This window comes from Rhipicephalus microplus, chromosome X, assembly GCF_043290135.1.
Source record: "Rhipicephalus microplus isolate Deutch F79 chromosome X, USDA_Rmic, whole genome shotgun sequence".
In the NCBI taxonomy this organism is placed as follows: domain Eukaryota; kingdom Metazoa; phylum Arthropoda; class Arachnida; order Ixodida; family Ixodidae; genus Rhipicephalus; species Rhipicephalus microplus.
The window spans coordinates 304184449-304328627 of NC_134710.1; the positions used below are offsets into that span (position 1 = coordinate 304184449).

At 44.8% G+C, this 144179-nt stretch overlaps 2 protein-coding genes across 4 annotated transcripts; one reads left to right on the plus strand and one right to left on the minus strand.

Moving 5' to 3' along the window:
• Window positions 1–16081: 16081 nt before the first annotated feature.
• kel (kelch protein) lies at window positions 16082–76597 on the minus strand. The gene is made up of 10 exons (XM_037413775.2): window positions 76359–76597; window positions 76080–76208; window positions 64924–65149; window positions 62058–62233; window positions 48932–49028; window positions 45086–45352; window positions 27310–27525; window positions 25008–25209; window positions 18048–18317; window positions 16082–16730 (listed from the first exon to the last, which is right to left on the minus strand). Exons 1-10 carry the CDS (start codon window positions 76409–76411, stop codon window positions 16558–16560), a joined length of 1809 nt encoding a protein of 602 aa, XP_037269672.1. The 5' UTR covers window positions 76412–76597; the 3' UTR covers window positions 16082–16557.
• A 191-nt stretch (window positions 76598–76788) lies between these two features.
• On the plus strand, window positions 76789–109304 carry LOC119161348 (glyoxylate reductase/hydroxypyruvate reductase). Of its 3 annotated transcripts, none has more exons than XM_037413776.2 (10): window positions 76789–76920; window positions 77046–77137; window positions 77205–77335; window positions 77411–77483; window positions 77555–77671; window positions 81875–81969; window positions 90284–90361; window positions 91454–91613; window positions 106905–107035; window positions 109109–109304. In XM_037413776.2, the coding sequence occupies exons 1-10, from the start codon at window positions 76912–76914 to the stop codon at window positions 109225–109227; spliced, it is 1005 nt and encodes a 334-aa protein (XP_037269673.1). In that variant the 5' UTR covers window positions 76789–76911; the 3' UTR covers window positions 109228–109304. The 3 variants fall into 3 exon arrangements, with proteins under 3 accessions (XP_037269673.1, XP_075735570.1, XP_075735571.1); XM_075879455.1 differs by having other exon boundaries at window positions 76840–76875; XM_075879456.1 differs by lacking the exon at window positions 90284–90361 and having other exon boundaries at window positions 76840–76875.
• The last annotated feature ends 34875 nt before the right edge of the window (window positions 109305–144179 follow it).

Here is a 144179-nt window from a genome sequence, read left to right on the forward strand (position 1 = left end):
GTGGTTACTATCATGTTTATTATCCTTTTCTCGCTCGTTCCAAAAGGCGACATCTGCTCAGGCTTTATGACGCATTTAGGCTTATACGATAGATACGCCCACATAATTGATTGAGTATTGTGATGTTTTTCGCGCAACGTAGAGTGCAGTTATGCCATCGCATTGCTGCAGCTCTGTCGTTAGCATACTAACTAACTACATAACTACATAACGGCTTGGTCTAAATGAATGCAGTGCGCCGGAAACATAATGCTATTATATTGGCGAATTGTCAAGTCTGTGTTCTCGCATAAGAGCCAGAGAAGTGCCGGCGAGTGCGACCGGCGGCTGTCGGTGAGGGAAGACACACGTTCTCTGGAAGTGCTGGAATCGCGTCGCATCGATCCATGTTTGTCGCTTCTGGCGCACACACCGTACACAATAAAAATGGTTCATTTAGGGTTGATTGATGCCATGGTTGTGCTGTGTTGTCATTCTCACTCGTCGAAATCGTATATCCTGAAACCTAGAAGGGCGGATAACACAATTGTACGGGCTTGGTTGGTAGGCCTAACCTTTGGTGGAAATCATGGTGGTAGAACACTGTATACATCCCAGCTTGGTACACTATATATTGCCCGCCATTATAAGCCCACACATCATCTTCTTACTGCTTCCCAGCATCATCACAATGGTGGGCAGAGCTTCTCAGCTTGGTACACCATATGGCCCGTCTTAATAAGCACCACCCATTATCTGCTTAGTGGTTCCCAGCGTTATCGCAATGGTGGGCAGAGCCTCTCATGATTGCCCACTATCTAGCTGCTACTTCCCACAATTGTTTCCAATTCACCCATCTTCTGTACACCAAGCCATCCAGTATCAGAGTTATTCAATCGTATGAGTTGCGAAACGCGTTCCGAAACCCGGACACGCCATTGGCTGACCTAGCGGGAGTGAGCCGATCGTCGAGCCATCTGGTAGCGACAATACAAAACACTGCATCGCCACTTGTGCGTGCGCTTTTTTTTAGGCAGCTCAACGCTGCACGCAACACTGGCATTGTCGCCTCAATAAATGGCCTTAGCTTGCACGGCGCCCTCCACCGCTGTCAGCTGTTATCGCTCTGCAAAGGCGTAATCAAAGCTGGGTCAAAGCGTCAAGGCTTATTTCCTCGAAGGTGGTGCTTGCAATTTCTTGCTACCATGGTTTTAACGCTGCACACTGATTATTTCTATTACTCCTCGCTTGCTCGTTTGAAAATGTGCGCTTGAGATCGATTGCTCACGGGAAGTTTGACGAATCCTTTTAATCTGCGGTTCACGATGTGTCTGACTAACACGACGGGATTGATGGCCGCACAACACAGATACGGTAGAGTGCAAAGCAAAGCACAACAGTACCTATCAGTACTTACCGCGAATTGGCCGCTTTGTCTTGCACGCAGCGTTCAAATTCCACTAATCTCGAAATCAATGAGACACCGGATGGGATACGATATAATCATGAAAGCCAGATGACAAGAAAGTGGGAACTTGAACATTGCTATTTACTTGCAACTAGCACTGCAAGCGTTCTTTTCTCTTCAGGTGCTATGTTCTCGGAGTCTTTCCAACGGCACCGGCGTTTGCTGCTCGGGCAACGTTGTCTGCTGCCGTCGACAGACTAACAGGTTGGATCCACTCGGATCAACGCCGCATCCCGCTTAAATTGCATCACGCCTTGCCGCTCACTATTTCGCCGAAATTTAAACATCATGGGCTCGCCACATGAATCTGATAAACTACTGACTTCGCTGCACCGTCCATTACGCTGTGCTAGCTGTGTACCTACCACACGAACAAGCCGCTTATAGCCACGTTACTTCTAGCGCAATGCGGAAAACATGAAAAAAGGACACAACATCAAGAAAACAAGGAGCTCCTTTGTCCTTTATCTCGTCTCCACCACTGCGACAAAGTAACATGTTCAGCACCCTTAGCCACCAACTCACCTAAAAACAAATTCTAGGCGCTGACATGCTGTTCGGCGAAATGCAGCGGCACTCACAATCTTGCTAAACGCAATAACACAAAATATTGCGTTTTCTAGTTAGTTTTATTGTCAAGAGATCGCGCTGCAATCTACTCACTTTCGCCATTTCAGCCAACGTCGTGTTCGGATTTTGATACATGGAGACTATGGGGAGTTTCGCAACTCGTATGATTGAATAACTCTGAACCAGTATGTCCCGGCATATCCACCACAACTTCTACTACGTCCCGGTATATCTACCATAATTTCCACTATACCCACTATTATTTCCACTACGCCACCATGGTTTCCAGTATCCACCATGGTAGTTTTTCCGAGTGAAGTATAGCATAGAAAGAGAAAATAAAAAGAGAAACAGAGAAATGTGTAGACAAAGTAATAGAAAAAGAGAAAGAAAGAAACAAAGGAGTTAGAAGCAAAACATGCTTGTGTTATAAAGAAAGAAATAGACAAGAAACGACGTAAAAATTGAAGAAAAGAAAAGGAAAAAAATTCGGCAGATCCACGTACCTTGGGAATCGATGCCAAGAGAGAGAAATACAGGCTTATTTACAGAAAAGCAGAGAGGCTAGCCTGGTAATGATGCCAACAGCAACGCGTATCAGCAACACCAAAAGCGGTAATAAGCTGAGATGAAGCGCTGGTGCTCACGAGTATGGTAGCCCTGGACACTGCTACATCATCGTCATCACCATCACCCTGACTACGTCCACTGCAGGACAAAGGCTTCTTCCATGTTCCGCCAGTCAACTCGGTCCTGCAGTGCTTGCTGATGCCAATTTATACCCGCAAACTTCTTCATCTCATCTGCCCACCTAACCTTCTGTCTCCCCCTAATCCGCTTGCCTTCTCTGGGAATTCATTTAGTTACCCTTAGTGATCAGCGGTTATCCTGTCTACGTGCTACATGCCCGGACCGTGTCCATTTCCTCTTCTTGATTTCAACTATGATATCCTTAACCCCTGTTTGTGTTCTAATCCACTCTGCTCTCTTCTTGTCTCTTAATGTTACACCTACCATTTTCCTTTCCATTGCTCGCTGCGTCGTCCTCAATTTAAGCTGAACCCTCTTTGTAAGTCTCTAGGTTTCTGCTCCGTAGCTAAGTACCGGCAAGATGCAGCTCTTATATACCTTCCTCGTGAGAGATAGTGGCAATCTACCTGTCATAATTTGAGAGCGCTTGCCAAATGTGCTCTACCTCATTCTTATTCTTCTAGTTACTTCAATCTCGTGGTTCGGCTCCACGGTTATTACCTGTCTTAAGTAGACAAAGTCTTTTACAACTTGAAGTCGACTATTACCTATCTCGAGGCGCTCCTCTCTTCCGAGGTTGTTGTACATTACTTTCGTTTTCTGCAGATTAATTTTAAGACCCACCTTTCTGCTCTCCTTGTCTAATTCCGTAATCATCAGTTGCAATTTGCCCCCTGAGTTACTCAGCAATGCAATGTCATCGGTGAAGCGCAGGTTAATAAGGTACTCTCCATTCACTCTTATCCCTAACTGTTCCCATTCTAGGCCTCTGTAAACCTCCTGTAAGCACGCGGTAAATATATCATTGGCGAGATTGTGTCTCCCTGCCTTACACCATTCATTATTGGAATTCTTTCACAATTATTTCACTTTTTTTTATGAAGAACTATGGTGGCTGTGGATCCTTTGTTGATTTCTTCCAGTATGTTTATGTGGGGTTCTTCGATGGCCTGATTCCGTAGTGTCTGCATTACTCCTGGTGTCTCGACTGAGTCAAACACTTCCTCGTAATCTATGAAAGCTATGTGTAGGGGTTGGTTGTATTCAGCGCATTGTTCTATTACTTGATTGATAGCATGGCTGTGATATATTGTGGAATACACTATACGAAATTTTGCTTGGTCCTTTGGTTGATATATCTCTAATGTCGTCTTAATTTTATTAACTATTATTTTTGTAAATAGTCTGTAGAGAACAGACAGTAAGATGATCGGCCTGTAATTTTTCAAGTTCTTGAAGGACTGCTACATAAATCAAATTAATTAAGCGAATGGCGCCTATTTATACAATTGACGTTAACCTGACGTGATGGTTGTAGGGGCACATATATGTATATTGTTTATGTACTGTCAGCGCTGCAAGCTCGATTGACGTTTTACGAACATTAGGGTATATTTGAAAAGTAGTTTCAAGACCTGGCGTGGCTCTGTGGTAGAACGCTTTTGCCATGCAGAATTCTGGGGTTCGATTCCTGCTGAGACCCTGGAATTTATTCTTTGTATTCGTTGGGTCAACGCTGCCAATATCTGATTTTTCTGATTGTGGTTCAAAGGAAAATATCGTTCATCACATCGGCGGCAACTAGCATGCTTTCGCGCCAGAAACAAGGGATTATAATTTTTACTTGATATTGAGAGTCAATAAAAAGTGACGACTAGCGTCACCTAACAGCGAATGTGCACAATCTTGACAATTTATTGATAGGACAAGAAATCCTTGCAGTTAAACTTATTTTGCTCAAAAACAAACACGTTTAACTTGAAATTGTATTTTATGCAGTTGATGCAGCTTTAGGTTGCGCCATAGACCAATTTTTGTTGTTTTTTTCCTCATGCGTTCAATTAGGCGCTCACTGGCGCTGCCAGCAGTGTGTTCACTTGCCTGCAAACGGCGGAGAAACATGACCACGGCGTCCGCTGCCGCTCATGGGTACAACAAAAAAGTGTGTGTGCCTACAACCACCACTAAGATATTTGTTTTATTAATAGCTAAACTTGATGAAGCCTGCAAAAACCACACGCGGTTTCAGTTTTCGACTTTCACCGGCACGGACCAGTGTTGTGGCCATTCATACCACCGATGGAAGGATACATAACGTGGACTGAAAAACTCTGTTATAACAATTTATACGCACTTTCCAGAAAAACCGCTGCAAGGTTGCACACTTCACATGGTACGCTTTTTATTGCGACACAAAGCAGGACAACAAGGAAGGACGGTACACGCGTTAAAGTTACCGTCGTCTGTTCTCGCCGTTCTTGGGTAGATATAAACTGTCAAGCACCTGTGTCACATATCCCCATACGTAAAGTCATTCACAAGAGTTTGCGGACCACATAAGCGCGTGCCAAACTGCCTGTCCGGATGGATGGATGGATGGATATGGCTGTACCCTTTAGATCGGTCGGTGGCTAGCGCCACCAAGCCGTAATACTTAATGAACCAAAAACTAGATTTATTTTTTTCTTTAAAAAGTGAGTTTTAGGATTCGTACTTTGCAGTGAAGGGTTTAATTTTCACTCGTGCCTTGACTTTAGCCACCAATCAGATAACCTCCTTCTAGTTAAGTCTACCCGCTTAAAGAATATATTTTGCCCTCCCGGTCCCTAAACCCCAGTGCTTTGAAAAACTCTGCGCCATCATCCTGAACTATAGGGTGAAGCCCTTTGCAGAACATTATCAAGTGTTCGGCAGGTTCTTCTTCCTCTCCACACGCACTGCATACCAACGTTACTAGAATAGGTTCTAGTAACGTTGCTGCATACTGTGTCTACCCCTTCGTATTTGACCAGGTATGTCTTGGTTCGCAGTACTCCCGTCCTGGCCTCAAACAGTAGAGAACTACCCCGAGTATTATCATAGATCCTTTCCTTGGCAATTTCCTGCTTAAAAGTTCGATAGATCTCTAGTGCGGACTTCTTAATCATGCCCATTCTCCACATGTCAGTCTCCGTTTCCTTCACTTTCTTCTTAACCGATAGTTCTTTTTGGTTTGGCCACCTGCTGTTTTCTAAGTATTTACCAGTCAATTTTCTGGTTCGCTTCCTCCATTTTGTATCGACATTATTCATGTACAAGTAGCTGAAAACCTTCCTAGCCCAACGCTCCTCCCCCATTTCTCTCATTCGCTTCTCAAATTTTATCTTGCTGCTAGCTTCCCTGCCCTCAAATGATGTCCATCCCATATCACCTTGTACTCCCCGATTGGGTGTATTCCCGTGAGCCCCTAAAGCAAGCCTACCTATTCCACGTTGCTTAATTTCTAATCTTGCTTGAACTTCTGATCTCATGCACAAGACCGCATTGCCGAACGTCAGCACAGACACCATGACCCCTTTCCACATTCCTCTCACAATATCATACCTATTGTAATTCCACAGTGCCCTATTTTTCATCACTGCTACATTCCTGTTACGTTTAGTCGTCACGTATATTTTGTGTTCCCTCAGGTACTCGGTCCCATTGCTTATCCATACGCCCAGATATTTGTATTTATCTGTTATTTCTAGCGTGACCTCCTGTATTCTAAGCTCACTACCTTCGTTGTCATTGAAAATCATGACTGCCGATTTTTTCCTTACTGAATCTAAAATCTAACCTATCTCCCTCATTACCGCAGATGTCCATCAATCTCTGCAAATCTTCCTTGTTGTTGGCCATTAGCACTATATCATCTGCGTACATTAATGCTGGTAGTGCCTGATCAATGAGTTTTCCTTGTTTGACTAAAGAGAGGTTGAAGCCCAGTCCACTTCCCTCCAATTTGGCCTCTAATCCTTGTAGGTACATCATGAATAATAAGGGTGACAGGGGACACCCCTGCCTAAGCCCCCGTTTTACCTCTGCAGGCTTGGATACCTGTTTTTCCCACTTTATAACTACCTTGTTACCTTTATAGATATCCTTTAAAAGATTAGTGACTACATGTTCCACGCTTAGTGTGTCCAGTATTCCCCAAAATTCCTCTTGAACCACGCTATCGTACGCTCCCTTGATATCCAAAAATGCTAGCCATAGGGGCCTGTGTTCTTTTTCTGCTATTTCGATGCACTGCGTCAGTGAGAACAGATTGTCTTCCAATCTCCTGTGTTACCGAAACCCATTCTGCAGTTCCCCAGCACCCCCTCATCCTCTATCCATGCCTGCAGTATTTCCTTTATAATCTGCATCGCCAGCCTGTAGACCACTGATGTCACTGTTATATGACGGTAGTTGTTTATGTCAGCTTTGTCCCCCTTTCCTTTATAGATCATGCTCATCCTGCTAAGTTTCCATCCATCGGGAACTTCACCATCGATTATTATTTTGCTCACTGCCTCTCTCAAAGCCTGCTTAGACTTCGGACCTAATGTCTTTATCAGCATAAATGGAATGCCATGTGGGCCTGTTGATGTACTACTAGGAACCCTTTTCTCAGCCCTTTCCCACTCTCGTTGTGAAAATAAAGCCATTGAACCACTTGATTCGTCCTTGTCTATTGTGGTGCATAAAGTACTTCTTTGTTGAAATTTTTCTGTAACCCTTGTTCTTATATATTCAATAGCTTCGTCTCCTTCTAGCCTAGCACCTTGGGCTGTAGTTATAAAACTCTGCTCTAGGCTCGTCTCATTTCTTAGGGAGTTTAGATGGTTCCAAAATTTCGCAGCTGCCTTTCTATCTTTGTTATGTACTTCTGCCAGCCACTCAGCTCCCTTTCTTCTAATGTTTTCATTGATCAGAAGGGATGCATCCCTTCTACAGCTTAGAAAGGTTTCCCATTTTCTTTCAACATCATCTGTCGGTTCACCCCGCTGTTTAGCATGTCTGTGTTCCCTAGAGGCTCCCTTACGTTTTGCTATAGCTCTCTTAACTTCCTCATCCCACCAACTTTTGGGTTTGTGTCTTCTTTTCCGGGGTGACTTGTCACGCGTCTTAGCAAGCTCTAGCTCAAAGAGTCTAATTAGATTCGTGTGTGTCCACACTGTCTTATTATCCTCCGTGATTACTTTCTCAATTTGTTTAGTGGCTATTTCGATTTGCCTTTCTGGATAAAAATTTTCCTGTAGTTGCTCATCTTGTCTCCTTCCCCTTTCACTGCTCTTCCAAAACTTAGCTTGATACGTTTGTGATCACTACCCAGACTTCTGGAGCCACCTTCATCTATGTGCATTCCCCTGAGCTTATCATACATCCTATGTGACATCAGTGCATAATCTATCGTCGACTGCAGCCTTCCTACCTCCCATGTTATTTGCCCTTCACACTTCTCTGTACTGTTGCAAATGATCAAATCAAGCCTTTCACACATATCCATGATCATTTTGCCTGTTGGGTCGGTATACCCATCTATATCTTCTGTGTGCGCATTCATGTCTCCTGGTATAATTATTTCGCACTCTCTTCCTAACTCCTGAATGTCCTTTGATATACACTCTACCATTGCCTGATTTTCCTCTCTGGCCTTTGCTCCCGTCCACAAGTACACGAAACCAAGGAGTGTCATTTGACCTGCCACTTTCCCTTTTAGCCATAAATGTTCCTTGCACTCCTGCTTGACGCTTTGCCAGTCTGTACTTTTATGAATGAATGCCCCGATACCACCCCCATTTCTGCTGCCTTCTGTTCTATTACAATATTCCAACGCGTAGTCCGGATTGTTCGGAGGTTGTTCCATGTCCCTGAGATGTGTTTCCACAAAACCGTATACCATCGGCCTCTCTTCTCTTAGCTGTTCTTCTATCTCTTCCCACTTCAGCCTGTTCCTACCACCCTGCATGTTAATATACCCTATGTCTGAATTGGCTCAGCGCTCGTGGCTACGTCTATTTATGCCCCGGACTCTACCTATCTTAAATATTGGTGCCACTTTGGAATCATATCTGTCCATACCACCTGTCGAAGAGTCTCCCTGGTTGTTTTCCTCGTCACTAGCTATCCTGCACCTCGAAGGGCTCGCTTGCCCTCCCAAAAAAGCTACTGCGCGTCCTGCAAGTCGCCAACTGACCTCATGACCTAGCCGCCCATCAAGTGAATTCTGTCTCGTTGAAAACCACCCCACCTATGCACCTCTCTGTTTATTTCCACCACCTCAAAGCCTTTCTCTCGAGTCATCCGCCATATCTCTTGGTTTGCGTTGACAACCGCTCTTTGCAGGTTGCTATCACGCACCGGTACCTCCGGTATCGTGCATATCACTACCTGTACCTTAGGAGAAGTGGCGCGCATGTCATCGACGCCTTTCGCCAGTGTGGTTGCTAGTCCTGCTGTATCTTCATTTAAGACATTGTTTAAACCGCCTGAAATTATCACGAGCTTTCGTCTATCAGCTGTAGTTTTGAGTTTTGCGCTCGCTTGCCTCATGACCGCTTCAAGCTTGCGTCCTGGGAACGCCCCTACTGCAACCCTCTTGTCACCTCTTACCCTCTCTTTGATGGCTTCTGTGCATCGATTTAAATTCGAGTCCCCGGCGATTATCACATGTTGTGACTTTTCAGCTGGAGCGTCCTGCACCTGGGGGCTACTTGCACCTGTGACGCCGGCTGCTTTGTCCCCTCCCAGTCCCACCACTACCTCGCTGAAGCTGGGCCTTGCGACAATTGAACCGGCTGAACCTGTTTTTTCCAAACTTGCTTGCTCTTCCTTCTCCACCGCTCTGGTTGCCGGTTCCCTACTGTTCTCTCCGTAGGCCGCTTTGTTCAGCTTCGCTAGTGCTTCCTCGGCGGACTTCAGTCTTTCTCCCATTGCCCTAGTTTTCTCTTGCTCTGTCGCCAACGCAGTCTCGAGCTCGGCGATTCTCATCAGCAGTTCACTCTGGGCAACCATCATTTTCTCAGTTTTTTCCTCGACCTCACATTGCCTACACTTCGCGTCAGCCTCTTCTCCATCCGCTTCTACGCTTGGGTCCACTTTCAAACCCACTCCACATCCTGAACACCTTACAGTCTTTTTAACCATGTCTTTCTGACACCAATTGTCCCGATACTCGACAATTACTAAACTCGAGCCCCGCACTACGAAAAAAAAAAAGAAAGTCTAAGCTCTACTACAAAAAATTGCGTGTTCAATGTACGCGCACCTCCCCCACAGGGTGGCAACAGAAAAAAACAACAAAAAATTCAAACACACACACCCGCACTAACTAATAAATACCTGGTGACTGGCCCCCGAAAAAGCCGTACCATAAAATAAGTGCACCATTTAGTGGTGCGCTATCTATCGTCGGTAGGCAGGAAGCGGGTCTCATTATACACAGGTCTCTCAGTTTTCTACTGCCGCATAGTGGATTGTTAGTTCGCAATTTTCACGCGAAGCGCTTATGTGCACCGTGACTTGTCACTTCAAAAAATTTCCGGTGACTCTACTGTGGGAGTGCCCGGCACAGTACAGACACACTACCGCCACGACACTTTCGTCGAAGCTCCATGAGGCTTTGCGGAGCCCCGCTCTTGACGACCAAACCTGGGCGACCCAGCACGCCCACGAGGCGGCGTCGATGCAAGCCAGTCCCCTCATGGGAGGCCTATAGGCCCGGCCGCCTAAACCTGCTGGTTTCTTATGATAAAGTTTATTCCTCCTCCTCCTCCTACTGTGACTGTCACAGTTCTATAGCAGGATCAGAGCATATGCTGCCTTACCAAAAGGTAGCATATACAGTAACTGAGCTAGATCAAAGCTATAACGGCGTTCCGATTTTGTGATTAAGATTGCGACTGATAACAGTTATGAACGCAGACTGTTCTTGAGGCTAAAGCATGCAGACGCAAATGCCAAAGAGTGCTTCATGTTAGAAAGTGAAAGGTGAGAATCATTTGTTCCCAGTCATAAAACACGTGTCGACAGGCGCCATATATTAACGGAGGGATGCGTTTCGGGCGCTGCAGTGCAGTCGATTGCTGCTGACGTTGCGAAAATTCCGCGAAGAGGCTTTTGGCCACGCGCTCGCGTGGTCCGTAAACTTTTATGGTTCACTGTACGTATGGCATATATATCCGCCCTTTACCTTAAGTTAAGCAAGTGATCACGAGAGCACCCAGACGTGGGCGACTATATAGATAGATAGACGCACGCTCAAAGTGCTTGCAGCACGCAAAAGAATGCTTCACATTAAAAAAAAAAAGCTGCCAAACTTCAAATTTTCTGCAGGCTTGGCACTAGTGCAAAGCTGACTGGTGCAATACATCTAGGCGCCATTATATAACAAGATGGAAATTATTTTTGCTAGCTTTCCGATTTATCCTTTTTAAGTTGCTGTTTGTTTGATATCCCTCCTATCTCCAAATGCTTTGTTACAGTTGGAAACCGGATGGTTGCCCATACATATATACATACTTCGACAGTTTATCTTGCAATCCGTGCACGCCGCCCTATCTAGAATAGCGGATTAGAAAAGTTGCGCGCCATATATGTCATTGCACAGATCCCCATAATACTCCTGGACTGACCTTTTTAAGAACGGCTTCCTGAGCACGGCGATATATAGTTGGCGCAGGTTGGCGCAATTAGCGCAGGTTTCCCACCACTGCCTTGCATGTAGAGCGCAAAATGACCCTTTGCCTGCCCCGCCCCCACTTTAGTTCCAAAAAGTGCCCCCCCGCCCCCGCAAAAAAATAAAATAAAAAATCTGCATACGAAATCTTGGCTTTGGCAACTGTTGATGCAAGAGCTTTCAACCTATTGCCTCCTTACAGACCATACAGCTCAATGTCGCTGAGACATTTAAGAGAAAAGATCAGAAGTGTACCAATCAGTTGAATCCTCTTGCCTTTCAAGTAAATATGATTCGTCTCCGGAGCAGAAAAAAGCATGATTAGTCCGGTTGCCATTAGCTTAGCATAAAAAAATAACATGTTTTGAATGAGTTTTCAGAACACCTCAAAGCAGTGAGTAGTGGTCACCGCCTACATCGTAAAACATTGACACTCTTTTGGGCGTTTTTTTTTTTGTTGCACAACAACTATCATCCAGCTGGGTTGCATTTATATTTTAGAAAAATGCTATGCTCACTACTTTCCTATTAATAATCGTGTTTTTGACCTTATAGCTTAAAGCACAGCGTGCATGTTGTTTAATTAAGCAAAAGAAGACATGCAAAATGATAACTGTTGTGCGACAAAGGTACGTTACAAGAAGTAAACTATTTTTAAAGTGTACCAAATGTTCATCATTCTAAGGATTATAAACTGTTTAAATTGTACCAAAGTTTGCAGCTACAACAACCATAGAGATTAATCATCTTGTGCTCCTCTCGTCAATGCATGTGCATGGTACTTTCAGGTCATCAGCAACATGTGCATTATCAGCACGACATAGAATGCTTGATTGAGAGTAGCCACGAAGCAATGCCTTTTCTAGAAAGATGCCTGCGACCTCGCACGCATTCCCATGGGGACAGCACGTTTCTCGTAGTTCAGTGCTCTCTCCACAAGAAGCGCTGGCAGCCGACACTCACTGAATTTGGATGCCATCGCAGACACACAACCGTGTTGCCTTGGAGACGGCAGTAGACATTGCTTTAATCTCAGAGGCTGCAAGGTTTCAAGTGGCTGCAACAGCAAATGCTCGCAGCCGACACTGTTTGGAGGAAGCGGTGGAGGAGAGAACAAGAGAGGGCCGGGAACCAGTTCTTTGACTCAAGTCGCAGGCATGTTTCTAGAGAAGGCGATGAAAGAAGAGTATGGTATTCAAGGGAATACAAACAAGAATTGACTTTGGGGGCAAAATATGTGTTCAAGGATGTGAAGAATTTAGTATCCAAGTCTACACAGGCCACTAAAATAGGCTGTTACAAATGTAGGGGTGTATGAGACTGTACTGTATGTGCAGGCAGTATTTGGACCGATTTCCAGGTACAAAAAGTGTGTTGGTGAACTGCTGTTCTTGCTCTGAACTTTGCCAGAAGTAGGCGAGAAAAAATCTGCATTTTCAGCAGGAGCTAATGTTTTCTACGAATTGATTGGCTTGTGTGGCCAAGGGATGTTACAGCCATTAGAATTGAAATTATAACAAGAGTTTAAGCCAGAGCTCATCATACTGCTCGTCGAAATTATTCCCGATAGCGATCAGTCACTTCTTTTTTTCTTTGTTCTTCAATTGAAGTTGTTTTAGAACATTTCTGGCCACATAGTACGGAGCCAGCAACTTGAGTCGAAAATGCCAGGCCTGCGTGGAATGCACAGCACAGCTAGTCACAGCAAAAGCCGGAATAGCGGCCTTTCAGAGCCTTTTTTAAACAATATTTGCATAACTACTACAAGCACACTTGCAGGGTACCCACTACACTATAAGTAATCCATTTTTAGTATAACCAGGAAGCATTCACTATGCCATCCTTCAGAGAAGTGTGGTACCCGCTACACACTTGCAAGGAATTTTCGTGAAACTTTTTGATGCTCTGACTGACGACGATGAAATATTATGCCAAGCGCTACAGTAATGGGTTGTATCATTCGACGACCCACTCGTTACGCAATTTGAACTATGCGATTCCTGGGTGTATTACACACATTAATGCGATTTGTTTCCCTACATGAAGCCTGCCTAGGGTCAGTTTGCAACGGAGTTCCAAGAACCGGCGTATTTCGGTGGTAGAATACTGGGTTGGCACACAGAGCACCTGTGTGCCTGTGCGATAGTGGCTGCAGGCAGTGGTGGACAAATACAGCGCACGCGACCCTTGTTGTGATCTCGTAACAGCTTTTGTTGTAAAAACCAGCTGCCCCAAACTTCTGGAGATCCTTGCTAGTTGTTATATCTTTGAACGTTGATATCTTAGAATATCTTGGAGCACTGCAAAAAATTTGTTTTCTAAAAAAACAATTAGTACAACCTTAGCAAAGTGTATAACAGTTTGTTCAATAAAACTGCAAGATAATTGAGTAGATATTAACACAATTACCATATCAATACAATAAAATACTTCAGCCATGCTTGTGTAATAACATTGCAAAGCCTATTTTACATCAACAAAGTAACACTTTTCTTCTAGTACGTGCACATGTACGTACTGAAGCCTTCTGGAGGTAGCCGAGGGTTACGACAGAGGACTGCGCAACCTGCGTACATTATGTGCCAACACTGCACAAATATATAGTTAAAGTATTTGTCAAATCATGTGTTCCTGCACTGTCTTTTGGCAACCCTGCAACTCATGAGCTGTGCTTTGACTATGAGTGTACCCTTGCACCACAACATATGGCCATACTGAGGTGCAAATAGCAGAACTTAACTAAAAGTTCCTCTATGATGAAATGCAATGTTACCAAATTGCATTTTATTCTGAAAATTTTGCTAAACATGTTATAGGAATAAGGAAGAGTTAACATGTGGTTACGTGGAGAGGACACCAAGAAATAAGCAGTATGTACAATATATACTGAATGTTGTCGTTTTTGTGCATCTTCGTTGGAATGAAGCTAATTAACTGAACTTGCAACAAGTCTGGAAGTTTAATAATATCCCCTTCAGCAGTGGTGGCTACGTTTGCATATGCAACTTGTTTTTGCAAGCTGTGTCATCTCGTGGTCAAAAGAGAAAAATACATTGCTCATAGAATAAACTGAACTTTCTCCATAGTCAATATGTCTGGACTTAACTTCAGTGCATTGCCTATGGCTGTAACTGATTACTTTTGAAGGTACTACAATGTTCGACCAGACCTTTAACATGCCACATTCTAGAACCAACGTCGAAAGTGTTATTTTTCTTTTCTCGAAATGAATAGAACCAAAGACAAAGCGCACACACACTTTGGGCTTATATTTTCATACATTTTAAATGTCAAAATCAAACACAACAGACTATAGAATAATTGAATATTCAATTACACACGATTTACAATGAATAAAAACCTCACACCAAAAGTTTTATGCTCAATTTTCTTTATTGGAATGAAATATTGAGTGTCTTGGAATTACGCTATGTGAATTTGACACATTCATATACAGGGCATCACAATTTTTACCCAAAGGGGATATAAAGCAAACAGATGCATTGCAACTGTTGGGGGATTTGCACCTATTATGGCACATGCCCCATCTCTCTTGATAGCTAAAAAACAAACAGTACAGTACACACATTCAACCAGAAACCATCGTTATATCAAGCCATATACTTATTTTTACATATACACACACGATCTTTTTTACACATGAAATCACAGGGTCCACTTTAGAGACTTGCTGAGAGAACATTGCAAGACTGTACTACAATTTGCAAGTAATAGGAGTTGGCATTCAAGCAGTGTCCAACACTGCTAACCAGTCTTTATGAGCATGTTTAAAATGTATTCTTTTTTACTCATACATAACAAAGTTTGAGAGTGCTGATAAAAGGCCGTGCATTGAAGCTCTCTATACAAGTGAAATACTTAAACATTCGCACATGCTGTGTAAAAAAAATTACCGTTTGCACTGTAGCATGTCTAATTTCATGTCTAGGTGCCTATACATATCACCTTCTGAGAGACAATATAATGCACATTGAAGTCCAAGTCTCACTGTTGGTCAAATGACGAAAAGAAACTCTTCAGGTGATTGGACAGTCATATTGTGTATATATGAAAAAGTGTTTACTTGAAGGTAAAATCACAGCAAGGGACCAAGCACACATGCAGTATAAAAGAGGAGGGTGGTTAAACACAAACAGGTATGCATGACATTCTGATTTCCACTTGCCTATAAACGAGCTAATTAGCTCTTGCATTCCAGAATGTCACTCTTTAAAATCTTTCTACAAAGAAAAGGCGGCAACAGAAGATGATGGTGAATAAAACCCAAGAGCTTTTTACCGGCTGGTGCGCCATCCACCCTGTGCATTATTATTCCCGGCAAAGTCGGCACATTCACCCATATTTGCATTACACATCAGTTTAACATAGTCTGGATATATATATGAGATCTAACAGACAGTAATGCCAAGAAATGTACAGGGGAAGTTATTAGAACCAATAGAATGTAAATAAGAAGAAAGAAAAGTGGATGAAAAAATAACCAGCCGTGAGCAGGAATCGAACCTACGACCTTCAAATAACGCGTTCGAAGCATTCGAACGTGTTATCCGAAGGTCGTAGGTTCGATTCCTGCTCACGGCTGGTTAGTTTTTCATCCACTTTTCTTTCTTCTTATTTACATTCCATTGGTTCTAATAACTTCCCCTGTACATTCCTTGGCATTACTGTCTGTTAGATCTCATTAATATTGTGTTAAAACACGGAAAAACGAGCGCTTAGGTATACACTTCTTTCCCTTACACACACACACACACACGTATATATATATATATATATATATATATATATATATATATATATATATATATATATATATATATAACTCGCTGTTATTTTTCATACTGCTAGAGATTGTTTTCACTGCAGAACCGTAGCCTACCAAGAGAGATTTTGTGGACTTGCAGAGCCAGCCTACATGCCTCAAGTTTTGCAAATCGCCCTCATCTGCAATGCATGAAATATCGAACATAGCTTGATAGCGTAATATTTGATTTCAGCTAACTCCGGAGGGCACACATAAAAGTGTTTTGAAAGACTATTGCCACAAGTAAATGACAGTGCCTTCAAATAGATTGCTAATAATGTACATACTGTCTTATGCATTCACATTCTGTGCTTTTGGGATGAAAGTACGTAATAACACTGAACAGCCCTCGCTCAGAAGGCTAGGCCACTTATCACTGGAACCATATGGAAAGAAAGCCCTGTTTAGGGTAGCCTTCTTCAGCACAGTGACTGTTGCTGCACATCAAACTGCACACTTACTCCTGTGGTCTAACCACAACTTCAGGTGACAATCTGGTATTCAAAGGGGCCTGTCGATGATTGTCACTCCAGCATAGCTACGACCGATGGTCATGAATGTGCTCAGGATGTTCCAGGCTTTGGTCTTTGGGTTGTAGACTTCTACAGAAGAAAGGTTGGATGATCCATCATCACCACCCACAACATAGAGCAGACCATCCATTGCCACGACACCTAGCAGAGAAAGTAAAGTTTAGAATCAAAACAAAGCAATGTGCGAAAAACAAATTGTACTTCTTGGAATAGATGCCCAATTATTCGTCTAGGTCAATGTTCAGACAGCCCACACCACAAGTAGCTAGTACTAGTACAAGGGCAAATACTATAGTTCCTTGCAAATAAGCCGCACCGAAAAATGGAAAAATATGAATAAAAAGTGGGAGTGCGGCTCATATGCATTGTTTTTTCTTGTAAAGAAGATAGATGTGCTGATTCACAAAAGAAGGTTATGTGAGACAAAATGCAGGACATAAAATTGGCCTAACATATCGCGAGATAGTTTGGGAATACAGAGAGAGGACCAAGCGTGACGAAGTTCTTGGAATAAGAACTATATAAATAATGATTCCAAGTTGATACAATGTCGCATGCTGTGATGAAAAAGCACCATATGTGCTTTTCAGGAAAGTGCAGGCCTGAAAGCTTTTCTTGCGCCTGGCAAAAAAAGCGCCCTACAACACTTTTTTAGCATGGTCAGAAAACGCTGCCAATCGGTAGCAGAGGCTCCCGGGAACATGCGAGCCAAATATTATAGCGCAGCACGTGGCCTGGGATTCACAATAAATTATCAAAGTCCGCTAAAACTTGCTTTCTATTCTCTCGAGAAATGACAGAACACGCTCGACAATCGCCCGTAGAAGGCAGGCCATCTATCAGCCATACACTGATTTGAACATGGCGCGCTCGGTCGTAACAGCGATCGCCGCGACTTGTTCACTTGTACGCCCGATCACCCGGAAAAAGCAGTGTATTCGAAAAAAAAAAAAAAAGAAAGAAAAAGTGCTCAAGGTTCAAGGTCACGAGGCGCTGGACATATTTTCTTTGCCCCTGCTATTTCTCCCTGCTTAGCCTCCAGCGCATTTGCCGGGATGAGAGAAGAGAGAACGCGATTGCAGCGTGCGACAATTCTTTGTAATTTCACTAATACTGGACAGATTCTTAAAATTTTTGCGGTGTTGAATTCGTGAGGCAATAAGCTTTTTTTAGTGAATCCATTTTATGGTAACTTGAAAAAGTGTTTTGGGGCCCCTTTAATATTATTCAGAGCTCAATGCAACAACACACCAAGTGGTAAACATGGTGCATGTGCATCTCAGTCCAAAGGGCAATTTTTGGAAGAAGCTGTTAATTGAGCAAACAAACTTTACTAGTAAATAAACTTCTTTATAAGCAACTTCATCACAAGTGACTTCACCACAACTGTGCTATCAATATCTCCATATTAGCCAGCAGTAAAAACTACAATTACTATTGTGAAGAGGCTTCACTGACCTGCATTTCGCCTGGCCAGGGCCATGTCTGGCACATGGGACCAGGAATTAGTGTCAGGATGGTAACACTCAACGCTTTTGCGCACCAAGGGTCCATCATGTCCTCCCACAGCATAAAGCACTCCTTCCAGGACTCCAACACCAGCGCCACTGCGCCTTGCAGACATATCAGCTACAAGGGACCACTCCTCTTCTTTTGGGTCATAACGCTCAACTGAACTTAAGCATTGTCGTGATGCACCATCATATCCACCAACAGCATAGAGGAGGCCTATTATCAAACAAAGAAAATAAAAGCAGAAACAGGGCGATTCCACGTGATTGAACAAAGCATGGCTGGTCAACCTCTTAAATTTCTTTCATAATTTTGTATATTGTTGCTTGATGAGTGGAAATTAGAGCTCTGCCATTGGTTTTACTGTAAAAGAAGTTTTAGAAGCATAGCAAATCAATAACACTGAAGATGTGGAGTGCCACGCTTACCTGCTCTGCTGCTTTTTTTTTTTTCGATTTTGGCGATTCTTTACACAAAATATATTAAAGCTACGTACCTCAAACTTCTTGAGCTAAATATAGATGTACTTGCACTTACTTTCAATCATATTTTGAATCTCTGAGTAGTGTAGATGTTTCTACAAAAATTTTCAAATTTGACCTAAAAAATGCTTTTTTTGCATAGTTTGCAGGCCTTCATTTCAAAAAGGGCCCATGACGGAGCGATAAAAATTCTGCATTACTTTTTAAGCATGCTTATTCATGAAACTGCAAAAGCTTATATTATTAACACTTTTCAATCAAAAGATATAATTGCACCAACTTCAAGAAAAGAGCATGCAAGGGAACTTTTGACAACAATTAAATAAAAACAATTTTTGATAATTTTTATACCTCCCTCACTTATTCTCCTGTACATCAGCTTTTACAATCAATAAAAACATGTTGCAATATATGGTTTCACTATCAGTTCAGCCAGTCAAAAAATGCCCTTGCGCAAGGTTAGGCATCGGTAGATCGAACTTCGTGACCGGTATGTATGGAATGCAGGCCTGTACTTCAGTTTCTTAAAAGGCAAGCAGCACTGAAATAGCTATCGACTGCACTCAGGATGCCAATTTTAAAATGACTTGGTCACGGTGTCACAAAACGAGCGCTCAAAAAAGGGCGCGCCGCCAAATTCTCGCGACAAAGCGCCGAGAGGTAAACGATAAAAAAAAAAGAAAACAAGCATCAAGGGACTCCCCGGGCGTGCGTCCCTCTCCCCTCGGAAGCGTAGGTTCGCCAACGAACCTCCTTGCATCGGCGGCCGAGCAAGCCCTAGAGAGTTCTCGATGGAAAGGGGCGTGGTGATGCAGGGTTGCGTCATCCATCGCGGACGGCCTTCGTACCGTCTCGCCCTCTCCCCAGCCTTCGCTGCGTACCGCGCCGACGAAATGATGAGAACTTTCTGGAATCTCGCACGGAAGGTATTTAATCGAGCAGTCGAGATGGGAGAGCAGGAAAAGAAGGAAGTTAGCGCCAGTGTGCGTGGGGTATTCCGCCGCGTCTGTCGGTGAAGGTTTTGCCCTTAGTGACAAAGCAGGAGAAGAAGAAAGTATGCGCCAGTGTGTGTAGGGTGTTCCGCCTTGTGGGCGAAGCCTTTAGTCTTCTGTGACAAAGGAGGAGAAGAAGAGGATTTCCACCTGAGGGCTGAAGACTCGAGCTACAGGCAAGAGTGTGTGTCTACCGCTATTGAGCGAAGACGCGTGGCAACAGCTGCGTGTGAAAAGCCGACGTGTTTCCGGCGAAGAAGTTTGAAGCTTGGAGAGCGGCCAAGTGAAGACACGAAGTTTCCTGGAAGAGAAACTTTGGGGGCAGCGGAACGACAACAACGCTGGACTTTGAGTGAGTGATTCTCGGAAGAGTATCATTCAGAGTTTTGTTCCAAGAACTTTGGACTGAATAAGTTTTCTAACTCTTTAGTCTTTAAGTGTCTCGGTTGTTCGATGCATGCGACTGCATTGTAGTGTGTATTGTTGTCTGTGTCCTTTGTTTCGAGGGTGGCTGATTGTACTGTGTAGTACATTGTTTGATTGGTGACATATTGTATTCAACTATTGTCGAGTGTGCATACTTGTGTATCGTTTTTATCTGCCATAATTGAGAATATAATTTTGTTTGTTTATCAACTCTCGGCTCTGACTTGTTCTTTGGGCCACAGTCGGCGTCCGCTGGCGCGCCAAATAGGACCACTTCTAAATTGTCCACGCTTTCGTGGTGCGGTTCGGGGGGCCGATACTTCGGCCCTTGGAATTAGCCCGGCGATCGCCTCCCAAATTAACGGGACCTGTGACAATTATTCTGGCGTCCGCGACAAGAACCTTTTCGTGCACAGTGTGTCCAAAGTAGTGAGAAAGAGCCTCGAGTTGTTGATAGTGCTATCGGAACGATTTTGTGTGTTGCTCAGAGTCACAAAACGAGCACTCAAGAAAGGGCGCGCCGCCAAATTCTCGCGACGAAGCGCCGAGAAGTCAACGATAAAAAAAAAGAAAACAAGCATGCAAAGACTCGCCGGGCGCGCGTCATTCTCCCCTCGGAAGCGTGGGTTCGCCGACGAACCTCCTCTCATCGGCGCCCGAGCAAGCCCTGGAATGTTCTAGATGGAAAGGGGCGGGGTGATGCAGGGTTGCGTCATCCGCCGCGGACGACCTTCGAATTGTCTCGCCCTCTCCCCAGCCTTCGCTGCGTATCGCGCCGACGAAATGATGAGAACCTTCTGGAATCTCGCGCGGAAGGTATTTAATCGAGCAGCCGAGATGAGAGATCAGCAGAAGAAGGAAGTTAATGCCAGAGTGCGTAAGGTATCCCGCTGCATCTGTCGGTGAAGGTTTTGTCCTTAGTGACAAAGCAGGAGAAGAAGAAAGTATGCACCAGAGTGCGTAGGGTGTTCCGCCTTGTGGGCGAAGCCTTTTGTCTTCCATGACAAAGGAGGAGAAGAAGAGGATTTCCACCTGAGGGGTGAAGAGTCGAGCTACAGGCAAGAGTGTGTGTCCACTGCTATCGAGCGAAGACGCGTGGCAACAGCTGCGTGTGGGAAGCCGACGTGTTTCCGGCGAAGAAGTTTGAAGCTTGGAGAGCCATTTCCGATGGAGGCGGAAATGTTGTAGGCCCGTGTACTCAGATTTGGGTGCACGTTAAAGAACCCCAGGTGGTCAAAATTTCCGGAGCCCTCCACTACGGCGTCTCTCATAATCATATGGTGGTTTTGGGACGTTAAACCCCACAAATCGAAGCTTGGAGAGCGGCCAAGTGAAGACGCGAGGTTTCCTGGAAGAGAAACTTTGGGGGCACGGAACGACAACAACGCTGGACTTTGAGTGAGTGATTCTCGGAAGAGTATCATTCAGACTTTTGTTCTAAGAACTTTGGACTGAATAGGTTTTTTAACTCTTTAAGTGTCTTGGTTGTTAGATGCATGCGACTGCATTGTAGGGCGTATTGTTGTCTATGTCCGTTTTTTCGAGGGTGGCTTGATTGATCGATTTGTGAGGTTTAACGCCCCAAAACCACCATATGATTATGAAAGACGCCGTAGTGGAGGGCTCCGGAAATTTCGACCACCTGGGGTTCTTTAACGTGCACCCAAATCTGAGCACACGGGCCTACAACATTTCCGCCTCCATCGGAAATGCAGCCGCCGCAGCCGGGAATCGAACCCGCGACCTGCGGGTCAGCAGCCGAGTACTTTAGCCACTAGACCACCGCAGCGGGGCTTTCGAGGGTGGCTGATTGTACTGTGTAGTACATTGTTTGATTGGTGACATATTGTATTTAACTACTGTCGAATGTGCATACTTGTGTATCGTTTTGATCTGCCATAATTGAGAATATAATTTTGTTTGTTTAGCAACTCTCAGCTCTGACTTGTTCTTTGGGCCACAGTCGGCGTCCACTGGCGCGCCAAATAGGACCCCTTCTAAATTGTCCACGCTTTCGTGGTGCGTTTCGGGGGGCCGATACTTCGGCTCTTGGAATTAGCCCGGCGATCACCTCCCAAATTAACGGGACCTGTGACCCACGGAAGCAGCCCAAAAGTCCACGTAAGTATTACTAAGTACACCACATCCGTAACAATTCAGGAGTGTCTGAAGTTTCAAAATAAAATTTTGGGGAACGAAAACCAGATCTACTTTATTACTATCAATAAAATCAACATCACTTAATTAGTCGAAAGATTGTAGTACAGTCAAAGCCCTCATGAAAGATGGCCACCAGAGAGCAGTTCTTGTCCCTTATATGCAGGGGTCTCTTATAAGCAGGGTACCATGTTTCGATTTTCCAATAAACTCTTATTTTTACATGAGCCCACTGCAACTAGAATAGGCAGAAAAGAAAAAAAAAACTATAGCCTTTTGCAATATGTCTAATACTCCATACCATTTATTTTATGAGAAGAGTGGCTTGTTGGGCGATTCGGTTCAGCATCATAGTAGAATTTATCACAAAAAACAGGGATCAGGAAACAAAACGCATGTTTTTTCTAGCACTCTACTTGGCTAGTGCCTCGCTTCCTTGGAAGTTCGTACAACGGCTTGCTCACACCATCCAAAGCACAGCTGCTTGCTTTGCTCACATTTGCCAGGTAGATTTGTCTTGATCGAACACAGTGTAAGAGGCAGTGTATCCAGTGCTCTTAAGTCCTAAAGGAATACTGAACAAAATTTTTGCCGCCAAGATTTCCAGCCAATTTGAAAGATTGGGTAACCTTCATTCCAGCCAGAAACTACAAGAAAATAATAAATTGAATGGGTTTTTCATAAACTACTTCGTCTAGCAGCTGCTCAGTGAATTAGAGGAGCCAACGTCACATACATTTAAAATGGGCGAGTCAACAATACTAGCTGTCGCGTGCGTCTTTCGACCCGCGCAGTAACCCCATCAGTTCCGATAGCGAACAATGCTCCCGGTTGGGGTAAACCATCAGCGCTTTTGAAGAAGGAGAAGAGTGTGATGGAAGGAGAAGTAGAGAAAACAAGAGGAGGACAGGAACATGTGCATCATGCATACACCTCGGAACTTGCGACACCACACAGTCCACGCTCGCGTGCAGCCGTCGCGCACTGACAATCTATCAAAAATACAGCCACCAGTTCAAAAATATGGGAAAATAACTCTGCTTATTGGAACAGTCGCATAGAGTTGAATTTTAAAGTTTTGTCAGTTTTTCCAATTTTTGTTCAGTATTCCTTTAAGGACACTATGCATGAAATATTTCACGATTAGGAATAGCACTAACAAAATGAGTACACCTTTCACCTCCCAGTTATTTTTGGCTAGACACATGCCCACATGTGCAGTTGAATTTGCACATTTGAAAAGGTTCAAGTACAACTCCACAATGCATTCCCATTACAGGAACTTCTATTGTTCTTACAGCTGACTGAGCTACTCTGTATTTGTTTAAGTTATAGCAAAGAGTGAGGGCACTTTTCTGTAGCTTCCTTTTGTTTCCACAATGAATGCCACAACAGTTAGCAGCCAACTGTCATGCAATTAAAAGTAAAAAAATGTCCATTATAAGCAATATGGTTAACCACAATGAAAAAATAAGTAGTTTTTTACAATAGGTTGTCTTTTACATTCAGTGTTTGTTATAAAAAGAAATGCAATCAATGAGACAGAGGCAAACCACGCAAATGAGTGGGGTCTGTTATACCTGACAGTGCCTCTTACAAAGGGTTCCAACTGTACTACTCACAGTAACACTTGTAACTTTCATTCTAATCTGGCATAAAAAATAACTAGCCCACTTTGTCAACTAATAAAGAAATCGATCAACTCTGGGTAGAGAAAGAGAGCAGTCTTTGTGAAGGAACTATCTACAAAATCAAACTTCAGCACCCCTATTATTTTTCTGCCTTGTGGGCCTCACACAAGAGTATTAAAAAGGGCACTACAGCTGCACTTCTGGTAGTTCCTAGACTATGTGAATTAATTTACAGTTTGTTCCATAATGGTAGCCAGCAAGCAAGGTTTTGGAACAGATCCAGCCTTTGCCAGACACAAAACAGTTCCACAGGATGTAGCCAAATTTATTAGGTGGCCAATAAAGTCAGCACACTAAGGCACACCTAGAAACTGTATTTCAAGTGAATGCTTTTCTTCGTGAAACAACACGATAACTTTTCTCATGCAAGGCAATGTTGGTTTTACTATAGAGCTACCAGCAGCATATTTGGCATGCGGTTCAGAGAAAATAGATACAAAATCTTTATGTATCATCACACTCTTGGTTTGGTAAAGAGCTATAGGCTGTAGTTTACGGCACGCAGATCCTGGAAGCCTTGACTGTATACAGTACTTCAAACAGTACTTCAAAGCAATGTCTACCATGGAGTTTGTGTTGGTATCACATTCGAGGCTGCGTCCTGCCTTTACTTGTGTATTTTTGTATCTTTACACATATAAGAAGGAAAATCTAGGCTCTTGCCATGCATATGTGACAGTCACTTTGTTACTGTGAGAAATAGAAATAGGTTCCATCAGACTTCCATTCTGTATGGTGTAATTTATCAATAAAAACATAAAAACATTACTGAAAGCTCTTAGCTGGTCCTTCCTGTGATGAACAGGCACTTCATAGCATGTAAAAGCTGAGCTTGCCTTTTGTAAGAAAAATAGAAACTAAGTCGATAAGCACAGCTCAGCCACAGAGCAAAGAGTCATGTTAAACTATAATCTTGTGTATCATATACAAACAGCTGCAGTTCTAAAACAGCATAAAAATAGAATTTCTGTGCAGTCAACATAAATACTATGTCAACTGTACCTCCGGATTCTCCTTAACTTTTTGACTAAAATACACAACACTTATTGACAGCTGACAAGTGCTCTTACAAACCGTATTTAATGTAAAGACTTCAATGAGGAACTAAATGTAGAACTCAAGAATAAACTTGTTCAATAGTAACTAATCAACACTGACCATTCAAAACACCCACTCCCACACTACTTCGACGAGTGCTCATAGCTGCAATTGCTGACCATTCTTCTGTATGCGGGTCATATCGTTCAGCACTGTTCAGTCCCGTGGAACCATCAAAGCCACCAACAGCGTAGATCTGGTTGTTCAGAACTGCCACACCTAATGTACTTCTTCGAGCGTCCATACTAGGTGCCTGGCTCCACTGCAAGTACAAGGTTAATGTAATTAACATAAAATAAAGAAAACAGATACTTCACTAAGCAATGCATGTGACTTGTCCAATCAAGGCATGATGTGCCCTTACAATAAACCCCTTGTGTTATGAGGTTATCCAACACGCTCAAATGGAATAAAATACGGCTTGGCACCACTGCAATTACAGCACCACCTGGGTCACCTGCCTCAATTTCTGGTGCACTGCATTAAAACTTCTCAATTTCAATTCAGTGGACAGTCATTAAATGAAACCTGAAAGAACCTGGAAATTGTGTTCCATTTAACAGGAGCTTCATTAACTGAGAAGAACAGGGGTGCAGAATACAAGAACAAAAAAAAACATATCAGAGGCAGTTGTTCAATTTAAGCAGAAGTTCCGTTTAGCAGATTTCAGTTAACTGAGAATCTACTGTACATATGGGTACCTCTACAATATAGTTCTTCAGTGCACATGTGCACTCTATAATCACATTGAAAAAACCTTTTTTCCAACTTGCAACACATGACAGCAATACACTACCTTTGTAGCACCTAGCAACACTATAAAAAAAAGGACTTCTCATACAACAGGAAGAGCAGAAGCCAGCCACTCACTAACGCTTTCACCTGCATCATGTCATATGCATCATGCCTTTCTGGTGCACCGATAAACGTGTTTGGGCACTGGAGCCATAAGCAGTGCTTACACGAATGTGAAAGAGAAGTTTCGCTTAATTTCTGCTTTTTTCAGGCAGCACCTTGCAGCTTCCTCAGCCAACAGCAGAGGCAGACATGCCTCCAAATCGTATATACCTATGTTCATTGACCCACACCTTACTGACTCATTGGCATCTAGTTGGTGTTAAGTCATCAGTGTTATCACATACTGCACTTAAAGGGTTTATTAAAATAGTGATGCAGTGAATATTCAGGCATTTGGAGCACTCTGCATCAACAAGACATCATGAGTACTGATGCTGTGGTGCCAACAAATAAGTTTAAATCAAACTGCGTTTATGGCCGGATGTTGTCCCTTATGCCAGGCAGCATCAAAGCAAACAGTTGCTCTCAATACTAATGACAAAACATATATAAATATCTTATGCTCAGCATGGGATAGGACTAAGTGATTGCCGATTTCACCATTTACCCATTATTTAGAGTTATTTCTAGGTGTCACAGTCGTGAGCATGTAACAAGCTCGAATTCAACGTGAAGTTGCTGGTCTGGGCTACATAGATGATGATATATACTGATACATGATCACCATTGCTGGCACTGACCACAACAATATTTCATGGAGTACAATATGCGTGTCCAGAGCACTCAACACATCACATAAAATTCAAATGCATCATGTACAAAGTAACAATAAAGATTTCTAATACCATAAATACCCAGACATATTCCGATGTACAAGGATATTGCTTGTGTATACCTTCTACCTTCCCTACTTCTGCAAGCTATGGGTGAGATAAAAGTGTAGTCAGTCTCTGCCTGTGTCTTTGCATTTCAACACTGTTGCTGTACCATTCGTTTTCCCGTAGCCAAATAGTACCTTACTGCTAATTACTTTCTGCTAATTACTTTACTTTTTGCTAATTACTTTACTGCTAATTACTGCTAAATAATTACTTTCTTTCAGCACAGATGGTGAAGGGTGTTTGCAAATGGCGCAGAATGTATTGAAAGGGGCAATTCAAACCAATGATAGCAGGCTATTGATGCCTGATGGGCACGGTAGGGATAAGGTTAAATCTAAGTACATGGGTATATTCAGCATTTCCCACCCACCGAAATGTGCCCACTTTTGCTGGGAATTCAACGTGCATCTTTGTACTAACATTGCAATGCCACAGTTTCTAAGCCACTGTGGTAGCTTTAGTACTAATTAGAAAAGTTTGCAATGAATTTTTAGAACTCCATCTGTATGTGGTATGTGCATGCATGAATGCACATATAGTATTTGTGTTTTCATCAGATATCCTGAGCAGGCAAAATGTCTTTCAAGACAACTGGCAAAAGTGCTACGCTGGCCTGAATGCTCTTCTCGCGGTAACTTTGTTAGCACCTTTTGGTGACATGCTATGGTTGAAGAGGACCCCACCTGATCTCTTGCAGGGTCATAGATCTCGACCGTGCGCACACGTAGTGAGCCATTAAAACCACCAACTGTGAACACACGTCCATCGAGAAGAGCTAGGCCTGCACGGCATCGACGGCTGGGGAGCTCAGCCAGCTGCAGCCAGCGTTCACGTTGCAAGTCTAGGCATTCCACACTGCGAATGGCCTTCGGAGCCTGGCCACCCACCACAAGCAGCATCTGCACACAATACCCAGAAGGGAAAATATTGTGGAGAGCATTTCGTACGAACACACGGAGAATTCACAACAGTGTTTAACATGTATACAAATGGAAAGCTGCTGCAGGTAAAGCACATGAAAATTATACAATGATTCCTTGAGCTTTAATGATGAAGTGACCGTGTTTAACTTTTTTAAGGTAAAGTCATTTAGTGTAGGTCACAATGAAGCCCACCAGCAATGCTAACATGCAGCAATAAGCTTCAAATCTTGCAGTAATCCTAGTACACTCCGAAAAAGTGCATTTAGCAGTGCTTACACGAATGAGTTTCCAATTAATTGATATTAGGACTAAACGCACCAGTCGTGAAGGTTCATACCTAAAAGCACATCTGACGCACTCAGTGACTTGTGCAACCAAAACAACATTTTGTAACAACGAAAATTGATGAGACAATGGAGTGTATCAGACGAATTTTTACGCACCACGCAGCAGCTAAGCAAAGCAGGAATGCATATGCACTCTCCGCTTAGCCGAAGCAGCCTAAGTGAAGTGTCGCTGCCGTTTTCACTAGTGAGGGTGGGGTTGATGCGCGGTTCAGCTCAGTGGGCTAACTTAAAGATGAGTGGGCTACAAAAACACCGAACTAAAATACCCTAATGTATGAAACAGAAGCAAGTTCAACGTTGACACCAGGTAGCAAAAGGTGGGTAAAAGTTGCATACTTAGTATGTGTTATTATTATGGCTAATACTTCTACAACCTGCTTTCTGAACAAAGAACACATCATATCATATGCTCATTATACCAAAACTTATCACATTCTGTGAATATACTTCTGTCAAACAATAATACAAACCAACACTACCTGAAGTACTACACTGAATCCTCATAAAAAAGTTACATCTTACCCAAAAATAAGTTCTTTCTATCTGAAAAACCATTATAAAAGTACATTCTTAACACTATATCTATTGCAAGACTATTTTTCATTTACTCCATTATAACCAACATTTCGTTATATCTGGTTTCTTGATATCAAGGCACTTAACTAAGTGTACAGCAAAACCTTTTTAATTTGAATTTCACACAACTGAAAACACAATGTTGAGTTATCAATGGTATGAAGAAAAGAAACAAATGCCTCCTACATCAACACATTTTTAACATGATAGCGCTAAATAGCTCGTTTCAGTGTCTGTGTCAACATGGGCATCGCTGGTTGTGAGCGAAAAATCATGTCCACGACCGAAAAACTGAGAAAAATGCAAATAGAATAAATAATAAAAATTTACGGGTTCGAGTGGTGCTCGAACGCAGCCCGTTTACGTCGTAGAGTTTCCTAAAATTAACTAGAGGGGACTCTGGCACTGTGATCGTTGAGCGACCATGGAAATTATGGGTAGTACACGGATTTGCCTTCGTACTTGTGGGCTTCTAACACACTTGTGGCTTAGTTTATTGCAGTCTTTTGGTTTTGTTTTGAATGAAAGAATGAATCGTTTTGAGCTTCATAAACCGATTTGAATCGGCGAGCCTAAACCGTTAAGGTGGTGAGGTGCAACTGCAGAACATTTGCTGATATTTGTTTTATGACAAACCAACTACAACCCATGTGAAGCCAAACAAAGCCGAAAGTATAAAAATTAAGCATATCTGCGTACTACCCATCATTCTGATGCTCGCTGAAGCGCTGTGGGTCGCAGCTCCCATAGACACTAGCGCTAAAATTCCCTCTAGTGTATTTATAGAAAACTCTCTGGTTTGTGTGGCAAGCAGGTATTCTACTACACAGCCATGTGTCCACTTGAAAATACATTGAAAATAACCTTCTCTGCTAGGAAATGGAGTGAAAATAATGTTCATGCTTTACAAACACACATCCTGCATACAGGCTTCACAATACAATGCGTAATATCACAGTAACATTGTGTGGTACAAGCGTACATTGTCATCGGGCGTATCAACATGCAATTATCATAACGACTTCTTGGTTTAAAGCTGGCAACACCTTAGAAAAAGCCCACACGTTATTGCACTTATTAGTACCTTAAGACATCGTAGTGAGTGCATAGCAAGGGTGAAAACATTTTACACGCACAACTGTTTGTGGTTCAAAGCATGGTACCTATTACATAGAATGCAGCCATATTCAAAATCTTCACCAACACATGCCACTTTCAATATTATCAATTACATTGTTGCAATTCACAATTTAAACTCGTCAAGTAGCATCATACAACAAAAAGTATGCACTAAGTACGCACTACGCACAGGATATCACGATCGGGTTCAACTTTTAAGGTGAAGCTTAAGAGTCCCCTAATTTTTATTCACAGATGAAATCTGCAAATACTGTTCTTATTTTGCAAAAAAGCAGCATGCAAGATGCACTTTTTGTGATGTTGAGAATTTTTTTTTTTTTGCTATATGGTCGAGGATGTAGATATGTCCAAGAAGTGCTAGCTAAAGGCACCTTAGGCTAAAAACTCCTCCTCATGGCTTTTTCGCCATAAGGAGGTTTATTCATTATTCATTTCACCCCCACCCAGCCCTCTCTGTTTGCTAGTACTACACCTTGCACGTGCACACTATTCTATTATTTTTTTTTTGCCAGAGAGATGGCCTGCAACAGATTGTCCATCTTTGACAACGTAGCCAGTGAGTGACACTAGAATGCAGACTGTGGCTTAAACTGCTTTTCATCAACAGCTTCTGCCATGTTTGTGACGCTGCACCAATTGCGCTAAATAAAAATAAAACTACTCCCCACTGCATCTACTGTGGACAAAGCCTTGGTCACTAGTGTTGTAATCCCAGATAACATCCATGCATTTCTCCCGACATGCCTGTGGCCTACATGTATTAAACCAAGACAAAGCCATTGTTAGTTGCAACAGCTGCAGATGAAACATAGATTGCTAACACGAGTATCATAGAAGACAATTATGCCGCTGTTAATGCCTATGCGTGTGGCCTATGCACGCCAATTGACTGCTGGTTGCCACGACCATGCAGGTGTATCCTAGGTTGCTAATAGTGCAATCACGAATAGCAACCATACAGTTCCGCCAACCAAGGTGCAAACGGAGACAAAGCTTTCTTCCTTCTAAATGGTTTCCCCTGATGTGTACGGCAATTCAGACTGTGCCATTTCAGTAGGTATGCATTTGGGTTAGTTGGTTCATGATTTCCAGTAGAAAACAGTGCTGAAAGATGAGATGAGGGAAGGAAACAAACCATGGCACTGGTTTATGCCATCTCATTTAGGATAGATAAGAGCTGTTTTTGCCCCCTTTTTATTGTTCGCTTACAGCACTTCATAATTGAGGCACACCTGGGATCATATGCATCAACGAGGTTGTGACCAAATATATTCGAATGAATACAGGACTACAGGATCAATTTCTATTGCAGCGAAAGCTGTTATGAGATCATAACAAAGGTAGTTTCTGGTGCCACAGTTGTCCACCACCACCACTTTTGCCAGTGTTTGTAACCACTATTGCTTAAAATAAGCAAAAAAAAAAAACTTAGGTAAATAAGAAGCACCAAGGACACAATGGGATTTCAACTAGAGTCCCTTGCCCACCAGCCGAGCATTCTACCACTGAACTACGCCGGTGTTTGGAATTCCATTGCAAACTCACCCTAGGCAGGCTTCATGTCCAAAAAGGAATTGAATTAATATGAACAACAAAGCATTTTAGAACCGAAAAGGAAGCACCCGGTATTACACAATGCATATTGCGTATTGAGTGAGTATTCGAATGTTCCAACTCCATTACAAAAGATTCAGGTGTAATTATTCATAATCGTCAGCAAAAAAGAAAAAAAAACTTTTTGCCAGTGTGTAGCAGGTATGACACTTCTCCGATGAAGAAGGATGGCTTAGTGTAGATGTGAGCCATTATACGCATAGGCAATCATCATCATAAATGCCTCTCTACAACACAAAAATTATGATTTATGGCATAGTGGATACCCTGCAAGTGTCCTTATAGCAATTGCCAAAGAATGCTCCAGAAAAGCTGCTCTTCCAGCTTTCGCTGTGGCTGTGCTTTCCGTTTCGCGTTGGCCTGAAAGTTCTCTTTTAATTGAATTTTTCAAATTATCAAGGGTCAAATTAACAAGGCTTTACCATAAAATGGGGTAAAGATTCTTCTGGACCATAATAAATGTTACTATCTATCTACTGTAAAAGGTCAATTAAGTTTCCTGTTTCAAAGCACATGTGAATTTCTTACCAAAAACCTAGAAAAACAACACCCTTGGTGAAAGCACATTTGTTTATAAGGCCATACTGAAAGATGGCAGCATAGTGAGGAAAGTCAAGAGCGTTCTAAGGACATCTTTTTTAAAGACTAAAATTGATGCAAGAAAAAAAAAGAACTTTAATACTCCTTGACTCATGATTAGGCATAAACAGGTGAGAATGCACAAAGCTCTTTAGAATACTTAAAATGTACCAGTCATTATAATATTTCATATCTACAATAATAAAACAAGCACTGTCAATACTATCACATTAAAAACAAAGTTAACATAAACAGAGACCACCTCATTTAAGTTTCCCTAGTTTCTTGATTACACCTCATCCATTTGGCTATTCGTTTGCCCTCTATATGAATAACTCTACCGAAAATTTATCAACGATTACATGTGAATGCTAGCCAAATATTTTATTCGATTCCTTTCTTTGAAAATTAGGTCAAAGTGCAAGCGCATTCAACATGCAAATAAACTTAGTAGCAATATTTTTGAAAAAGAAAAAACTCAAAAGTGAAGGGGTAATGACTAAAATAAATTTATGTAACTTGGCTTAAGACACTCAGTAAACGAAACTCTTGTTAACAAAACTGGTACTTACATAGAACAACTGTCTCTAATATGATTGGTACTGTATTCTAATTCTGTAACCCTTTTTTATAGCTTGCAGGATACTTGAGCTTTGCGATCAAAAGTAGATCTCGCGGGCCCCACACACATTGCCTTTTCAATCGCTAGCCTCACTTTGATTCTTGGTGCACGCCTCAACCGTACCGTACGGAAACGAACAACTGTGCATGTAACCTTGGCTGTTTCAAGCTATCTTTGTATGCGTACTGCAAGTGCGGTTATCGAATGCCCACAACACCATAATTATTCTTTTTGTAAATTAGCAAAAGGCCCACTATGCATCCATAAGGCAACACAAGAGCCTACGCAGCTATTCACATTGATGCTGTTGCAGCTAATGATGATGATGATAAAATATGTCTCACAACTTTCTAATGAGTGGGGATTTAAAAGCACCCATCAGTGCAAATTGCATCTTTTGATGCCTGGTGCAATTCCACGCTTCTGCAATGTAATCTTACCATGTGTTAAGGAGACCCCTTCCACTACATGACATTCACACAAGAGTTTATTATTTTTTTTTTTTTTTGAAGCAGTTTCAAGCAATAGGGTGGCTTTGTGGTAGGACACTGGCTTGCTATGCAGATGGCCCCAGTTCGATTCTGATTCCAATGGAAGTTTATTTGTTTTATTTACTTCTACTACATCACATTCATATGGTTTTCCAAAGCAGTGTTAAGGGGAGACGCGAGCTAAAAAACGAAAGTTTTTTCGAAATTACACATTTTTTATTTTTATTTCCTTTCACAAGTTTAGTTTCTTTACTTTCACAACAAAAAAAAACTGAAGATCGTAATTAAACTCTAAGTAGGTTAAAATCGCTTTTAAAGAGCACAAAGTGGCTACTATAAACCAAAAAGAGTTCATTGTCTAGAGTCCCCTGGAAACCTAGAAACTGTCGCCTGGCTGCTTTCCATTGTATTTTGCATGAAGAGTTCAGTAAAGCCACACATTCAAAATGACAATGGTTGCCAAGCACCCATGACGAAAAAAATCATTTTAAAAAAACATAGCTTTGCCGCATAAATGAGCTTTGACTTATACCTTTAAAATGCATTTTTTGAAGACCTATTTTTGGGCCACTCTTTGAGCTTAAACATTATGTTTTTGGTACTTCTGATAGCCACATCAGGATAAAACTTTGCCCACATATTCTTTAACATGTGAAAAGTGCAAGCATCTCATTTAAAACTTAATGTCACTAGTATAATTATTACAAACTTAAAGTAAACAATTAGTATGAGCTGATGATTTTAAGAGTTCTCACATTACAATTTTCCTTGTCAATTAAAATGCTTAATATGTATTTTCTTGATACTTATTTGCATTCTACAGTTAATGCAGAGCAATATGAGCCAATTATGGCTCATGGTCATAAAAGTTTAGTGGCATAAAAAGTTTGTCCAAACCGAACTATACTTTAAACATTACTAAGGCACAAAATGATAACTGTGTAATATACTATAACTATATTTGAAATCAGCATAAAATCCTATATATACAGTAAAAGATTTGATGGCCCTAGGCTACAGTTTAATAAAATCTTTTTTTCGAATCGCATTTCCCCTAACAAAGTAGCACGGCTTTCTGGGAGAACACCTGCTTGCAACACAGACGGCCTGAGTTCGATTCTCACTTGAAACAACCTATTTTATTGTTTATTTGAATTGCATATTACTCAATCTTTCAGTCATGGATAAAATGATTTTTCACCAACAACCAACGACACCAATGCTGATACTGATGCCGACACAGAAATTTCATCAAAATGAGCTCTTTAACACAATAGCGTTCAAGCTTACTTTTCTTAGAGCATATGCGCCCATACAGTAAGCTTTTAAAATGATGAGTTTATGGGAGGGTAATACAGTTGAACCCCTTTATAAGAGACATGCACCAGACAGCAATTGTTTTCTTTTATATGAGATGTCACTTATAAGCAGGGTACCACGTATGTATTTTCCTATGAACCCGTATTTTACTGTAGGCACACCGGTGTCTCTTATACCTATTTGTATCTTACATCAGGGTCTCTCATAAAGGGGTTCGACTGTATGTTCATATATACTTGAAATGGGGCTTTGTGGCAGTGCATATTTCCCCTGGGTAGGTGTATTCAAAAGTTAGCACTCCTCCATTGCAGTAAAACCACCTTTACAGGAGGCTGCATGCAATTCACTTTAGGAAAGATAGAGTAAAGAGGGCGTCTTTTTGTCCAACAACAATAACCGTCATCTATCTTGCATTACTTTCCTTGTATTGTTGTTGTGAGCCCAACACTTTGAGGTCATAAATGACATGTACGTTATCAGCGTGCCATAGTGTTCTTGATAGGAAAGTGGCCAGCACCGGGTTCTCAAGAAAAGAAGTGCAAGCAAGCCAGATGACGATTATTGTTGCGAGAATAAAAGACAGCCTTATTACTGAAGCTTTTTTTGAAGTGTTTGTATGCCTATTCATGTATTTCCAATACAGTTGAACCCCTTTATAAGAGACATGTACCGGAGAACAGTTTTTGTCCCTTATATAAGGTGTCTCATATAAGCAGGGTGCCATTTCTTCATCTTCAATTCAACCCCTACTTCAGGGCAAGCACACTGGTGCCTTATACGCCAAGTGTCTCATATATTAGTGTCTCTAATAAAAGGGTTTCAAACTTAAACTCATTTAAATTTGTGTCAAAGCAAATTCAAAAACTGCAATATTAATTCGAATATTCAAAGTGTTCAAATATTACCAAATAATACATACTGGCTCATTCTGCAGTACTGGACCTGATTGTAACATGTCCACAAGTCAGCACACAATGCACATTGTGCCAATGAATCTAAAGTAGATGAACTTCAAAATGACAGTATTAGTTAAAGGAACCCTACTACACTTTTTCGGCATGTTTAGAAAATGTTTCCACTTAGTAGTCGAGGCTCCAGAAAAAACATGAGCCAAGCATTATAGCACATTACACAGCCTGAAATTTACAATTAATTTATTAAGTCAGCTACAAATCGCTACCTCCTCTTTCTACAAATGATGCTGTACACCTAAATGACCATGCCCTGTACCCAAATTCACTGCCATTGGCAGATTTCAGCATTATGTGCTGCACAGATATTCAGGCCACCACGCATCTAAGTGTGCGTGCGATCACACTGAAAATAGGCCACATGTCCAAAGAAAAAAAAAGTGCTCACGGTAATGATGCATGACTAACATAACTTCTTTTTCTAGTACAATCCCTCCCTGCTTTGCTTCCAGTGCACTCGTCGGGGATAGAGAAAAGAGAAATTAATCTTTGCTCGTACCTTAACAGATTCTAGAAATTTTCCAATGATCGATTCATGAGGCAATAAACCCCTTTCATGAAGCCAGTCGATGGTTATTAGGAAAAGTGCTGCGGAGCCTCTTTAACGAGTCAGTGTATATTATCGTCTTCGTATGTTTCCCAACGGTGATATTTCAGACTGCTTCATACAAGGCAAATCAGCTGTAAATATGGACACGAACGAGAGGGAGTATAACACTCACAGCAGATTCGCCTGTTACATTACGAACACAATGATTTTTCATTTTTGAGCCATCTGTGCAATATTCAAAGCAATGTATACATTTATGCTGAGATATATGGAATTCTTAAATTTTGTGTTCACGTGGAATGTCCTTTTTCTTTAGGTGAGTTAGCGAAAAGTTGCAAAATAGCATCAGGTCACACCATGGCCGCAGCCTTGAAGTGTAGTATATTGAAATACAGTAAATGTGAGCCCCATTTTGTGACATCGTGGTTTATGAGCCAAGGTGATGACTTAATTTTCAAAACATGAGACCAGGTTATTAATACTCTTCGATGGCACAAAGAAGTTTTGTTGCCATCTACATATAAACTCTGCACCAGCCATTTTCTGTAAGCACAACTGGACACACATAGGCAGAGGTTGTGTACAGGGTCAAGACGCTGAATGTGAGACTGCTGTGCCAAGCCGTAGACAACACAACCGTAATATAAAATACTGTGCATTACAGAACACTAGATACCAAGCCGGCACAGTCACTTTGACCACCAGTGCTCATGGAATAACCTTTCAAGAAGGTTGAGTGCTCTATTTGGCTTTATTTTTTGCATATATGTGGCAAAGAATGTTGAGCTTTTGGTTGAATGTAACTCCTAAAAATGTATGCTCTAGTTTTCCTGCTATCACGACATTTGTTTAATTGCAGAACTTGGTCGGGGCATAATCCTCATCTTTGCATAAAGAGAACAGCCGTAGTTTTTTTTAGTGAAAAAATCAAAGCAATTTTTTTACCCTACTGTGTCACTTTATTGATTGTTATTTAAAGTTGCTGCTCAAAGTTCACAGGTTCGAGGGACGACAGGCAGTTTAAAGATCATAAACGTAGACTGAGTGCATGACTGCGAAGGAAATGACTTTGTTAATGGAGTTCATTTTGACTATGAAATGCTGAGAATTGAGCCTCATGATATGCCATTTTCTGGACAAATATTTGAAGAGCACTGTGCTGAGGCATTCTAGAAATGTTCATTTCGATAGGAGATCAAACAAGCAGCTTAGCATTCTTCAATGAAGACTGCCCAAAGTCAGCTAGGTCTCTTAGAATCCCATACTGCCATATAGTGTTATATGGCTTCCCGAAGTCGAAGAACGCCGTGAGACAGCACTGCTTATGCAGAAACGCATCTTGTATTTCGTGCTCTTGAATGACAAGATGGTCAGTGGTTGAGCAGCTTTATTTGTATCTGCAATGGTGCAAGTCTATTAGGTGTTCCGATTCAACAATTAAAGTGAGTCTTATGCTTATGATGCTTTTGTATGTTTCTGCCAGGTATCTTGTTAATGCAATGAGCCTGTAGCTGCTCGAGGCTGTTTGAGGTTTGCCAACTTTTAGAAAAGGTACACCTATAATATTTTTCTCATCTTCAAATACTATGCTTGATTCCCGAATTTCGTTGAAGAATTGGAGAAGTACCACCACCAATGCTTTGTATAGGTGTGGCAGCATTGTATAGTGCACACGGTCAAGCCCTGTTGCTGCTTTTTTTTACCGACAGAAAGTACACTGTTTATTTCTTGTTGTGTAAGAGGATGACTATAAAGTTCATTTGAGGCACTCGTAGTGGGCAATCTCTGCTTTTGCATTAATGTAATTCGCAAAGCATAAGAATTTATAACGAGGTTGCTATAGGTCAGCTACCTTTGTAAGATTCTCCAGGCCTTGTTTTGCTATTTGGCTTCAGTGCTCTTTTTCGTCCACCAGAGATTACATTTTTTCTCCACAATACTGAACGACTGTGGTATCGCTTTTTCTGCAGTTGAAATTATAACAGTGATGAACCTTTTGTTGAGTTGTTGAACAGGAAGTCCTGGTGAAAAAACTTGTTTCAGTTTTCTGTTATCTGTAAAAAGTGGCCAGTCACTGAGCTGCAATTTCCACTGACGTGGCTTGCTAGCTAAAGTTCAGTAGGATAGTATAAGTTTGTTGATTGTGGGTTGGTCGTCACTACCATATGATGTGTCAAGGACTTCCAATTTAAAATTGGTGAAAGCACGTGGTAAGAAGAGAGCCAGATCTAAACAACTAAAAGTGGACAATCTTGCCAAAAATGAAGTGAATGCACCTGTGTTTAAAAGGCAGATACTGTTGGACAATACAAAATCTTCATTGAACTACTCTTTTTAATCAGTTTTGTCGCTACCTCAAACTGAAAAAGTAGAATGAGCATTAAAGTCCCCTACTAAAAAAAAATTGCTTTGGCAACTGTTCTGTTAGGTTTTCAAGGTGTTTAGTAGTAAAATAGCTGTGGGGTGGAATATACAGTGAACAAATGTTAATCATTTTGTAAAATAGAATGGTGACGTCTACTGCCTTGAAAGACTTATTGAGTTGGTCATCTGGGGTAGGAGTGCTACCCTGGACAACAATATCTACCTACTTCCCCTGACAGATAGCTACAGCATTCGGGAGCCCTTTTGAGCACAAGCTGCCCCCATTGTACCACTGCATGTGGTTGCGGTGGGCTCCTGGGGCCTCAGTGCCACTGAACTCGCTTTTGCCACATTGGCATAACTCCAGTGAAAAAGCTACGCTAACCATTTGTGTGCTTCATAAGATTATATTTTTCTTTTAACAGACGGAGCGATCTCTCCTTTTTTCTCAGAATGAGCATGAGAGGTAGTACGCTGGGTGATCCCCCTTACAGTTAACACAATGCAGCAATGAGAATGTGATGTAATACCAAGTTTTGTGTGCCCAGGACTGCTAGCCAAGGAACACAATTGAGCCACGAGTGCAGCACACACACACAAATATATTTACAGTAAAAAGCATAAATGTTAACAAACAGTGACTAAATTAGTTTGTCATGTACAGTCCTGTACTAAATGTGCATATGAATTCGAAGTCTCTCGCCCTGTTTAGTTTTTGCCTTGTTGGATGCCAATCGCTCCGGAGAGTGTGTGCCTCTGGCTCGCTGATGTCAGCGTGAGTCGGGCCACGCCTTGACAATGCTGTCTTCTGCACCCGCAGCAGTAATGAAGCAGTAGCTTGGTAGTTCAGCAGCCACCACGTTCGTCCCGGCAGCACATCAGGGTCATGCCAACCACCTGGAATGGCAGCTGAAGCAGTGTCCCACAGCAAACTGGAACTCGCAGCTGTTCTGGACGGCGACAGGAACTGCGGCACCTTGCCTGAAAGCTGGGCCAGTCGCCCAGCCAGACTGCAGGTCTCGTCTGTCGGTTGCCCAGCTATCAGAGACGACAGCTAGAGCAGCAGCGCACGGCCTGGTCCCTGGGCCAGTCACCCAGCTGAATTCCAGGAACAGAACAGCACCGCAAAGAAGTCCACCAGTTCTCTGGACAAGACGTCCATCCGAGAGGTGCCTCGAATATTGGCATGCGCTTTTTCTATTCTGCGCAATCATCTTTGTCGTCTTCCACGATCTCGCAGTTCCCATTTCGTTCTTCGACCTCATATCACAGAGGTGCAGTTTTCAGATGTGTGGTCGTTTGCGCTCAATTTGTGCATGTGTCTTTGCCTTTGCTTGACTGAAATGTGTGTCCAGACATTTCGAATTTGAAACAGCATCTATGGCTGGTGATGTAGGGTCTAACATTAATTTTAATGTACCCTGCCTCAAAAGAGATGGACATTTCGCTTATTTATGAAAAACCATGAAAGCTTGTGAACCTACAAAAAGATGAATGTGTTAGTAACAGCCGCGACCCCCCACCACCAAGCCCAACAAGTAGACGGGGCTGGACTTGTCAACAAAGCCACATAAAGCCAGCCATACATTGTCACTACAGCCTAATCAAACTACCCGACATTGAATATCTACACAAGGCCAACCCTTGCTGCCAGGAAACAAGAAAGTAAATAGAAGAGAGGATTAAACAATCACAGAACGATAAAGACGTAGATAACGAGAGATAGGAAAAGGCAACTGCTTATCTCTCATGTGGTGAGGTTTAAGTGAAGCTGGGGCCAAAGGGCGAGTGTTGCCTCTGCTGGAGGACCTTAAAGGTCCAAGCACCCTGTGTCAGCTAAACCCCCAGGATACTCTTTCCTCAGGCACATCTAAGCCTCTCACAGCTATGTGTGGAAGAGAGTGGAAAAAGTTAGCACAAGCTCGTGGTGATACCACTTACCAAAGGCCTGCTTACGCAAATACCCCTGTGGGGAAAAGTGACGCTGGAGCACCTATACTATGTAGAAATCAAACACTCACCCGATATTTGAGCAATATATTTTCGACGCTAACAATAAAAAAAAGACAAAGCCAGCCAAATTTATCTATGCAGATTGCAAATTTATTTACTTGATGTCTATGATAATCACTTTTAGGCAGCACTTCGTCACAAAAAAGCAAATATGCCACTCATTTTTATGGTCAATGGTACATCTAGTGCTTCATATTATCAAACTTACTGAGAACACTTCGTACGATTTGTGGCTGCCAAGCTGCATAATGTTGAAGTGCACTCATAATCCAACTGAAAGTTGCATGTCATTACTGCTGCACTGAAAGAACTTGCCATCCATATTGATAGCCATCTTTTAACGACAATGGCAACGACACTGGCCAGGCTGGCTTTGACTAAACTGTTGCAAACTCGGCTTTGGTTTCGAATCATATTGCCATTTTCCAAGAAATTTTTGGGAGAATTTTCTGAAGTACAAAATCATGAGTGGTAATGAGACAAATGCTCCAACAATTCACTTAAAGCTGCTGTTTTTTAGTTAAGATTTTCCTAAGGCAGGTTGCAAATACAATACAGTTAAACCTGGATATGACAAAATTGATAAATTACCGGAAAAATTTTTTATAAAGAGGATTTCGTTATATGCAGGTTGGGTAAGAAAATTTGGAAAATAAACGTGCAAATTAAACAAAAGGGGGACTGAAGGCAGAGATAACCCAAAACACTTATTTTACAGTGAAAAGCTGCGTTATTATTGCGATACCAATTATATAGACACTCTCGGCGGGTTTTTGCCATCGCCGCCATGTTTCGTATTAAGTCAAAATTATTAATACATATGCCCCCGCGCATCGTAACTTTCACGGGCGGATGAGCGTGAGCGCTACTGAAGCAGAGATCAAATGAGTTGGCCCATCCCTATCGCATGAAAAGTGCATAACATCTCCCACATGTTGTTAGAACTGCCGTCGAATTCTCAAACAGAAACTAAACCACCCGTCTTGAACAAGCACGAAACAACGTGGGGAGGGGGGGAATCGCTTGAACAGCAATAATGAACATGGATTTTCAGGGCGGTCGTGATCGCTGGTGCGCTTGATATCTCGTCGAGTATCAGTGCGTTTCAAGGCGAAGGGACTGTGTGAAAAGAGCACTTCTTCCTGGAGCTGCCGTATGCTCACACCGCGTCTTTTTTTTTTTTTGTAGGAATTCCGCGATATCAGATCCAAAAAAGTTGGCTGCCAGCCTTACTTGTTATAACATAACAATTTTTTTTGTTATCGCAATCATTGTATTGCATTGAACGCCCCACCGTGTAGCCAGAACAAATAGCGAAAGCTACCAGCCGGCGAACTCGCGGCGCAGCGCGAAACGGAAGCGCGTGACGAATTGACCTCCGAATATCCGTCGTCACCGTGGTCTTGGAGACTTACCATCAGCTTCTAATCTGACATCCCCTCGATGGTGAGGACACGGTTGTCCGAAATTAAGAAAAGTCACAGAGTCGCCGCAAGGGCGAAGCAATGAATGCGATAACAACTTGAAATGTGACGCTTAGAATGGCAAGCAGATCGAAACGTGCAGTGCGCTGCTCACGCACAAATGACGCACGAAAACAACATACACAGGACGATAGCAAACTAACAACGTTTAACGCTGGACACTTAACGCGCTGTTTAAACAAAAATGAAGCACGAAACGTAATGAGTGCGAACTAACAAGTGCCTATGTTGTTACTTCGCTGTGTTTGAAAAGCGCACTCTTTTCGCAAACGACACCTGTCCAGCGAGCGAAGTGATCTTTGTGTACCCGGCAATTAACGCAATCGTTCCTGTCAAAGTCGAAGGCGTGCGATTCTTCCCACCGAAGGATAAGCGCTCGTGCACACGCATCTAATTCCCCTCTCCCTCCCCATTCGCGGGGCGAAGTGCGCGTGGGAGATAAGCGTGGGTCGGCGCACCGTGACGAGCTGGGCGCGTAACGCGGGTGGCTTTTTTTTAATTGAGTTTTCATATACATAGATACGATGAGTGAATGCGACGGCGGCGGCAAATAACCAGCCGGGACTGTGCATATACATAATTGCTATCCCAATAAAAAAAGAGAAAGCAAAGCTGAACGTCGACGGGGGCCACACCATGCGCGCGCAATGAAACTATGCACACGCGCACGGCGTCGAAAACGAAGAGCGAACGACACGGACATAAACACGGATACCGCGGAAAACTATTCGGTAAAACACCCTCCATATATGGGGGGTGCTTACCGCACGGTAAGCTTACGCAGTGCGGCCCCACATATGTGACGCGCAAAAGTAGTTTTTTTTTTTGAGTAGGAGGTGGGGGGGGAGGGGCACACCCGACAACGAGAACGGCGGCAATGCAAGCACGTGGGTTGCAGGCCCGCCTGCACGCCTCAAGTTGACACGACCCGCGTGCTCACCGCCGCCGCTTCACGCTTGTGGCGGTGGGGCAGCCGTGGAAGATGCATGCTCGTGCCAAAATTACAAAATGCGGAGCGAAATTTCCAGATTTTTCGTGGGGAAAATTCGTTATCAAGGTTGTCTCCCGCTGTTGCTTTGTTACATAGAGGTCGGAAATACATGTGCTTCTATGGAGCGACGGCGGGGAATAGAAAAACTTCGTTATAGAGAGAAATTTGTTATATAAAGGTTCGTTATAAGCAGGTTCGTTATGAGAAGGTTTAACTGCATTTTGAAGGAAACTGATGGGCGTCTTGTGCATTCACTGTTCTCCAAATGTCTCCCAATGTCACGAATATGGATGATGTTGCCATTAGAGCCATTAGTGCATGAACCATAGGGGTTGCGTATGCACGAGAGTATTGGTTAAGTTTGAATTATTCAGCGAGTCAAGGGAAGTTTGTTACCATAAAAGTGTATTAGAACAGACTGGAACCTTCAGATGAGATTAAATTACCTACTTGACAAACCAAAGTAACTGGACCTGAAATAACAGAAGTACTACTCTTTTTGCAAACAATGACAACTTGCCAGCCTTTAGCCCTCGAAAGGTGTCATGCATCCCAGTCTTGTTTCTCCTGTCAGCAGCACCGTTGACTTTGCCAACACCGAAATGCTTTATAATAGCCCAATTTCCACCAACACTATGGCCCTTGACTTAAACCTGGCTGGCATAAGTCACAGAGACATGGAAAGAGAGGCAGAAAGGCAAAAAACAAGCAATGCTATTATGATATGCTTGAACTAGAAAAACATAATCTGGCAGACCCCTGCATTGTGGGAAACAATGCTTTGATAAGTCAACAAAACAAAACCAAGCTATCACACTAAGAAACATGCAGCAAATATGTTAAACACATGTTACTGGTGTACACTGACACTGTGGCATACCGTGAGGAGTCAAGACAAATTTATTTATCAGCGATATTCTATAGCAATCATTTATGGCAATATGTCACCACCATGCAGTTTCATGAGCCTTAATGCCGGACATATCAAAGAAGGTGACTGAAAGAATTTCTGACACCTTGTCAAGAGAGACCTTGACAATGTGCCAAAAATGCTGTCAGCTGTACATGCTTATGTGCTTGGTGCCAACTCATACAGAAACATTTCAAGTGATGGTAGTCACCATAGCAATAGCTTCAATTGAGACATCCTAGAATAATGATGACTGCTAGTATGACCGCCTAACTGAGCAAAAGTCTGCATAGAACGATTTGCTAACATATGCTTGATCAGCTCAGTCACTTTTTGTTACGCAACCATCTAGGTGTTCCTCTTAGTAGCCATCACAATAGCACAGCAGCAGAAAGTATTCATTTTTTTGTGCAGAAGTGCCTCTTGATGCCATGCACTTATGCAATTACCAGCTAGAGCGAATGAATTGAGAAACTACAGTATGGTCATTGGTTCTCTCGAATGCATCGGGACTACCGTAATGCCGATGGTGAAATTATTACAAATGGTATAGTGTAGAACAATATTGACACGTTCTCATGCAGATTAGTTCATTGCGAAAGTGAATATGGCAATACATGAAGGCTTTCCATGTACATTACACTGGTCTTTCAGAAATGTGTCCTAAATTCTTAAAAATCAAAGAAATTTGATATTCATTTTATGCCTTCACAATTACTTGTGCTGTAGCCACAAGGCGTGTTAAGATGTATAAAAACATCATTTGTGTCAGTAATTAGAAAGTTATGATAACGGTTGAGTTAAGCAGGTATATCAAATGGGAAAATTGAATCTTTTTACGCAAACAATTCATTGAAATTTTGAGAATTCGAAAAAGCGGCCTCTAGTAATATGTGAGTTAGGTGGGTATGTCAAACGAGAAAACTGGCCTCTGGTAATATATTTGCAAAGTAATGAAACTCAACCAAATTCAGTGATGAAAACCAAAACGTGAAAAGCACAACTACAATATTCTTCAGAAAAATGCAGAATGAGTGAGCATTGTTATATAAACCATCAACCGATATTATTGTGTGGCTCTGCAGGTGGCAGTTGTAATTATAGCATGCATGACACATATAAATTAATGAACATAGAAAATTTACACCTCTATTTTTTTATTTTCTGTCCCAGATTTTTCTAAACCTCAAAACTGCAAAGACTTTTTTGCATGAAGTTGCGATGCCAAACTCTACTATTTAAAAAGTCAATTAATTTAACTGTCTATATTATATTGTAAAATGATGTCATTAACAAGTTAAGAAGTCTGTGGCTACAGAAAAGGCAATTGTCAAGGCATTGATCGAATCTCACATTTTCAAGATTTTTATAATTCAAAGCATTTTTTAAAACGCCCGGTATTTTGTAAGGAATATTAAGATGCTGCAGGCTTTTTTGATCACCTTCTTCTTTAGTGCACATTTGACACTGACAGATCCACCCAACAGCATTCAAATTGTCCTCAAATAGTTAAGCAGTTCTCACTATATCATTGTATCAAATTCAAGCAAAAAATAGTAGTAACCTTAGGCCGTCCAATGGGCGTTCGGGGCTTGGTACGTGGTGTAGCATAGAGTGCTTTCTGATCAGCCCGCAAAAGATGGTACTTCATGGCCTCAATGAGGAAGTCCTTGCACGGTAAGTTTCCCTTCAGTAAAGGCTCCTCCTCCACACGCTGCACCAGATACTCTTGAGATAGAAGTGGAAGCCGCACATGCTCCATCAGAGTGCCCAGCTGTGACTCCCGGTTAGCCAAGTCCTGGTTCACCCAGTTCATCACAGCCTCGAAGACCTGGAAGCATATATGTATAAGGCAAGCTGCATGCATTGCAGTGAGTATTGTGCTTCCAATAGAAACAACATTACATGCGAAGGGAATTAGGGTTTCGTCTCCTCAGCCTGCTTTAAATGGCCAAATTTATATATTACAAGTGAAATTACAAGTACTCCATAAGTGCCACTTGAAAACCTCCTTTCGCTTTCTATAAAATTTTTGTGGGAAGTACTCCTCTCATTCATCTCAATAACAAAAAAGCCACCTCTGGAATAATACTGATGATTATCGAAACATACAAGCATCCCTGTGATTCATTTCCATCAAAATGTAACTTCCAAGGTCAAGAATCAGGATTGTAACCCTGTGCTTAGAAGAAAGCCATAGCCACTGAGCCAGCACAGCATCTTTTTTACAAGCACATACTAAAGCTATTCGTGTGACAGTGGTTTCTAGTTTCTATAGTCAGATACGCCTTAAGAATTCTGGAGAGGCATTGCCCAGATTACTGAAGCATGCCAGCCGATCGCCTTCGCAACTAAAAAAATAGCCCCGCTCATGCACTCAGCAGTGTTCTGCTAAGGCGTGGCTACCGGCCACCCGGCTCATTTTGTTCATTCATGCCATATAAGCAGCACCACTGCATCTTCACGGCCAAAACATTACAGCATTTGCTTATGGCCACACGGCCGACTGAAATAGAAAATCAGGACCTTTAAATTTATCAACATAATCAGCGAAAGCTCCTTCCACCGAAAATTCCCCGTCAATTTAACACAATGTGGATAACATGTAAACCAAACAAATCGTAGCATGACCTAAAAATAAAAAGCAAAGCTAAACACAGTAATACTTCATTAACTAGAACTTGCATATCTCGAAAAATCGGCTAAGTAGAAATTTTCCGTGCCACCAAATATCTTCCTATATGTCCCATGTACATTTTCCCCTTTATTTTCGAAGGATTTTTGGGTCGGATCATGGATAACTTCGAAATTTTTACTGGAAGTGGAACGAAAATTTCACCGCTGGACCGTTTCACCGAAATTTGCGCAATGCTGCCATGCCTGAAGTTCATTGAATTTTTTTTTCTCATTTAGCTGTACCTGTTTACGTCAATGCTTTCCGGGAACGTGAAGTGCACGTACATAGTTTCAGCCCAGTGACATATCAACTTTGTCAAGCAACCCTGTGGCATGTCATGTGACACATGCGCTGAGCAGAGAGGCCCTCTGCCCACGCTTGGCATAGTTTGTTTCGTTCTATTTGTGCAGTGCACATAATTTTCACTGAGGTGTGATTTCCGTTTATCTGCTCAAACCATGTGATAAAAATTTTTGCTGACTGAGAGAGCAGTGCCCATAATTTTCCCTATGGTGTGATTTTTGTTCATCTCCGTAAACCGAGCAGTACAGGTTTTTCGCTGACTGTGAGTGCGGCAAGCATGGCGTCAAAGCAGTGCAAGTCGCTAAGCTAGAAAAAAAGGTTGCCTTAATTAAGGAAGTTAAGAATGGAGGCTGAACGAAACCTAGCATCGCGCAGGAATTTGGCATCTCTTTGTCTACGCTTTCGACGGTGCTGAAAAACAAGCAGAAGGTGCAGGATAGATTTCAGTAGAGCTTCTCCAGCAAGTAGAAGCGAAGTTCGCAGATGGTTGAAACAGCGTTGATGGTATGGCTGCGAAATCCCAGAGCGGCCACCCTTCCCATCACTGCAGCAATAATAATGGAGAAGGCAGACGCTCTGGCTTTGCAAATGGGGCACATGGGCTTAGTTGCAGCTGCTGCTTGTTTGGCCGCTTCAAAAAAGGAACAGTGTGGTGTCCAAGTCAGTGCACAGCGAGAGCAGCACTGTCGACACAGTTACTGCAAACAATTTGTGCAGCAGATGGCTCGCAGAATTGCGGGAGAGTTACGCCGACATCGACATTTTTCAACCTTGACGAGGCAGCACTTTTTTTATAAAATGTTGCCGAGCTTAAGGGGGGAGTGTGCTCAGGAGTGAAACAACGGAAGGACACCAGGGTCACTGTCCCTTTTGGGCCACATGCCACAAGTGAAAAGAAGCTGCCGTTACTCATAATTGGCAAAGCTCATAAGCCGAGGTGCTTCAGAAATACACCGCTACCAAATGGCATTATCTATCCCGCGAATAGAGCAGCATGAATGACTGGTACTTGTTTCTAAGAGTACATTCAGGCTATAGATAACAAGATGGCCAAGAAAAACAGGAAAGTCCTGTTCATTGTCGAGAATTGTCTAGGCCACAGCAAAATGGAGAATTTGAAGGCAGTAACAGTCGAGTTTTTGCCTGCAATTATGACTGTGCTGCAGCCGATGGACCAAGGTATCATTAAAGTGGCCCAAAAAATCTACCAAAAACCCTTCTCCACAGGATTTTGTTGTCTTATGCAAAGGCTACGAAATTCATCTGCTGGGAGCAGTACACCTTCTCAGCAGTGCTTGGCAGCAAGTTCCCACAGCGGCTATTGGCAACTGCTTTGCGCACGCTGGGTTTTCACGTTCCGCCATTTTGCCAGAAGCAAAGACAGCAGAGACAGATGACTTTATAGACTGTAAAAAACTTTGTCAAGAGGTCATTAAGCTTACAGGTAACAGTGCCATCAAAAATGAAATGACTTTTCTGGAGTATGCGCTGTGTGAGCAGGATGTGGCAGTGACCGGAGAAATGATGAAAGCCGAAATTGTTCAAATGGCCACTAATGCAGCGGACGGCAGAGACGACAGCGACCACCTCAAGAGGTGCTGACATCTTTCGAAGACGAGAAATTTGCAGCGCTTGCTTAGAAATAAGGTCGAGTGCAGCGGCGGGGAAGATAGACTGATGCAATGCGTCAAGCTGCTGGAGGATGCCATCCTAGGCTCAAGTACGACAGCAAAGCAGATGAGAATTAGGCAGTTTTCCTCTGCTAAAGAAAATGGCAGTGTGACTCTTGTATGTTATTCTTTTCTCTTTTAAACCTGCACAAGAAGAAAGATTAGAAACTGCTGCTAAAAAGCCGGTAAATAGTAGTGGATGTTCTGAAAAGTGCTCATTTTTCCTGGCAGCTAGTGCAACTTTGCTTATCTCAAAATTTTCCTTGGTTTTTAAGACTTGTAGTTAACGAGGTATTACTATAAATGGAAAATCATGCCATGACAAAGCGCTGTGAAATGTAGCATTTAAAGGGTAGTTTGTCACGTATTGGTTAGCTGCGAACTTGTAATAGAATCATGCGCAATGTGACGCCACTAGACAAAAAATGAGTCCACACCAGCATGCTGATGTGGACTAAAGGAGACAGGAAGCACTTGTTGCATGCACTTAACAAATTAAAAGGAACTTTTTTGAGCAAGAGGTTCATAGAAAAAGAAAGTAAACTACCAATAGCACTCCGACTTTGGCGAGTTGGTACATACTCGGATAGGCTTCAGCACGATTTAGACGAAGACCAAGGAGACGCACAGCGCTCGTCTGTGTTCTGTGTGTCTCCTTGGTCTTCATCTAATTGACGCTGAAGCCTGTCCAAGTACAATACTAATATCATCTTGCGATCACTAGGATGTTTCAGGGCGCCTTTCACTACTCAAAACCTACCTGCTCCTCAGAAGGAACCGACAGTCTGTCACTAGAAATGAGATGAGCCACTTGATTTGCAGGAAGGGCAAGAAATTCCTCATTCTCAGTCACTTCCCTGCAAAATGAAAAGGCATGCACCTTAATGTAGTTTCCGGCCCTTTATGCACCTTATTATTGAGAAAGTTTATATGGATGACATCTTACATTCATCACATGAAAAGCACGACACATAACTTCGAATAATATGATACACATGCTTTAATTCTTGTGATATGCTGTTCAAGCGAGATCAGCATTTCCTGCTCCCGGGTCTTGACCAAACTTCACACGACCTTCAACAACTTTCTTTACTGCAAATTACTTTACGATCCATCAACGTGCCAATTACAAGATTGGTCAGCTAGAACTTGCAGTCAGCTCTCAAAAAATCATACCTACTTACCTCATCATAGGTTCGCAAGTGTCTCCAACAGCATCTACAATCATAAATTAAATGCACCCAGCTCTGGTGCTAGGCCTGAACACGATACATCATGGCGAATTTTACTTAGCACTTTTACACAGGCCTGTCCTTATGAACGCCACGAAAATTCATATATGCCACGACTCAAATCAAGTTAACAATGAAGCACACATAATCAGAGTGAGAAAAATAGCCCATTGAAGGTTATGATGAATGACTACAAAAGCATGTATACTATATATATATATATATATATATATATATATATATATATATATATATACACACACACCACATTTACTCGCATAATGAATATACTTTTTTTCTCGAAAAATCGAAGCAAAGTTGGGTGGTGCATTTATTACACGGGGTAAAATTTTTAAAACTTTTTCAGGGGGAGCAAAATGCGGCAATGCAAAAAACAAAATTAGGTCGCTTAGCCTTTCGCAATTGATATACGCGTACACTGTTTGGAAACGGCTTCTTTGTTGCACCTTACTCCTCTTCGGTGGTTGATGGTGCTATCTTCTGCAAGTCCTGGGCCGCTCGTGCACACCATAAATGCATTTTGCAACTATTTTTTCTCGTAATTACTTAACTGCAACAGTGGTATCTGCTGTGATCACGAGGGGCACCGAAAAGCGTGCCCTACGACGCACTTTGCCAACTTCGTGGCAACCTCGCACAACAACCATAGCGCCGCCGTTAACACTGTACTAAGTAACCAACATTTCAACAAGATTAACCACAAAATACAGCCCCTGCCTCGCTTCTACATGAGAAGTTCCTGTACGCCTGGATAACAAGCAAAGCGAGAATTGGGGGGTGCTACTATGTAGAGGAAATCATCACGATCTTTTTTGGACGACGAGCAATTTTTTCTGGTTTTCTAGAAACCTGCTATGCGATAGGAACGAATGACCCTTCGCAACAGCAAATCCTATTGTCGTCGATCTATAATCACGTGCACGTGGTTCGGCCTTTCGGTATAAGCAGTAAGCGACCGTCAGTTGGCGCGGGCAGTTTCGTGACCCCTCGTTATATGCTTGCAATGTCTCTACACTCCCACCGTTCGTAAACCCCACTGTAGCACACAGATAAAAAAGACGGGGGGGGGGGGGGGGGGGTGTGCTGAGCACAGATTGAGAGAAAAACAATACGGCAGGCGCCAACGGGCGATGGGGGGCAGGAGCGAGTCGAGGTGGCCTAGGGGGGTCGGCATAATAATAAAAAACAGAAGAGATATAACTAACGGGTAAGGAGGTGCCAGGTGTCAGTTAACGGATTAATGTAGGGGATGCATTTATAATGCAAGTACGTTCATTACATGAGTAAATACATATTATATTATATATATATATATATATGTATATATATGTAATAAAAAGTAAATGTTTTTTTGGAAAGGCGCAGCCATGGATGCCATAGCGAGAAATTGGATGAAGAAATTGAACTTGATGAAGATGGATGAGCAGCTCGATACATCTCCTGCCATGTGGTGGTGTGTGACACAAGGTGTCATAGCATTCATTTTTTTTCTCATTCCACATCACGAGTGGGTACAGAAAAGGGCTTGTTTTTTGTATGTCTCTCAAGAGAACTTTTCAAATTGAAAGATAATGAAAAAGCGTAGCGTGGCAGAAAACACACTCAAGCTCCTGAGAGATCTACATACTGCCAGCTGTAAATGGTGTGAATCAATAGTTTGCCATTATTAAACCAGTGCATACATGGCATGCGACTGAGTGCTCTAACGCAACGTGCCGCAGAGAGAGAGGTGGCTGGTTCGACTCCCTGGTCCAGGTGACTTATAATTTTTTCTTTAGATTATTTTTTGTAATATATATATACATAAATGAAAGAAGTGTATACTTATGCGCTCGATTTTCCGTGTTTGACACAGTAATAATGAGATCTAACAGGCATTGCAATTACTTCAAATAACTTCTTCTATACTTTCCTTGGCATTATTATCTGTTAGATCTCATTAATATTGTTACGTGAAAGCACACGGGAAACTAGGCGTTTGAACATATATTTACACAGCGCCAACGCGCAAGCCAAGACGGAGAACAAGAGCTTGTGACCTAGACCAAAATCCCGTCGTCTTCCTCGGCGCCTATCTAACCACTTTAGTGGGACATTGTCTCATAACACAACCCCAGGGTGCTGAAGCACCGTCTCAGTGCTTTCTATGATGTTGCCGAGTGGTAAAGCTTACGGCAAGATACATGAACAGTGTCTGTAGACAGTGAAGGGGAGGAGGAGGAAGACTGGAGCGGGGCTATCTCGTAGGTCACATCTGTCACCTGGCGCAATAGGCGGTAGGGTCCCGAGTAGCGGGAAAGCGGTTTTTCAGAAAGTCCAACGCGCTTAGTCAGAGTCCACAATAGCACAAGAGAACCCGGAGTAAAGGAAACTTGGCGATAATGGGAGTTGTAACGCTGCCGCTGCTGATTTTGCGATACTAAAAGGCGCTGACGGGCAACTGCTTGTGCGTTGGGAGCTCTGGTGATAGCATTGCGTGCTTAATCGGTCGTCGAGTCGACGGCTGTCGGAACGATGGTGTCAAACATTAAAGTTCCCCCGTGTTTGCAGCAAAATTAAGACCAGGTATTGCTGGAAAACATAACCCTTGGAGCCGCTAGCTAGCCGGCACAGCAAACGACGAGCACTGATTACTTTGAACAGTTCTAAGCTTCTGGCATCCCACTTTTTGAATGTTATGTTAATTTAAAAACCCGTTTATTTCAAAGATTTCTCGTGGCCCCAATGACTTCGAATTAACGAGGTTTTACTGCACATAGAGAGCATATCAGTTAAAGACCGGTTGAATCGTTCAGTCAATTCGTTAGTTTGCGGGTGGTAGACTGTGGCAATTTTATGTTTTGTGTCGCAGGAGCGAAGCAGGTTGTCTATAACTCAGGATAGGAAATAGCGCCCATGATCTGTGAGAATCACAGATAGGAAATAGCGCCCATGATCTGTGTTGGCGTGGGGCGCCATGATGAAGTACGACGTCATGCAGGAGAAAATCGGCAACGGCCGTGGCACAGCTGGTTGGTAGAGCCCGTGCAATGACGTACCGGGTTGTGTGATCCGTCGCGACAGCTATCCACCTTACCAGGAGTGGATGCAGGAAAAGGGCCTAGCAGGTCAAGACCAAGTCGAAAGAAGGGATCAAAGGGAACGTCAAGTGGTTGGAGGAACCCGGCAGGACGCATAGAAGGTTTCTTTTGGCGTTGACACTGGTCGCATGAGGCGATGTAGCTGCAGACTGAGCGATAAAGACTGGGCAAGTAAAATTGATGCTGTACATGGTCATACGTTCAAGACGGTCCGAGGTGACCGGCAGTGGGAGCGTCGTGGAGCTGGCCGATCACGCTCGCTCGTAAGTGGGAAGGTACCACAAGGAGCAGTTCGTGTCCATCAGGGTGGATGTTGTAACGGTACTATGTGCCATCCTTGAGCCCGAAAAATCGAGTAGACTGATCGGGTGCCGCAGAATGAAGCTTCTCGATGATGTTATGTAAGACAGAATCTCAGCACTGTTCCTTACGGATGTTGCTTAACGCGGAAAGACACCACATATGGTGCTTCATCGAACGCCTCAGGTGGATCCACTGAATTCCGAGATAAGCAGTCAGCGTCGTGGTGTAAACGGCCAGATTTGTAGGACACCGAGTAGTTATACTCTTGAAGTCGTAGTGCCCATCGACCAAGGCACCCAGTGGGGTCCTTCAAGGATGTGAGCCAGAGAAGTGCGTGGTGATCGGTTGTGACGGTGAAATGTCAACCATGTAGATAGGGCCGAAATTTCGCTACCGCCCAAACGATAGCAAGGCATTCCCTTTCGGTGATTGAGTAGTTCCTTTCCGTCTGCAAGAGGAGATAATTGGCATAGGCGACAATGCGGGCGCAGCCGCTTTGATTCTGGACCAAAACAGCACCTATTCCGTGGCCACTGGCATCGGTGCGAACTTTTGTAGGGGCGGCAACGTCAAAATGAGCCAGAACAGGTGGTTCTGTTACAAATGTAATAAGTGTAGAGAACGCTGTAGCCTGCGCAACACCCCATGTGAATTAGACATATTTTTTCAGTAAGTCTGTGAGAGGACAGGCTACTTCCGCAAAGTTGTTCACAAAACGTCGAAAGTACGAGCACAGACCGAGAAAGCTGCGGACTTCCTTAGTGCGGGTCGGAACGGGGAAGTTCCGCACAGCTCGCACTTTATCGGGATCAGGGCGTACACCAGAGGAGTCGACAAGGTGGCCCAACATGGTTAGTTGCTGGCGCTCGAAGTGGCACTCTGACGAGTTCAGTTAGAAACTGGCATTGCGAAAAACAGTCAGTATTGAGGATAGGCGGTCGAGGTGGCTCTCAAAGGTCGGAGAAAAAACAACGTTGTCAAGGTAACAGACAAATTGACCATTTCGACCCACGCAAAAGAGAGTCCATCATCCACTCGAAGTTGGCCAGAGCATTGCATAACACGAAGGGCATGACCTTAAACTGGTAAAGACCATCGGACGTGACAAAAGCGGTCTTTTCGTGGTCCATGTCGTCGACAGCAATTCGCCAGTGCCTTGATCTTAGATCAATAGAAGAGAAATACTTAGCGCCGTGAAGACAATTCAAGGCGTCGTCTATGCGCGGTAGCTGGTAGACACCTTTTTTTAGTGATTTTGTTCAGATGTCAATAGTCAACACAGAATCGCCAAGTGTTGTCCTTCTTTTTGACAAGAACTGCAGGCAAAGCCCGTGGACTACATGATGGCTCAATTATGTCTCTGGCGAGCATTTTGTTGACTTCTGCTTGAATTATGTGACGCTCGGTTGAAGATACGCGGTATGGCCGCCGATGAATAGGGGAGGCATGGCCCGTGCCAATGGGGTGCTTTACAGCAGTGGTTTGACCTAGCGGATGATCACAAAAGTAAAATACGTCCCAGAATGACTCAAGGACGTTAAGGAGTGCCTCAGCTTGATGCGGCAAAAGGTCTGACGCGATCATTTTTTAACATCAGCAGACGAGCTTGCTTGCGAAGATCGAGCATGCGTGTAGCTGCAGTGTCCAGCATCGTTCGAAGCCAGAGCTGAGATGACGCATTCTTTAGAGGGAGTCAGCATGGCGAGGGCAATTCCACGCGGGAACACTTGTGAATAAAGAGCAAAGTTGAGCACAGGAATGCAGGTGCGTTTTGCACGTAACTGAATAACAGTGTATGGTAAGATAACACTGAGAGTCAAGAGAATGGATGCGATGCCACGAGCACATAGTCACCATCAGATACAGGTGGTGAGGGCGTTACGGTGATGCAGGTCATAGCTTGGGGTGACAAACGGACATGCTCAGCGGAGAACATACGAGCTTGGGGTGAACTGGGTGGATCAATGGAATACGGTAGGTCAAGTTGCACAGTACTAGCTGAACAGTCGATGAGGGCGGAATGAGTGGACAAAAAGTCAAGAGCGAGGATCATATCATTGGTGCAGTGAGAGAGAACAGTGAAAAGAACTGAAGTTTGACGGCCGGCAATAGTAACGCGTTCAGTACAGACGCCAATAACAGAAGCCGTATCACCATCAGCAACACGAACACTGCGTGAAGGGGCTGAAGTAAGGACTTTCTTTAAGTGGTTATGAATGTGCAGGCTCATCACAGAAATGAGGGCGCCAGTGTCTACCAAGGCTTTAACAGATAAACCGTCCACTTTAACGTCGATCAGGTTCTGATTGGTCGGGAGCGTCAACAGAGGAATTGGAGAGCAAGTCGTATATGCAGCGTCACCTCCAGGAGCTGCAGCCGTTAGTTTTCTGAAGAAAACCGCCGGGCAGAGGATGGGGACGGGGAACGAGGTGGCGGCAGAGACCGGGAAAATCTACGTTGAGGTGAAGGTGAGCGACTGTACTAGGCAGTGGTCGTAGTGGTCGGGTCGTAATTAGCTGAGCCATCACGTTGTGGTGGTTCCTGGCCATAGAGATGGGCTGGTAAGTGGAGGTTGGGGAAGCTTGAGTTTGCCCGATACGGTGAGGCCCACATGCTTCGGCAATGATGGGAAATGTGATTGATTGATATGTGGGGTTTAACGTAATATCACAGTCATGCTATCAATCAAGTAATAGAACAATGCGCTGAATACAACCAGCCCCTACACATAGCTTTCATAAATTACGAGAAAGTGTTTGACTCAGTCGAGACATCAGGAGTAATGCAGGCACCACGGAATCAGGCCATCGAAGAACCCTACATAAACATACTGGAAGAAATCAACAAAGGATCCACAGCCACCATAGTTCTTCATAAAAAAAGTGAAATAATTGTGAAAGAATTTGAATAATGAATGGTGTAAGGCAGGGAGACACAATCTCGCCAATGATATATTTACCGCGTGCTTACAGGAGGTTTACAGAGGCCTAGAATGGGAACAGTTAGGGATAAGAGTTAATGGAGAGTACCTTAGTAACCTGCACTTCACCGATGACACTGCATTGCTGAGTAACTCAGGGGGCAAATCGCAACTCATGATTACAGAATTAGACAAGGAGAGAAGAAAGGTTGGTCTTAAAATTAATCTGCAGAAAGCGAAAGTAATGTGCAACAACCTCGGAAGAGAGCAGCGCCTCAAGATAGGTAATATTCGACTTCAAGTTGTAAAAGATTTCACTGATTTTGTGGGGTTTAACGTCCCAAAACCACTATTTGATTATGAGAGACGCCGTAGTGGAGGGCTCCGGAAATTTCGACCACCTGGGGATCTTTAACGTGCACCCAAATCTGAGCACACGGGCCTACAACATTTCCGCCTCCATCGGAAATGCAGCCGCCGCAGCCGGGATTTGAACCCGTGACCTGCAGGTCAGCAGCCGAGTACCTTAGCCACTAGACCACCATGGCGGGGCCAAAATGTTACATGAAGGAACACGGGAAACTAGGCGTTTGAAGATACATTTACACAGCGCTGACGCGCAAGCCAAAATAGAAAACAAGAGCTGTGCCCTGCACCAAAATCATGTCGTCTTCCTCGGCGCCTATCTAACCACTTTAGTGGGACATTGTCTCATAACAATATTGTGTCAAACACGAAACAACGAGCCCTATACACTTCTTTCCTTAATTCATTAGCGAGGGCCTTGTACTGGCAGATTTGGTGCCTTTAGATTGTATACGAGAGATTATTAGTCAGCTGCCAGCTTGTAGTAAGTTCACGTGCTACGCCAAACAGGCTCGTAAAGAGTGTTCCACCCTTGCCGCCATGGCTACTGGTGGTGCTGACTGACACTCCCACGTTTAATTCACATTTATAGCCAATAAAGTTTCTGGGGGAATAGCTGCCGCGGTAGCTCAGTTCGTAGAGCATCAAACCCATTATTCTAAGGTTTCAGATCCGGTTTTCGCCTACTGGCAAGTTACCTTTTTATTTACATTTCTTTTTTCACATTCACATTACAATTAGTTCAAGTAACTTCCAATATATATATATATATATATATATATATATATATATATCCGGGCCGTGATGGTAGCGGCAATATCAATGGCAAAAATCATCCGAGAGTGTCCATATAATTGCTATCACAATAAAAAGATTCATCAGTGAAACGCTGGTGGCTAGCTGCTCAACAAACTCAACATACCTGCACGGCTACAGATGCATGCACATATATGTCGCAAACATTTTCACAAGCATGGTTCCATCTTCTCCAACGTTACGTCACCAGAAAAGTACAACAGTATATGTGCTGTAGTACTCACGAAATTTCCTTGAACAATGCCATTACCAAAAAAGGTGACCAAGACTTAAAGGGGCCCTGAAACACTTTTTCAAGTATCCATGGAATGAATTCACTGGAAGAGCTTATTGCCTCACGAATTCAACGCCGCAAACATTTTAAGAATCCGTCCAGTGCAAGTGGAGTTACAAAGATTTGTCGCATGCTGCAATTGCATTCTTTCTCTCATCCCAATGAAAGCCTTAGAAGCTAAGCAGGGAGGGATGGCAGGGGCGAAGAATAACGTCATGCTCGCTTCGTGACCTTGCGCACTTCTTCTTTTTTCTTTGAATGCGCACCTTTTTCAGTGTGATCCTGCACGCACGTGTGAATAAGTCACGGCCTCTCGCGGTGATATCTGTAACGACGGAACGTGCCTTGTTCAAATCAGCGAATGGCTCATAGATGGGTTTTTTACGAGTGATTTTTAAGAGCCTTCCGTGATTTGTCAAGAGAAGAGAAAGCAATTTTTAGCTGACTTTGATAATTTATGGTGAATTCCAGGCCGGGTGCTGTGCATTAATATTTGACTCGTGTGTTGTCGGGAGCCTCTACCACCGATCGGCAGTGTTTTCTGACCACACTCAAGAAGTGTTGCAGGGCCCTTTCAAGCTCTGTGAAAAAAACTGAATTCTACTTTAGCCTGAGATCACAGCCATTAATTAAATGCCTAAGCTTGCAGCAGCTTTTGTGCAGCCTTTTTCTGCAATGTGACCAAGTAAGGTCCGAAGTACTGAGACAAAAATTTCGCATACTAGTTTTTTTGTTGCGATAAGTTGCTCATGACCAACTTATCATGGTAGGAACCCTCATTTACTCAAGTGTGTGATGGAGAAGTGTTTGGAGGAATTTTTATAGTGACCAGTAGAAGTATTGCTTTTAGGGAGTGCCAAAAAATTGAGAACAGATTGTTATACGTAAACATAGCTGGCCATCTGACCCCAGAAAGCAATGATACGCTCTCCCAGACTTGTGATGCAGGTGGTTTTAGGTTGCTTACATTGTAACCAAGTTCATATTACAAGGTACTCCATTCTATAGTCGGTGGCGCCGCATAACTTTAAACTTGATTTTAAAATCGCTCTAGGCTACATTTGCTATTGGTACTTTGCAGATGATCCATCCAAATCTATCTCACAAGTTATCTTGCCTCCAAAATTTTTTGACAGCCCCTCCTTAAGCTGCAAGGTCACAATATCAAATGATGATGCAATATAACATGGACATTATGCTATAGTCGGATACAACTTTCGAAGCCTGTGCCACTTTCTCCTCAATTGCAGATGCACACAAGCTCACCAATATGTGCACATTCCAGTAGGGTTCATGCTTGTTGATACGACAAAAATTCAAGAACTTTCAAGGCTGTGTGGGAATTTTCAAGGACCACATTGTCTGTTGGAAACCCAATGGACACATTTTCAGGAGAGGATGGAGGTGTGAAATAACTAGAATTCATTAAAAAAAGATAACATCGCTAGAGCAAACATCAAAAACATGGCTCCCATAAAATGTTCTATCTACACAACTTTCAATCATGGTTTCTCAAAGTTGCATAAATACTCGCTTTCAGTATGACACAAGATGCAGACTTTTATTTAGATAGGAACAGTTATTATGCCACTCCTTGATGCTTTTCCTGAATTTTCATATCAATGTCCACTATCTCGTGCTGAATGGAGTTGGCAGTCTTCCTAAGGATGTTTGACTATATGATGCCTGTCAGGTCCCAAGTTGCCTCTGCCTCTCCTGCATACAAGTCTGACATAGCTGTTGAATCCTTCGCAGTGACTTCTAGATTAATTTTCATTTTTGTAATGAAACATTTTTTTTTCTTTTCATTCTGCTGCCTTCTGCGAGTTTCCAAAGATGCACAGTGTTGTCTGCCACGATGATGGGGTAGTTGTTACGGTGCTCAGCTCAACCCAATGGTCGTGGGTTTAATGCTTGCCATGGTGGTCGTATTTTAATAGAGGTGAAATGGTAAAGGCTCGTGTACGAGGTTTGTTAGAAAAGTATCCGACCTTATTAGTATTTTTTTTTTGTGGGCGCCCGATGGATTTAAAACAAGTGTGCTTGCATCAACTAACCTTGAACCTTGGTGCGCATGTGTGAATTTTTTCTCTCCTTCCAACAGTGTCAGTTGTTGGGACGCAGCATTTGAGTGAGGTAGTGTGCAGTGCTTTTGTTGGTTTTTAATAGCAAGAAAAATGATGGAGCCACTGGAGCAGCACTACTGCATCAAATTTTGCCAGAAACTGGGTGACAGCCAAGTGGAAACCATTCGGAAGATCAAGACGGCTTTCGGTAATGACGCTATGAGCCGCACACAGATAAGGAGTGGTACAGCCAGCAGACGGCCACACATTGATGGTGAGTGAGCCACGCCTCGGCTGGCCATTAACATGCTGAAATGACCAGGTCATTGCCGAAGTGAACGCTGCGGTGATGTGGGACTGTCGTGCAACTACCCGGGAAGTTGCGAAAGATTTAGCCATGAAGAGAGTTGCGGCGGAATTCGTGCCGAAGCAGAAACAATTTCGCGTTGAAGTCTCACAGGACATGCTGGATTTCACAAGCAGTGACCCTAACTTCATGAACACCATTATCACTAGTGATGAGTTTTGGGCGTACGGATACGACCCGGAAACCAAATCCCAGTCATCACAGTGAAAGCATTCCATGTCACCAAGACCAAAAAAGGCCGGCCAAGTGTGCAGCAATGTCAAAGTGATGCTGAGTGCTTTCTCTGACTCCCGCGGTGTGGTACCCAACGAGTACACACCACATGGTCAAACAATCATGAAAGAATACTGCAGGGATGTCCTGCGTCACCTACGCGATGCTGTAGAGACCAGAGTTGTCCGGTGTCCCTCATAACAATCTTTTGGTTTTGGGACATAAAACCCCGAATATTAGTATTATTAAAAGAATACAGTGTTGGTTCCTTGCAGAGGCTATTGATGTTCTATATTCTATTACGATGGGCACATTGAATATGCCGCCTGCTATATTTATGGCATCACAAGTAATTGGCTGTGAAATGTGCGACAATAAAAATGAAAAAAAAAAAGGAAATATCAGCAGTTTCAAGGACTTGTGAAAATTCCAGCACTTGCAAGGCCTTGAAGACAAACTTTTTAAATTCAAATGTTTTCAAGGGTTTCAAGGACCTGCATGACCCTGTTCTACACTGCCATCACGAGCTAGACGGCCAGTCACCTTACTTGCGGATAACGTCACTGACTGCATGAGCAGGACAATTTCTTTTGTTGTGTAGGCAATCGGCTGTTGCGCCAAGGTCATATGGGCGGGCCCTCTCCGGATTTCTTAAGTTGTAGCAGACTATAGTTGACGGATCCAGACACACCACAGCCTCACTGACACAGTAACCTACGCAGTGTATAAGATCTGCGCTGCTTCTTTCAACACAAACAAAAAGACTAGAGTGCCTCTGACTTTTAGCCCTCAGAAGTACTGTCTCAATGAAAAAAGATTAGCACAAGTGAACAATGGCTGGAACTGCAAAATGGTGACACACGGCGCAGTTGTTCACGAGCACCCCGATAGTGGGAATGCCAAGCACGTTCCAAAATAAGTAGGGGTGGCTGGCAGACTGGTAAGAAGCAGTCCATCTTGCTCTTCGCCCGTTCGAAAGACCACATCTTAAAGAAACGCTTGTTCATTACTTCTCTGCAAATGCGGCTATGTACATGACATCTTTTTTTTTAAATGTGAAGCATTTCTTAGCGAACTTTGGCGACTTTGAGCGTATCTATCTATCCATCTATCCGCCTATGACTTCTAGCTCTCCTGGCCGTTTCAATAATAATAATATCGATAACAAAATTGGTATGGAATAACATGATGGTATGATGAGCATAAATGACTAGTCATAACATGAAAATCAGGATATCTATGTTACGAATGTCATGATTTACATTTCATGGTCTTGTTGCTCTTGGTATGATACGACTGCATGGCGAACACAAGTGACAGACGCTAACATGGATATCATAGCATGCATGTCACGCAAGTCATGAGCAAGGACTACACGCCACGCTCATGGTGCGCTCGAGGTCGTTTCCCTACCTTCACATATACAAAATTTGGTATTACGTGACGTGAATGATTAAGGTCCAAACATGATAATCATGACATGCGTGCCATGTAAAACATGACCACATGCTACACTCATAGCGCACTCGCGGCCGTTTCGCTAGCTCCACATATACCAAATTTGGTATCACGTGACATGAATAGACGACGAAGGTAAATGACACGTCCAAACATGATAGTCGTAATAATACTGATTAGATTGAGTGTTCCTTTTCTTGTGTGTGTCTCTTTTGCGGTCAAATCATGCCATTAAATGATAGTCGTAACATGGAAGTCATGTACGGCAGAATTTATGTCTGCTGATTTTAAAGTGATATATCAACCTTCCTCATTCATGCTTCGCATATCATAAATTTCCACTGTACGTGGAATATGCCAATTTTCTGTTTTTTTTTTTTTTCGCTGAAGTTGCAGAAAACCTTATTTTTATCACAATTGCCCACAAAAAGTTGCTTGTTGGAATGCTTTCCGCTGGCTACCCCTTCTTTGAAATATGAAATGTACTTGGCACTCTTGATATTGGTGCACTCGAGAAAAACACAGCGCCACATGTTGCAATCTTGCTGCTCCACCAACAGGTCCCTTGTATTAATATTTTTCTATTGAGACTGTACATATCAAACTCCAGCAAAGCACACGTGAGTGAATTCATCTAAGCATGGTCAAGAAACAGCATGCTCGTGCACTGTTTTTTCCAACCTATGGTCTCCAAGCTATACAAACATAGTTCATCAAATATTACTGCCTCCATAAGTTCAAGAGAACACAAACAGAAACCTAGAACTTACACAAAGTGCTGCTCAATATAGGTATCACAGTGTGACAAAAGGTCAAGACAACCATGGAGATCTGCAAATGCCCGAATGCCGAGGCAGTTCGATGGGTGTAGCTGTGCCTGCAGAAACTCGCAGCAAGCTTCTTGGACATCGCTCAACTGTAACAAGTTAGCAGCAGGTAACAGGCTCTGCCAAGAAAAATGAAAACACAAGTCAATATTTTAATTAACTCTACAAAGCTTGTCAGGCCATGGCTTAATCAATTTATGCAATTTACATAATTCCTCTTTTAATATTTGGATGTGAACATCTATATTTTAAAGTGTAAAACTTCAACAAAGTGAAATCTGAAAATTCACACACAAAATAGGTAACACAAATTTAAGAAATCTGGTGATGCTTCCTAAAGCCACTATTAACACAAGTCTTAAAGGAGTGGGGACATCAGCTTGCTAGTCACGTTTTTTTTTTTTGTGTCAACATATAGTTGTCAATGCCCTAGTAATTATTTGGACCTAACAAAGCAACAGAGGGATGAATTATTATGTATATGTAATACTGATTAGTAGGACCAGTATAAAACCCAATGAAAACAGGTGATAAGAGCGCGAATTTTCAGTGCTGCCTCAGCGCTGACAAATCGTCACCTCTTGCAGTCCTGCCCATCTGATTACGTGGCCACACAAAACAGGGACGCGAGTTTCAGTTGACACTTCATCTGCTTGGTGCGCACATGTAAAGGCATGTCTTCACCACCACCATCTTTATAATCACCACCATCAGCGTTTACAAGCAAATGACGAAAACAATAAGGAATATGGAATCGTGGAAATCTGCAGCGTGGCGAATCATTTTCGGTTCGATTCTATTCTGAGCAGTGATTTTGATATTGACGCTTAACTGAGCAGCAATGAGGCAACTCGACACACACGCTTGGGCCACGCTGGGTGGTAAGACATATAAAGGCTGTGTGTGTGTTACTTTTTTGTGATGACCATAATTTCAAATAATCACATTCGCACTCATGACTCCACGACGAATTGCCTAAAGTGGCACAATAAAAACGCAAGATTAACACGCAAGATTAACACGAATGCACTGCATGTTCGTAAAACAAAGCAAGTCAGGCCGTTGCCAAGCATCGCTGCCAAACATGTAAATGCCATGATGACAATATCGAAATCGTCGACGTCACCGCTACTCGCTCATCGTTACTCAGCTCCTGAGGCACGGCCGAGAAGCTCGCTGAACACGTCAAAATACTGTCAATGTCTTATGGCTGGGAATGCGTCGTTGAGCTTTTGGAAGCTCTTTGCGCTCAAAATAGAATAATTGCTTCGTAATGGAAGCCCTCATCTCTTCATACTTCACTAAAAAAACTCTTGCATACCAAGTGATACAATGAACGCCACATCTCGGGTTTAAAACTTATTGTGACTGCTCCTTTAACATGTAACGGTATATGAGAGAATTGAATGCTCATGAGCCACTTTTGCAGAAAAAATTGAACAATTGTAAATGAAACAAGAGTGGCAGTTCCATCACTACATCCTATCAATTAAAGGGCTGTGAAAATGCTAGGCATTGTAGTTTGTGCACTATTATGAGAACAAATGCCACACAGACAGAAAAAATCAAAGAACATTAAGGTATACCATGCAAACACTTCCATTACCTCACTGGCATGGAAATTATCACTGCAGCAAGAATCGGGCGTTGCTTCGTCACCCTCATATTTTTCATGGGGAAAATGATGTTCTTTTGATTATGATGTTCTTTTGATTGACTGATTATTGTATATCATTGGTGATGACTTGATGTGAATATACCATCACCTAGTTGGAATGTTTTTCTTTACTAAAAGAAGTGAAAAACTATGCTACCATCAGTGGTCATCAGCAATGGTGCATAACCCAGTTCAGAGACAGTGCAGCTTCTTGGCATGACCTTTGAAATAGGCGACACCCATTGTATGCTTATAAGCTTTGAGGCAACATGATGGGATTCGCATCATTTCTGTTCACATCATGCCTGTAGCTATACAAAAGATTGCTTCAGTGACAAAAGCCTCCAGAGGTGTAAACTGAGCGAGGGGAAGAGGCCTCCTGCTTCTTTTTCAGCGTAAGTGCAAAACATTAGGTAAGTAACCACATATGCCAATCAAGTTAAAGAAAGGGCAACAAGCTACGCACCACACAGTGTGGCCTGTTCTTAGATTCAGCAATACTCCACATATTAAAGCCAATGCAGAGTCAAGAGAGAAATAGACTTTATATTGGAGCAAGACAAAATGCAGGAAATCTGCACCTTAGAACTGAAGGGCATGATGTTTTTCATGTAATGATAGCAGTGAGAGAGAAATTAAACTTTACTTTTGTCTTTGCTGGGGTCACAGGAAGGTGCAGGCGCACCTCCCCCTTCCTCATCAATACTGTGGTATACAGTATGATAACAATGAGCAAATGATGTCTTTCATGTAATGGTAGCAGTGAGAGAGAAATTAAACTTTACTTTTGTCTTTGCTGGGGTCACAGGAAGGTGCAGGCGCACCTCCCCCTTCCTCATCCTACATCAGTAAATAATACTGTGGTATACAGTATGATAACAATGAGCAAGCATAAGACAAGAACAGAGTGAAAAAGGGTATTTTATAAATTTATGAAATATATAGTGAAACTGAAATCTTGCTGCCATCTTTCAACATTTTATAGCTACACAGAGGCTACCAAATATGCACAAAAACCTTATTTTGAACTTAAAATTTATTGGAATTGGCTGTAACAGCGCAGAAATGGCCCAAAGCTTTATTGACAGCTGCCATCCGATTTTTACACAGCCACAGCAGAATGCACCTTGGTTCGTGACAGGAAAGACTCACCTGCACATTATCCTCAGTAACCTGTATCTCAGCTGAGTAGACATATTCAATGAGCAAAGCCAGTGCTGTCCCGTCCAGACCCTGAAGCGTGATCTTGTTAGCTCTACTCTCCGTGAACCCCGTAAACATGGCATAGAAATAGGGGCTGCAGGATGCCAACACTGTTTTATGGGCGGACACCTCTGTGGCTCCAGCCACAAGAGTTACGTCGCACAGGAGGTTCTGCCTGCAAAGTCCAGCAGCGCACGCATAGTGAGGGCATGGACCAATGAAAGAAGTGATAGAAAGCCCCCCCGCGGTGGTCTAGTGGCTAAGGCACTCGGCTGCTGACCCGTAGGTCGTGGGATCAAATCCCGGCTTTGGTGGCTAGATTTTTTATGGAGGCGAAAATGCTGTAGGCTCATGTGCTCATATTTAGGTGCACATTAAAGAACCCCAGGTGGTCGAAATTTTCAGAGTCCTCCACTATGGCATCTCTCATAATCATGTGGTGGTTTTGGAACCTTGAAGGGGCCCTGCAACACTTTATGAGCATGGTCAGATAATGCTGCCGATCCGTAGTAGAGGCTCCCAAGAACACACGAGCCAAATGTTATAGGCAGCACACGGCCTGGAATTCACAATAAATTATCAGTCAGCTAAAAATTGCTTTCTTTTCGCTCGACAAATGACGGAAGATGCTCAAAAATCCCACGTAGATTCTCCATCCATCCGCGATTGGCTGATTTGAACATGGCACGCTCGATTGTTACAGAGATCACCGCGAGAAGCCATCACTTGTCCACGCGTGCGTGCGTGATCACACTAAAAAAGCCTCGTATTCAAAGAAAAAAAAAAAAGTGCTCAAAGTCATGAGGCGCGCATGACGTTTTCTTTTTTTGCCCCTCCCATCCCTCCGTGCTTACCTTGTAGCGCTTTCGTCAAACGAGAGAAGAGAGAATGCAATTGCAGCATGTGACAAATCTCTGCAATTCCGCTCGTACTGGACGGATTCTTAAAATTTTTGCGGGGTTAAATTTCTTAGTCAATACGGTTTTCTAGTGAATTATTTCCATGGTTATATAAAAAAAGTGATTCAGTGCCCTTTTAAACCCCACATATCAATTAATCAAGAAGTGATAGACAGTTTTCCCAACAGTCCAAATGAAATAATCAGTTAAAGAATGCCGACTAAAAGTGGCACCATGGAAACATTTTCTCTCGTTGGCAATGTGATCCTTGAATACTTTATCGATTCATCATCAACCTAACTATGCCCCCTGCAGGGCTAACTCTTCTCCCATGTTCCACCAATCAACTCGGTCCTGTACTTTCTACTGCCACACTATACCTGCAAACTTTTTAAAGGGCCACAGGGTCACTAAAGGCAAATAACAATTTATGTAAGAGTGAACGCTCAATGTATTATCAACAGCAGTACCCTACTTTCCAAGAAATTAAGCTAAATGTACTATGTGACGGGCCCCATGAGTGGGATATTTTGGAAATGATTTTGATGGCGTGAGAGCATCCGACTACAATTAATGACTAGTAATCAAACTAGCTGCAATAAAAAAAGAACTTTCTATGCATTAAGAGATGTAATAAAATGCTGCTGGTCCATTTCTGTCCGATTTATAGAAAAAACAATCCCCAGACATTACTATGGGGGAATGGAGGCGAGTGATTAAAAAGTTCCATTTTCGCCTGATTAAACTGAACAGGTCATGCCATCTCGCAGGACCCAGTTGAACCAAGCATGCCTGCCATCTTGGACGCCATGGCGAAAAATTGTTCAATGGCCATCGTTGCTGCTGTGGCTCCCGTTACTTTCACTCTGCTGCTACTAGTGTTGGCAACCCTAGAGTAAAGCCGGGCAACGGTGTGCATGGCAGCAGTGACGGGAAAGTGTCCACTTTGAGACGGGTAATCTGAAGTGTACTAACACGATGCGGACAACCACAACGTGATTTTATTTCAAAATAACCACTTCCTTGGCACAAAAGTAGCACTACAAGGTTTCTGAACTGCTATTTCAGCAATCAACATCGACTTAATGTGTCCCTTTAATTTCATCTGCTCACGTAATTTTTTGTCTTCTTCTTGCGCATTTGGCTTTTCTTGAATCCAGTCAGTTACCCTTAAGTTAATGACCAGTGCTTATCCTTTCTATGCGTTACATGCATGGCTTATGTCCATTTCTTCTTGATTTGAACTATGACATCCTTAACTCCCACTTGTTCCCTGACCCACTCTGCTATCTTCCCGTTTCTTAATGTTACACCTATATTTTTCCTTTCTATCGCTCGCTGCGTCATCCTCATTTTAAGTTGCACCCATTTTGTAAGCATCTAAGGTTTCTGCTCCTTAGATATGTAGTGGTAAGATGCAGCTGTTACATGTGCTCCTCTTGAGGAATAGTGATAGACTACAATTCATGATTTGAGAATGCCTGCCGAATGTGTTTTATCTCATCTTTATTCTTATTATTTTACTCTCATGGTTAGGCTCCGCAGTTACTACCTGTCCTAAGTAAGCATATTGCTTTACAACTTCATATTGCTTTACAACTTCTAGTTTCTCGCCACCTATCACAAAGTGCTGCTCTATCCTGAGACTATTGCACATTACTTTAGTTTTATGCATATTAATTTCCTGTACTTTCAGTGTACAGTTCAATAGTCGGGAGCTGTCATTCATCCCTTTAGTTACTCATCAATGCAATGTCATCAGCGTATCCCATATTAATAGTACTCTCCATTAACTCTTATCTCTAATTCTTCCGAATCAAGGGCCCTGATAATCTCTTGTAAGCACGCGATGAATACCACTAAAGAGATCATGTTTCTCTGCCTTACACCGTTCTTAATTGGGATTCTATCGCTTTCTTTATTAAGAACTGTGGTGGCTGTGGATCTGCTGTTGATTTCATCCAGGCTTCATCGATGCCCTGATTCCACAGTGTATGCATGAATGCTAATATCTAAACTGAATCAAATGCCTTCTCATAATGTATGAATGCTGTGCATAGAGGCTGGTTGTATTCCGTGCATTTCTCTAGCACCAGACTATAAATATGGTCTAAATATGGTATAAATATGATCTATTGTTGAGTAGCCTGTATTAAGTCCTGCTCGGTCCTTTGGTTGATCTGTCTCCCCAAATCTATTAGCTATTATTTTTGTCAATAGTTTCTAGAGAACAAATAGTAAGCAGATTGGCCTATAATTTTTTAAGTCCTTGATGTCGCCTTTCTTATGGATTAAGATGATGTGGACATTTTTCCAAAATTATGGACCCCCCCCCCCCCCCCCCCCCACCTTGTCAAGAGACACTTCGTATACAGGGTGGCCAGTTTTTTCTTTCAGCAGGTCTGATGTTCCCTTATTCTCACCAGCGGCTTTGCCTTTTTGTTGATTGCCTAAAGTCAAAAAGATTGTAAGTGGTTTTAAGAGTGAAACTGCTTAAGCCGGGTGTAAGGTCTGACATACAGACTGAAAAGGCCTCGCCGAGCAATGATGTCACAACCAGGAAGCATGTGCATGGCCGCAGCACGTATGACATCAAGTGCCGCAGCCAAACATAAAACTACCATCATTATGAACTGGCGCACACTCTCTTTCTTTTTCTCTTCATCTTTTGCTTAACTCCCAGACCATGTGCACCAATTTCCCAAGCGTAGGATGTGATAACTCTGGTCGACGATGCGACAAGAGAGACAGGAAAAAAGAAAGAAATAAAGACAGAGTTTTAGGGGCAATAAGTTCTTCACAATGCCAAGATTCGAACCAGCGATCTGAAGGCAAGTGTCTTAACCACTCGGCTATCCAGGCATGCTAGCAGCGCATAGCATAGACTTGATATGTGGGGTTTAACGTCCCAAAACCACCATATGATTGAGAGACGCGGTAGTGGAAGGCTCCGAAAATTTTGACCACTTGGGGTTCTTTAACGTGCACCCAAATCTGAACACATGGGCCTACAGCATAGCATAGACTTGCATATTATAGTGAGCCGGTGGGAAAAGAAAGATGTGAGGATGGAAATGAGTAAAATAAAGCACATGAGAGAGAGAGAAATAGAACAAAAGGCAGAAATAGAAAGATTGGAGAGCGAGAGAAAGAGAGAGAAAAAAAATGAGCAAAAGTTAGCAAAACAGCAATAGCCAGGACAACTTACTTGCCCATCAGCTTCACTGTCTCTTATAAACATTGCACCTGAACCTCTTCAAGCTACACTGATAGTTTTTGTATTTTTGAGCAGGTAAATATTTATCATTCATTGAGGTATTTAAAATTGCACAGTACATTCTTTTTTGTATATGTACCATTTTACCTTAAATATAAGCCCTTTTTCTTTCTTTCATTACATTCGTGACAACAAAAGTGAGATGGTATTTAAAATCAAAGAAAATGAAACAACTACATTAATGATGAAACAATAAATATTTTTTTCATCAAAATTTAGAACAGACAATCTTAGTCCAACTTCAAATAAACAAATGGCTGCCAGCTTTTTTAGAGACACTCGCACATGATGTCACCTGATATGGAGCGATTTATGCGGCTGTCTAAGTTACTGTTCCTTCTGTCTCACAACTTGTTTCCAGATATATTAGGCTTATTTGTTAATGTGCCACTATTCGTATACCTTCATACACCATCAGAAGAAACATCAACCCTACAGAGCAAAAACAGAGAGTGTTTAAACTTGCATACAAGCTTTGTTTCAACCTCTGCTAAGTAAACTGGGGAAGGGGACGGTACAAAGATCTGAGGAAATACAAGATTACTACGAAAAGGCCAGACAACTATTCCAAATTGCAGTTCCAATGTAAGCACATGTTCAGTGAAGCCCACCTATTCTATATTGTAGCGATGCTGAGGCAGACAGGTTAAGAAAAACAAGCGTCTTTATTAGGGCGAACTTGTGCCCACGATACTAAAGACTATCGTCGTCAAGTCCGAGTAGCCGAGTGGCACAGATCCAACTATCTTCCTCTTCCTCATTGCCGGAGCGCAGGAACGCGTGGCGCATGCCAGCCGGGTCTTGCTGGTGCTGGTGCCACGATGATTGTGGCGAGCTACTTGAACGTGGCGAACCTGTCGCAGCATTACCCCCCTCCTCAGACGCATCGTCCCGATGCTTAAGACACTGAAAAGATACATGTGCACTCTCACTCGTTTTTCGACGATCTGTCATGATAGGGCTTCATGCGGACTACAGTACCACTTCCGTGGGATTGCAGCGTCTTGAACTCATGTGTCCAGCGGATCTGACTTCATAAGTGACATTGCTGATACGGTTGAGTACTTCATAAGGGCCGAAGTATCGGCAAAGAAGCTTTTCAGAGAGTCCGCGGCGGCGCACTGGTATCCATATCCACACTTTGTCACCGGGATGATAAAGTGCGTTACTGCGTCGTTTGTTGTACCGACTAGAATCGACGTGCTGTTGGTGGCATATTCGGTATCTTGCCATTTGCCGTGCTTCTTCAGCTCTTTGCAAGAAGTCATCTAAGTCAGGTGGATAGCTGCTTTCGTCCTGTAGTGGTAACATGGCATCCAGCAGGGTAGTCACTCTTCGGCCGAATACTAGTTCGAAAGGGGCAACGTGGATTGTTTCTTGAACGGCTGTATTATATGCGAATGTTACGTAGGGTAATATTTCATCCCACTGTTTATATTCAACATCGACATACATTGATAGCATGTCAGTCAGAGTTCTGTTGAGGTGTTCGGTTAAGCCATTTGACTGAGGGTGATATGCCGTTGTTCTTCTGTGATCGGTATTTGTCATGCGCATCAGGCATTGCATTAGGTCTGCAGTAAATGCGGTGCCCCGATCCATAATAACGACGATGGGCGCACCATGTCTGAGCACTATGCTGTTCACAAAGAACTTGGCGACTTAGGCAGCTGTCGCACTGTATAGAGAGTCAGTCGCAGCATAATGGGTGAGATAGTCTGTGGCTACGACTATCCATTTCTTGCTTGCACACGATGTCGGGAAAGGTCCTAGGAAGTCCATGCCGACTTGTTGGAATGGGGCATCTGGAGGGTCTATTGGCTGGAGAAGGCCAGCTGGTTTTACGAGTGGAGTTTTCCGCCGTTGACATTGACGACAAGTTTTCACGTAGTGCTGCACCGATGCGAGCAACTTAGGCCAATAGTATTTCAGGCGAATCCTGGCGAATGTTCGGCTCACACCCATGTGTCCAGATGTTGGCTCGTCGTGGCATGCTAGCAGAATTTCCTCTCGCATGGCTGTGGGCACGACTAGTAAAAACGTTTCACCATTAGGTTTGAAGTTCCTCCTGTAAAAGGACACTTCCTCAAGGCAGAACGCGGAGAGCCCTCTGGAGAATGTGCGAGGGACTTGAACGTCGAGACCCTGCAGGTGTTGTATAAGCGCCAGCAAATCCGGGTCATCTCGTTGTAGTTGAGCGATTTCGGATGCGCCGGCAATGCCTAGAAACGGGAAGTCTTCCTCTTCAGGTACACTTGGATCGACGGGAGAGCGTGACAGGCAGTCGACATCGCTGTGTTTCCTTCCAGATTTGTACACGACCGTAATGTCATACTCCTGCAGCCTAAGGCTCCATCTTGCTAGTCGACCTGATGGGTCCTTGAGATTTTCCAGCCAGCATACAGCATGGTGGTCACTGACAGCTCTGAATGGTCTACCCTAAAGGTAGGGTCGAAACTTGTTTATGGCCCAGATAACTGCGATGACTTTTTCAGTTGCAGAGTAGTTTGCCTCAGCTTTTAATAGTTTGCGGCTGGCATAGGCTAACACTTTCTCTTGACCATTTTGCCACTGGACAAGGATGGTGCCGAGGCCGACATTGCTGGCATCGGTATGGACTTCAGTGTCGGCTGTCTCATAAAAATGGGCAAATATTGGTGAACCCTGTAGTCGTTTTTTTAATTCGTGAAAAGCTTTCTGTTCGATTTCCCATGTGAAGGGCACGTCGTCTTTTGTCAGTTTTGTAAGAGGTTCCACAATCTTAGAGAAGTTTTCCACAAATCGCCTATAGTAGGCACAGAAACCCAAAAATCGACGCACTGACTTTTTGTCTCTGGGTGTAGGGAACCTCTGAACAGCGGCTGTCTTTTCGGGATCAGGACGAACACCATCGGAACTAATGACATGTCCAAGGAATCGCAGCTCTTCGAAGCCGAAGTGGCATTTTTCGGGTTTGATTGTCAATTTTGCTGACCGGATGGCTTCCAATACTGTGCGTAGTCGCTCTAGATGTTTGTCAAACGTTGCAGAGAATACCACCACGTCATCCAAATATACTAGGCATGACTGCCATTTCAATCCGGCGAGGACAGTGTCCATCATTCGCTGGAAGGTCGCTGGTGCAGAACAGAGGCCGAATGGAAGCGCTTTGAATTCGTAGAGGCCATCTGGTGTTACGAATGCCTTTTTTCACGGTCTCGCTCGTCGACCTCTATTTGCCAATATCCGCTTTTCAGATCTAAGGAGGAGAAAAACTTTGCGGATCGCAACCGATCTAGTGTATCATCGATACATGGCAAGGGGTAGACATCTCGTTTAGTTACACTGTTCAGTTTTCTGTAGTCGACACAGAATCTAAGTGTGTTGTCTTTCTTCTTAACGAGCACTACGGGGGACGCCCATGGACTATTCGAAGGCTGGATGACATCATCCGAAAGCATCTCCTCCACTTGCTTCTTGATAATTTCCCGTTCTTTCTGTGACACCGGATATAGATGCTGGCATATAGGACTCGTGTCGTCTTGCGTTATAATTCTGTGTTTCGTGATTGACGTGCGCTGGACCTTCGAGGCACTTGAAAAGCAATCGGAGAATTCTTTTACCAAGGCGTAAATCTGTTTCTTTTGACTGTCCGGAAGGCTCTGATTGACGGTCACGAATGTGTCGATGTTGCAGGCCACTAGTCGAGTGGTTGATGTCGTTAAGCTGCATAGTTCAGTCGCCATACAGAAGTCGTGTAAATAGGCAATAGCCGTGCCTTGAGCGATGTATTGAAGCTCATTGGAGAAATTTGCGAGTAGCACATCTGCACGGCCATTCGTCAAGTGAAGAAGACCCCTAGCTACGCAAACACCTTTGTTGAAAAACAGCCTTACATTTGTATCCGCTATGCCTTGGCGGTTGTACAATGCGTCATTTTCTACGAGCATCATTATACTGCAGCGTGGCGGCACAGGTACGTCATTATGAACAAGGCGTAGAGCAGTTGGACGTCGTTCCTCAGATTCCTCCACAGGTATAGCTCGTTCAGTCGAAAACGACACGCTGGACCTACACAGGTTAATTACCGCACCATTAGCTCGCAAGAAATCCATTCCTATAATGAGTTCCCTAGAACATTCTGGCAGCACAATGAAATCAGCCCCGTAAATAAAGCCCCGTATTTCAAGTCTTGCAGTGCATCTGCCAAGGGGCGTAATAATGTGACCGCCTGCCGTGCGTATCTGCGATCCACTCCACTGTGTCACAACTTTGTTTAGCTTTTTCACCATCTTGTGAATTATCACTGAATAATCAGCACCGGTGTCGACTAAGGCATTCAGCTCCCATCCTTCCATTCTCAACCGCAAATCTAAAGTAACGTTTTCGTTGCTGCACCCATCTACCAGAAATACACCGTCATCACCCTCAAACCATATAGGAGGATCTTCGTAACTGACGTTATCAGCGGCCTCACCTCCACAGGTCGCTTGCTTCAGTTTTCCGGGTGTGGACTTGGAGAGCGATGACCAGGCTGCCTTGAAGGTGCACGTGGGCTGGATGACCGGTAGCGCATAGGCGATGGTGACCGTGACCGGTGTTGGCGTAGAGGTGGCGAGTTCTGGCGCGTGCACTAGTACTTCTCAATCTCCGCTGGTCGTTCGCCGTTTCGGGGGCACGGTGCATACGATGGGAAGCCTCGTAATCTAGCCTGTCGGTAAGGACAAAATCTGTACAGATGACCCGCTTCCCCACAATGAAAACACAGAGGCCTGCGCTCGTGATCACGCCAGATTTCACTTTTCCTGGGCCTACGCTTCACATAGTGATGTGTGCTACGTGCTCCTGGGGGCAGATAGGTAGCTGTTGGTTCCCGTGGACGAGGCACGCTGCGTGCCGCAGGTGGGAGAGGAGTCGTCGCCATCACAACTGCTGCATTGCTGCGTACCGTGGGTTGTCTGACAACCTCAGAGTATGTTCGGATAGGTCGAACCGGCTGCAGCTCACGCTCTGGCTCTCGTATCACCTGCCTCAGTTCGTCACGAACAACGTCCGTAATAGATAGTGCAGTTGGAGTCTGGGGAATTTGCAGCCTGCTCAGTTCTTCTCTAATAACTGATCTAATGAGCTCTCGCAGGGCTTCAACGTCATTTCGCACGCCTCCGGAGAATACCTGTGCAGATGCGCAGTTAAGATTCCGGTTGTACTGCCAAGCCCGCTGTTCCAGTGTTTTTTCGATGGCCGTCGCTTCCGAGTGAAACTCAGCAACTGTGCTTGGAGGGTTGCGGACGAGAACGGCGAACAGCTCTTGCTTCACTCCGCGCATTAGATGGCGCACCTTCTTATCCTCAGCCATGTTGTAATCCGCACGCTTGAACAGCCGGACCATGTCCTCAATGTACATAGCAGCACTCTCGTTCGTGAGCTGGTTCCTCGATTGAAGAGCAGCCTCCGCCTTTTCTTTCCGGTCTATGCTCGCGAACGTAGCCACCGCTTGTCGTCGAAATACCTCCCAGGTAGACAACGAGGTTTCATGATTCTCAAACCATGTCTTTGCAAAGTCTTCCAGGGCGAAGTATACGCGACGGAGCTTCTCTCTTTCGTCCCATTCATTCAAGCTCACCACTTTCTTGAACAGGTCCAGCCAATCTTCAACATCCTCATACGAGTCGCTGTGGAATACTGGCGGCTGGTGCGGTTGGCTAATGAACACTTGTGCCGGTGTTACCTGGCTAGTCATAGTGGTGGCATCCATCGTTTGAATTCCTCTTGGTGTGAAGTGAAGAGGACTGAACTTAGGTGAGTCACCTCGAAGACGGCAACTTGCCCTCTGATGTACAGGAGTCACTTCCACGGGGTTGATACGCTGGTCGTCGGGGCTACGCTGTCTTGAGCTCGCGGGGCTTCGATTTATGCCCAGCTCCTCCACCAGAAATGTAGCGATGTTGAGGCAGACAGGTTAAAAAAAAAACAAGCGTCTTTATTAGGGCGAACTTGTGCCCACGATTCTAAAGACTAACGTCGTCAAGTCCGAGTAGCCGAGTGGCACAGATCCAACTATCTTCCTCTTCCTCGTTGCCGGAGAGCACGAACGCGTGACGCATGCCAGCCGGGTCTTGCTGGTGCCAGGATGATTGTGGCGGGCTACTTGAACGTGGCGAACCTGTCGCAGCAATATGTACCAATTATAACTAACTTGTTTTCGTGAAAACTTTGTCCTTTCCAGGTTTTGAACATTTCTATTTTTTATTCATATTGCATCTTTATAAAGCAGCAGGATAGAAATAATGCTAGCAAAGTTCCTCTTTTACGTAGCAATGCCTATTAGTGAAACATATGATTGACGTAATTACAAAGTCGGAACATATATGAAATGGTTACGTGACCCCATATTGCCAAGAAGAATGCTAGCAATCAGCAAGGCTGACTATGGTATATAGAGGAAACAACACACATTCAGCACATTAACTTTGTGTATTTCAGAAGTTTTTAAGTGATCATCTGTGAAAAAAGAAATACAGAATGCTCCTGTCTTTACAGGAGCACTGTCTTCGCTTTTGTTTGCTCTCGGGTCCAAACCGCAAAAGAATAATAAAAAAACAAGGCACGAAAATTTTCTATTATTGTTGTTTTCCATATATTAGTGTGAAACTATGTCCTAATCAATTCGGTACCTACGCAATATGCGACAGCAAAAGACTGGTGCGTCAAAACAGTATTTACGCAGGAACAACCGCTGTAACAAAGCACTATAAAGATTCGTTAAACTGAAACCGACGGCTCTCATGCACACCACTAAAGAGTTACCTAATTTATACCGAGCACGCAGTACTGCCACATAATTTTGCATATGCATAAGCAATAAACCTTTCAAGCCACTATCGAGAATTATGCCTGTTTGTGCGCCACAGTTATAAGCGAACGAGAACAAGATGCGTAGGATGACTTACTTTCTCAATATATTCAAGGTATCAAATGCTTTCTGAGTGTGCTGCTGGTTTCTGTAGGGAGGTCGCTCCGTCAAACTATGCTGAGATCTGCCCAAGTCAATCTTCTGTAGCTTGAACTCCAGCATAGTGCTGTGAAGCAAAAACACACAAAATTGGGTAGCTTAGCAAAAAAAAAAAAGCGAATGTATATATTTTAATACTGGCGAAAAGAAAATTAACAGAACACGAAGCTGCGCTTGACAAGTAGTAGAAGACGACGACGAGAGACTCAGCGTTTACCTTTCGGAAGCCAGTTCAGACGACAGTGCTTGATAGAAAGGTGAGTTGTTCATGATGAGAAAACTCAATGTGCCAGCGACACAGATTCCAAGTTCATGTTCAATCCACAAATTGTTTTCAACGACGGCTGTCAAGTAAAACCGACTCCAGCTGAGTACACAGTTTGTTTTGGTCAGTGGTCTAGCGTCAGGTTCCGCAACTTTCAACGTAAGCGGCGTAAAGATTGCCGCAGTCCGTAAAATTGTATATATGCGCGTTTGTATATAATTAAAAAAGAATTTGTTCATCATGAAACAATGAAAACGTTAGCATTAGCATAATTTTAAGCCTGTAATTATGTCATATATGTATTAATATTGTTCGTTTAATTTTTTATACACTGCATTTAAAATCATAGATGCGTTACTATTTCTTGTTGCGGAATTAAAAGCACGCACGGCTTGCGGCATGCTTGTGGTAGAGTCCATGGTAGAGTTGAAACCAGAGAAGAGGGGCTATGCCAGGGGACATCATATCAGTGAGCGCGTGCAGCGTGTGACTCTTGCTGTTCTCGATGATAAGGGCAGTTATCACAATTCCTTGAGACATTTTTGACGTCGAATTTGGCACCGTTGCCCGCCCTTGCTTAATGCGCGACGTGTCTTTTTGACCGTAAACCCTCCAAGTTTCACCAACGCGTTCTTACAGGTGCTATCAAGCATGGACCCTGGGCAAAAGCCGGCTGTGCTGGTTACTCGGCAAGACGTAGCCCAGGAAGCGCTCGAGCTTCTCTGCGATAGGTGACGCCGCAGATTTTCTCTGAATTACTAACTGCGTGTGTGACGCTGTACGTGAATCCCCCTTCAGGTGCGATGTCGAGGTGTGGAATGAAGACCAGCCGATTCCTAGGCCAGTTCTTCTGCGAAAGATTGCTGGCAAAGACGCTCTGTTTTGCCTGGTTACAGAGAAGGTAGACTCTGAATTGTTGGATGCTGCTGGTAAAATGCACAGCTTGCTAAAATTTACTGCTTGCCTGGTTCTTTTCCGGCGCTAAGCTACCACATTCCTTGCAGGCCCCAACTTGAAGGTAGTCGGTACAATGTCAGTTGGTTATGACCACATTAACGTTGCTGAGTGCACAAAAAGGTAAGTTGAAAGTATTCCCGCACACTTTGCACGTTGTATGCAGTTTCTCACACAAGGGTATTTCCTTTCAGGCGAATCGCACTTGGTAACACACCTCATGTGTTAACTGACGCAACAGCGGAGCTAGGAATTGGTCTTTTGCTTGCAACAGCCCGGCGAATGTTCGAAGCACATCAGGCAATAAGCAGGTACAAAATGTTCTTTTGTGTTTAAATTTTGTAAAGTAGTGCCAGCAATGTCGAATGCATTATATATTGGAAATATTCAGCGTATTACTACTACTGCTAGCTCGCTCGAGTAGTGATACTAAATGGAAGGATAGCTGGTAAAATGTGGCCAAAAAATGCGGGGTGCAAAATAATTCCTTGAGGCATGATCAAACTAATGTGAACTGTTGATGAATGCATCAGATTTCCAATTCATTCTGAGGTGTTGAGAATTTAGTTACCTGAAATGTGGTAAGATAGCCATCGGGCTAGTTGAAATGTACTCGGGAAGCCAGCGCAAACAAGACAGGACATGAATGAAATTACATGACACAACGGCTGTGTTGTGGCTCTTTCGTCGTCTTGCTTTGTTCGCGCTAGCTGTCATTATTGTTCCCTGAAAGGTGGATGTTGCTTTGTACTATTCGGATAAAAAGAAATTCAAACAGTGCTGCACCTCCACACCTCGTTGCTCAAATTTCTTTTCAAGTGCTCATAACCTAGCTGGTGATAAAAATATGCTAATGTCGACATGATACAGTCACAGATGTATTTTTATTCCCAGCCAGGTTACTGGTGCATGAAAATAAATAGATGTATTTTTATTCCCAGCCAGGTTACTGGTGCATGAAAATAAATTTGAACATGCGAGCGTGTAGGTGCCACACTGCTTACGTTTCTTTTTATTGCTGTAGTACTTCTTCTAGTTGGCCATGATAATTATGGAGTACTTAACCATTTCAACCAACCACAGTGTTTATAGAAAAAAAGTACCAGATTTCGTTTTTATCTGTTGTCTTTGTGTTTCTCTTATTTGGATTTCAGAAATGTATGATCTCATGGTCACTGGTTAGAAATGGCTAAAACAAAACTCCTTCTAAGGGGAACGTTTTCTCAATGCATGGCATTCTATGGTACGCAATGTATGGAAATATGCTGTATTAGTACAGGTGGATTGTGGCCTGATATTAAGTACATAGATATGACCCTGTGCATTGTCATCATCTGAAGTCATCTTGCATTCACAAAGTTGAGCTCTCGCTCTGAGACAAATTTAATATATTCAGCAGTGTGTCTGTCGAACTACTTGAATCAGCAGCTATATACACTCAAACCTCATTATAACAAGGTTGCATCTTACACAAAAACAAGTGTGTTATATCCAAAAATTTGTTATAAAGGTGTGATCATAAAAATCAAATCTGTTTCAAGGCTATTTTTATTTAATTCATTATAACCAATATTTCGTTCTGTCTGGGTTCGTTATATCATGGTTTGAGATATATCCACAGCAATCATCCGTCATGCTTGCCGGCTAAAGAATACTGCTGCAAGGCTAAAGATGTGGCAAAGGGGCTAAAGTAAGTCTTTATCAGACTTGCACTCCTTTCTAAAGCCCCGCTGCGGTGGTCTAGTGGCTAAGGTACTCGGCTGCTGACCTGCAGGTCGCGGGATCGAATCCCAGCTGCGGCGGCTGCATTTCCGATGGAGACAAAAATGTTGTAGGCCTGTGTGCTCAGATTTGGGTGCACGTTAAAGAACCCCAGGTGGTCGAAATTTTCGGAGCCCTCTACTACGGCGTCTCTCATAATCATAAGGGTGGTTTTGGGACGTTAAACCCCACATATGAAATTAAGTCAAAATCACTGCTTTCTAGAGTTGGAAATTGAAGCCATAGCCAATTGCAGGCTATAGACGAATTCCACCGAACGTACGTCACGAAAATGCGGTGGCACTGTCGGCGGTTGTTTGGTTTCGCATTGTAGGCAAAAGCCGCTGTGCCTACCACAGTTGCTGCTGTATTTTCGTTGGTGCATGCGCTGTTTGTTGCCATGGAAAAAAAAAGGAAAGGTGTATCGACGAGCTTTGATGATGATTTGCACAAAAAGTCCCAAGAAAAATGGGTCAGGTCTTTTTTCTTTTTCAGTTTTCTGTTCACAAAAATCGTCGCTAGATGATTAGCCGCATGAGAACTTGCCTTCGATGCCAGTTCATCGGTAATGTTTTGGAGCGGCTTACATAGCAAAAACAATAAGCTCTCTCAAGCGTTTGTTATAGTGTGTGCACTGCATTTTTTGCAATAAGCCTTGTGTGGAGGCATAGCGAGTATACTTATCTCAAATCAGCGCATGAATGTCGTGGATAGCATTGTCATATACAAAGAAATCTAAAAAATTTTTCGCAGGTTGCTTTTGGTGATACAAGTGCAGAAGTCTTAGATGCATCAAAGTGATTCCGTTATACTCGCGTGAACTAAAGGTGTCACTCGGTCATGAAGCATGCATTTTTTTTTACGTGGACATGGTTAAAGCAGCAGTGAATGAAAGGATGACTTAGACTATGCTTATCCTGTTTATATGTGGTCGCAATGGCACACTGTGTATCGGGCAGGGCTGTTCTGGCTGCGATCTGCTTCATGAGATTTTCACGTCTGTGAGAAAAACATCAATGAGGAAACTTGCCCAGTCTGTTTACGGTCTTGTACGCATTTCGGGGCCTTGAATTGAGTTGCGAATCCTACAAATTCGGAACGGCATTTCCCTAGCATGTTGTTGAAGCTATTGCAAACGTATTGAGAATGAGTATCGTCGAGATCACCCCTGGTCGTTAGCACAAATAAATTCATTGGCACATTTCTTATATGAGAGGATATACGAAAACAATTCGTGGCTATGTATTTTTATACGGTGAATTTGCATATCGTATCCTAGCACGCCTTGCTGAATTGGGTCTGTCGTTCTTGCATTAGTTAACAAATTAAAATGTACACGTGTGACTTAGACTACCGCAACGGCGATAACATTTCGCAAGTGAGCGATATTCCCACCCTGATACCGTATGTTTTTATGAGGTTCTCAAAGCTAAAGCTACTCATCAACAAGGCCCATGTGTTCATTTCAGAGCCAGCCCCTCTGACAGCCACTGCAACTACCTCTCTTGTGGCCGCTGCTTGTAAGCATGCCGGAGGTGTCCCAATGCGCCGTGCTCGGAGGCAGCTTTTGCCTCTGCTGCGTCAGTTGTCACGTGATCATTGAAGGTGGTAGTGCGTTTTTGGCCGAGACAGCTGGGCGGAGCCCACGCGTGCGATGTCGCTAAAACAAACCTACATATATCGGGGGTGCCTACCTCTATTTACAAACATGGAATAGGCCTATAGCTTGTTCTTGGCACTAACAGGAGCTCACACTGTGCTGAGGGGGTGTGTCTACTTGTTGACAACTTAGGTACCACATCCACTAACAAGTACAACTCAGTCCTGGCATTTAAAAAGTTGAAACACTTATTTTAAAGTTTGTCGTATTGCGTTTTTGCATAAAGGTAATTGTCATTGACTACAAATTGAAAGATATCTATATTTGTTATATTAGTGGCATGTTGAATATTCTACTGAGCTTGCTTCTAAGAGTGGCACTGGTAGAAGAAAAATTTTATAATTTTACATAATGCTTACAGCAGATAAGCAAACCTTGCATGCACTTTAAGTTAATGCAGTGATTTTTTTAAGCAAAATGCAATATGACCGATTTCACTATGGGCATGTAATTGCTGTATAACTATAGTAGCTCACTCTAATTTGTGCAAAGCTAGGGCATGCTACTTTAACTTTTTTGTACAGGAATATGTATACTGTCTATAAATCATAGGAAACTTGATGCGTTCATCATTATAAATCACACTTTAAATGGATAATGATGTAGACATTATGGTTTTACAGGGGAAAGGGGCAGACTGTTCCAAGAAGTGTGACAATATGTCGTATTAAACAATATTAAAAGCAGTGATTTAGATGACATCTTGGTTTCTGAAAACACATGATATGAAGTGTTTACCGCCTGCTATCGGTAAAGCTATGCTTAGGCACCTGTATTATAAGCCATAAAAATTTTTTTCAGTTGATTGCTGCATACTTAGCTCTGGTCTGCATACAGGAACAGCATATGCAAAAACATTTAAGTTGTGCACAGTAGTTTACTGATTATCCATCGCACTTTGTTAAACCATTTTCAAAGGATGTTATTGTTCGCATTGTACAGCTGGGCGGAGCCTATGCGCTGAATGAAAAAAAAAAAAAGTGACATGTATCTGCAGAATGTTTTGTGTACTCATTCATATTGGCCCTGAAAGCATGCAACAACTCTCACTTTTGACTGGCATAGTTAAAAAATTTTTTTTTTATCCTTGTAGTGGAGAGTGGGCGAGGGCTGCTTGGAGTCCAACATGGATGTGTGGCTCAGAGATCGGAAGGTCGACTGTTGGCATAGTTGGCATGGGCAACATAGGCAAGTTTTGTGTAATGTTTACTACCATTTGTTGATGTTCTAGTGCACATTTTCAATAAAGCATAAGGGTCAGCAATTATGAGAAACTAATGAAACAACTCACTCACATTGAAAAGTCATTCAGTTATCATCTATTTTATGTTCGCTGCAGGGTAAAGGCCTCTCCCAATAATCTTAGACTTGCCCTGTCCTGCGTGAAAAAATCCAGTTTTACATCTACAAAGCTATTTCATCGTCCTCCCTTAACTCTTTGGTGTCATTGGCTTCATTTCCGATCTCTTGGTATAAATTCTGTCACTTTTGCGTATCGTTGGTTATCAATCTGTCGTATACTGCTGTTTTTGAATTTCACCCCCATTTAAATGCACTTGGAGTGGCCTGAAATCAAATCTATTTTCATATGCACAGCAGCACCATTCCATAAACATCTTGAGTAAAAGGTGAGCCACAGTGCACTTGACAAAGGACAAACAGTGAAACAGCATACTCATGCGACTGCTTATTTGTTCTCACTAGTTCCATCGTTCATCCATTGTCATAGTTGCACTGTAGTTCACTTGTGAGGCAAGACCGAATTTCCACCTCCGTGAACGAAGAGCTCAATTTTATTCACACTCTGAAGAATAGCGCAAACCCAGAATACCAATGGCACAATGATGACGATGATATAAGCACCTTCTTTGAATTGGGTTGTGGTTAGTCACCACGTTCTGGCGTGTCGTAATATTTCAGCACCTGTGCATCGTTAGCTATTTTTTGTACCATGTCGAAGGGGGCTGTATTGAGCTGAACATAATGAAGTGGAACAAATAGTGCAATAGGATGCAAGAGAACTTAAAGAAGAGTGCAGCTGTTTACTGATGCTTAGAAGCAGAAACTAAATAACATGATGTAATAATTGTTTATGAAAGGTCTTATTCTATAGTATATACTAACCCATTCACTAATCAATATACAAATATCAAACTACGATTGTATGGATAGCAGAACTCAACAGGGACCCAATTAATGGAAGCCATAGGAGGGGCAGGATGAAATAAGTGTGGCACGAGAAAATTCATTGTGTGGCATAGTTACCTTGCTCTGATGCGAGTACTGCTGGTCATACGCACTGTCGTGTGATAATAAGGTAACTCAGAAGAGTGGAAGCTTGGGCTAGTTGGTTCGTAGTCATATTTGCAAGTTTTTTCAGCGTGTGAACGTAGGAAAAAGGGACAGGATGGACAGAAAGAGCGCTGACTTCCAACTAACTTTATTTCACAGAGTGGCAAGCCTGCATATATATATATATGCTTTCGGACAAAGTTGTCCATACAGAAAGCACTGCCGCGTACCTAAAGGCACATTCCTTGTCACTTCTGCCGGCTGATAAAGAAGGTGGATTTGCGGTTCTTCTTTGTTCAGTGTTTAAGGTGAAGGCTGTACAGGCAATGGAGTCTGTTTTCAACGAGAAAGATGAGATTTGTCTGGTTAAACTTAAGAAGCGTGCGAAAACTCATACCGGGGCCCTGGGATTTCAAAAGCTTTCAAAGGCGATAGATAGTTGCGAAAAGCTTAGCCTCGATTTGTTATTTTCTGCGAAAACCCACAAAATCGACTGCCCATTATCAGTCACTGTAACAGAAAGGAGGACCTGGCAAAAGTCGGTAGCACTTTTCTTGCAGGAAAAGCTCATAAATATAGCAATAGACGACCCTTTTTCGGTCAAAAACTCTTACGCTGTCATTGACATTCTTGAGCGAACTAACACAGGACTCCAGGCAATGTCTGTGGATATGAAGGACTTATTTTACTCTTTGCCGCATGACCAACTACTTAAATGTGTAGACGAATTCATAGACAGTTTCGGATCATCAGCGTTCCAAACGCGTATTAGAATTCATAACAGCAGCCTGTTAGAATTACTCAGTTTTTATTTGAAGGCCATCTTTGTATCATGGGATGACAAAAACTACCTACAAAAAAGTGGAGTATGTATTGGTTCATGTTTGGAACCCATTCTCAGTGACACATTTCTAGCACATCATGATCGTGTGCTGTCAAACAAGCTTGACGACTTTGTACTTTTTAAATTTTGTTGTTTTGTTGATGTTTACTTAGTGTTGCTGAAAAGTCAAAATTTTCATGCCATTTTCTCCGACGTTTTGACTGTTGTTGTTGTTGTTGTTCTCCTATTGTTAGTGGCGCATACCCACTGTGGGGGATCGGAAAAGAATCGAGTGGTTTTAAAATTTACTGTTCAGATTTGGAATGATGGAGGTATAACAGAAAGATTACCGATTAGCTAGGCAAGTGTGGTGCTTAATGTAATGCATACAAATATTTACATAAACGAATTTATTTTTAGAATAGAGTAATAATCGATTTTATACGTATATAAATATGTGGACATGTTAGGATAATGAAACTGGCTAATTAGTCAACCTATTAGTTTCATCAATATAGTCCCGGATGGCCGCGCATACTGTCCCATTAGAGAAACCAGAAATGCAAGCTCCAAAAGACAAAATGACAGGCAGAGATAAGCCCATACCAATACCACGCAAAGGTATTTCTAATAGGGTTTTTCGTAATGTGTTAAACCGCCTGCAGGTCAAAAAGAAATGGTCTATTGTTTCTAGTTCATCACAGAATGCGCACAATGGCGAAGGTGCCTGAGCAGACCTGTGTTTATAGAAATTTAGATTTGGTACCCGGCAACGCAGCCTTGTGATAGCTACTTCTTGTTTTCGAGTGCGGCAAAAGTCTCTTCGCCAGGGATATAATAAATAACGATATTCTGTAGAGTTTGTTAGTGCTGAACCTTTAAAGACTTGCATAAGCTTACGTCTGCGGAATCGAGCAGCAGTCACATAAGCGGATGATGGACAGAGCGGTAGAATTGGTTCGCTGATTGATGACTTAGCTAAGCAATCGGCTATTTCATTCAGAAACAAACCTTTATGTCCAGGCACCCAAACTAATCATACTTTTCTCAAATGCACAGGTACTAGTGCACGGAACGCCCTTGTTACGTGATTATCAGCACCAACAGAAAGTGCTGCACAGAGAGATAGGGAATCTGTTCTTATGACAGCTGATGTAATTGCTGTATCTAACTTGCGTAAGCCGAGCACTACTGCCAGAAACTCGGCCACAAAAACGGGTATGAAATCGGGTAGTCGAAGGGAATAAATCCAATTTAAAATCGGGCTGAAAATACCAACCCCTGACTTTTCGTCGTATTGGGATGCGTCTGTAGCAATAATAACATTCGTTGTAATACGGCGCAGGTGATCTTGTAGTAAACCATCCAAAATATTGCTTTCGTGTCTCTCGTATCTGCCGACCACCGAAGCACCAACGAACCGCCTAACGCCGACAATCAGACAAGCTATTCAGGAGCAGGTCTCTGAGGCGTCGCCATTACCTACGCCTGCCTCTCCATCAACACCTGTTGCCGCGCCACTGACTTATGCGGCCGTCGCGGCAATGCCTCCGCCTCGTCTGCCATTGTATACGCCACAACCTGTGCGACCTTCCACCGCGCCGTTTCCAGCTACACAGCAGCACGCTGGAAATCTTCGGCGCACTGCTGACTACCGGCCAATATGTCACTTTTGCGGGATTCCAGGTCACGTTGCACGACTATGTCGTCGGCGCTTCGCAGCTAATGCACCAAGATACCCTGACTACTCGTTTCGGCCTCCATACCACGCGTCTCACGTGCCACCTGAAGTTTACGAACGCGATGCGCAAGCTGCTTCCGGCACCCGAACCTCCGCTTCTCGACGTTCTACTTCCCGCTCGCCTTCCTCTTCAAGTCGTCGTTCTGTGTCGCCTATGCGTCGACGACTCACCTCCATTGAGACGGAAAACTAACTGCCGCAGCTCCGGAGGCACGAGCTGCATCATCGTCTGATCGATTAAGTCCTCGCCTGTCTCCCGCCAATCTTATCGATGTAATCGTCGAAGGTGTACGAACACTTGCACTCATCGATACCGGTGCCGCGATATCTGTGATAAGTCAAAGACTCTGCCGCTCTCTTTATAAAGCGACGATGCTTTCTCCTGTAGTTTCTCTTAGCACTGCGAGCGCCCAACAAATTGAGCCGTCGTGGCATGTACGGCAAAAGTGGTTATTCGAGACGTGTTGTACATCATTGAATTTCACGTGTTGGCTTCATGTTCCCACGATGTCATCCTAGGATGAGATTTCTTATCACGCCGTCGTGGACTGCGCTCGGGTTGAAGTGGGGCTATTACCGTTTCGTGATGCGCCTTCTGTTGATGTGGCCGTATCTAGTGTGGCTAACCTTGTCGTCGCGACGGGCATAGACCTTCCTGCTTTCAGCGGTCAGTTCGTCCCTCCCTTCTGCACCTCACTTTCTCACGCTGTCGTCCTATTCACGCCATCTGACATCTTCGGTAGCCGCCATCACACATCGCTGCCATTCGTCGTTCTTGCGCTTTGTCAAGACACTACCGAAATATTTATTTCCAATCCGAATTCGTGCCCCCTCAGTTTGCGCCGCAATGAGACGCTCGGCCACATTCAGCTTATCGATGAAGGTACTATCGTGCCTGCCGATTTCTTCGACACCAAGCCGTATATGGAGCTGAACGCGTTGGTTCCTCACTTTACCTCGAACAGTGTGTCGTCCGATGCATTTCATCATTCTATTGACTGCCATCTAGCCCCTGCTCAACGAGAGCAGCTTGTTACCCTGTTGCACGAATTCAGGCGTTCGTTTGACTGTCCCCAAGCGGTGCTAGGAAGAACGAACACCGTTGTGCACACAATTGACACAGGGAAGAGTACTCCTTTGCGCCAGCACCCCTATCGTGTGTGCCCGGCGAAGCGTCGCGTAATCGCAGAACAAGTAGACGACATGCTACAGCGTGGAGTCATCAAGCCTTCTTGTAGTCCTTGGTCTTCACCAGTTGTACTCGTCAAAAAAAAAAAAAGGATGGTTCGATCTGGTTCTGCGTAGACTACAGGCGCCTAAACAACATTACGAGGAAAGATGTTTATCCTCTTTCCCGCATGGACGACGCTCTCGACTGTCTCCAAGGTGCAAAATTCGTTTCCTCGCTTGACCTTCGCTCAGGTTATTGGCAGGTCCCAATGGCTGAGTCTGATCGTCCAAAAACGGCGTTCGTCACACCGAATGGTCTCTATGAATTTACCGTAATGCCATTCGGACTCTGCAATGTACCCGCCACATTCGAGCGAATGATGGACAGGATTTTACGCGGTCTCAAATGGAACATATGCTTGTGCTATTTTGATGACGTTGTGGTCTTTTCACCCGATTTCACTTCGCCTCTCACTGGTCTGCGTAAAATTCTACAGTGCCTTACAAACGCCAGGCTTCAGCTTAACCTGAAGAAATGTCACTTCGGGGCTAAACAACTCACCATACTTGGTTATGTCGTCTCTAAAGCCGGCATCCTTCCCGACCCTGACAAGCTTCGTGCTGTTGCCGAATTTCCTAAGCAGACTACAATTAAAGAACTGCGGAGCTTTGTGGGCCTTGTGCTCCTATTTTCGTCGGTTTGTCCGGAACTTTGCTTCCATCATCGGTCTGCTCACCAAACTTCTTGCTGGCCCTGCAGATCTTTCGAATTGGACAGCAGCGTGTGGTGAATCCTTCGCAACACTGCGCCAACTTCTTACCTCACCGCCCGTACTGCGTCATTACGATCCTACTGCGCCGACTGAAGTACACACGGATGCAAGTGGCGTCTGCCTTGGTGCAGTACTCGCGCAACGCAAACCAGGTTTTACGGAGTATGTGGTCGCCCATGCCAGCCGCGCCCTCACTAAGGCAGAAGCCAACTATTCTGTTACGAAAAAAGAGTGCCTGGCGATTGTGTGGGCGTTAAACAAGTTTCGCGCCTATTTGTACGGCCAAACTTTTGATGTGGTAACTGGCCATCACACACTGTTGGTTGGCTTCACTGAAAGATCCTTCTGGTCGCCTCTGACGTTGGGCACTACGCCTCCAGGAATTCGACATACGCGTCGTCTACCGATCGGGGTGAAAGCACTCTGACGCAGATGTGCTTTCAAGATCACCCGTGAAATCTGATGATACGGAAATATGAGCCCTTGACCTTCCCCTCTCGGCCGTCAGCGTCACAGACATGTCATTCTAACAGCGGAAAGACCCTTGGATTGTCTGGCTCTTGAATATGCTTTCTGACGCATCAACTTCCGATTACCCGCGTGCTCTTCGCCGCCAAGCAACGCATTTCGCCATACGGGACGGCCTGTTATACCGTCGCAACTATCAAGTGGTGGGTCGTAAATGGCTGCTAGTCATACCCAGCCATATGCGGTCTGATATCTGCGAATATTTTCATGCTGAGCCGCAACACGCACATGCTGGTGCACTAAAGACGTACAGACGGATCCGCCAACATTACTACTGGCGGGGTATGTACACGGTTGTACGCAAACACAATCGCTCATGTACCCTGTGTCAGCTGCGCAAGACATTTACTCATTCATCCGGTCAACTGCAACCTTTACCATGTCCCGCACGCCCATTTGACCGTGTTGGGATTGACCTATACGGCCCGCTACCGCGCTCTGTTGGTGGTAATCGATGGGTGATTGTGGCTGCCAACCATCTGACAAGGTATGCCGAAACGGCAGCGCTACCTTCGGCTGGTGCTCGTGACGTTGCAACCTTCATCTTGCATCGGTTTGTTCTTCGTCATGATGCACCACGGGAGCTCCTGAGTGACAGGGGCCGCGTATTTTTGTCGGAAGTTCTGCAGCAGCTCTTACATTCATGCCGTACGGTACACCGCACATCAACAGCCTACCACCCTCAAACGAACGGCCTAACGGAACGTTTCAATAGAACCCTCGGAGACATGCTCGTTATGGATATTGATTCCGACCACTCCAATTGGGGCGTTGTCCTTCCTTCCGTGACGTATGCCTACAATACGGCGATTCAATCAACAACGGGCTTTTCTCCATTTTTTTTTCTTTTATAAGGTCGTGTCCCATGCAGCACACTCGACACAATTGTGCCATGCAATCCTGATGCCTCAGAGTTCAGCCCAGTTTATGAAATGGCCGAACATGCTGAAGAGTGTCGTCAGCTTGCACGGTCCTTCACAGCCGATAATCAAGCCCTCCAAAAAGATCGCCACGATTGTGATCTTGTTCAGGACACTTTCCTCGTCTGTTCTCTCGTGTGGCTTCGACTGCCTTTCCACTCTCTTGGACTGACTCCCAAGTTTGCACCGAAGTATACAGGCCCTTACCGCGTCATACAGCACCCTTCTTCTGTCACCTATGTGATTGAACCGCTCAAGCCGTCCACGGACAAGCGCCGCCTTGGTCGTGAGACGGTCCACGTCAGTCACCTCAAGCCCTGCTACGACCCTCCTGTTCTCTCGTCACCTTGAGTCGCCAGGATGGCTGTCTTTGTTGCCTGGGTATTGTAGTGGGTAATTCGCAAGGCACTGACTAGTGGGACCATCTCTCTCTAAGTGCGAAGTGCGAGTGTGTGCACGAGCTGTAGACGCTGGGCTGCTTGAGCATTTCTGTCCGTACGGGCTGCCTGCCTACTACCTGGCGTTGCTATTAAACTCCCTTGCACTCTCTTCATTGAGTTTGTGCAAGATATGATTTTGAAGATATGATTTTGCTAAACTTATACAAACTGCAGCGGCAAGCAGCTGTGCTGTTTCTGCCAGGGGACTCAAGACTTAGCCCCCTTTCCAATTTCTAACAGGCACCCTGTGCTCTATAAGTACCATTTTAAACTTTTGGTAGTGTAAGTTTCAATGCTTATTTTCATATTGTAAATGTTGAGAAACTTGTCTGAGGCGGCTATTTGGGCAAATCAGTAAATATTCATCTTACAAAGTGCACGCTAACGAAACAACAGAATAAAAAAGAAATCTATAACACGAGCTCAGTGCTTATATCATCAACTAGTGTCGTCGGTATCTTCATTACCCTTTGGTGTTCATTTGTGTGTGCTGTGTTAAGATGTAGAGAAGCTTTACTTGACAAAACAAATAAAAACAAAAGAGTTTCTTTTTGAAAGAGTTGTAGTTTTTTGAGTAGCACCTTCCCTGAACAATGACTTGTTTGGTGCGGCACTACCTTTGCCAAACAGCATAAAATATTTTTCTATCTTTCATGGCATGCACAAGGCAGTCTTGAGGTAGAACCTAAAGCAATATAGCAGCATATTTCACTTGGTCACTAGTGCTCATGCCACCATGTCGTAATACATCTCTAAAACAGCTCTTTCATTTGTGGTCTGAAAATTTTCTATAAGTGTTGTAATTTCGGTTTCAGGGTTTGGAATTCTTGAGAGGCTTAAGGCATTTAGGGTGTCACGGTTTTTGTACTATTCGAGGTCCCGCAAACCAGCAGGTAAGTGTAAAAAAAGTTTAGTGAGGTTAATGAGGACTTCAAGTTATGATTTTATGGCTCCTCATGCTTCTGAATTGAAGGTGTACGACATATTTTAAGTTTCTTGAGCTGTACTTATGGCGTTGCCTGTAGGAGCTGTCATTCCTACATGATGTGTGGAAATTTACTACGTAAAATATGTGCTTAGTATTACTATTTTTCAGCTCTCACCAACTAAGAAAAAAAATGAGTGCGGATATTTTTCTTTGACGTTTGCGTGAAACTGTGGGTGTGGTTTAACTGAGATGTTCAGTATAGAAGTAATTAGGCTTACTAAATTGGGCAAATCCATGTATACATGCCTTTATGCGATTGTAAAATTTGTCAAGTAATGCATGCAACCTTCATGAAAAACAACCTGAAGTCAAGTAGTATTCCAGTTGCACAGGCACTTTGAAATACGTATGAGTTTAAGAGCTGTTAACAGTACTGCTGTAGCTTACCTAAACAGTTGTTTGCTGGGAGTAATGCGCACCTGCTGTGCAAAGTTCAGCTGCCATGTTCTTATAATTTGGTGGGTACCAACTGTGTTTACCAACCTCACCTGGAGGGAACTTTCGCTGGGACGTTGGTGGTTGGTGCAGGTTCTATGTAACACTCTGCTATTATGGGACAATATTGGATATAATACTTCACCGCTAAGTATTCCTGTGGTAGTGTTTTACATCTAGCAACAATGAGATTTCATGAAATACTGTAATGAAAATAAGACAATCAAGCCGAAAAAAGCACAGGGGAATGATGGTATCAATGGGAAGATAGTAAAGGGGACGAAATTAGATGCTTCTGGGAAGCTGTCTTTTCATTCACTTTACTTTTTTTAAATTTGTACCATAGTTACTACAAATAAGCTGCCCTATACTTTTCTTGGCTTGATTGTCTGCTACTTATTATTAATGTTATGTCTAACAAAGGAAAACGAGCACGTGAGTTGTCCTTCTTTAATTCATGAAATACTACTTGTTACATTTCAGTGCAGCCTGGTTTAATATTTTTTGTTTCCTTTTTGTTTTTTTCGTTTCTTTGTTTTTTTCCTCACTTTTTTTGGAGCAGCCGAGACAATAGGTGCTCAGTTTACAAGATTCGAAGAATTGTTGAAACAATCAGACTATGTGGTAGTCTGCTGTGCCCTCACACCTGAAACAACGAAAATGTTTGACAAAAAGGCTTTCAGCTTGATGAAGAGCACAGCCTCACTTATAAACATTAGCAGGTATGTCTTGTTTTATATTTAAAGGCTCCATTTTCAAGTTCATTGAAGTACGTAGCAGCCTATCACAGTGTTTGCTATGTGCACAACAAGGTTGGAATGCATGATGAGGGTGTCTGCCAGCCTGGAAAACCTGAAAAAGTAAGAGACTTTGGACCCATCTTGAAAAGTCATGGAAAAGTCGGGGAATTTTTTAAAAACCTGGCCAGGTCATGGAAACTGATAGCAGTTCTGTGCGGCCGTCACAAAAATAAGCATTACTATTGACCAAAGCTTAAAAAGTCACTCTTCAACTGAAACTACAGTGAGCTTCTAAAGAGGTGTGAAAAAGAAAACAGTGCATAACTGTTGCTTCTTAGTGTAAACACAAAAGGATACACCGACGCGTGGAACACAAAGTTTACCGATGTTTCAGAACCTGATATGGGAGAGAGCTCTGTTCAGAATAAAAGCCATAAGAAAGGCACAGCGTACTTAAGTACGACTAAATACTCGAAGTGAGCAGCGAGAGTACATTGTCACAAGCCTCCCGTAACTCCTGTTTACCGTATGTACAGGCGTCTGTGGATTTCAGGTGCTGGCATGATGCAAGCTTTTAGATGCGGTGCATTTTATAGTCATACCTGCTCGCAAATCCATCGTTGGCGGTGGTGTCTGTACCCCCTACTGTGCATGCTTGCGTGTCGGATCTCGTGCCCCATGCTTGTGCCTCGTGCCAACTGTCACTTCCCACTCACCCCCCTCTCGCCTCGCAAGGCTGGTGCAGGCAGCGTCTGCTAATAAAAACTGGCTGCTTGCGCTGCACAATTGTTCACTGGCCACCCCGTATATGTCGGCACGGGATCGGGCGCTTGTAATACAGTCAAGGGCATCTTGACTTGTTTGTGTCTCTTCTCTTTGTTTCGTGAGTTTGTGCACTGTTTCTGCCCATAAAGGGCATCTTTATTTGGCTTTCGCTTGACTTGATGCTTTTCTTAACTCGAATAGATGCGATGGAAGCAACAGTACCTCCAACCAGTATTGGGTCACAACCCAACATCAGTGTCCCACCACTCGTTGAAGGCAACGTTTTTCCTTCATTCAATAAATATGAATAATAAAGATGAAATAACAATTAAACAGTCCCAAACCATACCCAATTACGCAACATTCACGTGATACCCCCACCACTTGGGGACGCATCTACTCGAGTCCCCCCCCCCCCCCCCCCTCCTCCGTGCGAAGATGCGGGTTTTTTGTTTGTCCAGAACACATGCGCTTGACCAGCCTATTTGGTGGTCTGTAGATTCCGCGTGTTTAATGAGGGCAGTCGAGGCCATACGCTGTTTTGTGGCGCCATATTTGTGTTCTAACTCTTTTCTTGAATTTACCAGTTTTATTGAAGTACTGGTTGTCACAAATGTGGCATCCTATGGCATAAGCACGGCCAAGGAAATCTCCGCTTGGCAATTTGTCCTTCACATTGGCTAAAGCATTCCTTAGCTTCCACGTTGGAATATGCAATAATTTGATGTGTGTTGCTTCTACATGTCACACGGCACATCTGACTTCCAAATGAAAACACTACTACGTCTGTAAATTTATGCATGTTTGTCTAGGCAAGGATTTCGGCTCAGCTTGAAGGCCATCTGGTTTGTCTAGGCTAGAACTACCATCCGCGGAAGCTTGCCGGGCTGCTCATGCCTTTAATAATAATAATAATAATAATAATAATAATAATAATAATAATAATAATAATAATAATAATAATAATAATAAGAATAATAAATATTATTATTGTTATTGTTATTGTTATTATTACTGATAGTGCAATAGCAAATGTCCTCAGGTACACACTTATAGCTGGTACCTCGTGTTTCAAGGGTAGCACTTGTATCTAAATTTCTCATTTCAGCTTCGTGAGATTGTGTAAATAAATCTTCAATAATGTTTTAGTTTGATGTCCACAGAAGAGAATCAAGGTAACGTGCTAACATCCTTGATTCATCTGTGGAATGAAGGTAGCTGTTGCAAGTTGACAGACTCCTTTTTGCCACCACATATTCAAATGTCGGTGCTTTAAACACTGTCCACAGCTTTCATTGCAGCCACCCGAGGACTTCCGTTGCACTTTAAGCATCAGAGCCCAGAGACACAAAATACAAACATGTATGTGCTCATCGGAAAAAGAAAGAAAATTTTGAAGTACGGCTTTGTTCTTACGATGTTGCTGTTACTCGTTGTCAAGGTGTCACGAGGCTAGCCAACCCACAAGCTCTCGTGTAGGTTCTTGTGCATACAAACCGATGAGAAAACCCACATCGGTAAAGAGAACACGAGACCGTTTATGCACACAAGAAAAACAACTAAATATATTTTCAATAAACTAGATAAAGAGAAAGGAATAAGAGGAAAAACAAACAAAGCACACAAATTCGAGGAGAAATTAACCTAATGACCACGAAATGCTAAGGATGCGTAAGTTCCGCAATAGCAAAAGCGACTGTCACCGTTCGGTCGCGGCACTCTTGTAGACGGCGAGGGTTGATGCGATGGGGTGCAGACAAGGTAGATCAGAGGTCCAAGCGTTGCTCGTGGTTGAAGGTAGCTCCGGGCGCACCAAGGTCAGTGACCTCTCAGCGTTCGTCCTCCGACGCTGGGACGTAGCCCTGGAAACGGGACGAGCCTGGCCAAAGCCAGATGGTGAGAAGCCTGGCCAACGCCAAACGACGAGCAGCCTGGCCAATGCCAGACGACGAGCGGCCTGGCCAACGCCAGACGACGAGCGGCCTGGCCAACGCCAGACGATAGATGATGCTCGGGTGCCCGACCAGGTGGGAGCCCGCAGCAGCCTTGCCTCAGGAACTCTGCCGCCACCCCCGCGCCCTGGTAGCCTGCTTGCCTCCGTCGCGTCCCGGCCACGTCTGCCCCGTTCTTCCTTCGGGCTTCTTCCAAACCAGCGTGGGGGCCTCTCATTGGTCCGAACTTCACGCGGCTCGTCTGCCCATCGTCTTCCTCACCGAATACATCGCGAAAGCGCGCGTCCACACCATCGGTCGTCGTCGTCTTCTTTCCTATGCCGGTGCACTCGCGCACATTTTAAACCGAACACTGGTTGCACTCGCGCACTTCACGAAACGCGCACTTCACTTATCGCAACATGCCTCTTTTTCGAAAAGTTTTTTCCCAACGGAAAAAACTGCCGGATGCGTGTTTCACCACACAGGATACGTTCTTGGAGTTCGCATGAACACATGCACACTGGTATCACTGTAACAAGTCTTAAGGAGCACACTTACAGGAAAAAAAAATCCACATATGGTAAACAATATTCCGATGGTTGGTTGAAATGCTTTGCCTCCCATCTTTAGCAACACCTGAATTCGTATCTATGGCCGTAACCTGCTCATGAAGTCGGCACCCAACAGATTTGTCTTTCCCGGTATCTCACAGAGTACATCTTGGTAGGTGGTTAGAATCTTCCGAAGTTCTGTACGTTTGTCTTCTTCTAAGCTACTGCCGATCGGAATCGCTTCTACACCCACAGTCGGCTTAACTGTGCAAGCTGGTAGAGGGGTATCTGTCTCCTCCTCTTTCATAACCACAAAAGATGCTGTTTGTGGAATTTTGTCTGGTTGCCGGTCTTCATATCGTTTTAACATATTAATATGGAAAAGTTTGGCGTCATGCCGCAAGTCCAGCCAATAGTCGTAGTCGCCCTTTTTCCCAATGACCGGAAACGGCCCTTTCCATTCCATCAACAACTTATTCGCTGTTGTAGGAAGCAAAATAAGAGCTTGGTCTCCAACTTTCAGCTGACGGCTCTTGCTCTTCCGATCATAGTGATATTTTTGAGTCGTTTTCGCTCGTATCAGGTTCTCATGGGTTAATTTTCGCGTTCTTTCCAGACGATCCCGGAGATCGAGGACATATTCATAGGTCGTTTTCACCTCCTCTTCGATCTTTTCTCCAGTCCACAGCTCCTTTAACAAGTTGAGTGGTCCTCGGACGTATCTCCCGTAAATGAGTTCGAAAGGAGAGAACCCCATGCTGGCCTGAGGAACTTCTCGATATGCAAATAGAAGAGGTGCAAGCAATCGATCCCATGATTTTGGATCCTCTTGGCATAGCTTGCGCAGCATTTGTTTCAAAGTCCCATTAAATCGCTCTACCAAACCATTGCACAAGGGATGATAGGGCGTCGAACTCAGATGTTTGATTGCCAACAGATCGTTTACTTCTCATCAGGTCCGACGTGAAGCACGAGGCCTGATCGCACAAGATTTGGCGGGGCAATCCAACACGGGAAAACATTTCGACCAACCCGTCTGTCACAGTCGCGGAGTCAATCGCCGGCAAAGCAATGGCGTCAGGATAGCGCGTAGCGAAATCGACCATGGTCAGTATGTATCTGTTGCCCCTATTTGAGACCGGCTTTAAGGGTCCAATAATGTCCACGGCCACGCGCTCAAAAGGAGTGTCAATCAGGGGCATTTTCCCAAGAGGAGCCTTTCCTACTTTGTGCTTTGGATACATTCTTTGGCACGTGTCACAGGACCGCACGTATCTTTTAATCTCTTCCTGGACCCCTGGCCAATAGAATGAACCTAACACCCGATCAATCGTTCTTGTTACTCCTTGATGCCCGGACATCAAACTCTCATGGGCCATCTTCAACACTTGACTTCGCAGCTTGAGAGGAACTACGACCTGCTGTATCAATTTGCCAGAGGATAGTCGGTAATTTCGATACAACAATGACTTCTCCATGACAAAGGAATACTGGGTCGATCCTCTGCCATAAAAAACCTGCCCTACTTTGTCCCTGCAAGCTTCCAGGGTCTTGTCTTCTGCTTGGGCCCTCTCGAGCTCCCTCCTGTTCATCTTCAAACTTCTGACGCTAACTGCAGCTGAATCCGGCCGGACGCTCGTGCTCTCCATACTACCAAGTGATGCCTTTAAACGATGGTCTTCTTTCTTCTTATACAAGGTCTCGGTTACGCCGTTCGGAGTGAAGTTCCCTTCAGCCAGTTTTTCTTTCCATCTCTTGTCAGGGTCATCAGCAGCACGAGATCCTGGCACATTGCCAACGATGATGTCATATAGCGGGGAGGACATGCATTTCACGATACACGTGCCTGAAAAATATGGCGAAAAAATCTCCACCTTCGCCTCTGGTACCGTGATCCGGCTCCCGTCTGCTAAGAACAAAGGCGTCGTGGTTCCTGTCAGTGCTTCATCTGGCACCAAAGAACGCCGAACCACCATTGTATTGCTTCCTGTATCCCGTAGGACGGAAGCAGCTTGGCCGAATATAATGCCCTGCAGCACTGGCATCGGATGTTTTTCTGACTTTGGCTGCGTATTTACCGCACTGGTCATATTCTCCTCCTGCTTGTCCGCAGGTATATCATTCACTACCTCTGCCTTTTCCTCTGGCGACAAGATACAAGAAGTCCTCTTCGTGACGTTCTGCTTTCTGGTACATACATTAATATCGTGCCCCGTTTTGCGACAGTAGTCACAGTATGGTCTTGTCCGAGCACGACATTCTGCTGCCCTGTGACCTGTTTTATCACAGACAAAACATCGAGTGGGAGACTTCCCCGCTGTACTTCCGCATTTTCCTGCGGCGCCGTTCTCCGTTTTGTCGCGAAAAACCAACAAATTTGACTGTCGTTGGGCCTCTAAAAAATTGTCCGCAGCCTCGGCCATTTCATCTAGCTTACGACATTTTTTCTCACGTAGGAAAAGCGCCACGCGGTTATGGCATTGATTGACAAACTGTTCAGCTACTATGAGATCTCGAACAGACGAATATTCTTTTGCTGTCTTGGACATCTCCACCCATCTGTCGAAAAAACTTGCCAACCTGGTTGCATACTGCTTGCCTGTTTCTCCATCTTGAGGTCTGCTATGCCGGAACTTCTCCCGGTAGCCCTCCGCCGTGAAACGAAAACGCTGCAGTAATGCTAACTTGGCTTTCTCGTAGTCAAGTGCCTCTTCTGGAGACAAGCGACCAAATACTTTGAGAGCTTCTCCGCTCAGACACAGACTCAGTGCCGTGGCCCACTTATCCTTAGGCCATTCCTGACCGGTGGCCACATTCTCAAATCTCTTGAGATAAGCATCAAGGTCATCCCGGTTTTCATTAAATCCGGGTATGAAATTGTGCGGGTTAACGTTACACGGTTCTCGCACCTGTCGACCATGGTCCGACGCCGCGTATCCCCTGGCCCCTTCCACCTGAGCAAGTTGAAGACGCAGTTGAATCGTCTTCTGGCATTCGGCCTCAAGTTTTCGTTCCAACTCCGCCTGTTCCATCCTCTCCTTTCTTGCCTCTCGCTCAGCTGCCCTTTCTTCGCGAGCTCGTGCCTCACGCTCATCAAGCCATGCCCTCAACTCATCGCGCTCTAGCCCCATGCGTATCGCTAACGCCGTTAAATCAGACGTAGTCATTTTCTCTCCTTCTGTAAAAACCTTAATTGCATAAACAATCTTGTCCTGTCGTAGCGGACGCCAATTGTCACGAGGCTAGTCAACCCACAAGCTCTCGTGTAGGTTCTTGTGCATACAAACCGATGAGAAAACCCACATCGGTAAAGAGAACACGAGACCGTTTATGCACACAAGAAAAACAACTAAATATATTTTCAATAAACTAGATAAAGAGAAAGGAATAAGAGGAAAAACAAACAAAGCACACAAATTCGAGGAGAAATTAACCTAATGACCGCGAAATGCTAAGGATGCGTAAGTTTCGCAATAGCAAAAGCGACTGTCACCGTTCGGTCGCGGCACTCTTGTAGACGGCGAGGGTTGATGCGATGGGGTGCAGACAAGGTAGATCAGAGGTCCAAGCGTTGCTCGTGGTTGAAGGTAGCTCCGGGCGCACCAAGGTCAGTGACCTCTCAGCGTTCGTCCTCCGACGCTGGGACGTAGCCCTGGAAACGGGACGAGCCTGGCCAAAGCCAGATGGTGAGAAGCCTGGCCAACGCCAAACGACGAGCAGCCTGGCCAATGCCAGACGACGAGCGGCCTGGCCAACGCCAGACGACGAGCGGCCTGGCCAACGCCAGACGACGAGCGGCCTGGCCAACGCCAGACGATAGATGATGCTCGGGTGCCCGACCAGGTGGGAGCCCGCAGCAGCCCTTGCCTCAGGAACTCGGCCGCCACCCCCGCGCCCTGGTAGCCTGCTTGCCTCCGTCGCGTCCCGGCCACGTCTGCCCCGTTCTTTCTTCGGGCTTCTTCCAAACCAGCGTGGGGGCCTCTCATTGGTCCGAACTTCACGCGGCTCGTCTGCCCATCGTCTTCCTCACCGAATACATCGCGAAAGCGCGCGTCCACACCATCGGTCGTCGTCGTCTTCTTTCCTATGCCGGTGCACTCACGCACATTTTAAACCGAACACTGGTTGCACTCGCGCACTTCACGAAACGCGCACTTCACTTATCACACAAGGCAAGGTACACAGAATACGCAAGTAGTAGTTCTTAATTTTTTTGCTGAAAAGTATATTTTAGTGGTGCGAAAATTAGGTGGGGACGCAAATCAATAGTAAATGCAGCAATCCAGGTCGAATCAGATATAATTAAATCCGCATCCTAAATAGTGGAGTCAGTGAATACAGCAGTTCAGGTCGATCTGGCGTGGGCTATAGGCATTATAGAAAACTAGATAATACTCCCAGCCAAGCTACCGTGTCCTTATTTTGCACGGATGCCGCGAGATGGCACCACTTCTACATTTTCTTGCAGCTTTGACTGCGATGTAGGACTATCGCAGGCTCCTTCAAACTTTCATATGCAGTTACTTTTAACTGGTGTGTTTGCTTCGTGGTTTTTTTGAACATCAAACAGCTGACTTGCTCACTGCCTGGCTCAGGGGTTTTATTTCGGCCAGACATACATATCTTTTCACATTTACTGCATGCACCCAGAACCTTCTGAATGCATCTGGTAAATATGTTTAAGTATTTTGTATGGAGCGCCTGATTTTTTTAAAAAGCGAATGCATTTCTTAGTCAAGCTATGTCAGGCGTTCGTCGGGATCCGTCCACCGCCCTCTCTCATAGCAACAGCTGCGGGCGTGCGCCTCCCTAGCAACCGGAGCCCCCACCATGTCACACTTCCGTAGCGGCAGCTGTCAGCAACAGCTGCGGGTGCATGCGCTTATCTTCGCCCCTAGCAACCGGAGCCTCACCTCTTTGACTTGAATGTGACTCGCAGCCGCCTCAATGCAGTGCGTTTGAAACGTGTTTGTAGCGTTTTGGCGTTTTGGTTGCCAGTGTTTGTGTAGCATTTGTGTTGATAAGACACTGACATTGTGGCTGTCAGGTACACTGACAGGTGCAGTGCTTCGCCACTCCTTCTCTCGCCGTTCGCTCTCTTTTGTGCGTCGCACTTTCTCGTTCGCTGGCGCCTCACTCTCGACTGTTCGCGGGCTGGGCGCCTCTCAAGCACATCCGGGAATGTGTGCTCGAGACACCACTGTGAAATTCCAGTGCTGAGCTGAGAACGCTGTTTGTTTTGTTCACTTTATAGTATTTTTTAACTGTGCACACTAGCTACTAGAGCTGGAAAGGCATACCGGGTTTGTTGCTACAGAAAAACGCTATGTGCGGCGAATGTTGCTATTGGCTACATGGTGTAAAAAAAATTACTCTTCTAATGCTGGGTTCTCACGTGCCAAACGCTGTTATGGATGCAATGCATTCGCATTTCCTCACAATTCCCTTCGGGGAGGTGGGGCATTTTTTTTTAAGACTCAAGGGTTTGTTTCCAGTGCACAGTTTTCCAAGCAGATATAGGGGTTATAGAATTCGCTTTTAATCATTATGGAAAACCTGGAAAAGTCGGGGAATTTAGAAATATCTAATTGGGAGACACCCTGGTGATAACTCATGCACTTCTCAGTCTGGCTTAGTTGTGCAAGTAACCTGCCGTTGCAGCTTAGCATGTAAGTTGTCCTGCTGTGAAGCTCAATGGCAGTAGGTTTTAACTCCTGGTCATGATGGCCGCGTTTCAAGGGGGGCAAATTGCAAAAATACTCGTGTATTTGGATTGAAAAGTACCAAAAACTGGTCAAAACATGTGATTAAATCTGGGTACAAATAAATGAAGACAATGAAGCATAGTGACAGATTCTAACAATTTTTTCGTGTTATGTGTAGGATTAATTTTTTAAGTCGTCTTTAATGGTAACAAAAAAATTGGTATGTTGCATCACCTAGCAAAAGAGCCTTGAATCTGTAAATATGGAATCAATCACTTTGGTGTTCGTAGTCACGTAGTCTGACACTGTTGTGCATGCCATAATTAGTCCTGCAAGCTATAATATGTATATTGCTATCTATCCTTGCTCCAGTTTGGGCGGCTTACAAGGTAAAAGAAGTTGCACGGTGAGAGGTGGTGCTGCCTTCGTAGTAGCCAGTGGAACATGCCAAGCTGGGGCACATGCACGCGGAGTGTCTGTATATGCAACAAACCACCGTGCTCAAACACGAACCGCTCTCGTTGACCGTTCGCTGCATGGGCTGTCACTTGTGCCTAAGCCTTCATAATCTCTGCTGATAGAAAAAGTTCTGATTACAAATATATTGTCCACATTAACATTCTGCAAAACACTTTATTCGGTAAGCTTTCTGTTGTGCTTTTGAAATAAAATGGGAACCATAAAAATTTGAAATAAAATGGGAACCATAAAAATTGGTTGTTAATCTTATTAAGAGGTTGTTTAACCCTTTAATGCCTGAATTATGAAACTGCCAAATAAAATAAAAATTGCTTTAATTTCCTGGCTTTAAATAGCAACCTTTAAATTATTCCATAGATGAATTATCTAAAATCCACCTTTAGTACATACTTTTATGTATGTCACGAATTTTCCACATGCTATAGAAGCGAGGGCATTCCAACGAAAAACATATTTCAAAACTACGCAACATGTTGTGTGCCACGTCTTGAGTGCGTACACACCAAATAAACAAAATCATTCAAGATTGAACTTGTGTCAGCCAGGCAAGAAAGAACAAAAAAGGGATCTCCTTTACACACTCTTTATGCTATCAGCTACAAACACAATTACTTTTGGAATAAAATACATTGCATGAGATGGTGCTAGATTTTTCATGCTGAAAGCTACGTTACTTGCCAGTTCTTCATTATGTAACGAATTCGAGACACTAGGGAGTGAAGTGTTAAGAACCTTAGGTGGTGTTGATTAATCTGGAGTCCCTTATCTACAGCATGCCTCATCACAATTGTGGTTCTGATGTGTAAAAACTTGGCAGTCATTACTAGTTAGATAGGTACATAATGAAAAGTTAATGAACACGGTGTGTCGCTGGAACCAATATTTCGATAAGCAAGCTTGTCTTTTTCAAAGCTGAAAGTCATGTCAAGAAGGCAAGTCTGCTTATTGAAACAGTTGTTCTTTTGATGCCTCGTGTTCACAAATTTCTTTATCTTTTCAAGCTGCCTTCTTCCCCTGGACTTCTGCCTTCACATGTACATAATATGGTGCAGACCAGCTTTGCTTTCCACCCGTGTAACTGATGGATAGAGGCCACATTGTGACTGCATTTTCTAGGGCTAGTACGGTGTACAGTGGGGCCCAATACGAGTTGCAACATGGTGGCCATGGTTGAAGGGGTTCCAAGCCTGTACTAACACTGGCAAAGGTGAAATTGGTTTTGAAGTCACTGTTGTCAAAACAGTACTTATGTCATAGAATGTTTTTCCTCTTAGTGCTTTGTTTTATTGCACCATTGATAGTGCTTTGACCGCATGCAGCAACTTCTGTTGGGCGTTACTGTACATACACAGTCATGCAAAATATAGTCATCATGAACACGTTATTGCACACAGTAGTAATTGATGAAGATATAAGTAAAGGATGCTTTAGGAATCCACATTGTAGCATTACTTTGCCAATAAGCATTCAGTACACTTGAACAGCATAGTAATTCAAATGAGTTGGTAGAGCATCATAAAACAGGGTGCCCACTTAAATAGAAGGAATGGATGACATGAGCAGTGCATTTGCATTATGTGGGGGATTTGTAAAATATCCTGGACCGTTCATGAGATGATTTTTATGAATTTTTGTCGGAGAGCTGGCATGGCTAATTATACTCAGTATGGTATCTTCACTAAGGTACCTACTATTACATCAATGGTGCGATTTCTTAGTCTGATGGTGATACTGTGAAAACAAGATGACAGCTCTGCAAGACAATCATCAGTGGTCTTGCACAGGTCTTCCTCAGACTTTTACTTAACAAGGTCACGTGTATTTTGATGTTGATGCAAACCTGATGAATTATTTCTAAATAGGCCTTTTTCCTGCTACTGAAAGTAAAAAAAAGTTAGCAGAATCTGTTGTTAACAAATTTTTAAAATTTTTAATATGGTTTTAAAAAATATGTAGAATATTTATAAAGGTATCGGATAGGAAACATTGCTGCAGTGTGTATGCCCTCAGTTGGCAGTGATGCTGGTAAATGATTTGAATGTAGAGCATTTATCTCGTGTTATGCATGAGGTAGTACAACTGCCATGACTTGATTTTCTCTTGCTCAGGCAGTTGCACACAAAGAATGTGAACAGCAGAAGTTGGCTTACTGTCTTTACTCCGAGCTATTCTTTTCGCTGTATGCAAAACGTGGTTCACTAATGAGCTGTCTATATAAGGTCAACAGTAAATACTTTGTGTGGTATCTGTATTATTGTATTGTTAAGAAATAAATACCTTTCAAGACTTTAATGTATGTGTGTGCAAGGAGGCAAGAGGTTGATTACATGTCGAAACCAGCTTCTGGTTAAGGCCGGCAACAGTGGTGAGGTCTGCACCAGACTTGATCATTTGAGTTAGGATATCCAAGTCTAACTACCGTACTTCAGTGTCAATGCCAGGAACATTGATTGTGGTCACAGCGACCTTTTGTTCAGCAAAGTGGTGTCATAGCTACTGAGCTACCATGGAGGGATGTTTGCCCCTCCCGTTACTTACCATATGCACTCATGTAATGGCTGTACCCACGTAATAGCCAAAACTGGTAGTTCATTTAAGAATCCTCCTTAAATATACTCAAGAGTAATTTGCTGGCTGTGGTGGCTGCATTTCCGATGGAGGCGGAAATGTTGTAGGCCCGTGTGCTCAGATTTGGGTGCATGTTAAATAACTCCAGGTGTTCGAAATTCCCGGAGCCCTCCACTACGGCGCCTCTCATAATCATATGATGGTTTTGGGACGTTAAACCCCACATATCTATCAAGAGTCATTTGTGCATTAGCTGCACCCTGAATTTTTTAGGAGGTTGTCAGTGTTGTCAGTAGTGTGGTGCGAGCAATCTGAAACATTATTATTATAATTATTAATATTTTTTTCTTGGTGTGCAAGACAAAAGTGCTGTACCGAATTTTTGGGGTTCCTAGGTAGAAAAAGTAGCAGAGCCTTCAAGATGCAGTGGCCGCCTCCGTGGCACTGCTGTCTACCAAACAATATCAACTGTAAGGCTGAGGAGAGCATCTCTTGCGGATGTGGGCTTTTAGATTTTCGTAGTTAGTCTGGGGGTGGGGGGGAGGTCTTTCAATACATTAGACAAAAGCTTCAAGGTCATGGGAATCTCGAGCATATTTGATGGCACAGAGGACAACCTTATCTGGACATGATGTAAAGAGTAAAGATGTTTAGGGCGAGGAATAACATTTTTGTGACTGCGTGAAAGTGAGTTACTTTATATCTTCTTCCAGTACAAGTGAATGTTGTAGTTTAACAAAGGTAAGTAGTGCTGGAAACATGTACGAAACAAGAAAGTTGTCTCTTTTTTCTGTCTAGTGGCTGCATCCCTGATTTTGTCCCAAATTTCGGGAAAAAAAAAATCTGTGGCCATTACACAAGTGCTGGGCTCTTTGTCGTTCACTTTCTTGACAGAGAATGTACTTCAAAAAAGTTGACTGTTGGGCAAGTTGGTGCTTTGACACAGAAACTATAGTGAGAGCACAGCGAAACACGACACACAGGAAAATACAGACGAGGAGTGGCGCCATCCTCGTCTGTCTCTTCCTGTGTGTCTTGTTTAGTTATGCTCTCATGATGCTTTCTATGTAAGAGGATGTAGAATTTATTTAGTCCACCTGCGATCTTTTGCAAGTTCCTCTGAGCAGTCACTACCTGTCAACAGTGTCTGCACCACTGGTGTCAGCATTTGTCCGCAAGGAGAACCTCTGTGGGACTTTAACGACTAGTAAAAAACTGAAGGACTACACTAACTTGAGGCATCGAATTTCTCGAAATTTTTTTATGTCCCTTGATGTTCACTTGAAGTCTACAATTGTGAACCCTATGATGGCTTAACACAGGGGCTTTATGTCTTGCACATGACAGGTTTTTCAGACCAACTGTGTTAACTTTTGATACATTCAGACAGATAAGTTACTTTTTCAAAACTATGGGATCATTAAATTTGCCGTCATAGGTTATTAGAAGAGGAAATGAACATCGAAGGTAAATTTTTGAATTTCGCTTAAACTTGTTAACGTCGGTCGAATGTCATGAATCTCGGAAGTTCTTTTGCGCAAGTTGGCCTCATTGGTTTAATGAAATTTTTCTTTAATTTGCTTTGTTAAGTCATTGGGCCTCTCGAAATACTAAGGAAAAAATTTTTCACTGATAAATTACTTCATTGGCTTGTGCGAATAGTGAATTTTAGGTTTAAAGCGAATTCGAAGCGAATAGCGATTTGTATCAAATAATTTCAAATAGAACTCGAATGGTATGTATGACATATAATAAAAAAAAGTATTTATCATGACCTAACCTGCACAATATTTCTTTTGAATTGAAATAGGGGCTCTATTCAAATTCCGTTTTTTTTTTTTTCGTTCAAGGCAAGTCGAAACAACCTTGAGTAGTAGTTTTGGTAGGATGCGAGTGATAACCTGTAAGATACTTGATGTTTCAAAATTTATTATACTTGGAGCATATAAGTTGTCATAACAAGCTTTATAAAATGAATTGATTTGAGGGTAACAAATTTCTTTAAAGGGGCCCTGCAACACTTTTTCAAGTAGCCATGGAGGCAGTAAACATGGTTATTGCCGCACATGTTTACCGCCGCAAAGTTTCTAGAATTGGTCCAGTACGAGCGGAGTTCCAATAATTTGTCACACGCTGCAATTGCATTCTCTCTTCTCATCCCGACAAAATAGCTGGAAGTTAAGCAGAGAGGAATGTCACGGCAAAAGAAAATACGTCACACGCACCTCCTGACTTTGAGCACCCCCTTTTTTTCTTCGAATACATGGCTTTTCAGTGTGATCGCACACGTACTAGTGGACAAGTGGCGGCCCCGGTAACGACGAGCGTGTCATGCTCAAATCAGCCAATGGCTGTGACGTGATTCTTGAGCTTGTAGTGTCATTTGCCGAGGGAAGAAAGCAATTTTTAGCTTTGAAAATTTATTGTGAGTTACAGGTCGTGTGCTGCACTATAATATTTGCCTCGCGTATTCTCGGTAGCCTCGACTACCAATCGGCAGCGTTTTCTGACCATGTTTAATAAGTGTTTCAGAGCCCCTTTAAATTTAAAAAGTGGCTTCGTGGCAAAGCGAATTTCTCTTGAGTAGGTGCTATCACAGCTTAGCATTTATACATTGCATTGACCACCCTTACAGGCGGTAACATGTGGACTAATATACACCTAATCGTTCATTGTGAATAATTTGAATTGAAGTGAATTTGAATACACAACTATTCCTTCGAATATTTGAAGCATGCGAATATTCGCACAAGCCTAGCCCCAGCAGATACTGTCGAAATCTACGACATTGCGGCGAGTTGGTGCGGCAACATCAAGGTAGTGTTGCCATGTACATTTCCTTTCTGCTAGTTATCTCACTTACTTTCTTGTGGTTTTTCAGACCAACTGAAAAACCACAAGGGTGGGGCTTTCAGTATTCGGAAGTTGTTATTTATTAATACAAGGAAAGTCACTTTATCTTTAGTGTTTCAGTAAGCTGATGCAAATTTATTCATTTCTTTATTTATTAAAGATGCTTACAAGGCCTGAAGGCATGAGCGTCAGCAGGGGGGTGGAAAAGGGGCACTTCCCCTCACCCAAGCTACACCAGTGCTCTCCCCTCCCCCAGTCACAATGCAGCACTGGTTTGCACCCCTTCAAGACAAAACCCTTCCGACGACCATGCTTGAAGGCAAAACAGAAAGGTGTGGAGATAACAATTAATACAAGTGCACTTATTATTGGTTATGCTCACTTGTGTTGACAACGTGTTCTTTTCCATATTTTAAGGGGCCCAGTTGTAGATCAGGAGGCACTTTGTGAAGCCCTGTCTTCTGGAAAAATCCGGTCTGCTGGCTTGGATGTCATGACACCAGAGCCACTCCCACCAGACCATCCACTGTTAAAGTTACCAAATTGTGGTGAGTATATTCTTAGATATTTAAAATAATGGTGTGTGCCTATATGAAAGTGCCTGTTGCTTTAAAATGTGCACGATATTTGTTAAACCGATAAAAGGCGTAAAAAGACTTCGTTGCCCTGCCTTACAGATAAATTTCCCTAGGACCTCTGATTTTCTATATTTACTATGGTTGTGTGAATACTTCAAAATTCAAATTAGGAATGGAACAGGCTTCTATTCAATTCAGTTCTCGAATTGAATAGCACATATTATAACTGTCAAATATTTTTCAAATACTTTATGAATAATCAGCAGTGATGGGAAAACCCTGAAGGCACAACACGGTGGAATAGAAAAGCATCATTTTTTTTGTTTGAATGAGTGAATTACCAATATGCATGCAGTTCAAGATTTTATGAAATTATCAAAGCTTTACTCAACACCAGATGAGACTTTTTGTTTTGCACTCCTGTGTTGCCGAAGCGAATGTGTCTCAATGCATTACCACTATAATGAGATTCGTAATGGCAATTCTTGAAAAATATTTAACCTTCGGGTCTTAGTGTTAAAATTCTGGTGACAAAGTACCACCTTGAATACCGAAGCGCTGCATTGATCCTACAATATTATAATACCTCCAAGGCTCTAGTTGCTACTGTATGCAAGCTTATATCAGATTACATAATTGTGGTATGTTTGTTTGCTAAATGCAATGTTAGTATTACTTGCTAAATGCAATGTTAGTATGTTTGCTAAATGCAATGTTAGCGAAAACAGACCTGCAGCACATGATTTTGGCACACCTGAAACTTGTGATTGTGACTGGCAAAAATTAAAGGTGCCTATTTTGGCCATTAAAACAAGTCACTGGTCCTTTTAAAAAGAAGGCAATCACCGGGTTAATTCTGAGCGCTGATGTATTGGCCTCCCGATATCCACCATGAAAGCACCGACAACTTAATGTTGGTCATTTTGTTGTGCCAGCAAATGCCGGCTGCAGTCCAAAGAATGAGGCAGAGCCAAAAATAATATAAACGAAAAAGATATTATCAGATAAGGCAGAACAACACAGAAACATGCACACTCTACAGTGATCAAATACAATACGACACCGCTCACAAGATACTCCAATACATTCAAAACAACGGGCAAAAACAACACATGCTTCAATGCAATCTCGTGCATTAACTATCTAAAAACACTTAGAGACTAGAATGTTCGTTGAACATATTCAGTCCAAAGTTCTTAGAAGTAAGCTTGAATGCTTCTCTACCAGGAAACCCTCACTCAAAGTCTAGCGCTGTTTGTAGTGCCGCTGCATCTGAGGTTTCAGTGCCAGGAAACTCTAGTGTCATCAACTGATCGCACTTCAATAACAAAAATTATACGTCGGCAACACACCGGCCACTCACGCACTGTCGTAGCACAGGCCTTCACATACTGGTGGAAATATACACAGACTTCTCCATCTATGTAGCCTTCCTGTGTTGGCTGCTTCTATACGCTCGCTCTGGGTTCTCGAAGCTTCTATGGTTTTCATTGGCACGCCGCACAGCCAAGGCTAGGGAAAGGGGGACATCTTCCTTGTATTTTCTGGGCCCCGTGCTGCAACCTGGCAGCGTGTAACCCTTTCCTTTCAGAGCGTTGTATAATTCGCTCGACATTGATCCGTGACGTGGTCAGCGCTGCGGCAGCTTTTTTGAGGGGGAGAGGAGGCACGTGTGCAGCGTCTTTTGATGAACGTGCCTGGAGTCGAGGCATTCTAAGAAGCCATTTAAAAGCAACTGCAATCGGATTATTGGATTCACAAAGCAAAAGGGATTTTCTATGCAAAGGCAAACTGTCATGTGCCAAAAGTTCCTGGCTGAAGACTCGAGTATGTTTTACCCGAGTCTTCTGGCATGTGCCAGAAGGCTTAGGTAAATGTGGTACTTTGTTAGTACCAAATCACTTACAAGTTGTAGAGCTGTTGTACACGTATTACAAACCTTTATCTACCTGGTATTTATGTTGGCATTCATTGTGCATGTGTAGTATGCTACATGCATTGCTTCTGTAATAAACCTTAGTATCGCTTCTTTTCTGTTTTCAGTGATCCTTCCCCACATTGGTAGTGCAGCAACTCGCACCCGAACTGCAATGGCCATTCTAACAGCACAGAACATATTAGCTGCCCTTGATGGCCTACCGATGCCTGCTGCGGTCAACTAGACTGTCAAGAACTTGTCTCCGTGGAAGTGTATTTCTGGACCATCTGAGGAAAAAAGTACAACTTTTAGCCAATGGCACTTCAATTGTTACAGCATTTATGGATAGTTTTGTAACTTGTCGAAAGGAGCGCAGAACGAAAACGCAGAAATGCGGTGTTTTAGTGCCTGCTACTTTGTGTGCTTACCACTGAGGACAATAGAAGGATAGTTTCTGTAGAGCAGTGGGGAATGTGCAAGATACAGAAATTAGGGTACTCGATAAAATGGGCATTTGTAGGTTCAATGAATTAATATGCTTAGTAATTCCTGCTGTTCTCTGACAAATCTTCCTTGCCTGTTGTCGAACGAGTAGGATAAATTTTGTGAATTCTTTATTGCTTAGGCCTGTGTGAGGCATTTCTGATCATAAAAATTTTCAGCATCTCTACGAAGTGGATGATGGTGAGATGGGCGAAGCTCTGGGGTTTTTTTGGTTATACCGTGAATCCTCCAAGAACCTCGCTGCTTCCCGGTCTTGCATTCCGGAGTCCGCTTCTTGTTGAGCTCGTTTCACAGCAGCGTCCTTGGTGTGCACTGTATCGGCATCCGCTTCTCATTGTGCACGTTTTGCAGCGGCGTCTCTGGCGCGCACCGTCTCAGGATTCGCCCGGCGCCGTGGTCGCGACCTAACACGAACCGCAACGATCCAGGGGAATGAGAGATGACAGGTGCACTGGCGGAATCCCATGTGGCCTGCGCAGCAGCCAATCATAGAGATGATGATGATGATCTGGCAACCAACCCTTTGCAACGGGTGGACGTGGAATCCACGCCCTGGCCAAACATGCTGCTCTGCTTGCTGCCAGTTTTTCAATAAAGTGGTAGGAAAAAACGGAAAGAGGAGGAGAAGAAGAAAGAAAGAACAAGACCCGCTCACACTTGGAAGCAATCAAAAGTGCCTCACCGCTGCAACAGCTGCTCGCCAGCATTCGAGGCGGCCCTTTGTCGGTGCTATCGCACCTCTGTCCACACTACACCAACCGTCATGTTCGCCGGCCTGCTCGAAGCACAGAACAGTTTCTAGCGAGGCATCGTTCGTCATCGTTGTGCCAATGCCCTCACACTGCAGTACCACATGGTCGATTGTTTCGTCTTGTCCTCCACACACACGACACCACACATCACTCACATCCTAGTTAGTTGCCCTAAGGCACACAAGTGTGCGGAGTGCATGAGCTCTTGCCTGAAATAGTAGCTTGCTACCAATGGAGCTGTCGTACTGGTTCGTACAGTTGTCGTACATGCCAATACGGTTCTTGTGACACAAGAAGAGTCAACTTCGACATGTTGTGAAGCCAACATGCCTCCTCTTCTTCCTGCACTCATTCTCGCGCCTGTTTTGCCCACTCATCGGATCGGTTAGCGTTGGGAGGGGCGCGAAAGAGGCCAAACTTGGTCTCGATGCGGTAGAGGCACCTCACTCACTGAGTGCGCATGCATGTTGCAGACAGGTAATCAAAAACGCAATGTGCCCATCTCTCTCTGGGCATGCAGAGCAAGCAGCCACGGTAGGCAATTTTGTTGACTGCCTCCTGAGCTTCAAAGCTCGACCAGCCGAGATCACCCTGAATAGCTTCGTTGGCCACAGCACCATGGCAGTCGAGAATATACGGCCAACGTCTCGCTGTCATCGCTCAAGCCAGTCCCACGTGACTGTTGAAAGGCATAGCACAGTATGTGTGAATTTAACGCCGGCACATGCACTATCTTCCAAAGGTCCCGAACCATCACCAGTCAATTGCACTCCTAGAGACATTGTCCACAGAGGATGGACTGGGTCCGAAGTGCCTTCTGCTCGAGGATCTCCTCTCGTGTGCCAAATATCTCTGGTCTGCTGGAAAGCTGCACTCCCAGGCTATGTGTACTGCACACACCATTATAACATCATCTCCGAGCCTGAGTTACCTCATCCGTACATGTGCCAGCAAGGGAGACTACTGCAGATGTTCTACAGTTGAAGTGAAGCCCAAGGCACGTTATTTCCACCTGAGAGATGTGAATGAGGTCCTGAAGGTCTTGAGCAGACTTTATCAACACAACGTCATCAGCAAAGGTGAGCCCCGGTAGTCTGTGCATCTCGTCTACTTTCATGGTACTGTATTTCAGTTAGAAACCAAGACCACTACTGAGGAGCTTTCGCTCCATGTTGGCCACATACAGAATGTATAGCAGTGGGGATAGCGAACAACCCTGACGTAGACCTCTTGTAACCTTGACAGGCAAGGATTGCGCACTTCCAAAGTGAGCAATGGTAGTGTTGTCTTCATATAGGTGCTGCACCATTGTCAGCAGAGGAGCTGTAAAATTCATTGTAGTCAGGTTCACAAAGAGTAAAACGTGTGGAACATTGTCGTACGCCTTCACGTCCAGAAAACGGCACAGGAGGGGCCGCTGCTGCGCCTTGGCAATCGACTCACACACTCGGTGAGAGCGAACAAATTGTCCTCCAGTGTTCAGCCTGGATGGAAGCCAATCTGCATCTCTGTAAGCGAATTTTTGGCCTCTGCCCAACCACTTATTCACTGTTTCAAAATGCCTGCAAAGGGTCTATACAGGACACCTGTAACCGTTAGTGGGCGGTAGTCTTTGATGACATCAAACTAGCCTTTTTTCTTTGATATAAATACCACGCAGCTAAGGCACCACTCCCTTAGAATTAGTGCCCCTTCAATGACACTGGAGAAAAAACCAGCAAGCTGTTCTTTGGTCACCTTGCCAAATACCTCGAGTATTCTAGCTGGCAAGCCGTCCTGACCAGGAGCTGTGCGGGCACTGGTTCGCTTCAATGCACGGTCAATTCCACCCTTGCTGACCCACCACTGTACAGCCGACCCTTCAATTGGCAGCTTCTCTGAAGGAGCCTGGGCACATGCGCGCGTGTTTCTTCTACTTGAGCCTCATCCTCGCTTCTCTCTGTTAGACCATAGAAACATAGCAGGTGAGCAGTGAGATGCTCCTTCAGCTCCATGACTGGTTCCCCTGTGGCAGCATTTCGTAGCTTAACAGAGCACTTATCCTCCCAATCTAATGACTGCACATATAGCCAGAACATCTGCGATGCCGCTTTGCCTTCTTCCCTTAGAGAGGCCGTAAGACAGAGATTATGTTTGGCAATCTTTTCTTGAACCAGTGTTTGAAACTTGTGTTTCAAGTCAAAGTGCTCACTCCAAGCTTTCAAACATGCTTCTCCGTCTTCCCTTTTGACTAGGACACGGTGTCAGTGGTTCGCCTCACGGCGGCCTTGCCGTGCAGTTTTCACTTCCGCATTCTACCAAGGCTTGCGTGCCACACGTGTGCGATGCCTCTCTCGGACAGTATGTTTTTGCATGACTGAAGACAAGGCCACCAAAAAGTCATCATAGGTCCCAGCTTGGTCTCTTAACAAACTCTTCTTGAAGTTTTTTGTGACACCCAAAACGGCTTGGTTGGGCAAGTATTTGCTCTGTTTCTTCCGAAAGTGGCTTTGGGATGCTGAGCTACCTGTGCAGTTGAACTCAAGTAGCAGGCAGTTGTGGTCGCTGGCCAAGCTGTGTGTACCTTTCTCATCAATGTCTATTTGCCTGAACAAGCTATGAAGGCTAGCAGTGGCACCTGCAACGCCATATAGTGCCCATTTACCCAACCGACATATTGCACACATCTCTATGGGACAGCACTATCTAGGAAACTAGACGAGAAATGGCGATTATGACACAGAATGCGTATAGCGTCATCTAGTATTTCACCCAACTGCAGTTTGCATGCATCTTTATAGAACAGCATCCTCTATTGTATGATAATCCAGAGGCTAGTGGGTACACTGGAGGGAGTGATTGCTCTAGACCAAAATGAGCTTCTCCCTTAAAAACCGAGTGCTATATACAGGCAGTGACTGATCATGTTAGGCTATAGGTGCATTAAACAATGTTATCATGACCATGTATTGTGTTATCGATAAAATCATATATACTACATTGAAACTAAACCTTGATGCTGAAGCCAAATATCATCAGTGTCAGTTTCCCGCATAGGCTAACACTGCAGGAAATGCGAGCAGTATATCCTGGGTTAAGTGGACTTATCTTGTCTGGACAGCAACCACTCAGTTCGTTGCCCGGACAAAAGCAAGTCCACTTGCTGAAACGTCGGTACAAGTTGAATTCCCTGTTCAACAGTTTTTTTAAGTCTGCATGTTAAAGTTTGCAGATACAGTTGACCAGCCACTGTGCCACTTTCAATGCTTGCCTATCGAACAGGAAAATTATGGCATGGTGTCAACTTCACGGTTGTTAGATACAGACTATCACACGCATTAATTCACTTCTTGCTAAGCAGGTGAAAATGCTCCTCTAGTCTACTACTTAATGCATTATATATAAATGCATGGGAGTTCTATATCTGTGCTATCAACGTGCTGCTTGTTTGCAGCTATGGCACACTAATGTGAAATATGAGGAGACCCTCTTGTTTTCTTCTATTAAATTGTGTTACAAAATGGAGAATATTGGTAAAATATTGACTGTGGCACACAATAGGAAATGCGCTAGGTGCCGCAGCCAAGCATACCTAAGCAGTGTGTGGGCACCATCCTCACCCAAAAAGGTGTTTTGGTACAGTATTGCACAAGAGAAGGACCCAATACACTGGTACCCTCCCTAGGAACTAAAAATGCCTGGTATAATAAAAGCAGCATACTGAATGGAATAGGTGTAAAAAGTAAAAGCTACTGAGACATCTTACAGGCGATAAATCACACAGACACACAAGACACTGACACAACTAGCGCGATCCCAGCGTACTTGGGAATGTCAACGTTTGTCGCGTGGCATTGTTGCATCGTAGCTCCTCAGAACACGTGAGCCAAACATTATAGCGCAGCACGCCGCCTGGAGTTGTTATCGGTGAGCTAGAAATGGCTCTTTTTCTCTCAACCAATAATGCCACGTATGCCCAAAATCTGCAGCCGTTGGTTGATTTCAGCTTTAAGAGATGCATAGTTTGCCCCGCCGTGGTGGTCACGTGGCTGTTGAATTTCAGTGACAGATCCAGATCAAGTTTTTTTTTTGCTCTAGCAATCACAATCCAGTGGCGGATTGGGAGCGTGATTGAATTGTGTGTTCCAATGGCAGACTGAGAGCAACCGCAGATCACGGAGCGCTCCGTGGAGCTTGAATTCTTTCTTGCTTCGCCCGTAATCTGCGGATTTGACCGGAAGTTCGAGTGACATATTCTGTGCGCCTGCCTTTCATGCAGTCACCGATGGATGTCCGGAAAACGCTTTGCATCTCCTCGTGCTCCCTCGCTAGGTATCCGCTCACCAAGAGCTCCCGTCGAGACGCGCGCTTTCCAATCGCAGATTTGGCGATAGCTATCCCGCTCGGATCTGCGCGTTCTATTCGCAATCCGGCCCAGCGCTCGCGATCTGCTATTGGAATTCAACATAAGGTTCTCGGCTGCTAACCCGCAGGCCCGCAGGTCGCGGGATCAAATCCCGGCTGCGGCGGCTGCATTTCCGATGGAGGCGGAAATGTTGTAGGCCCGTGTACTCAGATTTGGGTGCACGTTAAAGAACCCCAGGTGGTCGAAATTTCCGGAGCCCTCCACTACGGCGTCTCTCATAATCATGAAGTGGTTTTGGGACGTTAAACCCCACATATCAATCAATGAATGAATCAATCAATGCATAGGTTTCGTGAACACATGCCCGCTCGCGATTGCACTGAATGTAAGCCGTGTGCTCGAAGAAGAAAAAAAGCAAAAAAAGTGCTTAAGGTCAGGACACTGACGAAGGCACGCACCTACCTTGTCCCCTTGTCATCCCCCACTACGTAGCTTTCAACACGCTCGCTGGCACAAAAAGTGAGAGCTTTCGTAGCGTGCGGAAAATGCCAGTAACTTTGCTCGCGCTTGGTGGATTCTAGAAACTGTTGTGGCAGTCGGTTCGTGAGGCAGTAAGCTCTCCGAAAGAAGCCATGAAAACTTTTTTTCAACACATATTTGAGTTGTGCAAAAAAAAAAAAAAAACACGGATGAAGGAGAGTACACAGAACGGGCACCCGTCCTGTGTGCTCTCCTTCATCCATGTTTTTTTGTTTTTTTCGCGCAACCCAAATATGTGTTCAAGAATGCATCAACTAGCCCAAAAGAAAGCTTTGCTGCAAGCCATAATATGATTACTTAATGAAGTGTTGCATGGTCTCTTAAAAAATCCCTGCCATGCTTTTCCAAGTGATCATTAAATAGCTTGATTGAAGGAGTTAATTGCCTCACCAATCGATTGCCGAAAAATATTTGAGAATCCGTCAAGTAACAGCGGCGTTACAGGGATTTGTTGCACGCTGCGAACGCCTTCTGTCTTAAATGCTGTTCGGCCTTGCTGGTGTGACATGATACCAATATATAGCCTTCGAAAGACGGGATCACTCGTGTTGTGTTCTTATACTGTGTCCCTGTCCTTCAAACGCTTAATCGGCACTTTCTCTCTCCTTTCCTACTAGCGAGCGTGCAGAAAGGTGCGAAGGGGGAGGGGGTTGAGAAGGGGACTGACATGCGTTCGTTCCTCAGCGCACGTCATGACCTAAGACACTTTCTTGTTTATTCTTTCGAATGCGCGGCTTTCAGCGTGATTCCGAGGATGCGCCGGACACGTGGTGACATTCCATGGTGGTCGCTGTAACTATGCAGCTCACGATACTCTAATCAGCCAATGGGCTGGGAGTTTATGCCGTGATCATTTCGTTTTAGGGGACCATTCGTCTGGAGAGGGGAGGACGATTTCTAGCTGACTGATAATTAATTGTAAGTTCCTGGCCACGTAGTGCGCTATAATGTTTGGTTCATATGTTATCAAGAGCCTCGACTACCGATTGGCAGCGCTTTCTTACCACGCTGAAAGGTGTTCGAGGGCACCTCAAAGAAGTTGGGTATATAATTTCGACTGTTTTATCGCTTTGTATTCTGAAGTCATTTGACTGTGGTTACAGAGTCAAATGGCTGTTCATGCCCGGAAGTTGGGGGCCACCTCATACCAAGTAGCCCTGGACATTGGCCGATTTGGCCTAGCCCTGTTCGCCAGCTGTAGCTATAGTCTTGACTCCTTTAGTGGCACGCCCACATATGTGGTTGATGTGTCATCACCCCGTCGTTTTCGCCTCATGGCGTCCGCACATCTCGCAGATTAACCACGGTTAGGTTTAACAGCCGCCGAGCGAGAGGTGGTGCTAGAGGGGTGCTGTGCTGGCTCGGGTTAAGGTTAGCACGGTGGCACTGACAGCGCAGCTTGACAGAACATGCTAGGCCGGCGCACAGAAAACAGTGGTGAGTCTCTGTGGTTTGGCAGCGTGCACCGACAGACGTCTCCTGCTGTGGGTTCGTGGGGGACGACAACGAGGGTCGTTTCCCGTTAATCCCTCGTGCACGGTGAGTCGAACATCGGCGATGCCGCATTCGTGGTACCTTGTCCTTGTTATCTTGTTTGTGTGTTATAGTCGCATACTGTATATAAGTTCGTTTAGCTAGTGCGCCAGCCACCACAAAGATTTAATCATGATTATTGACGTTAGCCGTCGAGTTATAGAAGCACAAATGGTGTCTACGTACGTGCATCCACATCGAATGATTCTATATCCGCCAAACACCAATATACATTTTGCAAGCTCTTACTTATTCATCTATAAAGAACATCGAAATACTAATGCGAAGCTTTGTTTCACTTTCGTGTTGTACCGATATGATCGATAAATCAGCCATGTTTCTCTTTCCTGGGTAATGTTACGTAAAACACTCTATATATACATACCCGCATGTGGTCAAAACTTTTGGTGCCCTCCGCGGCGGCATTCATTATAATCGCATCATGGTATTGGGATGCGCAGCCCTTACATTATATTATTATTATTATTATTATTATTATTATTATCACTCTGCGTATAGTATATAATCCTTTATTATGTCCCGATCTTGATACCCGGTATATTGCGAAATGTTTTTGCAGGCTTGATAGTTATAGATCACCCCCTTTCCCCCCGTATCCAAAGTATCACTTTGATACGTGGCTGTGAACTACACTATACTGAGCTTAAAAGCTAGCAGAAAAACCTTTGGGTTTCTCAATTCGCAGGCGTGGTTGCTATAAAGTGGGCGCGTAACCAGGCATGCGTCAGTATGGCTAAAAGCACCGCAGCCAGTTGCTATTTTCTTCTGAGAGATAAAAATGTGTGTCCATGGTGCTTGAGAAATTGTGCTTCTCATGAACCCTGGGGCATGCACCTTACGTGTTACGCAACGTACTTGTTTCGCGCGGCAGTGTACGTCTCGCCCTTGTGTTAGTCTTCGGCGCTATTGGAAAACACATTTCTTGAATGTTGGCTGTTCAATCTGACGTGGACACTGACGGCACGTCATGTTGAGCACTCGTGGAAAATGTTAGCCACCTTGTTAAATCTGAACAATAGTTGCCTTTTTACTGATTGTAGCCACGCTGCGGTGGACTTGTGGTTATGGCGCTCGACTGCCAATCCGAAGGTCGCGGGATCGAATCCCAGCCGCGGTGGTCGCATTTCGGTGGAGGCGAAATATGTTTGAGGCCCGTGTGCCGCGCGATGTCAGTGCACGGTAAAGAACACCAGATGGTCAAATTTTTTGGAACCCTCCACTATGACGTCTCTCATAATAATATCGTTGTTTTGGGACGTTAAATCCCGGATATTATTATTATTATTATTACTGACAGCAGCTCCGGCACGCTGGGAAGTATTTTTCATCACCATTTTGTGCAACGACTGCACCGCTAGGTATTCGGGTTTTCACCTTTGAATGCACGCGTCACTTATCACACGTACTGGACGTCACCAGTAGTCAAGGAAATGCTGAAAGTGGGCTTCTCCACACATGACCTGTTCATGTGGGGAAACCAGCTTTGACAAGGTCTTTTAAATGCGAAGCGTTTAAAAGACCCTCTCAGCGTATCTATCTATCTATCTATCTATCTATCTATCTATCTATCTATCTATCTATCTATCTATCTATCTATCTATCTATCTATCTATCTATACGACTTTTAGTTCTCCTGGCCGTTTCAATAATGGAATCCATATCGAAATTGGTAAAGCATAACATGACTGTATGACGAGCATAAGTGACTAGTCATAACATGAAAATCTTGACATGTCTTGAATGTCATTATTTACAATGCATGGTCTTGCTGCTCTTGCGGTGGTTTTGTTCACATGACATACTGCAAAACTGGTATAGTATGACATCACTACATGGCGACCATAAGTGACAGACCCTAACGTGGAAATCATATAAGTCATGACTACACACCATGCTCATGGTGTGTTCGCGGTCGTTTTGCTAGTTCCACATATACCAAATTTGGTATCACGTGACGTGAATAGACAACGAAAGTAAATAACACGTCCAAACATGATAATCATGGTATGCGTGTCATGTAAAACATGATACATGCCACGCTCATGATGCACTCGTTAACGTTTCTCTAGCTTCACATATACCAGATTTGGTATTACGGAATCGGAATGGATGACGAAGGTATATGATTGGTGCAAACTTGATAATCATGATATGCGTGTCATATAAAACATGACTACGTGCCACGCTCTTAGCGTGCTCGAGACCGTTTCGCTACACATATACAAAATTTGGTATCACGTGACGGGAATAGACAACGAAGGTAAATGACACGTCAAAACATGATAATCTTGATATGCGTGTCACGTAAAACATCACTACACGCTAGCTTATAGCGTGCTCGCGATCGTTTCGCTAGCTCCACATTCACCAATGTGGTATCGCGTGACGTGAATAGACACCGAAAGTAAAAGACACGTCCGAAGGTGAGATTGGCCGCTAGGGGTCTTGGAGTGCAGCAGCACTTCGCTTCGGCTCCGTACCGCGACAGCGAAAATTGCCAATCGCTGGTATCTCGAGTGCTCTCAACAACACGAACGCCTTCATACAGGTGAGCGCTCTCCACTAACCCCTCTTGAGGTTTCGGCGAGCCCCAGGAGGGCCACCAGGCCCAAAAACCAGGCCCCGTCGCGCCACCGCCGTGCTAGGCCTTGCGACGCGTCGCGCCGCAGCCTCCTCACCTTAGGCCAGCATGGAGGTTCGAGTACAAGGCACGGACATGGACCCAAGCCAGTATGACCCTCGGGACTGGACCCAAGTCCTCAGAGCCCAGGCAAACCTCCGGGAAACACGAAACGCGACCCATGGTACGAACGCCGATCCTTCTGTGCGAGAGACGCCGAGCCAGTCGCGCGAGACTCTGCAGACCGCCACAACTCCCGGGCTACAGAGCTCTTCGACGCAGCTGCGCGTTCTCCATACAACCGCCCAAAAGATCAAGCAACTACCGCCCCTTCCACTCGACGGATTTAAAGTGGTGTTCCGCTCCCAGGGAGGCCTTGACCTTACGACGCTCCAGCCACGCTACCTCCTCACCGCTCTCATGCAGGCCGCTGCGCTGACCGACACATCTACGCTGACCCTCCGGATTCACCCTGTCAATAACACTTGCACAGTGTGTGCGGTGAATGAAAAGGACGCGCTCAAGCTTGTGCAGCTACAGCACATCACCTACGACAAGCATGAGTATGCCATGACGGCATACATCGCACCCCCCGATGGCTCAGTCAGGGGTGTTATTACAAACGCCTACTGGAAGGAATCACCACAAGAACTACTCGCGGACTTGATCTCCCGCAACCCACACGAAACTATACTAGACGCTCAACGAATGTGACTCACGCGATCGATTCTCATTACCTTTGGACAAGCCACCGTCCCACGAAAGATTGTTTATGGTGGAGGACTGCATCTGGGCACGCCCTATACACCAAGGGTCGAGACGTGCAGTAACTGCCGGACCATAGGCCACCGCACGGATGTATGCATACAACCTAGGACGCACAGGTGCCCCAGATGTGGCCAATTACACCCGAAGGAGGCAAATCCAACGTGTACTCCAGTCTGCATCATCTGCAAAGGCCCACATCTGTCGGGGACCCGGGAGTGTAAGCACAGCACCTACCTAAAGTAATCAGGCCCAAGTCACCACGTGAACCACGATCACAGGAAGGAGTAGACCACTCACTACGCGGTGCAAGCACCAAACGCTCTGAGCCACATGCCGGCCAACGAAAAGGGCAGTCGAAGAGTTCCGACCAACCTACATGGGCGGACAAGCTGAAGACGCCCAATGGGACCAGACCACCGGCAACCAACACTCCGCCTGCCCCGGACCCCCGTGACCAGGAGCTCCGGGGCCTGCGTGTGGAGGTAAGCCGTCTCACGACCCTTCTAACACAAAGCCCTACTCCCCCCTCACCTCCTTCGCAACAGCCGTCCCCAGAACAAGTCACCCCACCCACTGCGCAGTCACCCAACAGCCCCGCCACACACTCCTCACCCCCCCCTTAAAAAGAAACGCAGTTCAGACTCAGTCGACGATTATCAGGCTGACCTAAGAAACTTGGAAGATAAATTTGACGCCAAATTGGTAGCGTTGGAGGCGCGCATCGAAGCTAAATTTTCAACGATAGTCGAGCAGCTGTCTACTCGTTTTGAGCAACAGATGGATGCACTATTCACACGCCTAACCCAAACTCTAGAAACTAGGTTTACGCAATTTGAGACCCGCCTTCAGAGGCTCGAAACTACCAGCTCATCACATGAGGGGTCTTCTACCTACATCTCACACACACCTGCTCCTTCTATTTCACTTCCACTACAGCAACAACAACCAATCCTAGCTCCGCCCACGCTCCAATATGGCGGGTCGTGATACTTCTACCCACCTATCACTAATCCAATGGAACTGCCGCGGCTTTCGGGGCAAGCGCGCACCGCTGCAGCTCTTAATATCTGCCCTCCCTGCCATACCCAAACTTCTTTTGTTACAGGACACGCAACACCAAGCCAAACTTCCAAGTTACCATGCAGTACACTCAGACCCCACTGACACTCCCCGAGTGTCCACACTTATTCATCGCACCCTTACCTACCAAGAACACACAATCACCTCCTCCACTCCGTGCGTCCTCATAGAACTCATCCCCACGAAACTTAACACACCTCCGACTTTTATAGCCAATATCTACCACACCCCACGCCAGGCCATGGCCACTCTCGATGCGCTATTACAGAGAATTCACCGCATCGCGGGCCGAAACCCCCTACTCATAGGCGGCGATTTTAACTCTCAGCATACAGACTGGGGTTATCGGTACACCACAGCACGGGGTCGCAGGCTTTGGACTACCATTCAAGACTTGCGCCTCACTACACATAACAACTTTCTCACACCAACCCGAATCGGCAATAGCGTAACAATGGACACTAGTCCAGACCTCACACTCAGCCGTTCTCTCAAAGATATCTCATGGTCTCGTACACAACACACATTTGGAAGCGACCATTATATTATCGCCATACAAATACCTCACACACCACACAGACCTCGACTCCTCACCCACAATCTGATTCACTGGGACGCTATCCGATCCGCTCGTCGGGAACTCCCCAATACCCCGATACAAGACATTGATCATTGGGTCTCATCTCTCCTAGATGATATAACCGCACGCACACAAAAGATTACCACACCACCCAACACCCCTACATTGGACACTCGCTTAGCCCACCTCTGGGAGGCGCACCACAGCATACTGGAGAGATGGAAACGACAGAAACATAACAGAACGTTAAAACGCCGACTGGCTACGCTACAGACACAAATAACTGCGCACGCCGAGGAGTTGTGTCGTTCCAACTGGGGTCAGGTGTGCAACAGCATAGCTGGCAACCTCTCTACCAAGTACGCATGGCACCTCCTACGGCACCTTATCGACCCTACACACTCGCGCACAACGTCACAACATCACATTACACGCCTACTTCACAACTCCACGCTTTCCCCTGACACCCTTCTGGACCAACTACGCACAACACACACGGCACCCGGCACCTCCTCCCCTCTCCCGCCCTACACGGGAGCCCCGAATGAAGCCCTGGACAACGACATGTCAGAGCAAGAGGTCCGTATGGCCCTCCAGAACATCCGAACAAGCTCTGCACCGGGGAAAGACGGGATAACTAACTCCATGCTCCGTAATCTGGATGATCAATCGATTGCACAGATTACAGATTACTTTAATAAATGCTGGAAGGAAGGCACCTTGCCGCAATCCTGGCGCCATGCCAAGATTGTATTCATCCCTAAACCTAACAAACCCCTTACCATATCAAACCTCCGCCCCATTTCACTCATATCGTGTCTCGGGAAGCTTCTCGAGCACGTTGCTTTAAACAGACTGACTCAACACATGCACGACCACAACCTATACCCACACAGCATGGTGGGCTTCCGCCCGTGTCTCTCCGCCCAAGATGCCATGCTTCAACTGACGCACGGCATTCTTGATCCTCTCATCCCCGCTCATACTAAAGCCGTCTTGGCCCTGGACTTAACCAAGGCCTTTGATCGAGTAGAATACCGAGCGATCATGGCGGCTCTCTCCCCCCTCAATGTGGGCGTTCGTATGTACGCCTACATACAAGCCTTCCTATCAGGACGCACGGCCGAGGTTCATATGGGCCCCCATGCGTCCCCTCCATATACCCTCAGTGGTGTAGGCACTCCGCAAGGTTCGGTCCTTTCCCCTTTTCTCTTCAATGCCACACTCATTCCCTTAGCTTGCGCTCTTCACAATATCCCTCACCTTCACCACACCCTCTATGCAGACGACATCACATTGTGGACCACCCACGGTAGTGATGGCGACATAGAGGAAACCTTACAAACCGCCGCAAACATTACACAACAACACGCACAAAGCATTGGTCTCTCCTGTTCCCCGGAAAAATCTGAGCTGCTTCTCATACGCCCTTCACCACGTACTCTTCCCACTGCCCCCATCACCGTTACTCTGGACGGGCGCCCTATCCCAGAGGTCGACACAATCCGAATCTTGGGCCTTCACATCCAAAATAACGGCCGTAACACTTTCACTATCCGGAAACTCAAGCGGGTGACGGATGCGCTCTCGCACCTCGTCCGCAGAGTTTCTGGAAAACACTATGGCATGAAGGAACACGATTTGTGTCGTCTCATTCATGCCTTCATACTGAGCCGCTTCCTTTATACAATCCCGTATCTCCGACTTCGACAAGAAGAAATAGCCACCCTGGATGCTATGCCTCGTAAAGCCTACAAGGTGGCCTTACACCTCCCCCCTAACACACAGACCACTAAACTTCTTCAGCTTGGGCTCCATAACACCACACACGAACTCACTGAGGCCCACAGACGAGCGCAATACACTCGTTTAGCTCAGACTTCCACCGGACGCTACATACTTAACACCCTCAATATTCACATACCAGCAGCCGACCGCACACTTCTACCAATCCCCCGACCCATACACACACAGATAATAGTTAAATCTCTCCCAAGAAACACCCACGTTACCTACCATTCGGCCCGCCGCAAGGCCCGTGCAAAAGCTCTCCACAAATACTAAGGTTCTGAAGAGGACGCCGTATGGGTGGATGCAGCTTGCACGGGCGACGACGCGGCAGTTGCAGTCTTTGATCGCACACTCCAACCAATTGCAACTCTCCACCTTCCTCCTGCATCCACCCCGGAATCCTCGGAAGAAGCGGCGATCGCGCTTGCCCTCGCACACACTGATGCCCGGTACGTCCTTTCCGACTCGAAAACCGCGATCCTAAATTTCGCGCGAGGACGAGTCCACGAGAGCGCTTTCAGAATTCTCAGCTCGCCCACCAAAAACCCGGCCCGCCATGTGGAGCGGATCTGGGTGCCTGCGCACTCTGGAAATCCCGGCAACGAAGCCGCCAATGACCACGCCCGAGGTGTCATCAACCGGGCGGCGGCGGAATCGGAGTCGGACTCTTCCAGGGAGCGCATGCATTCGTTCAACGAGATGACCCAGTCATATCGCGCCGAACGCCAGCTATACCCACCACCCCACCGATCCCTCAAAAATTTTCACCAAATAATATGGCGTCGCCTTCAGACCCGCACTCTTCCCTCCCCCTATTTTCTTTCCCGCATTTACCCGGGAGCGTACGCCCCGTCCTGTGCTCAATGCACTCACCCCCACGCTACCCTTACCCACATTATCATGGAATGCCCGGCGGACCCTCCCCCGCGGGGCCCGGAGCCACTGACCACATGGGAGGAATGGAAGACCTTGCTGCGCTCGACGGACCCGGCCAAGCAGAAAATCGCCACTGAGCGGGCCGCCCACGTCATGGAACTGCATGAACTCATGAACGCATAGCGCAGTGGGGTCGTGCGGGGACCCTAGGACGTAAGTGCCCAAATCCCTTGGTCTAATAAAGTTTCACCTCCTCCTCCTCCTCCGAAGGTGATAATCATTACATGCGTGCCAGGTAAAACATGACTACATGTTACGCTCATAGCGTGCTCCCGGCCATTTCGCTAGCTGCACATATATCAAATTTGATATCACGTGACGCGAATAGACGTCGAAGGTAAAAGACACGTCCAAAGATGATGATAATAACATGCGTGCCATGTAAAACGTGAATACATGTTACGCTCATAGCGGGCTCGCGGCCATTTCGCTAGCTCCACATATATCAAATTTGATATCACGTGACGTGAATAGACGTCGAAGGTAAAAGACACGTCCAAAGATGATGATCATGACATGCGTGCCATGTAAAACATGACTACATGTTACGCTCTTAGCGTGCTCGCGGCCGTTTCGCTAGCTCCACATATATCAAATTTGATATCACGTGACGTGAATAAATGTCGAAGGTAAAAGACACGTCCAAAGATGATAATCATGACATGCGTGTCATGTAAAACGTGAATACATGTTACGCTCATAGCGGGCTCGCGGCCATTTCGCTAGCTCCACATATATCAAATTTGATATCACGTGACGTGAATAGACGTCGAAGGTAAAAGACACGTCCAAAGATGATGATCATGACATGCGTGCCATGTAAAACATGACTACATGTTACGCTCATAGCGTGCTCGCGGCCGTTTCGCTAGCTCCACATATATCAAAATTTGGTATCACGTGACGTGAATAGACGACGGAGGTAAAGAACACATCCAGACATGATAATCATGATATGGAAGTCGTGTGTGGAATAATTTGCGCCCGCCTCGTAATTTCGGACCGATTTTAAAGTAACACATCAGCCTTTCTCACTCATGCTTCGCATATCATCGGTTCGTTCTCTATACGTGGGACCTGCCAATTTTTTTTTCGTGCATTGGATTTTATAGAAGGTAAAGCTGACACGCTTGCAACGAGACTACGTTCATTTTCACATGATCGGGCTGCTGCGTGGAAATATTATAGCAAATAGAACGTAGATCGGGCTAGAAAAGTGCAAGGCGCACAAAATGTCCGAAAACGTTGAATTCTCGGCCGCTTAGTCTGGAACAGGGTGCAAGAATACTTTCGGTGAGCGAACGCCAAGTCCGCTGCCCGATAATATTCTGCTTCGCAAGAAGCCCAAGAGATGGCGCTACAAACTTGGCCCCGTCTCCGTCCCCCTTCCCATCTCTCTCGGTGTAAGAAAGCCCCGTACGCGTATTTGGAATTGCTGGCCCCGCATCGCAACAAAGAGGGAAAAGAAAGAGTGCGAGGAGGACGGCAGTGCCGGCCTCAGGATGGCTCGCGCGCTATTGGTTCGCCTCTGGAGGTGACGTGCTGGTGACCGCGCGCTTAGAGTGCCTAGAATATTTCTCCTAGTGTCGGGAACGGGCCGGCCGAGGGGAAATGGTATGCGATACAGCCGCCAGGTGGCAGTACCGCTCTCTGGCGCGCTGCTTTTTCGGCAAGCTGGGGAGGCAGCAAGCCGGAGCAGACGCTTTGCGTTGAAATTGCAGTGGTGGTTTCATGGCTTAGCACGCGATTGCCTTGTTATCCTGCGTTTTCCATGCAGACTGTAAATAAAGCGTGTGAATTTGAACGAAATGTATGCGAGCTCTCTGCCTTGTTGAGATTCTGTTCCAGGTTGCACCATCGCTTGTCCAATAACAAATAGTCCAGCGTTTTCCGCGAGGATTGTGGCTTCCAGAAGAATTTTAGACAGGACCGAGGCTTTTACATTTCCTTTTGAGGCAAAGACGCCAAGGATCTGAGTCCATTTTCCTGCAAAGATATCGAATCCCACAATGCATGAGTAGCCCCCCAGATGAAATCAGGTCAAAGAGGCAATCGAGTAATAGTACCAAACGCTGCTGATAAATTTAAGTACTTGTAAACATTCATCCACAATACGGCTGTGTTTCAAATGCACATACCTTGGAATGGCTGAAACATAACCACGAACCCGTGGTCACTGGCCTCTGTCTTATTTCTGTCATCCGTAAATGGTCCTAAGTCCACAAATCCTGTCAGCTCCCCAAATGCCTTGACGTTAATGTTCTCTGAAAGTTTGAGTTCGTCAAATACAAGTCCACCATGACGGCTAAACTCGTCCATTTCCTTGGTCTTCTCCTGTAGTGCTGAAAGGACTTTGGAGTTAAATCCAAATGCGCTCTTAAAGCCTTTCATATGCTTGTCTAAGCAAGACTTGCTTGGCAGAGCCATTATTTCGTGCCTGCGGACATGCTCGTAAAGCTGCGGACTTTTCATTCGCATAAGAATGCATTCCAATATCCACAGTTTGTCATACGACATGCCTCTGGTCGACTTCCGAGTGGCTGCCTGAAAGCAGGTTTTGACAGCAATACGCTGCTTCACTGGCAGACCACTCAACTTTTTTCCTAAAGCAGCCCTGGCAATTCCATTGTTGACTGCCCGTAGCTCTTCAATGCTCCTTTGCGCCTTAGCCAGCTTCTTCTTGGCCCGGAACAACTGCACAGACTTCCTAGAAATGCGCTGCTTGAATGTGCCTCTGCGTTTCTTCTCCAGTCTGTTCCGCTGATTTTGAACCAGTCTCCTCAGGTACTTGCACCTCAAGCAAGCTTTCCCATCCTGCGTAGTAACCAAGCACTTGGGCGAGAAACATCTGCTTCCGAAACGGACGCACTTAGTGCCAGCGGCAGGCTCAATTTCGCAGCCGCAACAAAGAAGCAGATCGTCGGCCCTTTTCAGCGAAGCGAGTGCGTCAGTTTCGGTGCTGACATAGTGCTCTTCCACATTTATGCCGCGGCAGTAAGTACTGCAAAGGTACCCATCTGCAGCACCTACTTCCTTGCTTGACGAAAACACTACGTGTTTCAACACGCACACGTCACCCGGCACTGTATTGTAGTGCCATGCGAAGCACAATGCTTCTGGGTTACTGGGCAAGCAAATTTTGCTGCAAAATGCCGACGGCGGCGTTATGCTGTGAAACGGGTGCGGCGCCTGTGCTGTTTCCTCGCCAGCGGCAGCATCGTCACAGGCCTGGGAAGTCGTGGGTTCATTCGGCGCTTTACGCTTAGCAGGCGGAGCTGTGCAGTCAGCAATATTCCTCTCTTTTCTTTTTCGAGGCACTGGTTTAGTCAGGTAAGCGGGGCCATCCGGGAAAATGGTAGGAACGACGTCCGGCGTTAGCGATGGTCGTTCACGGTCGAATTCGACGTCCTCGCCGTTGATGACATGCTTGAAAGTTCTTTGGATGTAGCGATCATCAAAATGACGAGAACACACTACACAAGTTTCGTCTAGAACTTTGTCACCTCTTTTGATGTTCCGCGTCCATTCTTGAAGACGAACAGGGTCTGCCGGAGCCCTGAACAGAGACACCTTCTCCTTGAAAGACTTGTACCCGTCTTTGCACAAAGGCACAAAGCACGTTCTTTCTTTTTTTTCAGGCATAGTCACACACAATCGCTGCACGAGAATTCACGGCACATATTCGAAACGTAGCGAGAACACGCTTCACCACACAGACAAGTCGCCACCCGACACAACGTTGAAAGGCCCGGCCGGCACGCAAACCGCGCCAGTTGCAAGTAGCGCCCCCTAACGCTGAATTCAAATCAATTTCCCAGTCGCCGATGGGGAAGGCGCCTGTTCATGACACTAGGAGAATATTCTAGGCACTCTAGCGCGCTGGTGACGCAGCGACAGCGGCTAAACTTGCACATCTGCACCTCATTTTCAGCCATGCTCCCCGCTCTGCCATAGACCCTCCCTGGCTAAGCGGCGCAGCCCCCGCCCTAACCTGTGGTAACGAGGGACGGGGTCTGGGTTACACAATGTCATTCAGAGCTGCGTCATTGACCTAAAAACGCTTCACGTTTGATGTGTTGGCGTCTAATTCAGACGCGCACGTCTGGGCGTCTGCCATGACAGTCGGAATCGCGTATCTGCAAGGGCAGTTGGAACTAGTATGGTGTGTGACGGAAGTGCGATGCATGTGATTTAACGTTAGATGGTAATTTCGAACTTTAATTCGCACATGAGCGTCGACCATGCCAGCAGTGGCGCGTATGATGTAGTGGTTGATTGAATTAAACAAAAAAAAGTCACTCTTCTACAACTCTTGCGGGTAGCATGGTTCGGCTCAGCTCTTACAGGGAGAGGGAAAGAGGGATGCAGAAAGGCAGAAGGGAAGACGATAGTTATAGTGCGAGAACAAAACGACGACACAGAGACAAGAAGGAGACGTCTTCTTCTTGTCTCTATGTGATCGTTTTGTTCTCGTGCTATAACTATCGTCATGCCACACCATCTAGCCCAAGCTGCCGCAGAAGGGAAAGGTAGAGAAAGAGTGCGGCGGCAGGTTGTGGGTGCTTCCCTACGATGGAACAGCCGGAAAAACTACACACATTCCATCGCGGGCGCGCGCGTGCGTCACCAGCACGTCATCTATAGGCGTGCACGTCCCCTACAGAGAAGAACCAATAGTACGCGAGCAGTCCTGATGCTCACGCTGGCGTCCTCCTCACACTCTTTCTTTTCCCTCTTTCGTGCGATGCGGGGCCAGCAATTCCAAATACGCGCCCCGTACGTAAGGAATTAGCGGCGCTCATTTATCGTCGCCACAACACCCTCGCTGCACTGTCTCCCTTATCACCCCCATTTTCACCGCGTCACTTATGCGTGTCACGTGGTTGTATTCGCACGATAAACCGGTTTTCTCACATTTGGAAACCGTTGCCCACGCGCCGGATGTTCTTAGCGGAATCGGGTGGCAGCCCGCCATGGTCCTCAGTCCAGCGAGCCATATATCGGCATGCCGCAAACGAAAACATAATCGGTCCTTCCCCGTCAAGCACTCGTTTCGCGGCGTTCGCTCACCTAAAGTAGTCTTGCACCGTGGTCTGGAACATGGTGCGAGACTGGAAGCATTGCTTTTATTGAAAAGTTTCAGCCTGTTTTATGTTCTTTGACTTGCACATATATCAGTTAGTATCCCTAGGGACCTTCGTCTCCTGGGAGAACACCCGGCTGCGAAAGTAAATGGCACGTGGTTTACGCGTCAACCGTTAACTCCTTTGTTCACGCTGGATCCATTTAATTTAATGAATAAATGTGGAGGTTTCAAAAACTACCGCAGGTTGAGACTTTTAAATTAGAGGCCGTGTTCCCAGGCTACGCGTGAGTTCATCCCCACCCAATTCCCCAGCAGATTACGCGTTCCAGCCATTTTTGTGCCGTGTAGCGCATTTAGTGAGATGGTTGACGAGGCAAGTTGGTGATCCGTTTTCGTTAGTGCATAACGCGGGGATGCATATGATAACGACGCGTGGTTGTTTTAATTTTGCCACGCATTTCTCAGTCAGAAGGTGTTACATATCCTCCGAAGCACGGCCTGGTGTCGCACAGCTTTCGGTGCGAATCTATGTACGTTACCGCACACACTTACGAGGAAAGTTGGCACCTCATTTATGTCCTCGCAGCGAACGCTTCAGGGCCGTGGAGGTAACTAACCTTTAAACTCTGAACGTTCGCTGGAAACGGAGCCTATATAGGGAGAGATTCGTGAAATAAGAGTAAAGTAAAAAAAAAAAGCTGACTATAGCTTGGCTCGACTATCTGCCTTACACTATATAGGGTGCGAATTACGTCACTGAAACGATTGGAAAAAGGTAAGATATAATCTACGGCCTTGAGAGCATGCTCGACATGTCATCACGCAGCAGACACAGGTGCGTTTCAAGAAACCTGGCGACCCACTTGTAGCTCTTCACTGGGTATTTTTTTTTATTAGAATAGGCAAAATCTGTAAAGACAGGTAGGTTTTTCTTAGGTCGATTTCTGCTCTGGGGCTATAATAAGTGCTATGGTTGGTGCCAGGTTAACTTTTTTAAAGGGACCCTGCAACACTTTTTGAGCATGGTCAGAAAACTCTACCGATCGGTAGTAGAGGCTCCCGAGATCACGCGAGCCAAATAATATAGTGCAGGACGCGGCCTGCAATTAACAATAAATGATCAAAATCAGCTGAACATGGATCTTCTCTCGACAAATGACAAAGGAAGCTGAAAGATCACTCGTAGAAGGCCTTCTATCAGCCATTGGCTGATTTGAACTTGGTGCTCTTGGTCGTTACAGAAATCGCCGCGGCAGGCCGTGACTAGTCCACGTGTGCACGTGCGATCACACCGGAAAAGCTGCGTATACGAAGAAAAAAAGTGCTCAAGGTCACGAGGCGCGCGTGACGTATTTTCTTTGCCTATGCTACCCCCCCCCCCCTACTTAGCTTCCAGCACTTTTGTCGGGACGATAGAAGAGAGAATGCAACTGCAGTGTGGAACAAATATTTGCAACTGCGCTCCTACTTTACGGATTCTTAAAAAATTTGCCGCGTTGAATTCGTGAGGCAGTAAGCTCTTTTAGTGAATCCATTCCATGATGACTTGAAAAAATGCAAGTGCCCCTTAAAAGGAATCGACAACTGATTTTTTTTCGACCCAATTTTTTCCGGTGCAACTGAAAGCTTACCCTTCGCAGTGTTCGCACCTGCGGTGGTTACTCCCAAAAGCACGTAGTTATTTTATAAACAGTATTTCTAGATTTGGAAGTGTCTTATGTGCCTTTTTGTCAAGCACCACTGAGAATAGATGGTGATGCCGGTAGCCATGCTAGTGACTTGTGCATGCTGTCATTGTTCTGATTTTGCAGGAATTCCTGTAACTATACTTAACCACATTTATTCTGAGCTTTACAACGATTTTTTTAAATAACAAGCTGTTACAATGAGACGATGTGGCCTTATACAACTTACCTGTATTTGTGCCACGTTGCGTGCGCTTGCGCCCAAGGTTGATGCTTGTCCCATAGAGTTAACATACAGATAACATATTAAAGAAGAATGGCGATTTGGGCTAGTTGGTTCGAATTCATGATAATAAGGGTTGCAGCGCGAGCACAAATGTGCTAGAAGAAACAGACGAAAGTCGAGGTACGGAAGGCAAAGAGGACAACACGAGCGCTGTTTTTTTTTTTGTGTGGCAGGAGGCATAGTTTAACAAGGGTTTAACACTTCGCGGTTGGTATTCCCAGCATACGTGATTTGAAAACACTGTAATATTAATATCTAAGTACCTCAGTGATCCCTGTTGGGGAACTTCGCAAGTGAAGTCTAGCCCACCTCCATGTGTTTTAAAAGCACTCAATACAATTTCAGCCGTTTTTTTTCTGTTAGTTACGGAAGGCAGCAGACAAATTAAATAGTCGTCCACATATCTGAAAGCGGTTTGCACCAAATCCACAAGTTGATCACTGAGGATGGTGACAATCTTGGCAAGAAAAATGTCACTCAGAACCGGGGCGACCCTTGACCCAATGCAGACTTCCTTACGTTGTCTATAAAGAGACCCTCCCCACGTCACAAAAGTAGAGTTCAAGTAGAAAAGAAAAAGTTCCATGAAAGAATTAACAGCGCTCGTCTTGTCCTCTTTGCCTTCCGTACCTCGACTTTCGTCTGTTTCTTCTAGCACATTCGTGCTCGCGCTGCAACCCTTATTATCATGATAACATATTAACTCTATGGCTTGTCACGTCGTCGTTACTCTCCCGACACACGAGCTAAGTCAAGTCAGCAAAATCTTAGCGACCTGGAAACTTCGTGCATGATTTCATGAGCACGTAGAAAAGTTACTCAAGACGTGCTGACACGCTCGGGATCATTGCGTCATGCGAAGGTTACCGCATTTCATGTTCTGGCCGTTGTCAGTCCCTTTAATTGGATCATTAACTATTTAAATATGTCACTTAACTTTTTCTTAGATTTATTTTTGGGGTATGTAGTATTAGCAGAATTGGACATCATCAAAACATATTTCCAAATATAAAAATTAGAAAAGTTAACGTATTTGGGTAAATAGCAAAATAATTAAAGCAGGTGACCTATATCCTGGCGCCCGCTATAGTCACCATTATAGCCCCAGGGCTAAGATAAACCTAAAGACTTTCTAAGGAGAAAATAGCTGGGGGAGGAGGAGGAAGAAGAGGAAAGAAAGGCAGGAAGGTCAAACCAGACGCGTGTCTGGTTTGCTACCCTACGTTGTGGAAAGGAGAATAATGAATGAAAGGATAGGGAGATAGAAAGAAGGAAGCATAGAAACAAGATACACGTGAGCTTAAACTGCATTGCGTTCGAGAGTAGTGGACGCAGTACTCCAGGCGTATCACGTTCCATAGCAGATCGTCGTGTCATAGTGCCTATACGGAAGGCTCGCAAGCACTGGAAATAGAATGTCCAGTACATGTAATACGGACTCGGCATGTAGCGATTTCAGTCTGCCGACGAACACGGGCAGTGTCTTCGTCGGCAGAGTGAAGCACTATGAGAGTTGATTGAAGTGATTGAAGCGCTGTGATAGTTGATTTGTCTTCTTCTGGCAACTTGTCAGTCGGAGATGCAGGCTCCCCTCTTGCCGATGTGAACTGTGAATCTACATGTCGCTGCGGAGGCCAAGCTGCGTCAGTTGTGTCCATGCATTACGTGATGTTTTGGTCTGTACCGGGCGTCGCCGATTCGTGTGGCTGTGGCTTCGGCAGCCAAGTGGAGTCCACAGCAACCATGCTTTAATTGCGTTCTGTTTCATACCAGCCGTGTAGAGAGGGAAAAGAGGTGGTAAAGCAAGGCGTCCAATGGGCTCTGCCGATGCAAAGGCACTGGTTTTCTCTGACGAACTTCGGCGTCGACAGCGCCGCTTTCTAACGGTTGCGGTGGTCTCGCGATGCGATGTAAGGTCTCTCGTCATTTCTCTTAATACAGTCATCTCTCTTCTTTTTTGGGGGGGGAAGTATTTCGAATAAGCTTGTGGGTTCCATTACAATTTGAAAACTTGAGAACATTGACTTTACAACTGCCCGCAAGCATGGTGTCAACGTGGCAAGAACACACTCACTTATCTTCACATACGGTTCTCACGTGACCGAGTTTCCTACAGTTGTGACGTTGCAGTGGCTTTGGCACGAAAGGTCTTACAGGTTGTTGGAAAAGGGGCCCATCTTTACGTACGAAGGTAAAGAGTTGCCCTTAAGATGTATTTCCAAGCAGCGTGGGGTACCCAAACGAGCAACCCTGGCGATGACGCTAGCTTCATAGCTGGACCAGCTCCATGCAAGTTGGAGCTGGGAATGTCAGCGTCGTAAATGTACGGGCGTAGGCAGAACTTTTTTCGGGGGGAGAAGGCGCCACTCGGGAGGAAGAAGAAGAAGCCGAAGTGTGCGAACGCTTCCACTACGGCTCCTGCTTTTTTCAACGTTTTTGCGACGCCACTTTGTGATTTCAACGTCATATTAGTGCAACGACTTCCAGAAGACACAGGGACTCTGCCGACACAATTTGGGCGCAGTGAGTGCTTGCTTCTTGCATTTTATTTCGCCTCCACCATCGACGCTCGCTCACCGACAGCTAGCCCTGACGAGTATCTTCTTTGCTCTAACGTGGCGCGTGCTTGCTCGCGCGCCCCGTAGCCGCACTGTCTTGCTGAGCGATGGAGTACCAAGTGACAGGGGAAGACATTGACCCTGAAGTAATCACGCCAGACCAAGGCTGGCAGACCGCCTCGTGTCGCCGAGCAAAAAATGAAGGCTCCAAACGTGTGCCGTCATATAGCGCTTTGAAACGCAACGAGCACAAGCCCCGCAACAGAGAAAATGTGAAGAACAAGATTATTCGAGAAAGCCGAATGCCTCACCTACCAAAGAATGACATCCGCATTATCATTAGGCCCAGAGGGGGTCTTAACATCGCTAGGGTTGGCCCAACGACAATCGCTGAAGCCATTTCGACTTCGGCAGGTATCAGCCCATCGGAACAGCAAGCAGACACGCTCTGCCCCAATATTAAACAGAATATCTTAGTAGCAAGCACGCCGAAGAGAGAAAATGCTAATCGCTACGTGCGCGTTAAAGAAATCCGCATCGCTGACAAGACCTATGAAGTTAGTGCCTACGAAGCGGCACCACATTCTACATGCAAAGGTGTCATTCGAGGGATTCCCGTGCAAGACGGTTCAGCGGACATTGATGCGAAGATTGTCAACGACCGCAATCCACTAGCTTTGGCTGCCAAGCGCATCGGAAGTACCACTGCAGTGATCGTGGCCTTCGATGGACATCGTGTGCCCAATTTTGTGCGATACGGATCGGTGCTACTTCAATGTACACTATACCGTAGACAGATAGATATTTGCTACACCTGTGGTCGGCTCGGCCATCGAGCGGACGTGTGCCCGAACCCTGGAGACGTTATCTGCAGAGGCTGCAGCGTGCCGAACCCCGAAAAGGAACACCGCTGCACACCAACATGCAAGCTTTGCGGAGGAACCCACCTCACTGCCGACAAGGAATGTAAAGAACGCTACCACATTCCATACGTGGTGCGCCGACGACGATGGGAGCGAGTACACTCGACGCGACACAACAGTTACGATGCAATGAACGAGTTCAACCCAACCACTGACGACGACCAGGCCTCGAAGCTTTTTACAGATGGTCGATCCGATGGCAGCCGATCCCGGTCCCGATCCCGGAGTCGTCCCAAGAACCGCACAATGCGTGTATCGAGGTCCCGGAGCCGCCCTCGGACCCACTCCCGCAGCGCGCGAAGTGGGACCCCAACCAGATCTATATCGCGAGGCTACTCCAGGTCTCGTTCTGGTTCACGTCATGGTTCCCGTTCAGGTTCCCGGCACGGGTCACGCTCCAGCTACCACTCAGGTTCCGGGCCTCATGCCGGTTCCAGGCCTCACCCCAGTCTCACCGGGGTCTCGCGTCAACGATCGCCTAGCCCATCGGCACCACCATCGCCAGGCAACGCAAGCAAGAATAAGCGGGGACCTCTCACTTGGGCGGACGCCGTCCGGAGAAAAGGAAACACTACATCACAGGTAGGGTCGGGTTCACTCCCGGAGCATGATACACACAACACCTCTGAGATAGCGATCTTAAAGCACGAAAATGCGATGATGAAAGAAACAATACGCAAACTCACAGTCGCAATTGCCGAACTAAAGACTGACAGAAACGCACGCGCTGCTATGCCCCCAACCGACAACGACGACAATGCAGTCACTCCGTTGCAGCCGCAACCCGTAGGCGTTGGTAACGACGACGGCGAGAGCGCACCCAAGAAACGCGCGGTCGCCCACGACCAGCCAGCTTTAAAGGAAGAGTTAGACGACATTAAGAGCACGCTATCGGCGATTAAGGAAAGCCTTCGCTTTCTTGGCGAAAGCATGGCTCTCGTGCAGTCTACTCTCGCGGTACACGGTAATCGTTTGGGCCAAGTGGAGCAATATCTTGATCACGTCGTCGCCCCTGCCGTTGCCGCGGATAAGCCGTTGTCGCAACGTACAGCCGTGCCCAGTCCACCGCATCACGCGGCCCTTATGCACCCGCCGGGTGCTCAGGCCAACTCCTAAATGCTTCAAGATGGCCAGGCCAATTGACGAGTTGCGAATCTGGCAATGGAACTGCAGGAGCTTCACCCACAAGAAAGCTTTCCTGCAGCAATACCTCCGTAGCCACGAAGCCAAACCTCACATCATGCTATTACAAGAGACTGTAGTACCAACCGCCACGTTTTCCGGATACCAGTGGTTGCCCGGCCCCTCGGGAGGACGCGGTATCGCCACCTTGGTCGCTAACAAGATTACCTGCACAGCGCACAGTCTCAATGTGCCCGAAATTGAGCACGTTATGGTCGAAATTCTCCCTGGCAACATATCACAACAAAGCGTATACATGCTCAATGTATACAGTAGTCCCAGCCGCCATAGACAAAGATTCACACGCTTGTTCCAGAAAGCTGTCCGCCTCGCGGGGCCTAACCCGCTAGTGATTGCAGGCGATTTTAACGCTGCGCATAGCGCCTGGGGCTACACGTACGACACACCCAAAGGTAACGAGCTTTGGAAAAGTGCGAATGACATGGGCCTTATTCTCATTACGGACAAGGCCTTCCCCACTCGCACTGGTACGTCCACGCAAAGAGATACTACGCCGGATCTATGCTTCGTCAAGAATATCTCCGACGCCCACTGGTCCAACCTCGCGGTAGATCTCGGTAGTGACCACTTCATATTGGCTGTACACCTCCCCACAGTAAGCAGGAAGACCAAGTCGTACACGTGGGTTGACTGGGACCTCCTTCGTAAGACCCGCGCAGAACGACCTCCTCCCGATACCCCACCGAGCCTCGAGACGTGGACGGCCCAGCTCAAAGCTGATGTAAACAAGGCAACGAAAACTATCAGCACAGACCTTCCAACCGAAAGGATGGACAGTCGTCTCGCCCACCTACTAGAGGCCAAACAGTCTCTATTGGCCCGGTGGAAGGGCCAGCGTCTTAATCGGAGGTTACGCAAACGCATATCTCAGCTGAACAAGACCATGATGGATCACTGCCGCATCCTTTCAAAACAGCAGTGGGACGAAATTTGTAATTCGATTGATGGTCAGGTTCGAAATGGCAAAACGTGGAACTTACTCAAACACCTCCTCAATGAAACCAACACCCGCACAAATCAGCGTCATTCGATCGTGAAGATACTTCATCAGGCTAAACGAACAGTGTCACCGGAAGATGTTGTCAAGAACCTCGTGGAAAAATATCTCCCGCTCCCCACGGGCCCTGTGACCCCTCACCCTGATTACTCTGGCAGCGACAACACTAACTTAGACGCCGAGTTCTCTATTGAAGATGTGCGCCGAGCTCTCCATGAGCTCAATGGCCGCTCAGCCCCTGGCCCCGATGGCATCACCAACAAGCTCCTACGCAACCTGGACGATTCTTCCGTCACTTACCTCACTGACACTATCAACGAGATATGAAAAAAGGGTGAGATACCCGATGCTTGGAAACTAGCTCACACGGTTCTCATACCCAAACCGGGAAAGGCGCCGAGCCTAGATAACCTACGCCCCATATCTCTCACGTCGTGCGTGGGCAAAGTGGCTGAGCACGTCGTCCTCAACAGGGTTGGTCGATACCTCGAAGATAACGACTACATCCCGCACCACATGATTGGCTTCCGACCAGGGTTATCCACTCAAGACGCCATGTTACTCCTAAAGCATCAAATTCTAGATGGCGGAAACACTCGGGACACTCGTGCAATACTCGGTCTCGACTTAGAAAAGGCCTTCGATACCATAACGCACTCGTCAATCTTGAAAGCGATCGCAGCCCTCGGCCTAGGTCGTCGATTTTACTACTTTATCCGCTCTTTTCTCACTCGGCGCAGAGCCGTCCTCCGCGTAGGAGACCTAGTGTCGGAAGAAGTGGAGCTCGGACAGCGGGGCACTCCTCAGGGATCCGTCCTCTCACCCACGCTCTTCAACCTCGTGATGATCGGGCTTTCCGAACGACTTTCAAAAATAGACGGGCTAAACCACACTATCTATGCGGATGATGTAACCATATGGTGCTCCACAGGGTCGGATGGCTTCATTGAGTCCGCCCTGCAAGAGGTTATCGACACCACCGAGTCTTACCTCGACCACACCGGTCTCAGGTGCTCACCTGCGAAGTCGGAGCTGTTGATATATTTGCCCAAACGCCGGGGTGCCAAGCCCAAAGGGTGGAAACCTCCGGCGGAACGCAATATCACCCTCCACACCAGAGATGGTCGTACTATACCCAGGGTAGACACCATCAAGGTCCTCGGCATGATCGTCGAGTCCCGCGGAACCAACACCCAAACAATACACAAGCTCAGGACTAAGACTGAGAATGCCATACGACTCGTACGTAGAGTAGCCAACAGGCACCATGGCCTCAAAGAAGACAACCTGCTGCGTCTCGTACACGCGTTTGTTTTGTGCCATTTTACGTACGTTGCCGCTATACACAAGTGGCTACGTGCTGAGCGCGATCAACTCAATGCGCTTATTCGCAAGGTGGTCAAACGAGCCCTTGGCCTCCCTATCACCACTCCAACGTACAAACTCCTCGAGCTTGGCGTACATAACACGCTAGAAGAGATCGCCGAAGCTCAGGAACGTGTGCAATTGACCCGACTCACTACAACCAAGGGGGGCCGCCATATTATGCGCGAGCTCGGCTTCTTCTCCTCGAGGGCCAGGGACCCCCCAGAGTTGACTCTAATTCCCCGTGAAATCCGCGACCTTATTACGATCGCTCCCATACCACGAAATGTACACCCCGAATACAACAGAGGCAGGCGCCTTGCGCGGGCGACCACCATTCTCAAGCGCATAGACATGGAAGCGGACAACGTCTCGTTCGTGGACGCCGCTGCCTATCGCAACAACCAAGCCTTCGCCGCGGTCGTGGTATCATCCGCGCAGCAGACTCTTAACTCAGCCACAATCCTCACCCGAAACCCCGAAGTAGCGGAGCAAGTAGCTATAGCTATAGCTATGCTCGACAGCAAACGGGAATTCATCTACAGCGACTCCAGGCCGGCCATCAAAGCCTTCGAACGCGGAGTCATCTCCGACCAGGCGTTACGTATCCTGCGCAATGCGGACCCGAGTGCCCTGAAGCACCACACTGTCATCTGGTTCCCCGCCCATCTCGGCCAGGTGCCGGGTGCCCTATCCAACCTCAACGAGATCGCCCATGATGCAGCGCGCGCACTTACCGACCGCACTGCCACAGGGCAACCTCATCTTGCTGGGTTGAATACCAATCGGGATGCACCAATTACGTACAATGAAATTACAAAGCACTTTTACTTGGAACGCCGCATTTTCCCACCCCCACATCCGAAACTTAACCGACCGCAGGCATTAACCCTACGCCTATTACAGACACACACGTACCCAAACCTTGCCACGCTTCACGTTTATTATCCCGATGCATACCCCAGCGACACATGCCCATCATGTGGACACACAGCGACACTCGAACACATGCTCTGGGAGTGTAGAACAACTCCTCCCGACTCTACCTCAAGCAAGTGGTAGAGGTCCCTCAGGAGCTCACTTCTCGCCGACCAGCGATGGGCCGTCCAGCAGGCCCACGAAGCGGCCGCCAGGTACTCCCTGTCGGTCCCTACGTGGGAGACGCCCGCTACGCGCTAAGCGCGTCCTGCAGGACCGAAATAAAGTTTTTTCATTCCAAGGCGCCACTCTGGTCTTAAAGGGGTCGTGCCACGATTTTTATGGCTTGCGCGTTCTTTGCTTAAAGCGTTCCTCATAGCTCCAGGAATCTTGATAGACACAGGTACCAATTTTCATGTGTTTTCGCTAAATAAATTAACGTCGCCTTTTCTATGTGAACAGTTTTCGGTTTCGGTTTCTGCTCGCCGAATCGGGCTTTGACGTAGCAAAGTAGCTCGGTCACGCGACAAAAAGCTGTGACGCACGTCGTGCTGATTATCGTCTGCTCTCGCTGGCTTTCTCACACATACGTACGGCACAAGCACTTGCAAAAGAAACGTGTAGCAAGCGCGATGCTTTACCGGTACGTACGTGGCGGAGGTCTCCGAAGGTCATTCACCTGGAGGGGAATCCACAGGCATGACAGGACCAGCAACTTCCCGAATAGTCCTCCATGAACTTGATCGGAGTAATTTTTATCCTGTTGCTTTATCCTGTCGAACTGTGGATACTTGTGCGCAAGTATCCACAGTGCGAATGCAAAAATGTAGTGTAGTACGTTAAATTGAACTTCACAATGTTTTTGTCGATAAAATTACGGGAGGCGTAATCTTTGTCTCTACTTTGAACCATAAGATCTAAAGCATTGCCTCCGAGATGCGGCGCACAGCAATTTTTCTGTAGAGCAGACGACGGATGACAACTTGCCCTAAAGCGTGTTCTTCAGTCTAATGCGACAGTCTTCGTGCCCCAAATGATAAAAATTTGTTACGAATCGTTTATGAACTCATTCAACATTCAATTCTCTTACCCAACGTGTTGCAAACACATGGCCGTCACAGCAGCTCCATCTGTGTGTCAGTAATGGAGAGGCACCACATATTAGAAGCCTCAGGGCTCTACGTATAAGAGTGAATTCAGATACTGTAGAATGCCGTGTTCAAAATAGTTACTCCTATCTGCTAAACAGCCTTTCTTCACCAAATTCGGTCACGTTTACTCGCGTTTGAAGCTTATTGCTGCTTTTCCGTTCCGATTTTTAGATTTCTCAACTTATCAGCGCATTCTCGAAAAGCTCTGATTTGTACCACGAATATTGTCGCTAAAAACAAAATAATGCAGCATGTTTTTCTATATTACTGTATGATGGCCTTCGGTTGTCTATTTACGAGATTTAAAAAAAAATCGAAGATGGCGTTTTTTATTATTCAAGTTTCAGTGGAGTACACTTTTGCCAATATGAGAACTTTGAGGCAATATATAAAAATTTACATTTGCCCTACGACAGCAATAATTTATGTACCTAATGAACACACTATATCCTTAAAACGTGTCAAGTTTTAAAACGCTGCTTGCATTATTTTCGGAGAAAAAAAAGGGGAATACGTAACTTATTTTAAACTGTCGCAAAATTAGACATTTTTTAAAGCTATTTCTTTAAGGTCTACAAACCTGAAACCGTATGAATTCATTCTTCATTAGACATGCATTTCAGGTAAAAAATATCTTCCTTGAAACAAAAATATTTGTCTTTTTATAGCATCTGCAATTTTCGAAAATGACAGGTTACGAAATTGGTGCCTCCGTGTTGGTGAAGTTGGATATTTTTTTTTTCTCGTAAGTTATGCCGTTAATCATAAAATGAAGTTGACTTTCGGGCTACCTGGTGAGAGGTGAACGAAATATAAAATACTCAATGAAATCTAAGATATCAACTTTTGGACCCGTGTCGATCTCTCGTGGAATCAATCACCCATGTATATCCGCGACATGAAGGCACCGGTGGCGACAAACAGCTGCCGAGAGTGTCCGTATATTTGCTATCGCAATCAAAACGGTGGAAGAGCACAACTAATATGAAGTTAGAAGTCATAACTGCACTCAGCGTCGTAACATGCAGGCCCGCGCAAAGCGGAGCATCTGCAGTGAAGGAATCACATCACTGTTTTACGAACCTACGAACACGTCAATGTGAACAAGGCCTAGTGGCACGCATGAATGTTAAACGTAGTCGTCTAGTTTCTTGTTTTTTTTCTTTTTTGTGTTCGTCTTTATTTTTGCATGACAACGTGATACCTACAGAATGTGCGCCCTTAAATACTTTTGTGGCTATTCCTTCCATTTCGATTTTGTTCTCGCAACACTTCTCACATTTTTATACCAGAATACGTCCGGCGGTGTTGGCTCAACTGGAAGCGTTGCCCCTACAGCGCTTGTCTTTTCACTCACCTTGAGCGCGTATCGATATAAGCCGACGTCTGGAAACGGAAGTCAGCATATGTCTTCTGGTATTATTCTTTAGTTTACCTAAACTGCAGTCTAGCCGTTAAGACAGGTTGTCATGTGAATGAACAGAAAAATGCATAATTAGGTTTCCTCATAGGGAGCCACATGACACCGCTGTGCACTGGGCTGGCCAATGAATGGTATGGGGGAGGCGGCTGTTGGTAGGTTCGAACCCTCCCCTTGCCCCCCACCCGAAAATTTTCAATTTTGCATGTGCTTGCACACATACAACTATCTGCGTAAACATGCATTGATTATATGGTTGAACACCCTCGAAAAAAAATTTCTGGCCACGCTAGCGCCTTAGCGTGTTTCGTGAAGCGTCAGCCTGTGTGTTGGGCCTCCATGTAACCATGTTTCGCGTCACAGAGACAGCAATGAATTATGCATCAACTTACGCGGCACACGTAGTCTGTGTATACATGTTCCACGATGAAAACTCTTCTCCCTTGACCCGAGCGCGCATGATAGGTATTTCTATATAGTTTATATTTTGCCTACCAATGAGTGCGTCTGAATTGACATGAACAGTTGCGCCACGTACATAGCGGCGTTTACATGCACGCCGCACGCACTGCTCCATGCGACGTTCCGCAGATAACTCGCTAGTCGCGTACTCAGGTATGGTCTCTTACCTTAATTTTATGCGGAGATAGAGGGAGAAATAATGAGAGAGAGAGAGCCTTGATAGGAAAAGGAAATGGGACAAGTATGACGAAGGACGTCGGAAGCGATTGGTTGAGGGAAGGGGAAAGTGGTTTTTGGGGGTAGAGGCAATTTTCATATGACCGACTCCGCTTGGGTTAGCCAGAGTGTTTGAATCAGAATGAACATTGTGTATAGAAGAAAGAGGCAGGCAATTCCAGTTGGTTTCGCTGTCATGGTGGCATGTAGCACCTCGTGTATAAGCTATCATATGCAGTTTCTGAAGTAAACGCTGTAGTAGTACACCTGATATATTCCACCATTTCATGCTAAAATATAGAGCGACAATCAAATTTTATTCATTTATAAATTGTGTACCAGTGTAAAGAAAGTAGCAAAGAATTTTAAAAGGGGGTACGCATACATGTTAGAGCACTGCTTGTATCGTGATCCTCGGCCGGTCACTTGTCATGGTTTGCCTCCTCTCTCTGTCCTAATTCTTTCTTTCTTTCTTTCTTTCTTTCTTTCTTTCTTTCTTTCTTTCTTTCTTTCTTTCTTTCTTTCTTTCTTTCTTTCTTTCTTTCTTTCTTTCTTTCTTTCTTTCTTTCTTTCTTTCTTTCTTTCTTCCTTCCTTCCTTCCTTGCTTCCTTGCTTCCTTGCTTCCTTGCTTCCTTGCTTCCTTGCTTCCTTCCTTCCTTCCTTCCTTTCTTCCTTCCTTCCTTCCTTCCTTCCTTCCTTCCTTCCTTCCAATCTGTAGTACAGGAGTATTAAAACTAGATATTTACCTCTTGGTGAGTATCTCGTCCTCTATGTATCTAATTTTTCTCGTTTTTCAGTTGGCAAAATGTTTTCAAATATTGTGTTTGCGCTTAGATCTCGTAACAGTAACAATTTTCGATGGTTTTCACACGCTGGTTTTGCCCTCTCTGTTGAAATGATGTTCTGAAGAAATTTAGTTGTTGCGCAAACGTGGCACACGATGAAATGACGACCCACAAAGGAACACATGCACGTGTGTTACATTGGCCGTGTTCTCGCTACAACTACTTCCTTCAATATACAACCCCGCATCGCCACTTTCGTTAACGTTATTCTGCCTTTTTTTCACGCGTGATTTTCATCTGCTGTCATAAAAGGTGGAGCACCCAGTTTTGCCTTTGACCGTGGACCCTTCATTAAGCTCGGTCAAATGGGAACTATGTTAAAATAGAAAGTTTTAGTATAGCGAAAAGCAGCAAACGCAAGGATATAGCGTTAACGTTAGCGCCCCTTGCTCCAAATTGAGCATGCGCAGAACGTTAACGTAGCCCGGAATCTTACTTATGAACGCTATTTCTGGCATATATCGTTCAACGCTAACGCGCGCAAGAGATTCCGTGCGTAAGGCCAGTGGTGGTGTCTGTTGAAGCAAGAGCCGTTCATTCGAATCTGTATAGTGGTCAGCCTGCATAGTTAAACTTTTTATTGATATGATATATAAGAAGATGTTAGCGTG

What these genes read in the sequence shown, in the direction of transcription:
- kel (XM_037413775.2), bottom strand. Translation starts at nt 76,411, where the DNA reads ATGAACAACTCACCTTTCTATCAAGCACTGTCGTCTGAACTGGCTTCC. An exon ending in TATATTGAGCAGCACTTTGT is followed by an intron (nt 49,029 to 62,057) that starts GTAAGTTCTAGG and finishes TTCATTTTGCAG; the next exon opens with GGAAGTGACTGAGAATGAGG. An exon ending in GGGAGTGGGTGTTTTGAATG is followed by an intron (nt 18,318 to 25,007) that starts GTCAGTGTTGAT and finishes GTTTGATAATAG; the next exon opens with GCCTCCTCTATGCTGTTGGT.
- LOC119161348 (XM_075879455.1), top strand. Translation starts at nt 76,855, where the DNA reads ATGCCAGGGGACATCATATCA. An exon ending in TGCCAGGGGACATCATATCA is followed by an intron (nt 76,876 to 77,045) that starts GTGAGCGCGTGC and finishes GCGTTCTTACAG; the next exon opens with GTGCTATCAAGCATGGACCC. An exon ending in AGTTGGCATGGGCAACATAG is followed by an intron (nt 81,970 to 90,283) that starts GCAAGTTTTGTG and finishes TTTCGGTTTCAG; the next exon opens with GGTTTGGAATTCTTGAGAGG.